The following is a 105,176-nucleotide window of genomic DNA, read 5'->3' on the forward strand; positions in this document are numbered from 1 at the left end:
TGAAGGGTGTAGAGCACGTCAAATTCCAGAATATGGGTCAAGGCCTGGTCAAATCCAATTTTTACAGAAAACAGGAACAAACTTATTTTGATCTGGTACCAAGATGACTTTTCATTCAAAATGGAGTCAGACTGTTTCATCATCCCCTCCTTGTCGTATGTGTCCCTTTCAAGTCATTTACATGTGTTGTATGGACTAATAATGCCCGCGGAGGGCTAGCATCTTAGCGTTTTCTATTTGTCAAGAGACAAAATTTGTATCGTGGCTAGAGTCTCTCTAATATATCTGATTGGTTGCCATAGAAAGAATAGATTCTTTTAAAAAGCTGTTCTTTTTGTTCTGCATAGAACAGGTCTAGTGCCTTATCATACTGCAGAACTGTTTTAGCTAATGAATCTACCTGTTGGTAGTTCTTAGTCTATTTGGTTTTAACAGGTACCTTTCCTCATATGGCAACAGGATATGCACACATGCGTGCCTGTGCGTGTACACACACACACACACACACACACACACACCACATATTTTGTCTCTTGCCAGGGAGTTTCCTTTGGATCTAATATTCTAGCCTTTGTTGAGAATAAGAGTTGATGTATTCTCTTAACTACTCCCTGTTGAAATCTGGGCTTTGTTATCAGGTCCCAGGAAAGCTGGAATATTAGCCAAGGCCAGGACAGGATTAGAGCAATGGGCATTCATCAGAAGACTCTGGCTATTGGACCCAGCTGAAGAGACGGAGCAGTCGCACTGGCTGGACTGGCCCACATCAGCTTTCAGCAAGTCCAGGGCTTTCCAGTTCTGTGGGGCTGCCTGGGGCGCATGGTGTATATCACCTTTGGAACGCTTTGTAGTTCACAGCTGCTTTCTGCATGGCGCGGGTCAGTTGAGTGGACATCTGCAGAGCCAGATATAGATTAGAGGCAGAGATTAAAGCAAAGGAACTTAGAGGAAAATCTTTCCTTTGGAGATTTCCCTTCAGGCATAGATAGTAGGCAGGCAAGCTCCTGATGTGACAGGAGTGTTTATCTAAGGTCCATTTCCCTGTGACAGGCAGATTTAAGTTTCAACTCTTTGAAATTTATGTGAGTATTTAAGTTTAACAAAAGGATGAAGGTTTCAGCTGCATTAGCGTTACCATTGTTTGTAATCAGTACTGTGCCCGGCCGGCCAGCAGGGCACAACAGGTTCGAGCCCATGGGAACTGGAATGAATGAGACAAGAGAGAGATGACAGCAAGACAGACCTTCTGATCAAGCTGCCATTTAATGAAAGTTCTGTGCAGGCTTAAATAGGGGAATGTGGCATTGGCCATGGGGTGGAAGTTGTTAGACCAGAGATGCTGAGAAGTGAGGCAGGGGCCTGTTAGGAGCAGGAAGCCTTTGCTAGGCAAGAGAGCAGGAGATCTCACCAGGGAGTACAGGTGTTAACAAAGTATTGTTAAGTTACCTCTATGGTGCCAGGCCATCTGTGGGAAGGAGCCTGAGTTTTGGGATGTGCCTTGAGACAAGAAATAGATTCAGTGACCTGGTCCCCAACAGTACTGAAATCCACACTGTAGAAAAAGCAGGTAACAGGTGTCTGTGAAACAGATGGAGTAGACTCACACTTTTGAATCACAGCAAAAGCTTTGCCTTTGGCTTAAAAAGCACAAACATTTTTTTCTATCTAGTGGGCTGGATGTAGATTGGACAGAGATGTTTCTAGCACGATGAGATATAACTTCAAGTCTATATTCGAAGACAACTACAGGAAATTTAAAATCTTGAGCTTGTGACTGATAGTAGTAGTCAGTGCTCTTCCAGCTTATCTGAATTCCAGATCAATGCTAAAACCGGACTTTTGACATCTTAAAACAGTCATAGTATAGATTAACTTGTATTTATATATCTTAGCTCATTTTTAGGTCTTTATAATCTATTTGTTTTTATATCCTCATATTACTTAGAATATTTTCTTAGACCCTCTGAACTTACATAAGTTTAAAACCTTTTTTATCCAATCATTTGCCAGGAGATATAGGCGGTTGATTTCTGAGAGCAGTCGTTTGCAAAGCAAGTCCCTTTAAGTAAAGGAATAGTAAAAAAGTTACATCTGAAACCCACAAACCTGCCTGTGAGAGACCTCATAGCTCTAGAAAGCAAGGCCTGCTTGTTCTATATGAAATGCATCAACCAGGCAGCTGTTGTTAAGCTGGTAAAACTTCAGTCAGCACCATCGGAGACCTGAGAAGGATAAACTATAGCAGGAAGTATAATGGCCTTCCTATCAATTAAAACAATGTCTGTGTTTCAGGGCCAGACAGATTTAAGATGCCATCCTTGCTCTACTATTCCCTGTGACCAACATTTTAAATCTCCCTGGCAGCCTCTTCTGTTTTTGTCCTTTACCCATGTCTCCCTGCGGCTTTGCTTTGGAGCCCCTTTTAACCATTTCTCCCTAGCCTCTCTTCAGGAGCCTGCTTCTAAGAGGGCCTTTTAAGATTTCCATTGTCTCTTCAGGTGAAGAAAATCACATGGCTACCTAGAAATCATTTCCTGTAACATTCTGGCAATGTCTGGCAGCAAAAGTCCTCTTTTTTATGTGTGTGTAAAAATAGCAAAGAGGAAGTAACCCTCGGGGCGGAGGGAGACACTCGCTAGACACAGTGACAGACTTCAGCTGCGTCTATGTGCTTCACCAGAAAGAAAGTGACTTAAGTTCTTGCGCTTATAGTTATGGCCCCAACTCTTCAGTCTTTTTATCCTTTACCTGGAGGAATCTTCATCTGTTCAAAACCATGGCCAGATCCCATCTCAGGACATTAGGCCTCAGCTGCTCCTTCTAAGCTGTATTTTAATCAGAAGACCCAAGTAGGGATGCTGTCCCTGTGAGTAACTGTCAGGTTGACATCAAAATCTGGCCAGAGAGACCAGCAACCCTAAGCCAGGAGGAGGCCTGGCTGATGGTTTTCCCCATGAGACAGTTTCTTTTTCTCTCCTCTCCTATTTTGTTTGCTTTTAGCAGCATTTTTGCATTTTTGTCTTGACTCTTTAGTGGTGTTTTGTTGTTGTTTTTTGTTTTTATTTTGGCTTAGTCCTCTAAGGTATAAACAAGAATAGTCATAATTATTAGAAGGATTTTGCATATATCAAATGACAACATCTCTGGTTTGATAAATGCAGACTCAATGAATTTGGGGACATTTAGGGATAAACATTTTGGTTTAATATGTGACATTTGGGATAAAGTTGACTTCCAGAAAATCTGTTATTTAGTCTCTTTTAAAGAGCAAATAGTTATTGACCAGAGAAAACAAGATCTCATTTTTTGCTACCTTGACTGAGGAATAAAAAGCATTAATAGTTTTATTTATGAATTCATTATAGTCTTTTAGTGTTGTTTCCCATTTTTTTCCAAATAAGAGTTAAATCTAAGTCATATATACAGTATGTTATAGTAAATTAAAATTGCCCACATATAGATTTTTAATTCTCAACTCTTTTTGTTACAAGTTCCAAGTTAACCTTTTGTTACAAGTTTTAAGTAACCTTTTGTTGTAGATTATAAATCTTTAACCATACCCGATAATTTTACAAATATTGAGGTACAGAAAGTTCACATAATAGTTTTGCAAATCTTATATTTTAGAAAAAGTCCTTATTTATTTTGGCTGTTTTGCTCTCTTTTTTTCCATCATAAAATGAGGTGGCTCAACTGTCATAGGACAAACAGGAAACTTTTAATTAATTAAGCATCATTTGGCCTAGAGAAGGGGGAGCCATGACCAACTCCAGAGCCAGCCTTTCAATAAAGCAGGACAGCATAAAACATATATCAGTATTACCCGTATCTAAAGACATCTGAATCCCTGCTACATTGTATTCAGTGACCAGGGGGAAGGAACCTTGGGTCTCAGGGTTTTTTCTGTGCCCTTGAGTGCTCCCCCACAGCCCAGTGCCAGCCTGCCTGCTGCGGCGTTCCTTGGAGCAAGTCATCCTAGCTAGCACCTAGTGTGGACCAAGGGCAAGCAAAGTAGGCACATGGTTGTGTAGGAACGCGGCTGAACATTTAAAGTTGTTAGGCAGAGTATCGTATCACCAGGCCATAGGGTACAGGACACAGGGTGTGGGATGCCAGATCCCAGAAAGCAGGGCAAGACCTGGGTAAACTCAGGTTTAAAGTTGTTAGGCAGAGTATCGTATCACCAGGCTATGGGTACATGATATAGGGTGTGGAATGTGTCAAATCCCAGAAAATAGGGCAAGACCTGGTTAAACTCAAGTTTTACAGAAAACAGGAGTAAATTCATTTTGACCTTGTAGCAAAAGGGCTTTGATCTTAAATGGAGCCGGGCTGGCCCACCAGAGTGTCTTAATTACGCATAGAGAAACCTGCAGAGAATACGCAGCTTACCCAAGCCTCGGCTTTGTAAAACCCCATATTTAAAAATGAAGAGTATGAAGGAGAAGAAAGATGGCCGAATCCATCTTCTCTCTCATGCGGTATAAGGCGGAAGTTTACACTGACCTTTCTTCCCTTTATATGTGATGCTATGTTTGAGGAGTTTTATCTTTCTGTATTCAATGTCCTTGTTTAAATGTTTTCTCTGTTGTATAAATATTGACGTACCAGAAACCTGATATCCACGCGGACTCAAAGTGATTTGCATGAAAAAAGACCATTTGAGGAAACTATATATATTCTTAATAATGATCATTAGGACTCTTCAGAATTCAAAACTGTAAAGTCAGGACTCAGGACATAGCTTAGTGACTGAGCTCCTGACTAGCAGGTGTGAGACACTGGGTTGGATCCCCAGAGCCACAGGGAACAGAGATGGGGAGAGAGGAAGGGAGGAGAGAAGAGAGAAGGGGAAAGCAAGGAAGGAAACAGAATGGGAAGCAGGCAGGGCAGAGGTGCGGAAGGGAGAGGACAGAGAGAAAGTGTGCATTATTTATGTACATCTCCATGGACCTGGTAAACATATATCATGTATGTGTAAATAGGTAACATATGTAAATATATATCGTGTGTGTAAATATACAACGCGTGCATGTAAATATTTAACATGTGTGCAATGTGTGTAAATATATCATGTGTATACGACATGTGTGTAAATATATAACATGTGTGTAAGTATATAACATGTGTGTGCGAATATACAACTGCGCATATAAATATTTAACATGTGTGTAAATATATCATGTGCATATAACATGTGTAAATATATAACGTGTGTGAATATACATCATGTGTATAAATATTTAACATGTGTGTGAATAAACATCATGTGTGTAAATATACATGTGCATATAAATATATAACATGTGTGTGAATATACATCATGTGTGTAAATATATAACAAGCGTGTGTGAATATGTATCATGTGTATGTAAATATATACCATGGTCCTGAGGACTGAATCCAGGACCTTTAACATAGCAGACAAGTGTCCTGCCATGGGGCCACATCCCAGCCCTACATCAGAAGACTCTGGCAGCCTGGTGGGCACCAATGTTTCTGGCTGAGATGCGTGCTTTTGTGATTACTGTTGCTGGCAATTAACTGTATGGTGTTCCTCAAATGCTCCCTTATACCCGCTTTGCAGGGTTACTCTTCCCTCCATTGCAGCTGAAATGATCTGTCCCTTTTTCGATGAAAAGAAATACTTTATTTTGCTATGAGGAGGGACACACATGTGGCTGCCACAGCACACACGTTGAGGTCAGAGGAAGGCCTGTGGGAGTTGGCTTCTCCTTCCCTAGGTGAGTCCTTGGGATCAGACTCGGGTTTTCAGGCTCAGCAGCAGGCGCCTTACCTACTGAAGCATCTCGCCTGGCCCCAGGTTATCACGGAGGAGGCTGCGGGCTGGACAGCCAAGGCACATGCGGTAGGTGGGAGGACTGCTTTGTCAAGTCAGTCCACTCCATCCATCCTTGTTTTTGTTGGGGTACCCCGAATTGAGGAGGGGTCCCCAAGCTGGGTTCGTCACCCCAAGAATCAAGAGTCCACACGCCAATTGATGCAACATGCAAGAGGCTTTAATTAGGCATCTGCAGATGGGTCTCTCGGTTAGCTTTTAGACCGATTGGCCCCGAGGTTCAGTTACAATCAGCTTTTAAAGACAAAAACCACAAGCCTTTGGGAGGGGTCCCTATCTTGTGACGGGGGGGGGGGGTACGTGACTACTGACCAGGGGAAGTAGATGTCTTCCTGACATACATGTTGTAAATTCCTCAAACCTTGGTATGAGTTAATCATCTCTCCCTAAGTAAATGGTGGTTCCCACAAATCTTGTTTGCCCATCTCTGACGCCCTGGTCAGTTCTTCACAGGTTGTCGGTAGCCTGGAATTGGCCTTTTGTGGGTTTACAGCCCTTCTGCAATTAAGGTTGCTAAACCATACATTCCATTCTGTGGTATGGCCAGTTCCTAGGATGGGGTCCTTTGTTCACTTCCCAAGTTCTCTAGTGGGGTGCCCTCCCTGTTTAAGCTTATATTTTATTTCTATAAATTCGGGGTCTTTCATTTTGCTTAGGCTCCGGACTAAACTCAGGTGGCCAGGCTTCCCCACTAAGTCGTCTCGCCCTCCTTCTTATGAGTTTGAAAGCCATGTCCTTTGATTTGGGCTAGTGATGTCTCCCCAGCTATGTGCGCTGTGGATCCTGCTTTGTCTACAGCTCATACCGCAGCTGTGTTAATGGAATCTCCTTTGGTGCCAAAGGATTTAGTGTTGATAAAGCCAAACATACGACTGATGGTTTGTGCCTTTGATGACTTGTAAGAAATCTTCTTCCACCCTGAATCCATACAAACCCTTCTACTATTTTGTTTTGACAGAGATTCTCTCGATGTAGCCCTGGCTGTCCCAGAGCTCTATGTAGACCAGGCTGGCCTCGAACTCACAGAGATCCGCCTGCTTCTGCCTTCTGAGTGCTGGGATTAAAGGCGTGCGCCACTCTGCCTGGCTTGTGTAAATGCTTACAGCTTCTGTCCAGAGGCGCCGTTGCTCAGCTCTTCACATTTGGCTTCTGCTCCATCTGGAATGTATTTTTTTGCAAGACATAAGGTAGGAATCTAATTTTAACCCCCCATATGGGTAGACGACAGATGTGTCAGCGTAGCCTTGACTGGGAGTGTTTGCTTGTCACACCCCATGCCTCCCACGCCTCCCCAAGAGCCGCATCTGTTTCTTCTCAGCTCATTTGCCTCAGCCGGTTTCCCATTCCAAATACATCGCTAAACACTAACAGCTTTGTGGTGAGTCTCGGCTTCTGGCAGGGTAAGGCCGCCCTTTCTCGCCATAGCCTGTTCCCCAAATCCGTCTTTAGCTATGTTTTTGTTATTGCTGTTGTTCTGAGACAAGGTCTGGCTATGTAACCCTGGCTGACGGGGTTGTTAGCCAGGCTGGTCTTGAACTCACAGAGATCCACCTTCTTCACCTCTGAGTGCTGGGATTGAAGGTGTGCACCACATGCCCAACCTCTGGAGTTTTTGTTGTCATTGCTGTGACAAAACAAAGTGTCTCCCCGGAGGTGACTTTAAACAACCCTGGGGAGTAAAGGGAGAGGTTGAAGATGCAGTCTTCACCTGTGGCTTTCCAAGCAAGAGGAAGGGAAGGCAGCCCCTCAGGGACGGCTCCTGAAGGCCTGTGGATGGGCGGAAAGCCTCCTGGGGGCTCAAAAGATCAAGAAGCAGCTCTGCTCTGAGATGGTATCACCCAGGAGAAGAGCCTCCGCCAGGCCTGGGGGGAGTATCTGGAGGCTGGTGGAAGTGGGGAGACCCACCCCGAAAGCAGGCAAACCATTCCCTGACCGCAAAAAAATGTAGAAAGCGGTATAAACGTCTGAACATTGCAAAACACGACTTAAAAAACTGAAGGAGAGCTGGGCGTTGGGGGCACACGCCTTTAATCCCAGCACTCGGGAGGCAGAGGCAGGCAGATCACTGTGAGTTCGAGACCAGCCTGGTCTACCGAGCGAGTTCCAGGACAGTCTCCAAAGCCACAGGGAAACCCTGTCTCGAAAAACCAAAAAAAAAAAAAAAAAAAAAAACTGAAGGAGAGGAGTCTACTGTGACTCAGAGTGCTTTAGAGGTTAAGGGTGCCTCTTGCTTTCCCAGAGGAATCAAGCTCAGTTTCCACCACCCAGGTAGGGGGCACAGAGGTAAGGTGGGGCTCACAGCTGCCTATAACTCCAGATTCAGGGGATCTGACACCCGTATGCATGTGGCACCTGTATGTGCACGTGCACACACACACACACACACGCATGCACGCACGCACGCACACATGCACACATGCACACACACATACATGCATACACAAGGGAGGGGGAGAAATAAAAGTCAAAGAATAAATAAATGAAGAGGAGGAATCAGGCTGAGCACCAATTACTGCGGCCTGCTCCTTGACTGTTAGCTGCAACAGAGAGAGCGCCTCCTGCTCCTGCTGCCAGAACTTCCCCCGCCTGTGTGGAATGTGGCCTGGACTGTGAGCCCAGCTAACCCTTCACTCATTTATAAGGGGAAATGAAACTGAAACCCGCTTCTCTCCTCAAACGCCCTTGGCACAGGGTGCTAGCTTTCTGCCTGAGGCAAGATGTGAGTCTGCCATCCCAAGGACACAGCTCTGGAATGGCCCCCAGGCCTTCAGTGGTAACAGGTGTAGAGCGGGAAGGAGGAACTCAAGGTGTCCTCTCTGGAGCCACTGGCAAATTAGGAATTGTCACCTCGAACCTCTCAGCAGAGTAAGCTGCATCCATCTTGTCATGAGGGACCACAGGTCAGGTGCTGTTAGCAAAGACTCAGTTGGACTCCCGTGAGGGGTAGTAATCACCCAGCCTTTCCCAGCCAGATCTGTGTTGCAGGAGGAGGATGTGAGCAGGCAGGGTGAGGCAGGGTCCCCAGGAGCAGGGCCACCCTCACAGTGTCCCACTCCTTCCTGCCTGGGCCCTGCCTCCCTCGGTCTGAGTGCCTGCCTCACACGGGTGAGCAGTCTGTCTGCCTGGAGCCTTGAGCTGAGGACAGACGGCATCATCAGTGCCAGGATCCTGGAAGGTGGATGTGGCATAGATGGTGCAGTTAGACACAGTCAGCAGAGAGAACGGAGGTCCCGGCAGAGGACCCGGATATGCTCTGACAGAGACATGTGGCTGGTCTGGTAAGAAAGCTCCCTGGTTCTGCTGTGGTTGGAAATGCCTCAGAAGACAGGCCAGGGATGGGCGCTGCCCACATCTTAGAATTCTTCCCGGCAAGGTCGCCAGAGTTCCCGGAGCAGGATGATTTTAGAAACAGGAGCCAGGCTGGTGTGGGGAGGAGCTGGGGGTTGGCCAGAACCCCCCAGCTGACTTAGAGTTCCTGGGGGAACTTACACAATCTGCCTGGATTTCAAGAGCCACTGAGGGAGGAAGTGGCGGTCACCAAAGGAAGGGAGGCTAGCGTCACTGAGAGACACTGGCCGAGGTCTCTATCCATGCAGACTGTCCTAGGGGCAGGGGTCCTAGGCCTCCAGAGGGGAGAGGCCAGGGGTCTGCAGGCCCTCTCCATTGTACTCTGGGTCATCTTCCTTGAGGAAAGTGTGGCCCCAATGGTCTGAACCATCTGTGCTGCAGGACGTTGCCCCTCTGCTGGGACATAACCTCAGCCCTCAGTTCCCAGGCTCCACCTCCAAGGCAGTGGCCTTGGAAGACTGGAGTCCACTTCTAGAGATGCTAGCATATTCCACAGACAGAAGGGGGTCAGGCGACGGCTTCAGGTAGTGCTGGGTGTTGCTAGAGATGGAGTCCTGAGGGCTCACGTGGTTGAGGTGGATGAGGGAAGCATAGCAGATGCTCTCCGTGTCCTCGCTGGGGAGGATCTGCTGATTGAAGTCCTGAGAATCAAAGAATCAGGTGAGTATTGAAAGAATAGCAGCTGGGGTGACCAGTGACCCGGACAGGGCAGAGGAACAGGGTTGGAGTTTAAGATGCAGAACACAGGCCGGAGAGGTGGCTCAGTGGTTGAGAGCACCGGCTGCTTTTCCAGAGGACCTGGGTTCAGTTCCCAGCGCCGACACGGCAGCTCACAACTGTCTCCCAGGGGATCTGATTCCCTTTTCTAACCACCTCAAGCACTGCATACACACGGTGCACATACATTTAGGCAAAACACTCACAAACATAAGAATAAATGAACCTTTCTTTACAAAGAAATGGGATGTGACAGTTGGCCTGCAGAGCCTCTGGGAAGGGGTGGCTGGGAAGGTGGCCTTTCCCTCCACTGAGCTGAGAAGGCCTGGTCTCCCTAGGCTCCTTTCCAAACTGGAAACAAGCTACACTCCAAATCCATGAAAGCAAAGACCCTGGGGGCAGGGACCAAGAGGCACTAATTTGCATATTTTCAACATTAGGGATGGAGCACAGAGTCTTGCATATGTGCAGCAAAGACGACCACTGAGTTACAGCCCCCAGTCCTGGTGTTTCTGAGACTGGGTCTCGTTATGTTGCCCAGGCTGGCTTGAAATTGGAGACCATCCTAATTTTCAGTCTCATAAATGCTGGGATTACCATCCTACACCACCATACCCTTCAAGAAACTTCAAGAAACAAGTTCTCCAGGTGAATCCTATGCACCTCCAAGCTGGAATAGGCTTGAGTTAGAAGGGGCTTGTTCACGGAATCGATTCTAGCATTATACAGAGGGACCAGTTAGGTGGCTTTGGAGCCTTCTAATTCTGTGCATCTTTCGTACCGCAAGTCTCGGGCTGCTGGTGACACACAGCTACCCAAGCCACCTAGTAGTGTGTGCCACTACTTAGACTAAACAGAAACTGAATGCAGACCAAAGTTCACAAGGACACACACAGGAAAGCATGTTTCACAAGGACGCACACACACAGGAAAGCATGTTTCACAAGGACGCACGTACACTGGAAAGCTAGGCTTCCCTAGGTCCCAGAGGAGAGTCGTTCCTACTTACAGTGGTTTCCTCCTTCTGACCTGGAAAGTCTTCATAGATGTGGTGACATTTGTTCTCAACTGTGAAGAAACCAGAAAGGTAGTGGGGGACTTCCCATGTATTCCCCAGTCACTTCCCAGGGCCCAACCAGGCTGAGACCCTGATGGAGGAGAGGCCAGGGCTTAGCCAAAGGACGGATACTGTCTGTGGAGCTTCCAAGCCCTCAGCACTGAGTGGTGTCCCAGGGTTCTAGGAAGCCCGATGACTGTGCTGCCTATGTCCGCTCTGCAAAAACCCAGTCAATGTCATGGTCAGCTTCAGGTCAGCCACTGTAAATTGCATACGGAAACATCAGGTTTAAGTGCAGTCTGTCCACTGGTGGGTTTGTGTGTAGTAAGAGGTTGGCTTCCTGGTTTCTTGCGTGAAAAGCCCCCAGTATGACGAATTTCCTACAAACACACCCTCCCACACTCACCCCTGCGTGCACACTCACACATACATACTCCTAAATGAAAGCTCAGTGAGACCACATGTGCAGAGTCTGGGCATTTTACTGTCCCTGTGTTGTTTTCTAAAAATGTCACAGCAACACACTAAACTGATTGCATAGCACTTGGAAAATAAGCATATAGAATTTTGAAATTCTCTCTTCCCTAAGGACATTTTAGAGCTCTGAAGATTGATATTCACAAGCTCCAGGAGCTCACTGACCCACACATTTTCACCTTGCTGTCCCCAGAAATATCTGGAGGGCACCGAGGACAAAACAAAGCAGGAAAGGACACAGAAGTCACTTGAAGGTTACAGAGTTCATATGGGATTAGTGCAAAAACTCAAGACTGAAGGATTAAAATGTCCTTTAAGAGCCTGAAGGAAGCTGTGTGTTGGTGGCACACACCTTTAATCTCAGCACTCAGGAAGCAGAGGTGGGCGGATCTCTGAATTCGAGGCCAGCCTGGTCTACACAGTGAGTTCTGCACAGAGAAACCTTAAAAAAAAAAAAAAAACGTAAAGGAAAACAAATTTTCTCTTTGTACCACATTTGCTTTGGTGTGTGTGTGTGTGTGTGTGAGGTTGTAAGTGTGTGGGGGGTGCACATTCATGGACTCGTGTGTGTGTGTGTGTGTGTGTGAGGTTGTAAGTGTGTGGGGGTGCACATTCATGGACTCGTGTGTGTGTGTGTGTGTGTGTGTGTGTGTGTGTATGTGCGCGTGCGCGCGCGCGCGCGCGTACATGTATAGAAGCCAGAGGAAAATTTTGAGTGTTGCTCCTCAGGAACTGCCCACATTGTTCTCTCGCTGGGACCTTGGGTGAAGCTGGCGAGCCTGTCTCCACCTCTCCAACGCTGGAATTATTACAAGTGGGTGCTCCGGTTTCTGTACAGGTGTTGGATGTCAGCTTCAGGGCCTCATGTTTACATAGCATGTGCTTTACCAACCGAGCTGTACCCTCAGTTCTTACTGTGGGGCTAAGGGCATAGCTCAGTGTAGAGCTGTGTTTAACATGCCCAGGGCCTCAGTTCTTACTGCAGGGCTAAGGGCGTAGCTCACCGAGCTGTACCCTCAGTTCTTACTGTGGGGCTAAGGGCATAGCTCAGTGTAGAGCTGTGTTTAACATGCCCAGGGCCTCAGTTCTTACTGCAGGGCTAAGGGCGTAGCTCAGTGTAGAGCTGTGTTTAACATGCCCAGGGCCTCAGTACTGTCCTGAGTACCACAAAGGGGAAAAATTATCGTGTATACTTTAAAATGTATATATATATATATATGGATATATAATACATTACATATTATATGATGTTGAATTTATATACTAAAACAATAATGTAGAACAATAAATCCATCTGACCTCTCATAATTACTAATTGGTCTGATTTTATTCCTGTTGTTGTGACAAAACCCTGACACAGTAGAGGGAGGGGTCATGTGTAACACAGGAGAGGAGGGGTCATGTGTAACACAGGAGGGGAGGGGTCATGTGTAACACAGGAGAGGGAGGGGAGGGGTCATGTGTAACACAGGAGAGGGAGGGGAGGGGTCATGTGTAACACAGGAGAGGGAGGGGAGGGGCCATGTGAAACACAGGAGAGGAGGGGAGGGGTCATGTGTAACACAGGAGGGGAGGGGTCATGTGTAACACAGGAGGGGGGGTCATGTGTAACACAGGAGGGGAGGGAGGGGTCATGTGTTACACAGGAGAGGGAGGGGTCATGTCCTAACAATTACAAGTTACAGTCCATCAGTTCAGGAAGTTGAGGCAAGAACTCAAGCACCTAGACTACCACACCCACAAAAGCAAAGAAAATAACAGGTACTGCTCACTCTCAGCTGAATTTTTGCTCCTACGCTAGTCACAACCCCCTGACGAGGGAATGGGTCTGACAATGTGGGCTAGGTTTACCACATCGACCAACAGTGTGATAACCCCTCCTTCTGTGTACATGCTCTCAGACTAACCTGCTATAGCGAATTCTTGGTTAAGATTCTCTTGCCAGCTAATTCTAGATGCGTGAAGTTGACAGTTAAAACACACTTATATCCCTCCTGTGGCAGGAGCAGGTACAAGCTACTCACTCAGAGAAAACATAGGCTATGATGTCCTATGCTTACCCATAGTCTTCATGTTGTACATTAAATCCTTTGACTGGTTCATTCTACATAGTTGATACTTTGTATTTTTTGACCCATATACATCTCTGCACTTCCTCATACTGAGAAAAACAAAATTTAAAAATGACAGCAATGTGTGCTTCAACATCATTAACCAGAAAGTTCTTTATATAGACCTCACCAGCCCCTAATTATAGTGTTGAAAAGAGTAGGGACTGGAGTCATGGTTCAGTAGTTAAGAGCACTGGCTCTTATTCAAGATTACCCGGGTTCCATCCCCAGCACCCACGTGGTGGGTGACAACTCTGTGATTCTAGTTCCAGGAGATCTGATGGGCACCACACACGCATGTGCCTAGAAATACGTGCCAGCAAAGCATCCATGCACATGAAATAAAATAAGAAGAAAATGAAGATGAAAAAACCACATGATCCCAAATCCTATCAAGTTGGTGGTGTGAGCTGGGGTGCCTGTAGGTAAGCCCACCTGAGTGGCACTGGTCCCCTGCCCCCACCTCACATTGGGTCACCAGGCCTGCCTCCTCGTGAAGGAGAAGGGAGCCGCTTGGACACATTTCAGGTCAGTTTCCTTGGCAGGAAAGCAAACATCATGGACTCACCTTTTTGAGCTTTTCCTCGTGCATTCCTGAGGTACAGGACCACAAGGACGACAAGTCCGAGAAGCAGCAGGATAGCCACTGCCACACCAGCAACGGTGACCTTCCACATCCAGTCATCTGGAGGACTTTAGAACAAAGATTCTCAGAGTGAGGAGAGCCAGAGCCCAGAACACTGCCTGCCAGAAAACCTTCCCTCCCCAGTCCTGCAATTCCCACAGGTCCACCTCCGCTGGGGTCCCCTGCTCAGCTGGGCGGGGGCAACTTCAATATGCAGTGGACAGACCTGCCTTGTAGGTCCTGCAGTCTCCATAATAGGATAATGCTGGTAATGTCACAAGCCATTGTCCCTTTTCCCTTTCTGTTTCCTGCCCTGGAAGCACCTCGCAGACACGGAGAGATTGCAGACCATGATCAGGACCTGCAGGCCTTGCCTTCCTCCAGACTCAACACAGCCCCTTACAACAGCCCAACCTCATCCTTACTGCACTCCAGTGCATCCTCATCCTCACTGCACTCCAGTGCATCCTCATCCTCACTGCACTCCAGTCCATCCTCATCCTCACTGCACTCCAGTGCATCCTCATCCTCATTGCACTCCAGTGCATCTTCATACTCACTGCACTCCAGTCCATCCTCATCCTCACTGCACTCCAGTCCATCCTCATCCTCACTGCACTCCAGTCCATCCTCATCCTCACTGCACTCCAGTCCATCCTCATCCTCACTGCACTCCAGTCCATCCTCATCCTCACTGCACTCCAGTGCATCCTCATCCTCACTGCACTCCAGTCCATCCTCATCCTCACTGCACTCCAGTGCATCCTCATCCTCACTGCACTCCAGTCCATCCTCATCCTCACTGCACTCCAGTGCATCCTCATCCTCACTGCACTCCAGTCCATCCTCATCCTCACTGCACTCCAGTCCATCCTCACTGCACTCCAGCAGATGGAGGCACTGAATGGAGGACAGCCACACCCTTCAAGGGTGTCTGGTGATGTTTTTAGTGGCCACGTGTGTGTTCAGAAAGACTTTTGTGCTACTGGCCATTGCATGGCCAAGGGCACTGTTAAAAATCTTAAAAGGCACAGATCAGCCTCCTGTAACAAAGATTTAGCCAGCGGCAAGTATCAAGAGCCTGAGTTGGTGGCACAGGCCCATCACTCAGGAGGGTGAGGCAGGAGGGAAAAAAGCTCAAGGTTACCTTGTGTAACAGAGTAAATTAAAGATCAGCTTAAGTTATTAAATGAAACCACAATCTCAAATTAGAAGGTCTAAGACCAAGAGTACAACACAGTCATAGAAAATGTGAGGTCTCAGGTTTGGTCTTCACCATACAAGATAGATAGATAGATAATAGATAGATAGATGATAGATAATAGATAGATGATAGATAATAGATAGATGATAGATAATAGATAGATGATAGATAATAGATAGATAGATAATAGATAGATAGATGATAGATAATAGATAGATAGCTAGGTAGGCAGATGATATATATATGTATATATATGTATGATAGACACATTGATAGATACAGATGATAGATGATGGATACAATACATACATAGATATAGATACATAGATGATAGAAAATTGATGATAGGCAAATGATAGATTGATAGATGATGGATAGACAGTTAGATAGGAATATAGATGATATATAGATGGATGATTGATATATGGATATAAATAGATGATAAATAAGAGATAGAAGGATAGATAGATGATAGGTAATAGACAAATATGGGAACATTACTGTGATCTCATTTTGCAGAAGGGAAAGCTGAGGCCTATATAAAATGATCAGAGTGATCATCTGACTCTATCCATCCTGTGAAAGCTGTGAGTCTATCAGAAGCTATAGTCAGGAGAGCGGGAGAAAACACACCGTACCTGTCAACGACAGGGCTGACAGCAGAGGCCAGGGCTGTTGTCATCCAGGGAGTTGTGCGTGGGGCTGCAGCTGTAAGAGACCTAATGAGCACAGCATCTGTCTTTTCATGCCCCCAGCACCCCAGTCTCCAGCCCTGGAAGAGGAGGAACCCACACATGGCCCTGGAGCCAGCAAGAGAGGATGCTGCCCTGCACAGAAAGGCGACGCCCGGCTGTGAATGGGGTTGGGCTCAAGTCCTGAGAAAAGCCACAGTGCACGTGACATAAATGAAGCCTCACATGTTCCGGGGCCTCCCCTGCTTCCTGTGTTCTTTCCTTTTAAATTTTTATTAGTTTTCATTATGTGTCTGTGCGTGCGAGTGCAGTGCCCGTGGAGACCAGTGGTGTCAGATCCTCTGGAGCTCGAGTCAGGCTGTTGTGAGCCACCTGAAGAGGGGGCTGGGATCCGAACTCAGGTCCTCTGTTAAGAGCAGCAGGCACTCTAATCAAGCCTGAGCAATCTGTCAAGCTTGCAGTGTTCTTTTTAAAATGTATATGCATGTTTGTGTGTATGCAGGTACACATGTGCATGGGTATATGTGTGTATGTGTACATGTTCATGTGTGTGTGCATGTGTATATGTGCATGTGTATGTGTACATGTTCATATATGCATGTGTGTGCATATGTATGTGTGTATATGTATGTGTGCATGTGTGTGCATGTGTATGTATGCATGTGTGCGTGTACATGTGTGTATGTATGTGTATGTGTGCATGTGTGCATGTGTGTGTGCATGTGAGGCTAAAAGTCAATTTTAGATATCTCTACTCAGATGTAATTCATTTTATGTAATTTTTGAGACTGGGTTTCTCACTGACCCGGACCTTGTCACTCCTGTCCCCACTCCCCAGTGCTGGGATTGCAAGCGTGTGCCTCTATGCCCAGCCTTTTCTTTAATGTGCGTTTGCAAATGGAGCTCGCACACTGTCTCAGGAAAGTTTTCCATATTTGTGATTTATAAAACTGTGTCAAAAGCAGCTTATGGGAGAGAGAGTCTGTTGTGGCACACAGTTCAGAGTATTGCTCATCGTAGCAAGGAAGTCAGCGCAACAGAAACCGGAACCAGCCAGGGAGTGGGGGGCAAGGCATGTGCTCAGGCCACTCTCCCTTTTATACTGAGTGCAGGACCCCGAGCTAGGGAATGGTGCCGCCCACCTTTAGAATGGCCTTCCCACCTCGAGCTAAGATTCTCCCTTACAGGTGTGGCCAGAGGCTTGTCTCCATGGTGATTCTAGGCTCTGCCACATTGACAACTAAAGCCATCACACAGGGCAATCATTTTACTGGCTGAGTCCTCTCCCCCGTATTTTAACACATAAAGGCCGCACTTAATGCCTCCCCTGCGTGGAGTGTGACTGGGCCAAAGCTTTCCTGAAAATAACTCCAGGCACCCATTGAACCCAAGGGCCGGCTGTGCTCTGCAGAAGTACTGGGGGGAGCAGTTAATCTGTGAGCATATGAACGTGACAGACTAACTCAGAAAAACTTCCACCATCGCAGGCTTCAGCATGAGAGACATGGAAGACCAAGTCAGCAGCAGCAGCCTCTGGGCCGCCTTCCCAGGGCTCAGGGCTTCTCAGTCTTCAAGAGCAGATCCGGAACAAGGGCCCACATCTCCCAACATCCCCACTAAGTCCCCCCGGGAGCCTCTTTCTGGCTGTCCCATCTCAGTCACCTCTCTCAGTGGCCACTCTATTTGGTCTGAGGTCTCTCTCATGTGATGGAGCCCATTACCCCTGGAGAGAAGGTTCCTGATGGGATTACAGGCAAAGGATGTTCAGGAATGGATGCCTGTGGCAGCTGGGGGAGCAATCAGGACCTTCAATAATCAGATTTCTGTCAGCAGCAGCAGAAGCAGCAGCAGAGTTAAGAGTAACTGGTAAGAACAGCCCAGAGACCAGCAAGCCCAGGATATAGGGTTGGCTCTGTCCTGAATCATCGGGCGGCCTTGGCAGAGTAGGGGGGGGGCTTTCTGCCCTGTGCTCCAGCTTCCAGCTACTACAGGAAGCAGTTCCTAGAGTCCTCTCCAACTCTGGAGCCTGTGACTTGGGAAGGCTGAGAGCCACATAGAAAGGGGGGATGCTCACCTTTTGACACCACCAGATGGAAGCTTTGGAGAACAGTGATCTTTCTGTGGTTTTCAGGGATCCCACAGTGATAGAGACCCGAGTCTCTCATCCTCAGTGCAGTCAGGGTGACAGTGAAGAAATTAGACTCAGGATGGTCCCGGATGGAGTATCGTGGTTGCTGAGCAGCTCTGCCTAGACTCGACACTAAGATGTTACAAGTTTTTTCTGATGTTCTCTGACACCAGATCTTCTCCTTTAAGCGTTGGTTGGAATCATACTTGCATTTCACAAAAATGGTCTGGTCCTCCTCCACTGTTTGAAGAACCTGGGTCCAGGAGTCTGAGAACAGACAAACCCTCCAGGTCAGAGAGCCCCCAGCCTCCACGGCAGGGCTAGCAGATGGGTGCCCTTCTCAGGGAGCGACCCTCTTTCTGTCTGTGCTCTGGATGTGGCTTAGAGCCAGCCGCTGGCCACAACACTCCATGTGCTCTGCCCTCCCGAGCACAGAGCATCATTTGTGCACACCTCCAAACCTTCCCTATCTTCTCCTTGGTTCCTTCCCTCTACCCTTGTCCCCTGTCCTCACCTGAGGCCAGGAGCACCAGCAGGATGGGGGATAGCAGGTGTGTGGCCTCCCAGGCCATGGGTCCTCTTCTTGAGCTGGGATGAGGAGCAGGGAAAGAGGTAGGGATGCTCTGAGGAGAGGAGACCAGGGCAGGGCAGGATCCAGGCAGCAACCACAGCCAGTGGGGGTGACCTTCTGGGGGAGCAGAGGCCTCCGTGGACAAGAGGGAGACGGAGCAAGGCCTGCGTGGCCCTGTGGATCTCCAGCCACAGGCTTTGTGTCTAGGCTCCTGAACGAAACTAGAGAAAGGCTCACGGAGATGCTGTAGTCCCCTGCCTCATAAGACCAGCGTGAGGAAAGCTGAGAAATCCCAGGAGGAAACCATGGTGAAGTAAGAGTGTGCTCATTTCTCCTCAGCACCACCTGAAAGCCCCCACTTCCTCTTTAGCCTCAAGTTTCTGTTCTCCATGCAAGTCTGGCTCCCTGAGGGGAGGGGACAGAGCCAGAGGCCCTCTGGAGACCTGGCTAGAACTCTAAGGCCACCTTGTCCACAGGGGTCAGAACCTTGCTGAGTAGCCCACCTGGGAACCAGAACGTTCCTTGTGGACTAGAGGGGGTGAGGAGAAGGGGATGGACATTCATCCTGAGGAGTGGGAGACCACAAATCTGGGTATGAAGGATGAGAGCTCAGGAGGAGGGAAGAGAAGGGGCAGCCCCAGACCCCGTGTTACCCCACATGCCCAGCTCCCCAACATGTCACACTCACTGCTGAGCATCATTTGAAAGGCTGTACTCATCAAACACACGCCAGAATTAGCTGTCTCAGGACAGAAGCTGACTCAGCAGGGAAGGACACTTGCCACCAGGACTGATGACCTGGGTTTGAGCTCCATGACCCACACGGTGGATGGAGAAAACCAACTCCCAAAATGGTCCCTGACTTCAAATGTGAAAAATCCAAAGTAAACAAATAAAACGGTTATAGCCAGAAGGAAGGAGAGGTGTGTGAGAGCTCTGTTGGAGATTTGTGAGTGTATGGATGGCAGAAGCTTTTTCTGAAGGGAAGCGTTTTTCTTGGGAAGTTCTCCTAAGCCGATCTGGGGAGCATAAAGTTTTCTTAACGCAACCGACTGGTCTCTGTGTCATCAATCCTCGCCACATTCTCGGATACAGGCTGCACAGGAGGCGCAGCAGAAAGGTGAGAAGGTGAAGGAGGAAGAGACTGTCCTGGAGTTTTGAGAAAAGAGCCTCAGAAGCCATGCAGGCCTCGGGAGGTGAGGAGAGGGGTATCTACAACCCCTCAGTTCCCAAGGGGGTAGGCATTACAGTGAACAGCTCTCATGCATTGCTTGCTTACAGAAACCCCGGCCTGATCACACGAGTGGGAAATCACTCTTGCACTCTCTTTCACTGAAGTCCTCCATGACTTGCCCCTGGCCTCTGCAGTCCATATAGCTCCTTCTGGGGCAGCCCTCCCCAGGTTCCAAGGTGCATCCGCCTGTGCTGTCTCTGCACCCACATCCCCAGGGCCTCCTGCAGGCATCACCCATCTCCTGCCTCCAGGCCCGGCACTGGCTTCGTATAGCAAACTCCTCCAGGAAGCCTCATCAAGCGTCCTGAGCTCCCAGGATCTCCAAGCTCTGCTCCCCGAAGAACTCCAGCACGTCCTGACCCTGAGTGAGGGTCATGTGCGTGAACTACACACGATGCCTTTGCTTCCCTCAGTAGCTATCAAACCGAGGCAGGAGCTGTCTGACTTCCTTTCCCTGCTGCCTCTCTCGACACTGTTGCACTCATGAATCGACATGCACATGGCTTTGCCATAGGAGCTGGTACGCAGGAGCCACAGCCTTCTCCATCCTCCTGTCCAGGAGAGGGACAGTGGTCACACTTAGATAAAGGGCTGCAATGGAGATCTGAACTCAGGCCTTGGTTTCAGTAGCACTGCCTTACCATGTGCTTTGAAATTCACAAGGGCGTCTCGCTGAAGAGGCCACTGTAGTGGTCTGAAGGAGATGACCCCCATTGTCTCAGGTATTTGAACACTCGGTACCCAGTTGGTAGTGCTGTTTGGGACAGCTTAGGAGGTGTGGCCTCGCTGGAGGAAGTGTGTCACAGGGGGTGGGTTTGAGCGTCTAAGGTGGTACCTTATTCTGAGTTTGTTCTCTCTGCTTCCTGCTTGGAGCATCCTGTTCTAGCCTGCTGCATCTGCCATGCTTTTCTGTCCATGGACTCAACCCTCTAGGACAGTAGCCCCAAATGAATCCTTTCTTTTCTGTTGCCCTGGTCATGGTGTGTCATGGACCTGCAGGCTTCAGTGCAGGATCATGAGAGGAAGGACCAGGAATGAGGAAAAAGAAGATAGGAAAGATGGAAACAGGAGGTCTTGCATAAGATGGTAACTTATGCCCTGCAAATTTATTAAGAAGCACAACATTTTGCGTAGGGTTTGCAGAGGGGAAATCGGAGAGTCAGCAGAAAGCTATCATGCACAGGGATGAAGACAGCAGGAAGCTGGCCAGGCAGTGCTGCACAAAACTAACACAGATATCTCACATGTATCACAGAGAGCACATAGCGGCCTTGGACTGGTGACCACAGCCCCTTGGTGGGGCATAGCTGGGTTCCCAAGTTCTGAAGTCACAGCTTCCCCAAGAACCCAGATCCAGGCTATTACTGGATTTTCCCAGCATGTTCTTGGGGTAAGACAAGGAAGTACATTCCTTCTCCATACCTCAGGGCCCCAGGGAAAGCCTAGGACCAGCCGGTCCCCAACAATGGTGTTTTATCACAGCAACTGGAAAGTACTAGTACAGCCACCATCATAGAGCTGCAGTGTGAGCATAGAAGGAAGGAGACTTGGAGGTCAAGAAAGCTGACAGCGTTAATTCTCAACTTGACACAGCCTAGAGTCTCCTGGGAAGCGTGCCTCAAATAAGGGACTGGCCTGGTCACATTGGCCTGTGGACACGTCTCTGGGGATCGTCATGGTTGTTAGCTGATATAGGAGGGTCCAGTCCACCGTGGGAGACACCATTCCCTTGGCAAGAGGTCCTGCGCTGTATAAGAAGGCTAACAGCACAGGCCGGTGAGCAGGCGAGCCAGCAGACTGCACTCCTACGTGGTCTCTGCTTCAGTCCTTACATGAGCTCCTGTCTCAACTTCCTTCAAAGGTGGACGGTGACCTAGAGGCATACGCCGAATAAGCCCTTTCCTCCCTAGGGTGCTTTTGGTCAATATGGCTGGGTTTTGTTGTTGTTGTTTTTAGATTTTTTCAATGGATGTATTTGTGTGTATCTCATGTGCCTGAAGTGCCTGAGGAGGCCAGAAAGGGGCATCAGATACCTGGAACTTGAGTTGAGGCAGCTATGAGCTGCCCGTGTGGGTGCTGGAAACGGAACCTGGGTCTTGCAGGAGCAATAAGCATGTTAACCGTGGGCCATCTGTGCAGCCCCTGCTCAGAGTGCTTCAGTCACAACAAAGTAGTCAAGTGACACTCACAGGTTGCACAGTGTTTATGACATTGCATTGCATGCCCCAGACACTCTGTAGAGGTAGGAATCATGGCCCCTCTCATACGAGAGGGAAAACTGAGGTCGGGGTCACACAGGGATCATTGGTTCTTAGGCTGAGTGCCTGTCCATGGGCTGTCCATGAGTCAGGGCTGTCAGGGCCAATGAAGGTGCAGGGCCAGGAATGGAGGAGGGACTCTGGGGTGCTGTGAGTCCATCTTCCCAGTTGCCCACTAGGGTGGTGGCTCTACACAGACCTCTCGCTAGCCAGGGATGTGTGTGCATGTCTGTCCTTCCTTCTAGAACTTGATTTGTCAGTTGCTCAGCCTGCGTTCCCTCCTCGGTCATGCTCTGTCAGAAGTCACTCCCTTCTGTTCCCAAGTTTACACCTTGGCTCTTCCATCTTTCCAAAGCCAACCTGGAGTACAACCAAGGCCCCAGCTGTGTCACCCTCCTGACTGTGATGTCTGCTGTCCCTGACTCAGGGCTGAGAATGTAGATATCGTATTTGTCTCAGGGACCTTTTAAGCCCCCATGGGCTAGTGTGTATCTGTACTGGGAGACAGTCCATCCCACAGCCCACAGCCCACAGCCCACAGCCCGTAGCCCACAGCCATCCCTGCTCAACTCTGGACCAATGATCTAGATAGTAGAGGCCGAGTCTGTGGTGTGCATAGGGAGGAGGCAGAGTCAGTAGACCATTGGATCCCGGGCTCTGTTGTTTTCATTCCTGCCTGGAGAAGTGGTCCTGATGCTTAACTATGAGCATGGCTCAAAGCAGGGTTTTGATGGCCATTGGAAGATCTCTCTCTCTCTCTCTGTCTCTGTCTGTCTGTCTGTCTGTCTGTCTGTCTGTCTCTCTCTCTCTCTCTCTGTGTGGTGTTTGTGTCCGTCCGTGTGTCCGTGTGTCTGCCCATCTTTCCAGGATAGAATCTGCTTTGTCAGTTCTCCAAACCTAGTCCTCCATCCACTGTTGTTTTAAGCAGGGCACCTCCGTGTGGTCTTTTCTCGTAAGTGGTCATGCTTGACTCTGCGGCCAACCACAGTGTCTGGAGGAGGGGCCCTCTCCATGGGGCTGCAGACACCTCAAGGTGCAGCCTCTGCACTCAGTCTCCTCCATGAGCTCATCACTGTGGCATGGGAGCAGGAACTGGATTGGGGAGTCCACATTCAGCCTTTGCGCCCGTCTTGGGAAAGGCTGACCCGGTAGCTGAAGGCTCTCATTTGCCTGAGAGGGGCTGCCAGGCAGGAAACAAGAGAAATGTGTGATCTCTAGGCTTCCAGGACAGAAGGGACCAGCAGCTGCAGTCAGGGCACATCAGAAGACACGTGGCCTTGGTCAGTTCTGGGACTTCCTGCTACCAGTTTCTTTGTGTCCCCAGATCTTAGTCACCGTCCCTTCTCATCCAGAACAGGACCCTAGAGACATTGGCTGCCTCAAGGGCTCATGAGCTCTGGCTCCGGTCTCCAAACCCATGGCGATGTTTGTAGAGAGCCGAGGGAAACTGAGGACACGAGGAAAGGAAGGTAACTACTGTCCTCCTGCCCCAGGGCCATTGCCTGCTCTTCAGTCCTCTTCCGGCCTCTGAGCCCCTGGGATCAGCTTCCCAGATCACTGAGTAATCTTAGACCAAGCAGGCTTCCACAGTGTCTCTGCTCCTTCAGGAAGGTGCATCCAGGGTTTAGCAGAGTTGCTGCCCAGGTTGTAGCCTACAACAAACAGGGAGAGGTGACGAAGGGTCATGCCCTGCTCTCAGTGCCCCAATGCCCCTGGGTGATCTTCGACCCTCTCCAGCCTCCCCATTATTCCTTCATCCCCTTAAGGGACATGTGGGACCACCCATGCCTGGCCACCCTCCTCCTCCCTGGATGTCACTGGTCATCTTGATTGGACACAGGCAGAGGGCTATTTTCCAGTCAAAGACTCAGTGTCACAATCCTCAGATTAGGGACTCATATCTTAACCCTGGGAGCCAGGGGGTAACTTGTGGTGATATATTATTTATGATTTATTAAAGCTTGCCCAAGGGCTCAGAAAACAAAGCTATCCACAAGCCATAGAGGTCAGGCAATGGTAATACACACCCTTAATTCCAGCAGCCATACTAGCAAGCCTTAGAGCCAGGCAGTGGTAACACACACCTTTAATCCCAGGACTCAGGAGATAGGCAGATGGATCTCTCTGAGTTCAAGGCTACCCTGGCCTATACAAGAGTGAAGAGAAACAGAGCTCACACCTTTGATCCCAACACTTGAGATCACACACCTCTAATCCCAGCTCTAGGGAGGTGGAGACAGGAGAATGTGGTTAGGTAGAGAGAGGAATATTAGGAACAGGAGACAGGAACTCAGAGTCATTTGCCTCTGAGGATTCATGGAGACAGGATTGCAATTTCAGCTGTGTAGAGGTAAGACCTACTGGCTTGGCTGCTTTGCTTCTCTGATCTTAAGCTTGAAACTTGAACCCCAATGTCTGACTCTGGGTTTTTGTTATCTGTGTTACAGTGAATCTACTTACTCCCCATGTGCCTCTTCTTCCAAAACCTATAGATCACCACCACCACAGGTGCCAGAAGGAATATCAGCACCACCGCCATCACAGGAAGGTACATCTCCTGGGACCTGAGGAGGCAGGGCAGGTGGAGAATAAGCACCAGGTCCCCGCAGACGCAGCAGGCAGCCTCCCAGCACTCCCTCTAGATAGACACTGTCCTTCTCTCTTGGGATCAGATGTGGGAGGAGAACGGTGTGTCAACAGGCAGGAGGGAGCATCTCACGACACCTCTCCTCCAGCATGTCCTCAAGTCCTTTCATCAGCGAAGACGAGGACACCGCAAAATGGCCCTTCGGGACTCAGGACACCAAGACTGTTGGCTCCATAGTGACTAAGGACTCCCCTTGTCCCCTTTGTCTCTCCTGTCACTAAAGCCAGCACCATCCTTTAGGCTGGATCCCTTTATGCTGCCCCCTACCGGTGGAGAACAAGAGACAGCATATCACTGTCCTAGCTCCTTGGCCTTGAGTGGTCGGGTGTCAGCCACAAGCTGCCCAGTGGGTTGGTGTTCTTGTGTGCACAGCAGAGGCTGCCTCGAGCATGGCTGGCCAGTCACTTCCATTCTCTGTCTCACTTTCACACTCTTCCCGGTGCTCTGGGTAACGTGCTGCTCGTCCTCTCAGTGTCTGGGCCACCCAGATAAAGCATGTGCATTTCCCATTTCCTAACCCCTGACCCTGGCCCTTCCTCCCCTCTCCCCCCCCCCCCCATACTCTTGACTTTCCTCTCCATCACCTCCCGTTAGGACCCTTCCCGTCTCTCATCACTCACTGCAGTGAGCCAGACTGAGTTCATGGGGGCCTAGGGAATGCTGAATCCAAGAGTGGCCTTTTGAGATCTGTTGGGCTCTGAGAGCTGGGGCCACACTTGATAAAATGCCACATAACCTGTTGGGGGTCAACTGGTGCCACATCCCCACGGTGGACAAGTCACTGCTCAGGTGTCTGGACACAGTGGAGGTGGTCCCCGGATCAGCAGAGAAAGATCTCGCATCGCTAGGAGACATGGTCATTGGCTGGGGCTCCGTGCTCCTCCCAGGCTCTGTGATCCCACTGGAATCGGTGAAACTGTTGCTTGTCACGGGGGTTGGTGCGGTGGTTCCTGAGGCCAAGGTGAGGAGTCCAGATGTGAACACAGTCACGTCAGGGGTGAAGGGGGCGTGAGGGCTTGACATGGGGACCTGGCCCGTTGTGACAAATCCACTCTCGAGGGTGTTGGTTAGATGCGTGTGAGGAATGTTTCTCTCAGTTGTGAGGGCTGAGGGACCAGAGAGGAAGAAATATTAGCAAAGGCTTGAGTGCAGAATTCACAGCCCCTCGGCTGCGCAGACGCCGGGGAGAACCTTCCTCTCCATGACTTTGGGCTCGGTTTCTGAGTGTTCTTTCAGAGAGTGACAGGAAGGAGGAAGCAGACATGTTAGGAAGGAGGACACTAGAACAATCTCTTCAGTCTCCCCTTCCGGGCCTGCTCCCAGAGCACAGCCTCGAAGTCTTCCTTCCTAGCTCCCTGGTCACTTTTCAGGCTGTCCTTACTCATGAGCATCAAAGAGATTTCCTTTTAAAATGACATTTACTTAGCGCGTAAGTGTGTGTGTGTGTGTGTGTGTGTGTGTGTGTGTGTGTGGAGGTCAGCGGACAACTTGCAGGAGTCAGCTCTGACATCCCATCATATGGGTCCTGGGGTTTGAACCCGGGTCACCAGGCTTGATGGCAAGTGCTGCTACCCACTGAGACACCTCACTGACCCTTTTTAAAGAGATATTTCTATAATACTATGTTTTATAAAGGTAGCTGCTTCATAATTGTCAAATGGGGACTAGAACTCAGAACAGAGAGGAGCCAAGGGTCCCACATTCAGGGGGAAACGGCAAAGAGCGGTGATCAGACACCTTCCTCGCTGTACACTAAGACACACAGGGGCAGATCCTGCCCCTCAGACCATCATTCCAACCCTTTGCCGGCAACAGCAGCAGCAGCGTGGGGTCTGGACAGCATGTGGGAGCTGCAAACAGAAGTTCAGTCTTGTGGGGAGCCACAGGTCTGTCTCCGCAGGAGCAAGACACAGAAAGACTCCCAACCCCTCTACTAGGCATAGAAAAGACACGTTCCTGAGGCCAGTGGTCCCTGTGCAGGGAGGCCTGAGCCACTGTTCCGGGCAATGAAGCCTGAACATCAGTGTAGGAGAGGAGAAAGATCCAGAAAGAAGCCAACTTATGGCTTAGACTCCCCTCAAGGACATTCCAACAGCTCTCCGAAAGGGTGGCTGAGACAGCAAGACATGGGCGTGAACATCAGACTTTTAAAGCATGGGAGGGGGGAAGGACTCAGCAAGTAGGGCCTCCCATGCCTGCCAGCTGACTCACACCACTAATCCCTCATTCCTACCAAGACGTCCGTGTGTGCTAGAGAGAGCACCAAGGTTGGGTGCAAGAGGAACCATCCCCACCTCCAAAGATGAAGGGGCTGGGCAGGAGGGCAGCTGCTTCCCCAACCCGTCGTCCTGGGTTACAAGACCCGGTTGCCGGGGCGGTGCACACACTGCTATCAGAGTTGTAACTGGCTTGAGGCTTAAGTATTTTTTTTTCATTTTCATTTATTTATTTTGGGGTGGACACACACATTCCTGATAGGAGTGTGGTCCCAGGGATCAAACTCAGATCATCGGGTTTGGCATCAAGTGTCTTTTCTCAGTGAGCCGGATGGTCATTGGCAGGAGGTTTTTCTTCTTGCCACTGACAACATGGGCAAAGTCGAAGATTACCCTTACGAAGCAGAAAATGAAAATATGGAAGGGGAAGCTCTATCAATAGTGCTTGCCACGCAAACACGAGGACCGGAGTTCAACTCCCGAACCCCAAGCATGGTGCACACGCTTACAGTCTATGCTGGGGAAGCGGAGATGGGGAATTCCTGGGGTCACTGGCCTGACAGTCTAACCTACTTAGCAACTTCCAGGTTAGTGGCAGCCACTGTCTCAAAGAAAATAAAAGAGCAGATGGCACCTGAGGTTTTCACTGGCCTCCATGTGCAGATGCACACACATGCTTGGACTGACATGCAGGAGCCCAAGCACACACGTGCGGGTGCACGCATACACACACACACACACACACACACACACACACACACGGATAAGAGGAATGATGATAGAAAAGGAAGTCCATCTCATGATGGCATCCCTCTAAATGAAGACCCCAGAGTCAGTTTCACCTGCTTCTGGGGTTGACATAGAACCAGAGTGATGGAGTGAGATTTGGCCCCGCAGCTGTCAAGGAAAGTTCTCCTGGTCAGAACCAGGGAGGATGGAGATGCGCTCAGTTCAGAGCAGCAGGGGAGGGCAGGTGGTGGGCACTGGGAGGCAGGTGGTAATAGGTGAACTCAACTCTGTGCTTTTTTTTAGATGTTCTGTATATTTTGGAGTGAGGGCAGATGTACCCAAGTCGCACTTGTCCAAGCCACTGCTGCTTCCGGCATCCACCTTGGTTTCACTGGCTCCTCTCACACCCTCCCACCATTCATACACAGTGAAGGCTGCCTTACAAAGAAGGGGCTGAAGACAGCTCAGTCGGTCAAGCGCCTGCCTTGAAAGCACGCAGACCTGGGCACACTGGGGTGTGCTTTTAATCTGGGCATTGGGGAGCCAGCGTACCCCACAGGCCAGTGAGAGACCCTGTCTGAAAAACAATGTGGACAGCTGGTAAGGAATGACACCTGAGCTTGACCTCTGGTCTTCACATGTACACAGTACACCCTTACATAATCTACACATACATACACAAAGTGGAGGAGCAAAGAAAGGTACATCATGTTACTCTTCCTGTTACTTTTAGAATCAGACCCATTTCTGTATCGTGGAATCGAGGACCACCTGACTCTACAAGCCAAAATGAGAGCAATGCATTAGACTGGTGCAGTGGTGCACACCTTTAATCCCAGCACTCGCGAGGCAGAGGCAGGCGGATCTCTGTGAGCGCAAGTGACCTGGTCTACATAGCGAGTTCTAGGCCAGCCAGGGCTACATAGTGAGACCCTGTCCCAAAATAAATGCAGCCAGTTACTATAAAACTTACAGCTCCCTTCCCCTGAGCACTCTCTCCCACCCTAACCCTGTTGCACGTTGTGTTGCCTCTCACCTCAGGGCCTTTGCTCATAGGCTGTCCCTGCAGATGCCCTCCAAGCATAAGCAAGCCCTCCTCACGGGGGGGGGGGGGCTGACACTGAGCGACTAGTTCATTATTGCTTTCTAAGCACAAAGGTCCTGCTGTGCCATGATTTGTCTGGATGGTGTGCTGCTGTCTGGATGGTGTGCTGCTGTCTGGCATCCCCACGGGGCAGGCTATGGCTGGGTTTGTTCATCATCATATTCTCAAAGCCTGTAACAATGTAACACCCCGAGCTCGGCAAGTATATGACATTCAGATAACTGAACGAAACATAGCACGGCCCTGAGTTCCCGTCTCTCCTCTGCGCAGGGCAAGACCAGAAGCGCACAGAGTTTGATAAGCTCCTTTTCTTTGTCTGTAAAAAGGTGACAGGAAGACTTCCGCAGTGAAGAACCTTCCCTGTGCTGTCCCGCCCACCCCAGCTCTGGGCAGGTCTGCTCACCTGGGTACACTTCCAGCTGGAAACCCACCAAGGGGTAGAGATGCCCAGCTGTGTTCCGCATACACCAGTATCTTCCCGAGTCCTGGACTCTGAGGTCCTCCATGGTGATGTGGACCACCTTGGCCTTGGCATCATCCTGCATGGAGTAGCTGGGCCCCTTCACCCAGTCCCGCATGAAGCTGAGCTCACACTTCCTCCTCCTGACCTTGCACCAAGCCTTGCCCTCTGCGCGGTTTCTGCGGTTCTTGTAGGAGCACTGCAGGGACAGAGACTCCCCTTCACGCCGCCACACTTTCTTGTACACGTTCTCATTGGAGGGACCTGGGGAGACAGGGCTTACTGAGCAAGGTCTGGAGAGGAAGAAGAAGACATCTTGAAACTGGTCGGGGGAGGCAGCAGCCCTGACTTTTGCGGAGCTCAGCGTGAGGTAGAACAGAGCCCTGCCCTCGTGTCTGATGGGAGACGCACAGAACCACTATCAGCTGGCTTCCAGTCTGATGGAGGAGTCCCAGTCCAGTGAGGAAACAACCTTAGCAGGAGAGCTTTAGCAGATATAGTCCCCTTTCGTCTGGACATTTTCTGGTCTTCAGGGAAGCGCAGTATTTCAGGACAGACCCACACACTGCTGAGATAGATGTGCAGACACAAACAGGTCACCAAGCTCTGGAACCTGAGAGCACAAACTACCGTGGTGATAAAAAAGTCATGTATCTGGGAAAATGATGAGACTTATTTCCCCCAGTAATATTGTTTCCTTCTCCCCCCTTCTCCTCTTCCCTCTCTGCTCTCTCCTCTTTGTTTTGCATGGAGTATTGGGGATCACACCCAGTGCCTCCAGCATGTTGGACAGGCACACTCTACCACCGAGCCACAACCCTGGCCCTCTATTGAATACCTTTAAAATAGCACTCTCCATGGTGCTTAATTTTTAAGTATTGTAGTTACATAAAAGTCATAGATAAAGCACGCCGCCCACACTTACGCCCCCGCCCATGAGCCAGTGAGTGGTTTCTACATTATTCACTGTTCATCCAATGTTTCCATATTGCAACTTGACTTTGTCCTCTCTAAATGCATTGGGCAAGTCATAGCTATCCCAGGATGCACGGGGCCTGCGGACTGCTGGCTAGACATGCCTGGTAGAGCATCTGGTCTCTATACCTTGGAGTGAGGTGAGGCTTATGCCTGTAACAGCATAAGGGAGACTGAGGAAGTACAACCTAGAGTTTAAGGCTATCTTGGAACACCGAGTGAGTTCATGCTAGCTTGGAAACAAAACAAAAACCCTGTCTGTAAAGAGAAAAAGAAGCCTGGGGAGACTGTTTATAAAGACAGCTAAGCATCAGAGCCTGGGTTCAAATCCCAAGACTCATGCAAAAATGCCAAGTCCCATCACTGTGCACCCGTAACCCCAGTGATGGGTTGGGGGCAAGTCTGTACATGTGCATATAGCACACCCGCATACAAAGGAGGGAGAGAGAAGGAATATGAACGAACGTATTTATGTGGTCTGTGTCCGTCATAATCTAGTCTGTTGAAGAAAGCGTAGAGCGGGGGGGGGGGGGGGCGGATGATTCGGGGGACAGAGAGAGCTCCAGTCAAGACCGGGAAGCCACTCGTCACTGTAGCTGAAGCTCCGAGACTCTTCTCCCCTTGCAAAGTGACAGAACAGAGCAGGCCTCTCAACTTTACCTCCCCGCAGAGCAGCGGAGGTGGGACCACCTGGAGGAGGCCTCTAGGGGGTCCTTGGTTTCTTTGTGCCTTAACTTTCTGTCAAACAGTGAGGGGTGGGTTTGGCAGCCCTCACCATACCCAGAAAGGAACAGGAAGTGGTAAGTGGTTGCCTTGGCAGCCAGGAAGGCAGAGAGTAGTAGCCTTGAGTAGGGAAAGGCCTTTGAGGATTGGTTCCCTTCAGGTCAGAGCAGAGGGACCGGATATGACATCAGCATTCCGAGAAAAATGTAATTCATAGAGTGCAAGCATGCTACAAAGACTCACACCACCACCAGTAAGAGCTCTCTTGACAAACAAAAGCCAAACATAGGTAATTTCTGTGAGGAAATTCTCCACACCAAGGGAACTTAGCAGATAAAGACCAATATAGCGGATACAGTTACAGCAGTTACACCCTCCTGTGAGGTCTGGTGAGGCTCTGCCTGGGGCCAGATATTAGCATGCTAGGAACTTTCTCCCCAGCCTGTGGTAAAGACCCACCAAGTCAGCCCAGCCTCCTTCCCACACAACACGAAGACCATGGAACATGCAAAGGCAGACAGGAAGAAGGGGTCTTTCTCTTCCCCCGGCCCCACCTCTTACCTGAGACACAGGCCTGTAGCCACAGCAGCAGCAGCAGGAACACGAGAGTCCATGACTCCATGCAGATGAGCAGTCACAGACACCCGGGGAATCTGGGACCCACACTGACCCCAGGCATGCCGCTGGGGTCTGCCAGGGACGGATGTCAGGTTCCAAAAATTACAGTTGCCTGTTTGGGGAAGTGAGGCCGGCCGTCGGGCACACGGTGCCCCAGCAGTGCCTATCACAAGAGTCTGGGAGCAAGCGAGGGCGGGCGCTGGCCGTTTCCGCCCTCTTCCTCAGAACTGCAGGCAGGTGTGGCTGTTCCGCCCAGTCCTGGGGCCCCTGGGCATGGCGAAGGCTGACAACCAAAACCTCTGTGATTCTGCTCAGAAAACCAGATCCATCTGTGGCATCTCCTCATCCAAGGAGTCTGGTCCACCCAGGGACCTGGAGGGGAGGCTTCTGGGACATTCCGTACAGACTTTATGGGATCTTGTGGGTCCAGAGGTTCAAGTGCTCTCTGGCAGGCCTTGATACTCCTTCACAAGGAAGGCCTTATGCCTGGTGAAATGCACTCCCTCAGTCACCTTGACTCCGGCTGGGGGCGGGATAGAGGGGCTGCTTACATCAGTAGATCCTGCTCACTGTTGCAAATAACCTCTCACGTGCCTGTGGTCTCACTTTTGTCATGGGGGGAAAATATGCAAATTTAGAAACTCCCACTCCCACACACTAGGCCTCTCCCTTTTCCTGGCCACACATTACTCTGGCTCTGTCCCTCCCCGCGTTCCTCCTGGGGTCTCTAACTCACCTGCCAGCTCTCTGGAACCTTCCACTCCTCCCTGGCTTCCATACTTCTTGAAATACAGTAAGCCTTCCCCTCCCCCATCTCCTCTCAGATTACCAGGCCCGCAGAGCCCCTCCTCCCCCTTGTTCTGCAGAGCCCCTCCTCCCCCTTGTTCTGCAGAGCCCCTCCTTCCCCTTGTTCTGCCGGGTTAGAAACCACCAGTGCTGTCCCCTCACTTCCGGTCCTCAGCCATATCTCTCTCCCACAGCCACTGCTCTAGATGAAATGACCCAGCATTTGGCCCAAGACTCCACCCTTCCCTCAGTCCCCAAAGAATCACAAGGTTCTGCTGATGTCCAACAACTGTGCAACCCCATGATTATATGGGTTCCCCTACTTGTTTAGGCCACTGAACAAAAAATCCTCCAATTTTGTACAACCATAGTCTTAACAAAGATATCGGGACACTATACTTAATATTTGGTGCCTGAGCAGGGTCTTAAACTCCCAAATGCCAGAGCAAAGGAGTTTTAGCTTTGCTCACTTCAAACACATCTTTTGACTCATTGACTCATTCGCTCATTAGTTCTCACAACCTCCTTGCTATGCATGGCCCTGGACACTGGAGACAAAAGAATGACACACACTTGTCCTGTAAGGGTTCTCATGTGGCATTCAAAGGGGACACTGAGACACGTTATGTTTGGGGGGAGAATGGTATCCAGTGCCGTGGACACAAGTCCTGGGAAGACCCAAACCCTCCACAAGGCTGGCTGCCCGACTCACTTGTGGCTCTGCTCCCCAATGGGCCCAGCTCTCACCATCTTGGCACCCCCAAGAGGACTGTACCATAAACTGCACTCCCAAGCCGGCGAAGTACACAGAGGAGCCTGCGGACCTGAATTCCAATTCAGTCACACAGTGCAAGGAAAGCACTGGCCCCAGCAGTGTCTACTGACTGTCTCACACACACACACACACACACACACACATTCACACATGCTCACACACTCACACTCACACTCACACACACATTCACACATGCTCACACTCACACTCACTCACACATTCACACTCACTCACACATTCACACATGCTCACACACACACTCACACATACATACATTCACACATGCTCACTCACACACACTCACATTCACACTTACACACACACACTCACACATACACATACTTTGGTGAGGTCATCTGAGAGAAGATTAGCTTTGTAAAACTTAATTCACCTGCCTCAATGAGATGATGGGACAGAATTAGTAGACTTCCTAGAGGAGGCCTTACCTTTTCTGAGGGAGGGGGGATGGGGGAGCGGGAGGAGTGGAGGGAGGAGGAACTGGGATTGGAATGTAAAAATTAAATTAATAAAAAATGTTAAAAAAACCTTAATTCAATGAACAAAGAGAAAGAATAAACATTTATTAAGACTATGTAAGTACAACATCTATTACTGTCTGGTTAAATAAGTTATGTTTTTATTACAATGATGTCATTATTTTTTATTTTCATTGTTTTGAGACAAGATTTCATTTATCCTGGGGCTTAAACTCTCTGTGTTATCAAGGATGATCTTGTGTTTTAAATAATAAAGGTTTTGCCAGGTGTGGTGGTACACACATTAATCTCAGCAGGGCATTCAGATCTCTGTGCATCTGAGGCCTGCCTGGTCTATCTACATAGTGAGACACGGATGCCAGCCTGGGCTGCATAGTTGAACTCTGTCTCAATAAATAAATAGATAGATAGATAGATAGATAGATAGATAGATAGATAGATAGATAGATAATATTCCTCCTAGGTTCCTTTTTTTAATTTTTAAAAAATATTTTTACTTGATATCTACGAGTGTTTTGCCTGCCTGTATGTATGCGCACCACACATGTGCCTAGTGCCCGTGGATGGCAGGACAGGGTGCTGGATCCCTTGGACCTGGAGTTATAGACGGTTGTGAGCTGCCATGTGGATGCTGGGAACTGAACTTTAGCCCTTCCCGATAGTCATTTCTTGCCCTCCTTAGTATGTGACCTGTCTTTGTGACATTAGGTAGAACTTTTCGAATGTACAAGCAGATCCTACTCTCCAGCAGTCAGCAGTCTAGGGACAAGGGCAGACAGCGTCTGTGGTCTAGAGCTCAGGTTTCCACACTTTGCAGTGGCCTGCCTTTCTGCGGCGCCTTGATGTGTGGCTTCATTACATACTATAAAACTTCATGGAAGGCCCGGCTAGAGGGCTCAGCTGCTCTTGCAGAGGACCAGAGTCTGGTCCACCCACATGGCACTTACAACCATCCTTAACTCCGGTTCCAGGGGACCTGGCTCCCTCCTTCTGGCTTCTGAGGGCGCATATATGGTTCACATACCCACACAAAGGCAAAGCACTCACATATGAAAAATAAAAATAAATATTTTTTAAAATCTCCGTGGAAACGTTACCGTGTCAAAACATGGAATTTGGGGTAACCTAGTCTGTGCTCCTAGACAAAGGTCACTCTCACTTGGCTCCCAAGTAAATGCTGTCTTAAGCCCTGTGAGGTGAGAGCTGTATTTCCACTCCTACAGTGCCCTAGACAGACAAGCCGACAGCGGTGTGGTCAGGGATCTGAGGAGAGCTTAGAGAAAGTGGGGGAATTCCGTGTCACATGGTTGGTGGCTCTGGCTTACAGCTGCACTCAACTGAGTCAGCTCCAAGGGTGGGGAGGGCAAAAGTTTATAAAACAAGTTACTTTAGCTCTGAAAATCGAATGATTTCGTTTCAGAAACTGTTATGTTTCAGCCTTTCTACTCACTGAAGACATGCTGCCGCCCTCGCTCACTATTTTCCAGTGTGCTTTGCTGGCAGCAGACCCTGTCTTAAAACCAAGGTGGAGCCAGGTGGTGGTGGCGCACGCCTTTAATCCCAGCACTCGGGAGGCAGAGGCAGATGGATCTCTGTGAGTTCAAGACCAGCCTGGTGTACAAGAGCTAGTTCCAGGACAGGCTCCAAAGCCACAGAGATACCCTGTCTCAGAAAAACCATAAACAAACAAACAAACAAACAAACATACAAATAAATAAATAAATAAAACCAAGGTGGAGAGCCATTGAGAAGCTTGCCCAATGACTTCTGGCCTCACATACAAGTCCACACACATTGAGCCTACACCCATGCGAACACGTACAACAGACACACGTGCACACACACACGCACACGCTCACACATCCTGGGGGAAGAACTCTGGAACCTGGAACAGAGAAAACCACAAAGACCTAAGATGACCTTGCCGATGAGGAAATAAAGGGTCGCTGGAGAGATGGCTCAGTGAGTAAGAGCACTGGCTGCTTCCTGAGAACCTGGGTTCAAGTCCCAGCATCTGCATGGTGGCTCACAATTGTCTGCACCATCTCCTGCCCTCTTCTAGCTTCTACAGACACCCAGCATGAAGGTGGTCATGCAGACATGCAGGCAAAACACTCTACACACACAACAAAAGAATACTTTCTTTTAAAGCAGATATGAAGTGCTTGCGTGCCTGTTCTGACGCCCCACTGCAATCTGCCCGGAAACAGCCCGTCTCCCCCTGACAGGGAAAGGTAAGCCAGATGATGTCAGCAACCTCAGAAGACACTAGACATGTCTAGCATGATAATCACAGACACTAAAAGATTTTGCAACTGGGGAATCTGGCAGCCTTCAAGGACCCTGAACCCAGTGTAAGACTCGCTTACTTCTTGCATTGCTATAGGGGAGGAATCCAACCCTTTAACCAGGCCAACATTGTATGGCATCATTGTGAGACCAAGCCCACCTTTAAAAAAAAAAACAGGGTCTCATTATGTTGCTCTGACTGGCCTGGAACTTGCTATGTAGACCAGGTTGGTGTGGAACTTGCAGAGATTCTGACTCCATCTCCTGAGTGTTGGAATTAAAGGCATGCGTCACCACCCTGGCATCAAACTCGTTCTTGGTCACCCTTGCTGTAACATATACCACACCATCCCCACCCTGCACCACTGGAGGGCCTGTGTCCATGACCATCCCCACCCTGCACCTCTGCAGAACCCCCATCCATGACCATCCCAACCCTGCACCTCTGGAGAGCCTCCATCCATGACCATCCCCACCCTGCACCTCTGCAGAACCCCCATCCATGACCATCCCCACCCTGCACCTCTGTAGAACCCCCATCCAGGACCATCCCCACCCTGCACCTCTGGAGAGCCTGTGTCCATGACCATCCCTACCCTGTACCTCTGGAGAAACCCCATCCATGACCATCCCCACCCTGGAGAGCCTGCAACCATGACCATCTCCACCCTGCACCTCTGGAGAGCCTGTGTCTATGACCATCCCCACCCTGCACCTCTGGAAGGCCTCCATCCATGATCATCCCCACCCTGCACCTCTGGAGAGCCTCCATCCATGATCATCCCCACCCTGCACCTCTGGAGAGCCTCCATCCATGACCATCCCCACCCTGCACCTCTGGAGAGCCTCCATCCATGACCATCCCCACCCTGCACCTCTGGAAGGCCTCCATCCATGATCATCCCCACCCTGCACCTCTGGAAGGCCTCCATCCATGACCATCCCCACCCTGCACCTCTGGAGAGCCTGTGTCCATGACCATCCCCACCCTGCACCTCTGCAGAACCCCCATCCAGGACCATCCCCACCCTGAGCCTCTGGAGAGCCTGCACCCATGACCATCCCCACCCTGCACCTCTGGAAGGCCTCCATCCATGACCATCCCCACCCTGCACCTCTGGAGAGCCTCCATCCATGACCATCCCCACCCTGCATCTCTGGAAGGCCTCCATCCATGATCATCCCCACCCCACACCACTGGTGAGCCTGTGTCCATGACCATCCCCACCCCACACCGCTGATGAGCCTGCATCTATGAGGAATCCCTAGAATTAGAGAAGTACCTGTCCCGTCTTCTGTATCTGCTGTACCTTGCTTGTGTGGGCCCCGGCATAGCTCTGCCCTGCCACAGGACCCACACACAGACATGAGTGCTCTGTGTTCACCTCAGAGCTTCCACGCCTGCCCTACTGATGTCACTGGTGTGGATCCCAGCTGATGAGGCTGTCTACCACCATGCCCACCAAACCAAAACCCGAAGGCACTGCTCCAAGGGGCTGTCTCTTGGAACCGATGACAGTTTGGACAAGTGTCTTCTAGAGGTTCACAGGTTAAAGGCTTGGCCACCTGCCTGTGTGTCCTGAGAAGTGACAGAACTTTCAGGAGGTGGGGCCTCCTGTTACCTTGACACAAGTCAGAGTCATTTGGGAAGACAGAATCTCAACTGTGAATATGCCTTCACCAGGCCTGCTGGACAAACCTGTGGTGTGTTTTCTTGATAGATGATGGCTATGGGAGGACCCATCTCTCTGTGAGCAGTGCCATCCCTGGGTAGGGGTCCTGGACGCTGTAAGAAAGCAGCCTGAGCAAGCCTTGGGGAGCAAACCAGTCAGCAGCACCACCCCAAGGCATCTGCTTCGGCTCCTGCCTCCAGGTTCCTGACCTGAGTTCCTGCCCTGCCTTCCCTCAGTGATGGAGTGTGACCTGAGAGTTGTAAGATGAAATATGTCCTGTTGGTGTTTGGTCATGGTGTATTATCATATCAATAGAAATCCTTACTAAGACAGCTACTGAGAGGGAGTTAGGTTATTGCTGCCTGGTGCTCTGTGTGTGTGTGTGTGTGTGTGTGTGTCTGTCTGTCTGTCTGTCTCCTTGTCTGTCTGTCCATCTTCCATACCTTCTCCTCAACCCCTTTTTATCTTTTTCCTTTTCCTTGTGGTGTCTTGAAACACAGAACATTTACGTTTGTTTTGGAATTTTAGGCAGGTCTCTCATGCAGCCTTAGCTGACCTCAGACCCACTGTATAACTTGATCTTGGCAATCTTTGATAGCTCATCCTCCTGTCTCCGCTTCCCATGGGCTGGGAATTCCAGGTTTGTGCCATCATGCCTATCTTTGGGCTTTTAATTCTCTGGCCTTTTCCCCCTCTATGGCTCCTGTTTTCAATTGCTTGCATCTCTACCTCAACACACATATATTTGTTTTGCTTTTAAATATCTTCTTACTTAACATTTATATCTTTAATTCCGCTTATGCTTTTGCTTATCCTAATTGTAAAAAGGAGATGAAAAAAATTCCCAATAATTCAAGATACTGTCTTGACTTTTGCTAGTCTCTGATTTGGGTGGCTTTATGGTGTGCTAAATATGTCTATGCCTTTGGGCTTCCCTGGCAAGAGTCTCACCTCTGTTTGCCCTTGGGCGATCTTAAGCAGTGCATCCTAGAGAGGAGGAGGAAAGATAAGATGAGCAAGGCTGCCAAATGCTACAAAAAGAATAACTTGTAAAAACAACTTACAGAGAAATAAATAGAACAATTATTCTGCTATGGGAGATGAAAAGTCATGAAGTTAGAAGTTAAAATGAAGATAATAAGTTTATCCAGCCAGGTATGATGGTGGATAATTTAATCCCAGCACTGGGGAAGTAGAGGCAGACATATAGATCTCTGTGGGTTTGAGGCCAGCCTGGTCTACACAGACAGTTCTATGACAGCCAGGGCTATGTAGAGAGCCTGTCTCGAAAACACCAAAAAAAGAATTGTCCTAAGAGACAACAAACAACAGAGAGTGCTTGCCATTTGACGGGTGTTTGTTTGGGGTTGATTTTGTGTGTATGGATACTTCACCCACATACGTGTCTATGCAGAACATACTGCGGTGCCAAGGGAGGCAAACAGGGCATTGGTCTACTAGAACTACTGTCCTTTTCGGGTTTTTTCCTCTCTAACTTTTAACATACACGTTTTAATTGTTACTTATTTATATTTTATTGAAAATAGAGTCTTGTCTCGTAAACACATTCTGACCACAGTTTCCCTCCCTCCACACCTCCCCTCTTCTCTTATCCTCTCCCCCTCCATCTCCCATCAAAAAACCAGATGCGATACTGCAAAGCAAGAGCCCCCAGACCAGAGCTGAGCAAGGTACCAACAGGAGGAAAACGTGCCGTCTTCATGGTGGCCTTCTCGTGGTCGCAAGGCTAACGTTCAACTTGCTGTCGGCAGTGAATGTCCATGATGAATTCCTGGTGTCCAGGCTACACTGGATGACACCTGCTCTGAACATCACCCTGGCTGCTTCTTGTTTTATGGATATGATATTGTTTTGGTTCCCTAAAGGACAACCGCACACACCCACACAGACTTTCTCTGTGAAGAAGAAATGGTCTCACTTGATAAACCAACACAACACTGACCCCTAGTGGTCAGCTCCTGTGTGTAGCTGGATAAGCAAACTGTTTAGGGAGTTTTTTGTCTCGTTAAAAACCAGTTTTTTCTTTAACTTTTTGACCGCCTCTGTTTGTAGTCTGCATATCACAGCCTTTCTTGGTTCTCCATTTTATCATTTAAATCATGTTTTTCTTTCATTTTTAAGGAATCCGGAGCAAGAGGAGAGGAAGCCCAGGGAAATGGTGTTGCCGTGTTCCACTTTGATGCAGTCCAAGAGACTTAAGTTAGTGAGTAGCCCACTCCAGAAGCAGCCGGTGAGACATGTGTGCCAATGGAGGCAGGAGAGAGCGGGAAAGTCCCGGAGGAGAAGGTGTAGAGGTAGGGTCCTGGGAGATAGTTGAGCTGGGTGTTAGGTGCTGCCAGAGGGTCTGACCCCAATGCAGATTAACTTCCCATGGGTGGTCAGCCTGGGGGAGATCTGGGCTGTGGGAACATGGATCTAGGGTGCTGGGTACCGGAGTGACAGTCGCCACTGGTGGTTTGAGGCTGGGACCAGGCACTTGTGTCTCCCATGAACTTGCTTGGAGGCTTCGGTAGGGTTGTAGTATGCGTTGGTTGGGCAGCTCTGGTCACTGCATGGGGCTGGGAGAATAGGCATTCTTCTCACACCCCGAGAGATGGCCAAATGTGCCCAAGGACTCCGAGATGTCAGGAAGGCTGGCATATTCTGTAACCTCCACCATCACTGTCTCCGCCGTACACGCCTGTCTCTGAGGAAGAAAGGGGAAGGGGGAATTCACAAGCGAGGCCTTGTTATGTCGCCTTCTCCTGCCTCAGGACTGCTATCTGGAATCTTCTTTCCTTCCTCTTCCTCCCCAGCCCTTCCTTCAGGCATCTTCTGCTTTTTTCTGACCCAGAAGAGAGATTTCCAACCAGGGCCCCGGGCACTGTCCTCCTGGGAGGACACTTTCTGAGGAATAGTCAGGGAGTCCAAGAAATGTCACTTCCATCCCTCTCCCTAGGAATATACCCTGGGACATTTGTGACCCCAGCTCTACTGCCCCTGTAACATGCATTACACTGGTATGTATGTGCTGTATGTGCGTGCGTGCGTGCGTGAGTGAGTGCGTGCGTGCGTGCGTGCGTGTGTGTGTGTGTGTGTGTGTGTGTGTGTGTGTGTGTGTGTGTGTGTGGTGTTTGAGCTCACTGAGGAGCTGCCTCTGAATGTGAGGCTGTCTTGTGCCCCATTCAGAATGAACCAGGTTTGTCTCAAAGTGTCCTCTAAGGACTCTAGTCTGGGAACAGGTGGTCTGGCCCTTCTAACCTTGTGGCAGGGAGGGAAGGGAACAGCAAAAGCAGGCCAGGAGTGAAAACATCGTGCTCCTGGGAGCAACGAAATGTGACATCTCCAGAAGTCACTATTGGGAAGCTGGTCGGTGGAGAGAAAGCTCTACTGGGAACCAGCTGGCTGCCTCAACTTCCCCAACTGGTTTTTGTAGGGTGTTGATGGCATCTGTCTTCTGTTTGTCTTCAGAAGCCTCACCTGAGGGTTCAGACACTGCCCTGCTTGGGACTCTATTGGAAACTCCAACTGGTGCCTGCATGGGGCTTCCTTAGTTTTGCCGGATGCTTTGAGTGCCCGGTTTCATGAGGGTTTGCTCTCTCTACTACTGATTGGTATTTACTCTTACTTTGGCTTGCTATGTAATTAATAAACACATTCACTCGAAACTGAAAACATGGTTCTCCTAGATCACTCACTGGATCCTACAGAACACCCTCACCCCAAGCCAGGTCACTCACTTGGCAGCGCCTCCGGCAAAGGACCACACAGAAAACTGACAGCATCAGGCCCTTGAGCAGGAGGAGTCCGTACTGCACGAAGACCAAAAGCCTCGGGGATTCCCAGCCAGGAAAGGAAGGAGAACTTTGGTTTCTGGAGGCAGAAGCAGAAAGAGGAGCCTGGGCTGAGATATCACCTGCTTCTAAATGGCCCCCAGCTGGGAGTTTATTGCCCAGGGCCCTGCCCTGAGCCCTGGAGGGACAATGGACACGAGTGGGGATGAGAGCCCTGGGGTCTCTGAGCCTGGGAGGAAACCCACAAGTAAGAAACCCAGGAGGAAGGGTAAAAACTCTGGCTGGGGTTCTGAACAACTGGGGGAAGGACGCTCCTCACCGGGTCAGCCAGAAAGCCATCAAGCCGGCCCAGAAACCGGGGCTGCTGCTGTCACAGAGAAAGACAGGTCTGCTGGGAGGAGGCGTTCAGAGCTCTGCAGGCCAGTGAGGAGTCACAGAGAGCCACTTATGAAGGGGACCTGAGTTGTCACCTTGTCCACGCCTTAGTGGCTCTGGTCCACAACTGTTCAGTCTCTGGAGCTCATCTTTTGGGTTGTGAAATTTTGGCTGCTCATTAAGAGACTCTGAAACCCAGGAGGCTCCGCCCTCTCACAGGTGGGAGGAGTCTGTGCCACCACCAACTGTACTCAGGGTTCAGGAGCCCACAACAGTCCCAACCGGAAGCACTTCCCAGCACGCGGCTGCCTTGCTCATTGTTAAGATGTGAGGCTGCGATCCTTGGCAGTGAACACGGATATTTGCCTTTCAGATTTTCTCTTCGACTAATTGCCTTTCTTGTCTGACATTTTCCACTGGGATGGGCATCTTTTTCTTTGAGAACCATAAACCACACTGCTGTGTTTGTCTTCAGCTTTTTAAAATTAATTTTTCTCAGTCTGCTGCCTGTGAACATTTCTCACCATGCTGTTTGTTGAGCAGAACTCCCCCTCCTTTAAAAAGGCAGTTGAATTCCCACCCCCATGATATGTGTTTTTAAAGTTTTCTGAAAAAAAATCAAAAAATAAAACAAACCAAAAAAATATCCTCCTCACCCAGATATTCATATTCATCTGCTTTTTATTTATTTGTTTATCTATTTGTTTATTTATTTAGTTTTTAGTCAGAGTCTTTCTATTAAGTAGCCCTAACTGTCCTGAAACTCGATATGTAGACCTCTACTTCAAACTCACAGAGATCCACCTGACTCTGCCTGGTGAGTGCTGGCATTAAAGGAGTGTGCCACCATGCCCAGCCTCATCGCTTTTTAAAAATTAACTTAAGTTATACAGTTTGAATCTATCTGGAAATCAGGTTGTGTATCATAATGGAAGTTGGGAGTTCATTTCTAAATTATGGAGCTAGTCTTCCAAATAATGGGACCTTGTCCCAACTCTTTGAGGGCGTTACTATGTTACAATCTGTCCCTGCATTTACACAGACCTGCTTGCACGCCTCCAGCCTTGTCCCCTGTTCCACTCATTAGGTCCCCTTCCTTGTTTTAAATATAGTGTTTTATGTAGCTCAGGCTGACCTCAAGCTCTCTCTGTAGACCCGGATGACCTTCAACTCCTGATCCCCTGGCCTCCAATATGGGGCTTACAGGCATGAGTGACCACAGCAGGTTCCTCACACCTCCTGGGCCTGAAATGCACTATTCTCAGGGGCAACACTTTTTAAATTTATTCTTATTTTACATTTGGCACATTTGCCTGCCACAGAGGCCAGAACAGGGTGTCAGATCCCAGGAGTTGGAGTTACAGGCAGTTGTGAACCTGTTGTGGAGGTTGGGAGTTGAACCCAGGCATGATCTCTGTTGATCTTGTATCTGACAACCTTGCCTAGCTCAACAGTTGCTTGATTCTGGGGGTTTTCTTGTTTTGAGTTCTGTTGTTGACTGCTGGATTTGGGAAGGTAGGTTGGGCTTTTTCTATCTCTGTCTGTTGCTGTTGTTTTAGAGCTGTTTATATAGCTCTGACCTTGGAGGGTCTATTTCTTAGCCTGGAGCTCAATGGTTGGTGAGACTAGCTGGTCATTGAGCCCCTGAGGTCTGCCTGTCTCTGCTCCCCAACACTGATTACAGACACATGATGCCATACCCAGCTTTTATGTGGGTGCCGGGGAACCAAACTCTGGTTCTTATCCTCACATCGCAGACACTTCTTTAATCATTGAGCCATTCCCTAGCCCTGTATGAGTCTGTGATCTGAGATCTTTCCTTTTCCTACAAACCTGTGAAGCTCATATGTCTATTCTTTCTTCAAACATTTCTTTCCACGCTTCCTCACAGGGTTTCCGGTTCGTTCTGACTCCCCTGTCTCTTCTACAGCTCCCTCCAATGCTTGGGGCCTACCGCCCAGCCCCCATCCTTCTGTCCAGACTCCCTGTCTGCACCAGGGAGATCCTCTGCGGAACATCCTAGAGTGGCCCTGGGCGCTCTGGTTCCTTGACTACATGAGCTCTCTGGGCGTCCTTTCCCAGAACCCTCCCTCTGAAGACGCCTGACTCACCTGTGCTCAGAGCCATTGATGAAAGGGCCAGTGGTTTCCTCTGGAGAAGTGGTCAGAACTAAGAAGGACACAAGGTGGTGGTCACTCAGATGACCAGGACAGAGACCGAGACTGGGTCCCCAGACCCACGAGAGCAAGTAGAGAAGCCTTTCAGATGGGGCCCACCTCACAGCCCCTAGAATCTTTAGCTTATACTTAAATTTTTTACACATGTGAGGGCATCATCCCTAAAGACTGGCCTCCTCTAACCTTCCCCTTCCCCCCCTCAATTGCCTGGCTACCCCTCTTTCCTCCTGGCAAGCCTACCTGTGTTTGTTGGGAGCTGGGTGGTCGTCTGTGGAGGAAGAGTGGATGAGGCTGGAGGGAAAACAAGAAGACAGATATGCATGAAAGGAGAATGGGGTCTCGGCCCTAACCCTGGAAAGATGTGGGAGGCTCGGACGTAACTGGGCCTAAAAATCTTTAACTTCAAGCATTTACATATTTATAGGCGGTTGAGACAGCCTGAAGACCTGAGTTTGAACCTTAGAACCCACAGTGGAAGGAGAGAGCCACCCCAAAAGTTGTCCCCTGACCTCCCCGTGTGCCTCATGGCCCATGCATTCATACACATGACAACAACAATAATAATAACATTAAAAGGGGCTTTTACACATTATTCTATGCCATTTGCTGTTCCAATACTTGTATATTTATGAGTTATTTGTGGTAAAGACATTAAAATCCTTTTCATAAACTCTAAGGATGAGTAGGGGCTGGAGGGACAGCTCATTGGTTAAGAACCCTGGCTGCTCTTGCAGAGGACCGGGGTTTGATTCCTCGCTCCTACTCACAACCATCTGTAACTCCAGCTCCAGGACATACGACACCCTCTTCTGACTACACAAGCACCAGGCATGCACATGTTGCACAGATACACATGTGCGCAAAACATGTGTGTACTAAAGTAACTATTCTGAAGTTTTAATAATAAAAAGTAAATAGTATGTTACTGTAGTCTAAGGCCTCTCTACTGTGCAACACAACATTGGAATTTTTCCTCTTCATATTGCTTAACACTCCTTAGCCCAGTACCTATCATTCATTCCTCACTTTTCTCTCAGCCTCTGGTACTCACCCATCAATTTCCAGTGTCTATTAAATCAGCATTTTGTTGTTGTTTGGTGATTTTTGAGACAGGGTTTCCCAAAGTAGCTCTGACTTGCCTAGAACTCCCTGTGTAGACCAGGCTGGCCTCAAACTCACAGAGATCCACCTTCCTCTGCCTCCTGCGTTCTGGGATTAAAGGAGTGTGCCACCATGCCCGACTAGGGTTTTATGTTATTGTTGTTGTTTGTTTTAGTCAGAGTTCCATGTAGCCAAGGCTGACCTTGAGCTTACTGCATAGCTCAAGATGATGAACTTGTGATCCGCCTGCCTCCGCCTCCCAAGAGCTGGGCTCATAGGCTGGTAGGACACAACTGTACTGATCTACACTCGCACTGGCCACGGGGTTCCCTTTCTCCCATCTTCCCTGCACCTCTTACCTTTTGTCTTTTCGGGAGGAGTGATTCTTACTAGAGTGAGATGATCTCACTGCGTTTTCATTCCCATGTCCCTAGCAGTTAGTGATGCTGAGAATTTCCCTGGCCGTTTGTATGTTGTGGTTTGGTTTGTTGTTTAACCCTGCTCAGATTGGACCAGGGATCTTTATGCATAAATCAAATGTGGTGTGGGTGGTGCTGGACCAGATAGCACACTTCATCTCTCTCCCCAAAGCCCTGAGAGCAGCTTCCTCATTGCCAAGTCCCCAGGGGATCCACCCAAGGGGACGGCCCCACCGAGTCTCAGGCTCCCGTGTTCCCTAGCCATCCATCTTTGCTCCTCGAAAACCTACCCATCTTTGTTTGGAGCCAGATGCTGGTCTGCGGAGGAAGAGTGGACGAGGCTGTAAGAGAAGAAGAGAGGATACTGTGTGGGGTCCTGAAGGGCAAATCCAGTCTGACCCCCAGATAGTGACCGCGGGTATAGTCGAGCTCAGAGCAGGTCCTTAGGGGTCCCGGGGGCCAGCAGTGGTCTGTACCTCCAGCCTGCACCGGTGCCTGGGTGAGATGGCTCAGCCATTGACAACACAATTACTCCTGTAGAGGAGCTGAGTTTGGGTCCCAGCACCCACACCTGGTGGTTCACAGCCACTTGTGACTCTAGCCTCAAGGGGACCCTACCCTCTGGCCTCCATGGCCACTGGCACACATGTGGCGCGTCCCCATAAGCGCCTATAACTTGAAGACATTCCAACTTTCTTTTTTGAGACAGGGTCTCACTATGTACCTCCGGCTGGCCAGGAACTCGCTCTGCAGACCAGGCTGGCCTGCAACTCACAAAGACCCACCTGCCTCTGCCTCTCAAATGTTGAGGTTAAAGTTGCACTGTGCCAGGCTAAAATAAGTTAAGAGTCGGGAGAGACTCCAAGTCCCTGCTCCACAAAACTTAGACATTCTCTCTCAGTTCCTAAGTCAGGAATGACAGAGATAGGAAGCTGTCTGAGGGGCAGAGCACCACACTTTCCTCAGTCAGAGCAGGTGTCAGGATTGGGGGTGACAGGGACAAGGGATAAACTATAGATACTTCATTTGGTCCCTAGGAGAGGGACGTAAAGGCCTCACCTGGAGACACCACCAGGTTGATGCTCCGGAGAATGTTGATTACATTGCGGGTAGCATTAAACTGCCCGCACCAGTAGACTGCCGAGTCCTTCTCCGTGAGCCGAGCGATGGTGACACTGAAGAAGCCAGCCTCGGGATCGTCCCAGATGGTGTGTTGTGATTCACTGACGGCTCTCCGAGGCTCGGAGGTTGTGACCACTCGGTTGCATCTACTTGGCGATGTCTGCCGACACCACGATTTCGGCACATACGGCCCTGCCTCAGGTTTGTAGTGGCACTTCACGGAGAAGCTCTGTCCCGCCACTCCGTGAAGGTCCTCAGACACAACCTTCGACCCCCAGACACCTGGAACAACAAACCCTCCTGTCAGAGCCCTGGCTGCACACGTTTGTTTACGGGGCTGGGAGACCTGAGAGGCGATGACGTCTAGTGCCCGGACTCAGAGCGTGGCCCTGAAGCCACCCCTGGTCACACACAGGGTCAGCCTGATTCCTGCCCGACCCTGTCCTCTCGTCCCACTGCTCAGCCCCTGGTGTCCCGAACCGTCTCACCTGAGGCCAGGAGGGGCAGCAGCATAGGGGTCAGCAGCAGTTGTGAGCATCTCCAGGCCATAGCCCCCTAGTTCTGTCAGTGGAGGAGAGGAGGAGAAGGCTCTGGACGGAGTAGGAGTCTCCCTGCTTCTCAGCATCTGTGAGCTGCAAGACCTGGGGGAAGACCCGAGCTTTGATTGGGGAAGTGGTTGGCCTGGGTAGGCGGGCTCTGGAGACCTGTGAGAGGGTGAGAGGAACGGTAGCCAGGCCTGGATGGGGAGCCCCAGCATCTCTAGCCCTCACACCTCAGCTCTGCCTCACACCTTGTCTTCCGTCTGCTCATCCTCTCTCTACCCCAGACACTCCACACCACCTACCATCCACACTCCCTCATTATTGCTGTAAAAAACTAAAGGCAAAACTATGGGAAGTAAGAGGCCTGTTCAAGAGGCCTGTTCCTCTTCTCTTTTCCCTGAGAAAGGTCAAAGGCCCCTAGAGGCGTGTCAAGAGTCCTGGTATACTCACCCCCAAGAGAAGTCAGGGGCCTCACTCCCAGGCAACAATGTGTTTTTATCCTGAAAGGTTTTTGGGCCCCCCAGAGTCCAATGCCGAGCTGTAAGGACGGTCCCTGGAAAAGGTGTTGCGGGGGCCTACAAGGCGGCAAAAGAGTGTGCTGAGGAAGGGTTATCAGAAGGAAGTCAGGAGGGATTGAACACTTAGGGGTGAGAAAGGAAGTGGGGGAATTCATGGCCATGTCAACTGGTGTTCGTTGAAGGGACACATGAGTAAAAAAAAATGCAAAATCATCACGAGCAAAAATCTCACACACAAAAATCTCACTTGCAAAAAGCGTGTAGAAGAAATGGGGACGCACGCTGGAGCAATTAGCAATAAAATAAACTGATTTTAGACTTCAGAGTCACAAGTCCAGGTTAGTGTAGGAAGACGGTGGAGTACATAAATAAACAGGGGGGGAGAGAGCAGCGCCCCTTGTGCTAGGATTCCAGCTGGAGGACTGAAGACCTGCACCCCCCCATGGTCATGTGATGAAATCTAATTCCAAAGGAGGTAGTGCCTTTGAAGAGTTGGCAGGGTTACACGGGCTCCGTGATCATGAATGAGGTTGGCGTCCTTGTAAAATAGAGCAAGAGAGAGCCTGCCCCTCAGCCCTGCCGTGGCTTGCAGAAGCTCAGTCCCCAGGTAGTGCCGAGCCTTTAAGGGGCCGGCATGGGAGTCCTTAGGATAAGTGAAGCATGCCTTGGACGGTGCTTATGGGGTCCCAATGCCCCCTCCCTGCCTTCTTCCTTTCTTTCCTCCTTCCCTCCCTCCCGCCCTGCCCTCTCTCTGGCTCTTGTTGAGTGACATGATTATAACAGAATCCTGACATTTGGTGCCATCTAGTAAGTGCCTTTACTAGCATTCGTGCGTTTGAGTCTTCAGATGTGTTTGTTAAATAAACCTCTTTCCTTTATACAGTAACCACCTCAAGTATTTTACTACAGTCACAGAAAATCAACACAGGTGCCATCTTGTAAGCCTCAAGAAATTTATTATAAAATAACCAGTCTACGTATTTTGTTACAGTAGTTTCAAAGTGCTGGGATATGTCTAAAATATTTACATACATACTCTTCACTAAAGGAGAAGGAACATAATACCTGCTGTGTGTGTGTTAAACCTCTCACTAAGTCACAGTCCTTGTGACCTAACAGTCTCAAGCAGTTCCCTCCCACATATGGACGTCGGGATCCTAATGCCCTGGATGTCTCTCAGTCTTCATTTGGCCATGACAGGCAGAGGCAAGAGAATCAGTGTGAGTTCCAGGACATTCTGGTATTTAGGGCTCCAACCACCAAACACATGTGTAAAACTTGGACCTGGAGTAAAATGAATGGGGAGAAAAACAGCCCGTGTGTCTGGAGTTTGGAACCAGAGCTGTGCTGACAGTTTGTTGACTATGAAATGCTCTGGTTTCATTTCTGTTTCCGTACTAGAATACCCTGACAAAAAGCAAACCAGGGGAGGAAGGGTTTATTTTGCTGACATTCCTAAGTTGCATTATATCTCTGGGGAAGTCAAGGCAGGTCTTCAAGCCTCGGCTCACATCACATTCACAATCACAAGCATCATTGATTGCCTGTCTTCTGCTCTTTCTCTGTTTTTATCCCATTCAGAAACATCTCCCTAGGGAATGGTGCCACCCACAATGGACTAGGTTTTCCTACATCAAGAAAGGGCTAAGGCAATCCTCACAGGTCAACTTGATCCAGGCACTTTCCCAAGTGAGGCTGTCCTCTCTGAGTCCAGGCCATAGCAGCAACCAGTCGGGAAAGGCGTATGCACACCACATCTAGGAAACCTCAGCTCTCATTGGCAAACCCTCAGTACCAGCTGGGACCCCCGGGCCATCAGAACACCCATCCTCTTGCTTGTCTTTCTGGCTCTGCTCCACTCCCTAGGAATCCCCTTTGCAGCAGCTGAAGGATGGAGATGGCAAAGCAAGAAATGGAAAAAGCCAGGTGCCCTCTTGTCCTCTGGAGGAACTGAGATCGAGAAGTTTGGAGGAGGGACTTCAATTATTTATTTGGCTTGGTTTGCAGTGCAGGAAACCAAACCCAGAGCTTTGCACCTGCAATGAAGGGCCCTACCTACCACTAAGCTTCATCCCCAGCCTAAAGCTTTAGGTATAAATTCAACCTTCCTTCCCTACCCTAATTACTGAGCTGAAGTCAGTGTTGGAATCACATTTTATTTCTTTTAAAAGTTGACACTTATGAGACTTAAGCAGTTAATAGAGTGCTTGCTGCTCTTACAGAGGACTGGAGTTTGATTTCCAATACTCATGTGAGGTGACTGACAACCACCTGTAACTCCAGTTGCAGGGGAATCTGACTCCTTCTTCTGGCCTCCTCAGACATCCACACATGCGCGTGCGCGCACGCACACACACACACACACACACACACACACATACAAATAAAAACAAGTCTTTTTTTCTAATCACCACAGAAAATATTTAGGAAAATGAAATTTTTCTTCATGATATAACGCTAGAATTCATCATTACACATTGGTCAGTATCCATAGAGTGTGGGACACCAAAAGTAGACCCTAGAGAAGCCACCCTCAGCTGAGAGTGATGTTTGTGTGAGCTCTTCCAGTGTAGCAAACACACTGTTCTGAGGGACAGGGTGCTGTGATGGGAAGAACTTGGGGAGAAGCTGGGAGCTTCTTTTCATTTCTGTGGTAAAATGTGCAGACGAAAGCAATCTAAGGGAGAAAGTATTGATTCGGGCTCGGAGTTTGAGAATCAGCCCTTGGAGGCGGGGGTAGGGGGGGTGGGGGATAGGGGGGGTGGGGGGACATCAAGGCTGCTTGACGAAGCTGTCACATCACAGCCACAGTCAGGAAGCTGACTGGGCTGGAAAGATGGCTCAGAAGTTAAGAGCACTGGCTTCTCTTCCAGAGGACCTGAGTTAGGCTCCTGGCACCCACGTGGATGCTCAGGATGTCCTGTAACTCCAGGCCCAGGGAATGCAAGGCCCTCTTCTGGCCTCCATGGGCACTGCATTCATACGGGGCACATACAAGCATACAAGCAAAATATCCAATACTCCATGAAATTCTTTAATCTAATTTTTAAATGTGTATTCCTACATGTATTAGTCACTGTTCTATTGCTATAAAAAGCAGCCCCTATAAAGGAAAACATTTAATTGGGCTGTTGAGATTTTCTCCATCTAGTATCAGTCCCGATGGACTGGTTGGTTTCTCTCCAACTAATCAGGTCCCCAAAGCAGCTATGAAATAATCGCTCTGAGACTTAATATCTATTTATAATAGTTTGGACATTGGCTTAAGCTTCTTACTGGATAGTTCTCTCTTAATTATTAACCCATAACTATTCATCTGTGTATCTTCACATGACCTTATCTTACCGGAGAATGCCTGGGCGGGTTTCCTGCCTTCCTGACAGCTACATGGCATCTGTCCTTTGTCTTTCTTTCCCCTGCCTCTTTGTTCCGAATTTCCACCCTAACTAAATCCTGCCCATTCATCAACTGAAACAGCTTTATTCATCAACCAATAAAAGCGACATTAGTCACAGCATCCAGAAGGACCTCCCATATCATGGGGCTTGCTTACAATTTCAGGGGCTTAGTCTATTATCATTGCAGTGGGGAAGATGGCAGCAGGGGGCGTGGAGGCAGGAAGTGTTATGACTGCAACATGAGGTACGGCCTTCGGCAGATCCCATAGCAGGTGAAGAACAAACGGGGTGAGAGACAGACAGGCCTGCAGATAAAACTTATGTGTAAAGTTTATTGGGGGAAGGAAGAGAGAGAAAAAGCAGAGAAAGGGAGGGAAAGAGAGAGAGAGAGAGACAGACAGACGGACAGACAGACAGACAGACAGACAGACAGACAGACAGAAAGCTGCTTCCTCGGAGAAACAGCAAGAGAGAGTGGACATGGGCGGAGTTTGCCTCTTAAAGGGACCTTTGCGCCTGCGCACTGAGCCAGGGTACTGCCTGCCGGGCACAGAGGTGGCACACTCTGCCAGGTCCCAAAGGAGCCGGCCAGGTTTGTGGGCTTTTGGAACCTCAAAGCCCACTCCCAGTGACATATTTCCTCCAACAAGGCCACTCCTAATCCTCCTCAAATGGTGTCATTTCCTGATGACTAAGCATTCAAATCTACAAGCCAACGGGGACCATTCATATTCAAACTACCACAGCCCACTGTAGGTTTGTAGTCATAGCATAGTGTGGAAATGCTTCCAGTCCAACTTCAGAAGTCCCCATGATTATCACAGTCTCAGTACTGCTTAAAAGTCCGAAGTTCAATGTCTTTTCTGAGGCTCGTGGCAATCTCTTAACTGTAAGTCAAAATAAAAAAGCTGATCACATATTTGCAACATACAACAGGATATACATTACCGTTCAAAAAGGGAGGAAAGGGAACATAATAAGGAAATACTGAACCAAATTACCAGCTAGGTAAACTCCAAACTCTGCATCTCCATGTCTGACGTCACAGAACTCCATCCAGCTCTGTTGACTGCAGCACACTTCTCAATCTTGGGCTGGTTCCACTCCCTGCTACCAGCTCTCCTCGGCAGGTATCCAACAACTCAGGCATCTCTAACATTTTGGGATCTCCAATACAATCCAGTCTTCATCTTCACAGCTTCGCTTCCCTAGTCCTCCATGCGGGGACAGCCCTGACACACGCTGGGCTCAGCAGTTTTCCTTAGCCATGGAGGGAGATTCCACAACCCTTTTCTTGTATCCATGACTCTAAAGCCAGAACCACGTGGCTGAAACTGCCACATTCTTCCACTTGATGTGGCTGGAACATGGTCCCCATCATTCAGCTGCATCTGCATCGCCTACCTGTTGGTGATGCTTTTCGTCATTGTTTATGCTTTTCTTTAATTCCTTTCACAAGTTGGAAGCTTACCTGGGTAGATCCTACCCTGAGGTCACTCTTTAAACATTTGTTTTCTTGTTTTTGATATAGGGGTTCTCTGTGTATCCCTGGCTGTCCTGGAGCTGGCTCTGTAGACCAGGGTGGGCTCAAACTCAGAGATCCTCCTGACTCTAGCTCCTGAGAGCTAAGACCAAAGCATGTACACCTGGGTTTCTTTAAACGTTTCATCTCCTTGAGCACTAAACTTAGCTCAGTTACATTTCCTGGTGCTCCTTTTTTCTTTGCATTCCTCTTTGTTTGACTTGTCGCCTTTCATTATAGATCTGCATAAGAGTGACCACTAATAAACACAGCAGAGTCAATACTAGGTATCTTGAAATCTCTTCTGCCATTGTCCAAAGCTCTTCAGTTTAACCTCAGGCAGAGTTTTAGAACAAGGGTAAAAAGCAGCCACATTCCTTGCCAAAACCTCACAAGAGAGGTCTCCAAGCCACTCACTAATATTCTTCCCCTCTGAAACTTCTTGAGCTGGGTCTCCATAGTTCCAACTGCCCTTGGCACTGCCTTCCAGGCTCCTACCAGGATGTCCCACTAAGTCCTGCTGAGAGCATCCAACTGCTTTTCTAGTCTAAAGTCTTTCATACTTCCAGCAAACAAACATCACGGTCAGGCATGTTCATCAGTACCTGCTCCCTGGTGACACTGCCTGGAGGCTTGTCTTCTAGGGGATTTTATATTCTGTCAATTTGACAAATGACACTATCATAGGAAGGATATGGGAACTCTATGTGCTTTCTACTCAATTTTGCTGTAAACTTGAAACTGCATTAAAAAATGAATTCTTAGAAAATTATCAGGAGAGGGACAGATTATGATGTATATGTTTTACCAGTCCACAGCAGGGTAGGCAGGACGGGAAAGGAGACGAGGTTTTGAGGAGAATTGTCTGTGAACCCCACTTGGCTGCTCTATAAGGCACTTTCATGGTCCCCACTGATGACTCGTGAAGCTCTTTCTACCCGTCCCTCCTCAGAGCTACCCTCAAGGGTGACAGGGGCCAAGCAGAACTCACAGGGGAGTGTAGGAAGGCTCAGAGTGTCCCCAACACAGTGCATGTGGTATGCTGCTAACATAAGAGGAAAGTATGCCCACAGCAGGAAGGCTACTGTTTCTCAGGTTCCCTGTACTTCAGACTCATTGGACAGCTGAGACTTCCGTGCAAAGAAGGAACAGACGGACTTTAGAAATTACCAGTTCAATGCAGGACATGGTAGCGCACATCTTTAATACCAGCCCTCAGTAGATAGAAGCAGATGGATCTCCATGAGTTCCAAGGTGGCCAGGACTACATAATAGACCTGTCTCAAAATGAAGAAAACCAAAAAAAGGAACTGACTGGCCCAGAGATCCCAGGCTTGAATCAAGCCTTCCCACTCTGAAGGAGAGCCTGGTGGCTTACCTGCTACCCCCACCCTTGGGTCTTCCTAGCCAAGGGAAGCCCGCTAAGAACATGGCTTAGGGCATGAATTTTATAAGACTTTGGATTTTAAAAGAAACCGGCTATTTTAAAGAGACTGAATTTTTAAGTGTTTGAATTTTTTACAACTATGGGACTTTTAAATTTTGAAATGTTTATATTGTAATGTTGATATTTGTTGTGGTGTTCCCGCCTGGTTCCACAACTGTCTCAGAGCCCCCAAATAAAACACTAGACACTATATTAATTATAAGTTGTTGGCCAGTGACTAGGATTTCTTATAGACTAGCTCTGTCTTAAGTGTTAACCCATAACTACTAATACATGTATTTCTACATGGTCTTATCTTACTGTGAATGCCAGACTCATGCATCCTCTCCTCCTGGGATCACATGGTGACTTCTACCTTACTACACTTCCCATAATTCTCCTTGTCTCCTAGTCCAGTCTATCTTGTTTCCCTATTGGCCAATGGTGTTTTATGCATCAACCAATAAGAGAAACATATGTACAAATACTTCCCTTACCAGATATTAATGTGCGATCTTGGGAAGAGCAAGAAAGGAAAAGTTATGGCTTAACAGTGATGTTTGTGTGTCAAGTTGGCAAAGAGTCTATTGTGTTGGCTAGTTTTACATCAACTTGACACAAGCTAGAGTTACTTGGGGAACTTCAGTTGAGAAAATGCTTCCATCACATCCAGTTGTAGGGCATTTCCTTAAACAGTGATTCATGGGGGAGGGCCCAGCCCATTGTGGGTGGTGCCATCCTGGGACTGGTGGTTCTGGGTTCTATAAGAAGGTAGGCTGAGTAGTCCATGAGGAGCAAGTCAGTAAACAACATTCCTCCAAGGCCTCTTCATCAGCTCCCGCCTCCAGGTTCCTGTTCTGTTTGAGTTTCTGTCCTGGCTTCCTTCAGGATGAACTACAATGTGGAAGTGTAAGCCAAATAAACCCTTTCCCCAACAACTTGCTTTTTGGTAGTGGTGTTTCAATGTAGCAATGGCAAGCCTAACTAGATAACGACCAACAGCAATTTGGGGAGGAAAGGATTTATTTCATCTTATACTTCCAGTTAACCGTCCAGCACTGAAGGAAGTCATGCAGGAAGTCAAAGCAGGAACCTGGAGGCAGGAGCTGATGCAGAGGGGGTGTTGCTTACTGGCTTGCTCACCAAGGCTTGCTCAACCTGCTTTCTTATAGAACCCAGGACCAGGGGTGGCACCTCCCACAATGGACTGAACTCTTCCACATCAATCATTAAGCAAAAAAAAAAAAAAAAAAAAAGCCTCCACAGGCTTGCATATCGGCCAATCTGATAGAGGCATTTTTTTCAGTTGAGGGTCTCTTTTCCAGATACCCCGAGCTTGCATCAAGTTGTGAGTCGGTTAACCTGGGCAGCAGTGCTCATGCACTAGGGAGGGAGCCCTTTTTCTCCTGCTCTCTGCAGATGTCTGTCTCCTCTAGAATTCCCACCTAGCTCTCACTTGCTACAATACACTTGAACCACATAACACCTATCACTGCCAGACAGCTTCACGTAATCTAGGTTCCTCTATGTATTTATTCCCCTACCTGGAAGGGTAAAAGGAATTTCCCACAATCCATGGAGGAAAATGACCTCGCCTATGAGTTGAGACTCTCTCCCAAGTTCATTACCGGAAGACTACACTGACTAGGAGACGAGTATTCATGGGATCCTAAAAGGTGAAAGATGAGTGCGCCACTCCATCCTCCAGACCAAGGTGGACAGGGATCAACAGATGCTTGAGCTAGCTTGGCATCATCCCTAAAAGAACCTTCCTGCCTGGTAGCAAGAGATGAAAAGTTAAAGGCCTAACCTGGGCTACAAAGTGACTTCATGTTGTGGGATAATCTTTTTTGTACTCTGAGAGCATGTGTCTCTGCCAAGGCACCTTTCTTGTTACGTGTATTCTTTCCTGCCAACTGCCTGGGTTCTGACGCTGTCTCTACCCCCCAAATAACACATGAGACACTATATTAATTATGAAGCTGTTGGCCATTTGCTATGGTTTCTCATTGGCTAGCTCTGACTTAATTATTAACCCATAACTGCTAAGCTGAGTATTTTCATGTGGTCTTCTCTTACTGGAGATAAGGGTCCGGACCTCTTACTTCTCTCGCATCCTACATGGTGACTGACTATGCCTCTGTTTCCCAGAATCCTCCTCGACTCGTAGTCCCACCTATCGTGCTTTCCTATTTGCCAACAGTGCTTTATTCATCAACCAATAAGATGAACATATGTACAGAAGGACTTCCCCCATCGCCTTCTGATTGGTTTACTAGAGAGCTGAGCGGCCAATACCTAGGCAGGAGAGGATAGACAGGATTTCTGGGAAGACAGAGGAAGTTGGGGGAAGGATCAGAGAGGCATGATTGGCCAGAGGAAGTGGGACTTACAGTACTGAGAAGAGGTATGAGCCACATGAACGTTGATTAATATAAATGGGTTAATTTAAGTTATAAGAGCTAGCTGGGAACAAGCCTAACACAAGGCCAAGCTTCCAGACTGATAAGAAGTCTCCATGTCATTATTTGGGAGCTGAAAGTCCAAGGAAGTACAATTACAACTTCAAGCCAGCTGGGCAACTGAGCAAGACGCTGTCTCTAAATTAAAGGTTTAAAACAATGGCTATGAACACAATTCAGTGACAGAGTGCTTATCTTCTTGTTTTTCATTTGAGGAAAGAGTTCATTTGGCTGTCACTTCCAGGCCACTATCTCTCACTGAAGGGAGTCAGGGCAGGAACTGAAGCAGAGGCCTGTTTACAAGCCTGCTCACTCTGCCTCCTGCTCAGCCAGCTTTCTTATACAGCCCAGGCCACCTGCCTAGGGGTGGCACCTCCCTCAGTGGACCGGACCCTCACACATCAATTAACTACCAAAACAATTCTCTACAGACAAAGCCACAGGCTGCTCCAATCTGAGCAATCAGTCCCTCAGTTGAGACTCCCTCAGCCCAGGTGATTTCTGGTTGTGTCAAAATGACAGCATAAACCAAGCAGGACATCTAACATGCCCTGCAGTCCATCCTCAGTAGTGGAAAGGAAGAAGAAAGGGAGAGCAGGAAGGAAGGGAGGAGGGAGAGGGGGGGAGGAGGGAGGGACAAAGACTTGTAACCTAGCTAAAACTAAAACCAAAACAAAGGACTGCGATGTCCCCTCCAGACCACTGCAGTCACCCCCGTGGGTGCCCTAAGTGGAGGGTTATTTCCTATTTCTCCTGCCATCCCTCCAGGCAGAGAAAACCCATGCCAGACGCCATTTCTCAGCCATCTAAGCTTACGGTTTCTCCCATCCCCGGAGAGAAGAAGGTAAAGACAGACGGTGCCACCATCTTGCTTCCTGCTCCTCCTGGTTTGGACATGATAATTGTGTTTCAGTTCATCCTGTATTGAACCTGATGCAGGTCCTGTGCTAGATGGTGGACTGAGGCATTCTCAATGACTTTTCCTGTAGTATAGCCTTTTAAGTAAGACTTCGGTGAAAAGGACTAGGTGGAAATGGAGCGATGGATTCAGAGAAAGTGGGTCCAAACTCTCTCCCAGTGCCTGGAGGAGGTAGACTTGGCCCAGAGTGAAATACAATTGGAACCTTTAGCATTCTGTGATCAATACATACAGAGGAACCCAAAACAGGGCAGCTTTCAAATGCCATAATGGGAAGCCATACCGACGGGTGCTCAAAGAGACCCAAAGAAGGTAAGGGAAGTGCCCAGTATAGGGTAAAGGGGACCAGCCAAAGAAACACACCCAGAGCAGAGCCAGAGAAACACCCAGAGCAGAGCCAGAGAAACACCCAGAGCAGAGCCAGAGAAACACCCAGAGCAGAGCCAGAGAAACACCCAGAGCAGAACCAGAGAAACACCCAGAGCAGAACCAGAGAAACACACTTTGGCCCTGCAATGAGAACCAAAGAAATGCACCCTGAACCTGAAACCAGGGCCAAAGGAACACACTTTGTTCCTGGAATCAGAGCCAGTGAAAGAAATACACCCTGGCCCTAAAACTAGAGCCAAAAGGCTAAAAAGGACCAGTGAAAGAAACACACTTTGGCCCTGAAACCAGAGGCAAATCTGACCCTAATCCTGTGCAGAAAACTAACCAATCCCTGAGCAGGAGATCAAGTCATCCAAAGCTCAGGGATTGAAATCTGACAAATCCCCACCCAGGAAATCTCCCTGGAAAAACTCTGCCCCCTAAGAATTCCTATATAAACCCTGTGTCTGTTCAGCTTGTGTCTGTCCAGCTACCCAGCTGTCCTCTGCAACCCTGGCAGGGGGCAGCCACTCTCCTGAATTCTTCCCTCCCAATAAATCTCTTGAATGAGGTTTGGGTGAGACCTTCTTTTGCCAGAGCAGAGACCACCCTGGGTGGAGCAGAGTGGAGCAGGGCTGTAACACTTTTCTCTGGGGAAACTTTCCCTGGGGAAGCCAAGTTGTTAAACTCTGCTCTCAGGGGGAATGGGGCTGAACTGTTGTAGAGAGCTGCGAAGTGCCACACCCTTAAGATGGCACTAGCTTCCCCCTTCTGCTAGCCCGACAGCAGGTGCTCTCTGTGATAAACAACACCTGTATTTGGTTAAGGCTGGATATCAGGCTTGTTTCTGCGTACGTGGACCTATCTGCATGTTCCACGTGGCACACTGGGGTTGGCCACCCAAGGGCTTTTAAGCTGTGGGTTGGCGCTCCCCGGGAGAAGAAGATTGTTCAAGGTTCCTGAATAAACTGCTTAAAGAAGAGTCTGGGCGTTGTGTCTTCCTTGCTGGTCGAGGCAGGCGCAGTGACAAACTGTAACAACTTCAGTAGAGAAACCCTCTCCTGCAGGAGCAGAGTTGATACACTAGGGTAGCCTTTCCCTGAAGCTGCTATGCATACTGTGACCTGTGGTATGCCTTGGCTCCAGAGTGCCAGAATACCTTTCTATCCAAGCTGTAGCATCCAATATTCTGTGACTTCCGAGTGCCACAATCCATCCCAATCCATCCCATCTGATCCATCAAAATGCTTACACCCAGGGTCACTGAGGAGGGGCAGAAAGCAAATAAAGATCTAGGGGCCTCTGCTATTCCCTGAAGCAGCACTTTGCTCTGTCAAGGGTTGCTGAATTAGTTCTTGCATGGCTTTCAAGGGCGGGTCTAGGTCAATGACCTGAGCTGAGGGCACAGGAGCCAGTGTCTCCATTCTGGGTGTCATGTGATTCTCCTATCACATGGTCAATAGGTTTTGTCACGTGGTCTTTTCACTTTTCTTTTGTGTGTATATGTTGGTGTGAGTGGGCAGAGCAGCCTAAGTCAACCTCAGTGTTCCTCAGGCCCTCTGCTTATTCTGAGACAGGTTCTCACTAAGTAGCCCTGACTGGTCCAGAACGTGCTATACAGATGGGCTGCTCTCAAACAAGAGATTAGCCTTTCTCTGCCTCTCCAGTATGAACATTAAAGCTACCACCACCACCACAGCCTATGCTGTGTTGTTTTCTTTGTTTGGGGGTTTTGTTTATTTGGCTTTTTGCCTCACTTTTTGAGACAAAGTCTTTCTATGGGACTGGAGGCTCACTATTTATGCTTTGTTTTTCCTTCAGTACTATGAATTGAATTTAGGACCTCACACATGCTAGACACACAACACTGAGCTACATTCCAGCCAGCAACTCTACCTGCAAATCCTGGGCAATTCAATGCAAGTCTGAGCCTGTTCCCATGAGATGGTCACATGTTCAGGTAATCCAAGCAGCTGGACCCTGTGGTGATGTGTCCCTCCCATGCTCATCTTGTCACATGCGTCTCCTGTGCTCACCCTGTGGTGGCATGTCCCTCCTGTGCTCACCCTGTGGTGGCGTGTGCCTCCTGTGCTCACCCTGTGGTGGCGTGTGCCTCCTGCGCTCACAACTCGAACAAACAAGGGAGGTTTATTTATGACACTGAAGCTGAGGCACCAGGTCCCACTTTCCAAAAGCCTCCTCATTTGGGTCCCCGGGTTTTTAAACAGAGGAAGAAGGGCCTTGCCAATGAGGAACATCTGAAGGGCACTGAACAGTTGTTCTGCTCTTCGGTATCCGTTCCGTCTCCACTGCTCTCTAAAACACCCTGAGAAAGGCTGGAGAGAGCCTCAGTATTAATAGCACGGGCTGCTCGAGCACAGGGACCAACATGGCAGCCCACAACTGTCTGTCTCCAGTTCCGGAAAAGCTGATGTTCTCTGGCGCCCCCTGGGGCACTGCACGCACACGGCACATGGACATGCACGCAGACAAAACAGTCACACACTTGCATGCATGCATGCGTACATACATATAACATACGTTTAAAAAATTCAATGAACTGGCCACTTGTAGCCAGGTGAGGCTTTCAGTGGCAGGACTAGATTACATTCAATAGAGTTGTTGGACAAGGGGATCCCATGGAAATCCCCAAACAACCAGACAGTTGCTAAGACAAAAGGTTGCTTTCCCCAAATTGACACAGTGGCCCCATTGCCGAGGACAACACTCACAGAACTCACTGAAGTGGAGAAGACCAGCTGGTGCCTGCATGGAGCCCTCACCCCACATTCTAGTCCATTTGGTGCAGGAAGGTACTTTGCAGGTTATGGACACCCACCCAGCTGCTACAAAACCCTCCACCTTCAATCTGTCCTGCCTGCAAACCACGCTAGGGCAATGGTGGGTCAGAGCTTGTGGAAGTAGCCGACCAATGTTTGACCTGAAGCCCACTCCACAAAAAGGAACTCATACCTGACACTGCTTGGGTAACCAAGAACCAGAGGCTGGATAGCCCAGAGACACAGGGTAAAACCAAATAGTATGATTCCTAATGATATTCTGCTATACTCATAGATCAGTGCCTTATCCAGTCATCATCAGAGAGGTTTCCTTCAACAGCTGATGGGAACAGATGCTGAGACACACAGCCAGACATTATGCAGAGAGAAAGGCTAAATTGGAGGTATCATATAGTCCCTCCCCTCTGAGCTCAGGGGATCCCGAGGAAGGAGAGGTGGAAAGATTGTATGTCAGAGGGGTTGGGGGATACCAGGAGGACAAGGTCCCCCAAATCAACTAGGCAAGGCGTGTACGGGCTCACAGAGGCTGAGCAGCATGCACAGGGCCTGAATGGGTCTGCTCCAGGTCCTCTGTGTGTGTATCGTAGCTAGAAACTTAGTATTGTTATGAGACACCTGACTGTGAGAACCAGGGAGTCTCTGACACCTGTGTCTGCTCTTGAGACTCTCTTCCTCCTGCTGGGTTATTGTGTCCAACTTCAATATGACAGCTTTTTCCTTCATCAAATTATATTTTATTTTATTAATAAATAATAAATAAAAGGCTTTAAAAGGAAATAAAATTATAACATCTTTGGCCAATAAAAAAATTAAAATCCTGAGAAACAGGTAGCATCGTATTGGCCACGCTAGGCTATTTCACCTCCACCCGGGACCTTTGAGAGGAGTGGGCCTCTGGCCTCCCAGCAGCTGGCCTGTCTGCAGGGGCACAGTGAGAGACCAGCCTCCTGAGCCCTCCTTGGCACAGAGAGGCAGAGGGCTTGGCTCCTGCCAAGATGGCCAGTTACCCGTTTCTCTAGCAGATTCCATGCCATAGAAATAGATGGCTTTTGAGTTCACCACATCCAACCCCCGTGTCTTACAGACATGAAAAACTGAGGCCTGGAGAAGAGCTGTGGTTTCCTCAAGGTCACACTGTGAGAGAAGGAAAGATCTAGAAGTTTCCCCATTACTCTGAGCTGCCTCCTAAAAGTGACTTCTCCTAGCAGGTAAGGCCCCAGGCTACTAGTGAGCTTGAGGATGGCCTGGCAGGGTCCTCTGCGGCTCACCTGAACACTGTGCCAGCCGAATCTGATGATTCAGGACAGCAGCGTTGTCAGGAGAAAGGTAAATCACAACCCCATATCCTGCCTCTGCAGCCCCGCCACTGTGACCTTGACAACAACTTTGGTGGGGTAATCCTCCAGCAAGTACCTCCCAGCCTGGGCCAAACTGAAAAGTCTTCATGTCTTGTGTTTGTGAGCAGCTGGGTCTCTGGAGAAGCCAGGCTTCTGGACCACTGCCACATCTCAGGCTGAATGGGTACAGCGTGATGTTGTAAGGACAAGTCACAGTGAGGTTCTTGCCCTCCAAAAGGCACACCTGTTCCTCCTCCCCTCCAGCTTGGAGCCCCGGGACAGGAGATACATGCTTCACGGATGCCTCTCAGCCCCAGCAAGCATGGAAGGGGAACTTGGGAGCGCTGTGACTCTCTTCCCATACTGTGGATCACTTGGCGTTTCTGTGTAAGCAATGTACATTTGCATATGGCACAAACAAGGCCTATCATTGACTGAATCTAGGTGGTGCATTTGCAGTAAATATTTTGTCTGCATTTTGTAGATTGGAAAATTTTCATGCTGAAAAGTTACAAAATATCTTTACCAGGATTTCATCATCATTTCTATTTCTAGAAATGTGTGTCCACGTGCAGGCAGCCATCCTCTTTCCTTCCCTCCCTCCCTCCCTCCCTCCCTCTCTTCCTCCCTCTCTTTCCAAGGTCTCCCTTTGCAGCCCAGGCTGACCTGAACTCAACATACAGCCTAGGCTGCTTCAGACTAACCCCAGCCCTCCCAGCTCAGCCTCCTGACTGCCGTTACAGGAATATGCCACCACACCCAGCTCTCTATTGCTTTCTGTTCTTTATGTGGTTGCTGTAAGCGTTTCTGGCAGATCGGGATGGAACAGCAGTGGGTCAAGTATCCTGGAGCTCGGGAGTCACAGAATACTGAGTGTTACACAGCTCAGGTGGAAAGGTATCCTGGAGCTCGGGAGCCAAGAACCATTACAGGTTGCAGTAAGCTTAGCTGCTTACAGCCTTGCCTCAGAGAAAGTCAGGGTCTTCCAGCTAGGGATGTTCGCCTAGTGTAGCAGTTTTGCTCTGCAGGAGGTTTCTCGGGCGAAGTTGCTACAGTTCAGCTCTGCTCCCAGAGAGCAGATAGCAGGGAGCAGAGTGTAACAACTCCGCTCTGCTCTGCCAAGGGAAGGTTTCCCACGCAAGTGTTACAGCCCTGCTCGCTCTGCTCTGCTCTGGGTCGCCTCTGCTCTGCTCCGTCGCTGCTGCAAAAGGTTTTCACCCAAAGCTCATCCGAAGGGGAAGGAAGTAGCTGAACATACACAGGGTTTATAGAGAGACTTTTTTGGGGGGGGCGGAGTTTTTCCAACGTAGGGATTGGTCCGATTTCAGTGCTGAGCTCAGATTGGCTAAACCAAGGATTGGTTAGTTTTCTGCACAGGATTAAGGTCAGATTTGGCTCTGGTTTCAGAGCCAAAGTGTGTTTCTTTCTCTGGTTCTTTTTAGCCTTTCGGCTCCAATTTTAGGGCCAGGGTGCATTTCTTTCACTAACTCAGATTCCAGGGACAAAGTGTGTTTGTTCCTTTGGCACCGGTTTTAGGGCCAGGGTACATTTCTTTGGTTCTGGTTGCAGGGCCAAAGTGTGTTTCTTTGGCTCTGCTCAGGGTGTGTTTCTTTAACTGCCCCCCTTTCCCTACAGTTGCTCAGACATGTTAGTTGCTGCCTGGCACATGGCCCCTTCTTTCCATTCCTGGTGTCCTCAGGTAGAACCTCCCTTCACCCTCTGTCCATCTGTCCAGAGGGACATCCACCTGAACAAGAGCCAGTGGCACTAACCATTTTCCCTTCTTGGTATTTCATGCCATGGGCTGCCCACGCCAGTTTACACTATTACGGCCACCATCCCCTGTAACTTTTACTAAGTATTTATTATGTGTGAAATACTGAGCCATGAGTTTTCCATCAACCTGCTAGTGAATTCTGAGGATAACTTTCTTATACGCATGCCATTTATGCCGCCCTGTGATTGATGCCCCTTTAAAGTAGATTTGCTTCCCAGGGTTGCCTCTATGTGGGTATCAGTGCAGCCCGGGAGGGCCTGGTTACCACCACGTAACTTCAGTATGGCCCAGAAGAACCTCCATCTTGTTCACGGCCTGTTCCCTGCTGGGTCAGGGTGGAACATGACGGTCTGGCGCCATTCTCTCCTCAGGACTAACGCATCCCCTTGTCTCCTCGCAGTTCATCTTGAGGAACAAAAGTCAGCATCTTTTAGCAGCTACCTCCCCTCAGCAGGCTCCATTCCTGTCGGCCCCCTCCTCCTCCCTCCTCACCTATCTCTCCTGACCGAGATGCACAGTAACAGCCCCAGCCATAGCAGCAGCTGTGACGCGCCCAGGTCCCATCTGGTCTACCTGACGCTCCTTTCTGGGGTGCTATCTGCCAGTGGCCAAGCCTCTTACAGCTGGACCATGCTGCTCACTTAGACTGACTCACTTCTGTTTCCTGAGGTTCCACTGTTTGTCCCATTGAGAAACGTTGAGGGAAATGAGACAAGAGGAAACTGCCCAGGGAGGGTGAAGAAAGGGGAGCCCTTCTGACAGCCTCCTTCCTGCTGTGACGTCACGGTCTTGTTGGGAAACACTCTGTGACTGCCATTCTCCACCAAACCTCAGGTCTCCCTCACTGCCTCTGGGCACCAAGACAATGTCACATCTGTCACATCCACTGACCCCTCGCCCAGTTCTTCCCAAGCCAATGATGTTGAAACATACAGCCTTGCCACCTTCCAAGGCCAGGGGTCAATCTGACGTCATTACTCAGACACCACCTTGTTTTTCCGAGACAGGATCTCTCATTGGCATGAACCTCAACCAAATAGGCTGGCTGCCTGTCCGTCACCCCAGGGTTATGTGTTCGCCACCACATCTGGTGTTTTGTACGTGGCTTCTAGGGATCAAAATCAGGTCACTGGGCTTCACAAACCAAGGCTTCTCCTCAGACCTGAGTAATCTTAATCTCAGTATGGCCATATGGCTGAATTACTCAGAAGCAGGGCATACACAGTGGCATCTGGGTTCTACTCTCGGAGACTCTGAGTCCACAGGCCTGCAGAGACGCCAAGGAATCTGCATTTTTTTTTGAGACAGGGTTTCTCTGTGGCTTTGGAGGCTGTCCTGGAACTCGCTTGGTAGTCCAGGCTGGTCTCGAACTTACAGAGATCCACCTGCCTCTGCCTCCCGAGTGCTGGGATTAAAGGCGTGCGCCACCAACGCCCGGCTAGGAATCTGCATTTTAACAAGCAGCCTAATTGATTCTGTCCCGGGACTCCAGCTAGACTAGCTACCTTGAGGACACAGACACTTCATGACTTGAGTACAGACACTGAGTCTGAACTACTCCTTAGTTTTATGTATTTTTCTTGTTGAGGCAGGATTTCATTATGGAGCCCGGACTATCCTCGAAGCCTCCATCTTCTTACCTCACCCTCCCAGCTGCTGGGATTACTGATGAGCACCATTGCTCTGATTTCATTCTGCTGCTGAGAAGCAATCAGCCGAGGGGAAAAGGGTTCACCTGGCTTACAGTTCCAGGTCACACTCCAAGCCAAGAGCAGAGAGAGGTTAGACAATTGGATTCGCATGGTCTGCCTACTTCTGACCAGCTAGGCTTCCTTATTCTTGCAGAATGCAGAGCCCAGTCTATGAAGTCTATGACATGGTACTAACCATATACAGGGTGAGTGTTCCCAGCTCAACCATCAGTCAAGACAAGGTGGCACAGACATGCCCGCAGGGGCTCTCTTCACAGGTGACTTCTAGGCTATGACAAGTTGACAACTTAAGAACTGTAACAGACACCACACAACTTTTGTAAGTGTGTGTGTGTGTGTGTGTGTCTGTCTGTGTCTGTGTGTGTGTCTGTGTGTGTTTATGTGTCTGTGTGTGTGTGTCTGTCTGTGTCTGTGTGTGTGTCTGTGTGTGTTTATGTGTCTCTGTGTGTGTGTGTGTGTGTGTGTGTCTGTCTGTGTGTGTTTATGTGTCTCTCTGTGTGTGTGTGTGTGTGTGTGTGTCTGTGTCTGTGTCTGTGTGTGTGCAGAGCTTTCTTCCCTGGTCTTTGTTTGGTTTGGTTTTGTTTCCTTGTTTTGAGATGCCATCTCTCACTGACAGGGAGAGGGTCTCTAGCTGGTCAACAAGCCCCAGGGAACTGCCTGTTACTGCTTCCCCAGTGCTAAGATTATAGGTATGGTCCACCCTAAGCACATTTTCATGGTTTCTGTAGATAGCACTCAGCTCCTCAAGGTTCCGTGGCAAACAATGCACCACCTTGGCCTTGCCTGGACCATAGTCTCCTGCTCGGCTTTTAGGCAGAAAGCAAACACACTGAGATGGCCACCTTCTGGATCAGTCCTCCAAAGACTCATGCCAGAGCACCATGGTAAAGTGAGTTCCACCGAGGCCTCTCCCAACAGATGAGCCTGTGGGGTTGGAAACGCCCTGTGCCTTGTCAGTGTGGGATACTACAGAGAGTCATGTGTACAGGGAAACGTCCCTCTGTGATGGAAGCGTGTGTAGGGATTGGGATCTCTTTACAGAGTAGGGGAAGTCTCCCTGCCAGGAAGGTGCTTTCCTGAGGCGAGGAACAGCGGCTTCTCAGCCTCCTGACTGAGGTAAGTGAGCTGGATGCTGTGTGGTGAGATGTGCTTGCTCTTGGGACTTTGGGATGAAGTTGTCCCCAGCCATTGCTGAAGTAGAATGAGCTAATGTACCATAATGTACCATCCTTTCCCCTCCCACAGGGCCCCTTTGTTCTTAGAGCCCAAAGAGATGGGAAACAAGAAAATGACTGTGAGTCCCAGAAGCAGCATCAGGGCCACAGGGCGCCTGGGAGGAGACCGAGAGGTGTAAGGAGGAGAGAAGTTACAGGCACATCGGGGACAGCCTCCCCAGGCTGGGATGGGCTCCTGCCACCCTCCATGGCCACCCCATCTCAGCCAAGGAAGAGGCATTCAGCTGGCGGCAAAGCCCTGGCTCTCCATCTCTCTGCCTTTGGAGCCCTTCAGCAAGGGAACTCCAGACTTCATGCCTGCCTGGAGGTGGTGGCCTACTATCCTGTGGCCTCCTCTGGTCACACACACCGTGGTCTTCACGGGTTGCACCAAGGAGTCAGTGATAAAAGGCACACAAGGTGTTGATGCATGTGCCGGTCAATCCTGCAGATGCCAGCTCCTCCTCCAAGAGTTTCCCAGACGACAGCATCCAGCTTAACTTGAATACTCTCTTCCAAGGTGGGATCTTGCCTTCTTGGTTGGGGGTGCTCAGAGGACCATAGATGAAGACAAATCTGAGTGCCTGGTTCCCGGAGAGGAAGGCCCCAGGGGCAGGGAGAGCAGGCGGCTTCATGAGCAAGGGCCCAGCCCAGGAGCCTAGAATTGTACTGTCCAAGGGAAGGACAAGGGGCAGGAATAGCAGTGGTGATCCCTAACCCTCCCGACTCCCACGGAAGGTGACACGAGGCGTGTCCCATGGGAATCAAGATTCACTAGACCCAGTACATGTTAGAGGAGGTTTATTTGGAGAGATTACACTTACACAAGAGGCAGGCAGGTGGATTCTCGCAGGCTGTATCCCGGGACCAGCAGCAAGAGAGCACACACCTCTCTGAAACAGCCTAAATCCTCCCCTCCCTTATGCACCAGTGACCACGCCCATTTGGGCGTGGTCAGAGCCTCAGGTGCACAGTACTACAGAGGAGCACTGGGCTCTGTCTTTATTTCAGGACAACGTCTATTCAGGTGCAATGGCCACAGGGTGCTGGCCAGTTTCCCGTCTTCTGAGGGTGCACAACACACGCCCAAGATGATGGATGGACTGAGGAGAGTGGGCAGGCCCAGCAGGGGGACACTGTGAGTCCTAGATGTCACCCATGATCACAGGTTCAGTTCATGTCACAGTCCCTCCTTAGTCCCCCACCCCAAGTTCTTCCTCTGAGACAGACATGGCTGAAAGTCAGAGGTCACTGTCGTGTGGCACCATGGTTTGTCATCCAAATGACCTCTGAGTGACAGCAAACAAGATTGTGAAGATCAGGGTCTTACTGAAGAGTCCACAGACCACGGGAACAACGATGCTGGATATGGACACCCTGTGGACACAGGAGATTGAAGGATGACTCAATGACCACTCACAGGGCAGTCTAGGGAATTCTTTGCAGCTTAGGCCCTCCCTGCAGCTTTCCCATGGCCTGTGAGAAAGTCCAATGCAGTTTATATGGTCGCTTCCTAGAGTATCCAGTTAGAAATGTGTCTGGTGGAAAGTCACGAGCTCAGGTCCAGGGGATGAACAAAGGAGGAGTGTTCACTCAGGCGTCTTAGCCTTCTCTGTGGAGTCAGGGAGCTCCATATCTAGGGGACCTGGCCCCTGTTGCCAGCTCTCTGACCTGCTTCTGGGGACACTTGTCCTACCTTAGCCTCATTGTCCCCATCCAGAAACCAAGAAGAAGCTAACCTTACTGAAAATCCCATCGCAGAGTTGTGATGATTTTAGCAAAGTGATTCTCCAAGTTCCAGGTAGACAGCAGTAGACATAAGAAAGAGACCCCCACAGGAGAGAGAGAGAGAGAGAGAGAGAGAGAGAGAGAGAGAGAGAGAGAGAGAGAGAGAGAGAGAGAGAGAGAGAGCGAGCTTTGCCTGACTTGGGCAGATAGAGAAGCAGGTGAGGACAGAGTGCTCTACATGATAGGACACAGGGACAGAAGGAGTGGGTGACATCGAATCACACAGAGGCCACATAGAGTGTTCATGATATGTAAGTGTGGGAGTCTGTGCAAATGCCACAGCCATCAGTCTGTGTGAGGCAGAGAGGAAATTTTATTCAACAAAACTCAGTAGATGGTATTGGTTCAAACTTCTAAAGTCTGACTCCAGGGTGTTTATTTATGTATATTTAAGTACAGCACAATTTAGAGGGAAGTTTCCTGATTCTTATTAACTCAGTCCTGTAAGTACAGCAAAGGTAAAATAAGGTGATAACACTGAAACTCTTCAAAATACAAATCACCTCCTGCAAAAAGATGGCTTCTATTGACTGAGGAGCAATGTTCAAGATCAGGGTTAGGGGGAGGAGTCTAGGGGAGTCAGAGGCAACTTGCTCCTGAAGATATCACAGAGGTCACCAGGCTATAAACCAGTAGAAAACAGGTCATGCATTCTTTCTTTGAAGAGACAACCTTGCATGTTTAACAATTTTGGTTTCCCTTGTGTTTATATGTGAGCACAAGGTCCAAGTGCCTTTTCCCTATAAGAACTAGGCTAACACAGCCAGACATCCCAGCTCATGCCCATAACCCCAGCAGTGGGTAGGCTAGGGCAGGAAGATCACAAATCTGCAGCCAGCATGGGCCATGGAATGGAACCTGTCTAAATACAGAAATAGAATGCAATGGCTTGGTCAGTCAATGGTCTACTCAGTAAAGGAAGGACCTTGCTAAAGCAAAGATGGTTTAGTGAATAACCCTATGGTACAGTAATACTACATGGCAGGGTAAAGTACCATTGGTCTGAGTCTGGAGTGCAATATATATGTGTATATGAATGGGGGCAGGGGCTATAGAAAACCACTAGGAAATAGAATTGAGTGTAATTAAGGAATAAATCAAAACAACAACCTTGAAAGCAGTACGTGGACTCATGCAAATGGTGATGGACGGGGCAGCCTGCCCATGTGTGCTGACACCCCCCCACACACACAACCTCCTGTCCTGTCCCCTATCAGGGGCACAATATCCCCAGGCCACGTGGTAAGTTCAGCAGCCGGTAGTGGTGGAGAGGCAGGCCAGCTCCTGTCTCGCACCATGTGGTGCCAGCCTCACCCCCACCCCCTCCCGTGGAGCCCTGCTTCTGGCCTTTGCCAATGCCATTGCTTCCCAAGTCTAACCTGTCAATATTTTGCTGTGTTTCCTTGGAACCCTGGGCTGTTCTCATGCACTAGGCTCTGGGGCACATTCCCTTACAGTAGCTCTTCATCTGTCTCTTTGCTGGGCTCTGCAGACTTGGGGGGCCCTGAGGTGGTGCGAATCCAAGTACCCATGCATTGACTAGGACCTCCCCTACCCAATGACTGGATGCAGCATCATATATGTCAGGGGCCCTTGTTATATTCTAGAAACATGCTCTACCCAGCCATGAATTCTAAGAGCTCAGAACTTTTATTGTCTTTTAGATAATGGCTGATTACCACCAGATGCCTGACCTTGGTGGAGAATGGCTCCTATTTTTGTATAAGACCTGGGCCTAACCCCACCCTAAAGGCTAGTGAGACATGCTGGTATGGAGTATTCTAGGGCTTGAGTATGTCCTGCTTAGGAGTGTCTCTAGGATTAAGGGAAATATTTCCTGTCATCCCTGCCACCCACATTTGGATGGTTACTTAAGATGATGGAACAATAAACCATGGCCTTCAGTATTGACTGGGAGCCCTCCTGCTGTGATCAGATGTCTCTGTCTCGTCCTTAGCATCGTTGGGTAACTAGGCTTTCCCTCATCCACACTCCTCAACTCAGGGTTGGATCTGGGGCTGTTCAGCTGGTTCCAATTGCAGCCCCAAAGGTATCAGTCCGGAATAGATGGCTCCTGCAGAGTAAGGCTAATACAGACCAGACCATGATACATATATATCCCAAGCCTTCTGCCTCTAATACAAGCAGTTTCAGATGTTACCCACACTCCCTTCAGGACCCAGTCTATGCCACACCTGGGAGACTGGCCCTGTTTATGACCCGTCATTGACTTCCCTTCCCAACCTCACTTCCCTGATAGCTCTGCCACTGATTACTTCCTAAAACACTTTCACAAGGTTTACTTTCCCATGACCCATGCCTGAGGAAGTAAGCTTGCCACAGGCTCCCCTGAATCTTGCCACAGGAAGATAGGGCTCCTCTGCATGCCTGTCCATCAACAGGGCAGAGTCTCTGCTCTTCTGTCATCCAAACAAACAACTCATTGAATCCAAATATTTTTTCTTGCAGACAGCTGGGATGGTTGATGCTGTCCTGCCTGAACTCTGACTAACTAAATAATCACAAATATTATAAAATAATGATAACTGGTGAATAACCCCATGCTATAGTGTTGCAGGATAAAGTTATCAGGTGAAAGGTACAGAAGTAGCCATAATGTGAGTCACAGTGTGCCTCCTGTGTCTTGGAAAATAAAGGCACTGGAGAAAAACTAACTTCTAGAAAGACAACTCGGTGGGTAAGAGTACATACTGCTCTTCCAGAGGGGCTGAGTTACATTCCCAGAACCCACACTGGGCAGCTCACAACTTCCTGTAACTGTAGCTCAGAGGGGTCCAACACTTCTTCCAGTCTGTGCAAGCACCTGAACTCATTTGTATGAATCACACATGTGTGTACACATGCAGGTGCATGCACACATGTAATTTTAAAAATGAATATTTTTTAAAGGAAGGAAAGATGAATGCAGACTCTCACTAGGTTTCAAATATTTATTACCCCATGAAGGCCGAGAGAGTAGATACTCCACACCAGGCACCCCATGAAGGCTGAGAGAGTAGATACTCCACACCAGGCACCCCATGAAGGCTGAGAGAGTAGATACTCCACACCAGGCACTTGAGATGGTGCCAGTGAAACAGTGCACAGAAAGAGGAAAGTGCTGTGTCTGCCTTAGGCCTGGACAACAGTGACAAGGATGACACTATTAGAAGGTGGTGAGAGGTTAAAAGGCTGGGATTAGTTGGAGGCTTTGGGTTACTGGGCATCCGTTAATCCACTCATCTATTTTTTCTTCCACCTGCCAGCCACTCATCCACCTTCATTCATCCTTCCATTTATTAATCATGTATCCATCCACTAATCAATGCATCCATCCACTAATCAACGCATCCATCCACTAATCAATGCATCCATCCACTAATCAATGCATCCATCCACTAATCAATGCATCCATCCACTAATCAATGCATCCATCCACTAATCAATGCATCCATCCACTAATCAATGCATCCATCCACTAATCAATGCATCCATCCACTAATCAATGCATCCATCTACTAATCAATGCATCCATCCACTAATCAATGCATCCATCCACTAATCAATGCATCCATCCACTAATCAATGCATCCATCCACTAATCAACACATGCAAGGATTCACTCGTGCATGCATTCATTCACTCATCCACTCATTATCCACCATGTATCCAAAGAAATAATGCAACCATAGCCTGCTCCCCTCCTCGAAACCTCTAGAACCAGGAGCCAAAATAAATCACCCACCTCCTTTTAAGTATTATCTCAGGCATTGCTACGATGACGGAGAAGTGACAAACAAACATGGGTTAGAAATCTCATGAAAAATCTTTTTTTTGAGACAGGGTTTCTCTGTATTGCTTTGGAGCCTGTCCTGGAACTCATTCTGTAGACCAGTTTGGTCTGGATCACAGACATCCACCTGCCTCTGCCTCCCGAGTGCTGGGATTAAAGGCATGCGCCACCAACGCCCGGCTCCTGAAAATCTTATTTTAAAATATTGATACCAAGGGCTGGGGATAGTTTGAACACTAGTACTGTGAAAATGAAAGTACTGAGTTTGTCACATCTCCATAAACTGCCATTCTGTCACTGTGTGGTGGAGACTCACACCAACATTAAAATCAAACAAAACAAGCAAGTCAGTCAGTCAAACAGAACAAAACAAAGAGCAACACTAGAGAGAGTCATAGAGAGCCTTCTCTGGTTTTCTAGCATCCCAACAGTATCCCTGGAACTAAAGCCACAGGGGTCGCTGGCTCACCCAATGTTAAAACACAGCTGGTCTATCCAACATGGGAACCCATCTGCTTCTGGTTTGGCAGGTCTAATAGCATTCATGACCCTTCCATTTCCCTCCTCTTACTACTCTGATGTGCAAGGAGACACAGGAGGTGAGCTAGGGAGGGTGGGAGCCTCCTCCTCAGTCAGTTACCACCTCCTCTCTCCCTGGGAATTTCCACAGACTGAGATGATTCAAATCCGCCCCTACTCCAGTCCACCCGTCTTCATGCCCACATCCTCTCCGCATGTGAACTAGGAGATAAAGGGTGTCCAAACCAGGAGCCCAGGAAACATACCTGGTAACATCTGTTGCATTTTTGAAGGTGACTCCAGGGTCAGGAGAAGAGATAACAGCTGTGGACTTAGGTAAGGGTTGCGTTGGTTTGGCCACAGTCATGTCTCTGCGCATGGGTTTTGTGGTAAAGGGGCCGGGAACTTCGGTGGGGCTTGTAGTAGGAATGGTGTCAGAGGTGAGCAGGCTTGAAGAACCTACAAGAAGACACATGGGATAGATAGATAAGAGGATGGACATATAACGGATGGATGGACAGACACACAGATGGACAGATGGATGGATGAGTAGGTGAAGAGAAATGGAGCTGGAGAGGGAAATGAATATGGCTATTCAAGGAGCAAGGTTCTCTTTCACTAAAATCCAAACGAGTGTCAAGTCAGCCTGAATCAGACTCAGAAAGAAATGAACAGAAGGAGAAGAGGAGGATGGCTGGAAAGAGGCATGAAGAAGACTCCCGGGCTGTCCGAGTTATGGAGACGCTCTTGTCTGCTGCTGTCCTCCTCTCCATCTGCCCCGTCCTCCCCTCACACTGTCCTCCCCGCCTCTGTAAGTCTCGTCACGCTACAAGGTGTCCTTTACTGGTGCCTTGCGTCTGAGTTCAGCTTGGGCTTGGCACAGGCTCTCCTGGGTGTAGGAAGGGAGGCCTGCCTCTCTTTTCTCTGCCGTCCTTGGTCATCCACGATTACTCCCTGGGGATGTAGAGCCCAGCAAGGCACCAGCTCCACCTCAGTGAATTCAGAAATCCAGAGAGCGCACTTGTAAGCACACTGGTCCCTCAGACACTTGTTCCTCACCAGCAAGTGTCACTTCAGGTCTACTGAGCCCAGGGTGACTTCGGGTGGTTCATGCCCACAGCAAGATCTGAGATGCACACTTTAGAAGCCCATGGGGGCCGCCAAGGGCATCTTGGGATGAGGAGTAGATTACTAGAGGCTTCCTAAGAAGGGAACATAGCATCCATGGATTTCAGTACCTGCAGCCAAGCTGCAACCCAACAAGGCTACAGTGTTCACAGTCCCGTCAGTTCAGGGACATGCACACATCACCCAGTTATATGGGCCACAAATCTATGGGACCTATGGACACACTACTGAAGTCAGCTGTACCCAGGCCTCAGATTGCCAGCTCTATAGGTAGACTGCATACACAACTTCTTATGAACATCCTTCAACTGCCCTCCAGGAATATAGGTAGCCTCTCAAAGAAGTATGACGCTGGTGCTTATGATACCACCATGACCACAGCCACCACCACTAAGACCACATACGCAGTTTAGTTGGCACTCAGTCTGCTTGCCCAGCCTACGGGCAGCAGACAGCAGCCACCATGCCTATCCACGTCTGCCAAGACTAGCCAACTTCAATCTAGTACAGGGATTAGAACAAGCCCTGTCTTGGACATATACAGAGCGACTGACTGCACTTGTCCCCAGGAAACACCCCATGCAGCCCTGTTCTGTTGGGAGACAGACTCATCCAAGACTTTGTCAGAAGCCTTGATGACAAAACAAAGAAACACTGATGGGGGATGTCCTTCAGTGTTTCTCTTATTGGTTGATGAATAAAAACCCTGTTTGGTCAATAGAGGCAGGAAGATAGGTGGCACTAGGAGACGAGGAGAATTCTGGGAAAGGTAGGCAGAGGGAGACTGGAAAGGGATGCCACGTAGAGACCAGGAGGATAGGACGTGCCAGGCGTTCTCTGGTAAGCTAAGGTCATGTAGAAATACATAGTTTAGTAGTTGTGGGTTAATAATTAAGAAGAGCTAGCCAATAAGAAGCCCTAACTATTGGCCAACAGTTTTATAATTAATATAAGTCTCTGTGTGTTCATTTGGGGCTGAAGCAGCGGGACTTGGCGGACAAGAAAATCCAGATACAGAACACCAGGCCTGTGTCCTTGCGCAAGAGCGAACATGGCAAGGTCCGATCTGAGGCTAGGGTCTGGGCCTCGATGGAGTTAAAGTTTCAGTTCCTGGGAACGAGACTTTTCCCCACTGGAGAGATGTGAGTTATCAGTCCCATGGCTGCTGAGCACATCGTCTCTCTCACACTTGAGATTTTCTGTGTCCCCTTTGTGCAATATGACGTGCTTAGATCCCTGATGACTTTGCCCATGGTATGACAGCTTTCTGCTGACTCTGTGCCACTCCACACACACAAAGTACATATAAGATGCTGTACTGTTTGTCTGTCTGTCTGTCAGTCTGTTTGTTTGTTTGAGACAGGATCTTACTTTGTAGCTCTGGCCATCCTGGAACTCACTACATAAACCAAGCTGGCCTTGAACTCACAGAAATCTACCTGTTCCTGGGATTAAAGGTGCATGCCACCATGCCCGACTGATGCTGTACTTCTTAACAAGCTTGCTTGGCATAAGACATAACTTGTGCAAACCTGATGACCCCAATTTCCAGTCTTTTTTATTACTTCTGAGCCCCTGATTCTCCCTCTTGGGTCAGCCATTCCTCTTCACAGATGACTAGTTACAATCTCAGCAGCTCCTCTCAGCAGAACTAAGGGCAAGCAGCTATGGGCAGCAGAGAATTTATGGTCAACAAAGCAGTTATGGACAGCAGTCTCCCTGCAGCTACCCCCCTCCAGACTGGAACCTACAGCCAAGTCAACATAACCTATAAAGCGGCATTCCAAGGAGCGCACCCTACACCCTAGTAGTGTGGTGTTTATGGGTGGGAGTCTGGAGGATTTCCTGGACCAGGAGGGAGTTGGAGCACAAGTGGCCAGGAAAGAATGGGGATTTAATCCTGGAGTCATGAGCAGAGGCTAACAAGCACTGGAGGTCAAGGCAGCTTCAAAAGGCCCGGTGAACCCATGGGTGAAAGGGCAGATCTTGCTGTATTATAGATCCCCCTATAAGTCTTGAAAACTTGGTCAGCACTGTAAATCATGCTCAAGGATTCAATGGTGGTGTAACTCTGGATCTAGCCAATTTCTTTAAGCATTGCAAGGTTGCTAGGATGAGCAGGAGAACTTGGCAATCCACAATCCACATCTACCTGGAAAAGGAAGCAGGAAACCCTGGAAATGACACCATGGTATCCCAGGAGGATCTGCCAACTGCTGGGGTTGCTATGGAGTGGCTTGATGGGAGATTTATAAGCAAGTCAACTGAAGTTTCTCTTGCCTGAAAGGAGCCTCCAGTGAACAGCATGTAGAGTAGTATGCCACCTTAAGAGGGCAGAAGGATGCCACCACCAATCTGCAGAGGCCCCGATGACCCAGGAGATCGGGGAGAATCCATAGGTTACATAGGAGGTCATGGAAGAAACAGGAAACTTCCCCCAAGAGGGCTCTGAGATTCCAGAGAGATCCACCTCTGAAGGAAGACCTGCCAGCACCAAGTCAGAGAACAGTAATGTCCAACCTGAACTGTAGAAGCCAGAAAGTTCCTGGAGAACAGAGTGCACCCTGTGTAAGCCTGAACACTTCCTTTCCAACCCTTCCCACGTCTGGATGTCGATCCTGGCAGAAATGTCACTGGCAGCAGGTGGGGAGGAAAGCTGTGGGGTTTCTTCAGAGGTTGCCATAGCGGGGATCAAAATGATTTGTGGGAGAAAGCGAGGTGTCACAAAGGGTCTCCTGGACCTTTGATGAAACAGATTTACTGTTTAAGCCAGAAAATGCCCTAAAGGCAGAGTTCCATGTTTATATGTTGGCCATGACACTGTTCCAAAGGAACAAGCTAAATGGTTAATTAAAAAAGAAAGGCTTCTAAGTAAAGATCTCAGAAATGGAACTAAATCAAATTCCAAGTCTACTGCTCATCTTCTCCCAAGGAGAATCCACACACAGGAGTCCCTAATTACTGTTGGGCCAAGTGCCTGCCAACAGCCTTGGATGGCAGGCAAGGAAATTCTGGCAGGAAGCTGGGCTGCCAAGAATTCTGGGCCACCGCCCCATCCTTGCCTGGTCTACCTCTCTCTCACTCTCCCCAGACACTTCCTGGTCACTCACCCTTGGTCACCACCAGGCGGACAGGATGGAAGAGCAGAACGGGGTCGTTAGGAGGACGGTAAATGACACAGCGGTACAATCCAGAGTCTGTCACTCGAAGGTCATCCATTTGGACATGTAACATGGCCTCATCAGGGTCATCTTTCAGTGTGTACTTCCCCGTGCGGACTTCACTGGCTGTAGACGACCTCTCTGTGACCACCAGTGTCAAAGGCTCCTTTCCATCCGGCAGCTTCTGCCAAGCCTTCCTGCTGCTGCCGTACTTCATGATGTTGAAGGGACAGCCCACCGTCAAGGTCTGCCCCTCAACTAGGTCATACCTTTCTTCAGCTGGCTCAATGGCAGCCTGGACTTCTGTAAATAGGAAAAAGGAAACAGGCTCTGTAGGGAATGGTCTTCATCCAAACTCTCTACTGGGAAGGAGTTTCGGTTTTCGTATGTTTGCTTTACTATAAGAGCCCATGATATGTGGCCTGTGGAAATCAAACTTTGTAAACACCCCTTTTGTGATAGCATGTTAATGCATCACATATGTGTGCATGTGTGCATGCCTACGGTGCCAAGAGGCTAAGCTCAGGAATCACACATGCTTCAGCATAGTGCCCGTTTAGTTGTTTCCGTTTTTTCAGGGTCTCTCACTTTTCACGCAGAGCTGAAATGGTCAGCTGGGCTGTCTAGTTGCTGAGTCCCAGGGACCCCACTTGCTCTGCCCGCCTGGTGCTGGGATCACTACTATGTGCTATGCCACATCCGGCTTTTTTACACGGCCTCTGGGGACCAAACTCAGGTCCTCACGCTTGTGTGGCAAGCACCACATGGACTGCATTATTTCTCTAACCCTAAATGGTGCTTTAGAGACATGACATTGCCTGACTGGAGACCTGGAGACGTGAACGGGACATGGTGGGGGAGGAAGGTACTTTCCAGGGCAAAGAGTGGATATAAAGACGGTCTCCAAGCAAGGACGGTGTCCAGGACAAAGAGGTCAGCTCAGGAGACTCCAAGGAAGCATCCAGGAAAATAAATAAAAATAAAGCCTCATGGGCACGGTGGTAGGGACTCTGCCTGGCTGGCATCATTTCCATCCCACAGGGCTCTGCTGCTGGGGCTGTCAGTATTCCTGAGGACAGCCGTGAGGAGGTCTACCGGATACAAACAAGACATGGACTGGCTTAGAAATGGGCTCACTAGGGTAAGCCAATCAAAACCTCATCTGCCACTGTGCAGCCCTTACACAGAGGTTGATGGTCAGCAGGGGGGCGAAACTCCCATCGCTGTATTTTACCACATAGGAATCAGCTGCCTGAGAACAAGTCACAGTTCTGAAAGTCACTGAGAGACTAGAGTTTGGCCACTTAGGCCTGGATATCATTCTCCAACAAAGGCATGGACAGAACATCAGGTCAGTGAGGAGGACAACTTTCACTCCCAAAGCCTCTACTGCTGTTAGTACTACAACTAACCCACACACACACACCACACACACACACACACACCCCACACCCCCACACACACACCACACACACATACTCACCACACACACACCACACACACCACACACACCACACACACACATACACACCACACACACACCACACACATCCACACACACATACCACACACATACCACATACACACACACCACACACACCACACACCATACATACACACACCATACACACACACCACACACATCCACACACACATACCATCCACACACATCCACACACACACCACACACACACACCACATCCACACACACCACACACACTCACACACACATACCATCCACACACATCCACACACACATCCACACACACCACACACACCACACACCACACACACACACACACACCACACCACACACACACACACCACACCACACACACACACACACACACACACACAGATAGGCTAAGACTTACACTTTAGTAGAGCCCTTGCCTGCACACACAGGATGTGTCAGACTCCAGGCCTGCTCTGCCCTCATCCAGCCTTGGTAGGACTCACCTCAAGGACTCGGGGGGATTTTGTGAACAAGCCAGGCTAACGACCAGTTAGACCTCTGAGGGAACCTTGCAAGCAGGCTCCGCTGAGCTCTGCCCCCCACACTCAGCATGGCGGTGCACACCTGTGCACTAGAACTCTGCAGGTGCAAGTAGGAGGGTCAGGAAAAAGTCAAGACCATCCTCAGTTACACAGGGAGTCTGGGGTCAGCATGGGCCACACGAGGCCCAGCGCAGAGAAAAAGAAGAGGGTGAGAGAATGTCCCCCCACACACGCAGACAGGCCCGCAGAGGCTCAGGGCTGTGTTGAACCAATTCTGATTACTCCGTCACAGGAAGGCTGATCCACCCTGTGTGACACACTCAGGGACTCCACCCTTGGGCTGTTTTCATGGAAGTCCTGACTCACTGAAATGTCACAACACTGGGTTGGGGGCTGGTCCAGCCCCACTCAGCATGTGTGAGAAGCTGGCATCTCCAGCTCCAGCATTTGGAGCTGGGATTACAACCTCCGTGAGGACAGACAGACACAGGCTTCTGTTCATACCTGTGGCCTCTGGAGTAACAGATTTGTGAGTCCAAGGTAACCCCGGGAAACGGCTGTTAAATTAATTACTTCCTTGAGGTCTAATGAACTGTCCACATCAAAAGCACCACGGGGGAACAGAAGAAAAACATCTCAAATTGTTTGGGTGGCTGGGCTTAGTGGCTCACACGTTTAACTCAGCATTAGGGAGGCAGAGGCAGGGAATCACTAGGTGAGTTCAAGGTCAGCCTGCTCTGCATAGACAGTTCCAGGACATCCAGGGCTACGAGAGACTGTCTGAAAAAATACATATATGTTCTTCAGATCATGCCAGGTTTGCATTGGTTGGATCTGCTGGCCTGGTAGTGACCATCTTTCATCTGAATACACAAGAAGCTGGGGCAGGAGTTCAAAGCCAACTTGGTTATAAGTGAGACTGTGTGCAATTGTCATTGTTTCCACTGAAGGATCTGTATGTCTCTGACATAAAAAAAACAGAGGTTGGGGCTGCAGCTCAGTGGTAGAGCAGCTGCCTGGCATGTGTGAGGTCCTGGGTTCCAGCCCCAGGACTGCAAAAGTAAACGGCAGTTAAGAGCACTTGCTGCTCTTGCAGAGGACCAGGGTTTGCAACCATCTAGAATTCCAGTTCCAGGGAAATCTGATGCCCTCTTCTGGCCTCCTTGGGTACCAGACATGTATGTAACACACACACACATGTGCATACATGCAAATATACACAAAATAAACTTTATAAAAAGCATAGACCACCTGCCTCCCTAGCTCACCCTTCTTGTATGTCTGTTCATCAGCCTCAGGGGTCTGATTCTCTGAGCTCAGATGAAGCCTGCCTGGCCTGAAATGAGCCGTGTTTGGCCCCACATTAGAGTCATTTGCTTTAGAGCAGTGGTTCTCAACCTTCCTGATACTGTGACCCTTTGGTACAGTTCCTCATGTTGTGGTGACCTCCAACCACAAAATTATTTTCATCGCTACTTCATAACTATAATTTTAATACAGTTATAAATCATATTATAAATACGTGGGTTTTGGTTTTTTTGAGACAGGGTTTCTCTGTAGCTTTGGAGCCTGTCCTGGAACTCGCTCTGTAGAACAGGCTGGCCTTGAACTCACAGAGATCCGCCTGCCTCTGCCACCCCAGTAAGGATTAAAGATGTGCACGACCACCGCCTGGCAGTATCTATGAAAGAACCATTCGAACCCAAAACTGTTGCTTTAGCTCTTCAGTGGGACAAGCTTTGTGGGTTAGGGAGGTGTCTCAGCTGGTAAAGCACTTGCTGTACACAGGTACGAGGGCCTGAGCTTGGTCTCCAGCAGCATGTAAAAAGTCCAGTGCAGGGACCCACTTGTCCCCGCACCAGGCAGACAGAGACAAATGGGACCTTGGGGCACACTGGCCTAGCAGATTAAAAAACTCAGCTCAACCAGAGACTCAAGAGCAAGGTAGACCCAGGTGTGGCAGTACAGGACACACTTTAGGGTGTGAGCCTAGCCTTTAACGGCAGAGCCATCTGTGAGCCTAGCCTTTAACGGCAGAGCCATCTCTCCAGCCCCAGTGCACACTTTTAACATCAGTAATAAGAAGACAGAAGCAGGGGCAGATTGAGGGCCAGCTTGGTCTACATAGCAAGTTCCAGGCCAGCCAGGTTACATAGAGAAATAATCTTGGGAAAATTAAATGTGAAAAGCAATGGAGGAAGGCACCCACTGTCAACCTGTAACCTACACACACACACTCACACACACTCACACACACAAACACACTCACACACACTCACACACACTCACACATGCACACACTCACTTGCACACACTCACACATGCACGCACACACGCACACACACATGCACGCACTCACTCGAGCGCGCGCGCACACACACACACACACACACACACACACACACACACAGGGCTTCCAACATCCTCAGCCAGAACTCTCACCTGCCAGTCACCTGGTCTACATAACAAGTTCCACGTTACACAATGAAAGCCAGTCTCCAAAAAAACAAAAAACAAAAACAAAAAAGTGGAAAGCAATGGAGGATGACATCCAATGTCAACCTGTAACCTAAACACACAGACACACAGACACACACACGCACGCACGCACGCTCACACACACGGCTGTTAAAGTCCTAGGCCAGCACCCACACCTGCCCCCACCTCCCACATGCCTTACCTGAGACAAGGAACATCCAAAGTAGCCCCAGGAGCCCAGCCTTCCTCATCCTCCAGGCTCAGTTCCAACTGCCTCTGTGGGCTGCTGGGATGGCTATAAGACACCCCTGTACCCAGACTCTCTGGGAAGTTTCACAACAGGACGTGAGGCCATTCCTGGGAGGTACAGTACTGTCACTGGTCACCCTGCCTGCTGACGTCAGCAGGGGAGTTCAGGGGACCAAACCTCAGTTAAACCTCTGTGAACCTGTTTCCTCTTCTCCGAGAATTATCCTCTCTCTTTCTGTACTGGTTTTTGGTTGGTTGGGTGGGTGGTTGGCTTCATTGTTTCAGGTTTTTGCTTTGTTTTTTTGAGACAGGGTGTCACTGTGTGGCTCTGGCTGTCCTGGGACTCAGGACAGACCAGGCTGGACTAGAACTCACAGAGATCTGCCTGCCTCTGCCCTCCTAGTGTTGGGATTAAAGGTACCACCTATCCCATAATAACTACCTTTCCAATCACACAAAAATATTTTCGTTTGTTTTTATTCAGAGAAGGTTTTGCAGCACAGCCCAGGTATCCGTCTACCTTGTCATCCTCCATGCTGAGGTGACAGGCACATCCTCAACCTCAGAGACCGTAGTGAGAGTGACTGCAGTCAACTCTTGTGCTGCCTCAACACCCATCTCAAATACAAGATCAACTTTCATTCCAGAAACAGGAATTCATCACTTCTGACATGGTTTCTGGTACTTCACGACACGCTAGTTCCTGAATATGCTGAATCCAACTTCCTCTTGTGACCATGTTTGTGGGGACAACTAGGCACAACCTCCTTGGCTGAGCCCACACCCTAAGTGGATACCTTTGAGTTAATGCATGGTGTGCCAGACAACTGTGATTCTTCTCTGGGGACACCTACAGCAACGCATGACGGGGTACTGCCCTTCCGACTGGCAGCCTGGGCAGTCAGGTCTGTAAAGTGCCCACCATAGCCATCCACTCACCGTGGCCACACACCAGCGCCTATGGCACTTGCTAGAGTCGGCATCCCTTTGCTACCAAGTCCCTTGCTCTGTCATCCTGGTCTAAGCCTTGGCTTGGTGGAAGTGATGCCTGCGTGCCTTCTCCACCACGGTGGGCTGTGTCCCCTGGAACTGAGAACCGCACCGAACACTTCCTCCCTTAAGTTGCTGTTGCCCGGTATTTTGTCACAGCAGTGAGAAAAGTAACGGATGCAGTGCGAGCTGCAGAGTTAGCATGGCGGCTGTGGTTCTGTCAGCCTGGTGAAGCTCTACACTGGGGTCTGGGGCTCGGGAACCATGATGATGAGTCCCGGCAGAGGCTGGGTGCCATGTCCCACATGCCGGCGTCACTGGGGCCTCTATCCTTTGTCCTTACGAAGGAGGAGATCTCCTTTTCCCCACCGGTTTACAATGTCCTCAGACGCGTTCAGAAGAACAACTCCGATGCTCACCGGGACCTGAATGCCTGCAAAGTGAACTTCCATGTGACAAGGGAGCACATAGGCACCACGCATGCGCCCTGAGCAGCAGCAGCTGCCGCTGCAGAGATACAAGCGCCTCTGCGTGGCTGAGGTCCCCCAGGAATAGGGCCACCTCCCAGGAGGCGCTCCTCGGGGGCTCAGCTCTGAACTGCGACACCCAATGGGGCCTTGGGGACTGTGCCCATCCTCCACTCCCCAAGCTTGTATTTATCTGCTACAGGATGATGGGAGGGGGCAGCTGGTCCCTTAACTCTCTCTGCTCTCCCCACCCCCGATAGCTGTTCGCACGTACCAGATACATACTATTCCAGTTAGTCCCGGGTTCATCATACGTTTCCTAGGATTCACTAGGTAATTAGGCTTGCGCTCAGCTGGCATGAATTTGATACAGTGAAAGAGGATCGTGAGACTGAAAAACTAAATCATTGTCTTAGACTGTGTGGGCCTAGGAATTCGTTTCTTTTCTGCACTGATTTTCACACCTGTAAAACATGTGGGAGGGTGCCCGCCCTCCCGGGGTATAGGGTTCAACTCGCCACACCAGACGTTACCCCTAAGTGGTAGGAGACTTTGCGACTAACAGGATCCCTCTGTCAGTTGCCAGCCAAGGGGAACCTTCGTGGGCTCCCGCGTGGGAGCGGCAGTCACTCGGGCCGCATTCTTCTGCAGCTCGTTTCTTCCAACCTCAGACCTGGTTCTGCAGCCAGGCTAACAGACCCCCAACTACCAGGCTCTACCCAGGATACTCGGGGTGCTAGAGTATGGACCCCTTTCCTCACTGACCCCATCTCTGGTTACACATTAATTCCTGAAAGTGCAAGAGCTTCTCCCCCGCCCCCACCTTCACCCCCCCAAGGGTCCAGAAATCCCAATTGTAAGTATGGACTACGAACAACTCAATCACCATGGGCTCTGGAACTTTTGCTTCTTTCTCTGAAAATACTAACAAGGGACCCTGTAAAAGCTTTCTCTTAGGAGAAGCCACCAACCAGCTCCCAGAATCATAACACAGAGGCTTATTAGACACGAGTGCTCAGCCTAATCTTAGGCGTGTCCCACTTGCTCTTATAACTTAAGTTAACCCATTTCTCTTCATCTACTTTTGCCTCGGGGCTTTTTAACCTTCCCTTCTCTCCGCTTGTCCTACTCCATGTCTGACTGGGGGGGGGGGCTGGCTGGCCCCAGGCGGCTCCCTCTCTTTCTCTCTCATTCTTGAGCTGAGGTCCCTCCTCCTCCTTATTCTCTCTGCCTGCCCACCCTGCCTATGCCTCTCCTGCCCAGCTAATGGCCACTCAGAATTTCATTAGACCAATCGGGTATCTTGGGCAGGCAAAGCAATGCATCTTTACATCATTAAACAAACACAACGCAGCCGGGTGTTGGTGGCACACGCCTGTAATCCCAGCACTCAGGAGGCAGAGGCAGGTGGATCTCTGTGAGTTCGAGGCCAGCCTGGTCTACAGAGCAAGTTCCAGGACAGCCTCCAGAACAATACAGAGAAACCCTGTCTCCAAAAACAAAAAACAAAACAAAACAAAAAAAACCACAGCTTGAGCAGATGCAGCGCATCCTTATATATTACTCTAAAGTAATATTCCACAACAGGACCTCCAGGCTTTTCATTGATCCTTTACAGAGATGATAGCATCCTCCGAGATCTACAAGACGTGTCCGGCAAACGTCATACCCTCCAAGGGAGGGGTGTGGAGTACAGCCACCTCCATTTCAGGTAAGTCACTTCCTGCCCCTCCCCGCATTGCGAGCAACAGAAACGGATGAGAGGGGAGCGTGGGAGGCGGTATGGAAGCCAGCAAGGGCCATCCCAGGGCACAGAGGTAGGCAGGGATGAGGGGGGCGGCCAGGAAAACGGGGTCTGACTGCAGTTTCCTCGAAGTTGCAGAAAGAAGTAACCTGGCTGTGAGCCAAGCCAGACTGCCTTGCTGTGATTCCAGGGGGAAGTCAGAAGGCTGCCCTCCTCTCTTCTGCCAAGCTCACGCCTCTAAAGGTCTGTTCCCTGGACTTTGGGCTCGCATCACAGACCTGTGGGAACCTGGTGATAGCCTCTGCCTATAATCCCAGCACAGTGGTGACCAATGCAGAGGACACGGCCTAAATTCCAGGCCTGCCTGGGCTACCCATTCTCCTTACTCAAGGACTGTGAACTTGGTCCACCCTGAGACTCAGGAACCCAACACCCTGCTTGTGTTCCAGCTGTGCGACTTTGCGTACATGACTTGGCCACTTGTGCCTCGGTTTCCCCATCCATAGACTGGACCTCATCAGGTTACCAGGTCTACTGTGAGGCCTAAGTTACTATGACAACCGGGGAAGCATGAGCACCTCAGAGAGGGTGCTGGACACCAGCCCTCCCTGGCTTCACGTTTTAAGCCCAGAGCAAGAAGCCCCGTCCCCCCAGTATATGGAAGAGTTCTTCAAAGCATCTAGAAACTGAGGCAGCAGGAACACCAGGGTGGCGACCCTCCTGAGCCAGAAGTTAGACACCCTGACCCAAGGACAGAACATGGAAGCTCCAACCCCCATAGGAGACAGAGGCTCACATGGTTGCGTGGCCTGAGGGGTCTCTTAGCCCCATCTTGGCGACTCTCTCTTTCCCTTTCCCACTGTTCCCAGAGAACATGGGCTGTTTTCAGCAGGTTGATGCCCACTTTCTGTGAGTCCAGCCTTCATGTCCACAGACACTTCAAGGGCCCTTCAGGGAGAAGTGGACATGCCAAGGACAGCTGGGGATGAGTCTGTGGCAAGGCTAGTGCTTCTACTGACTCATCAGACCCCCGTGCCTACAGCATCATGAGCAAGATGGCTAAAAAGCTCACATCCATGGGAGATGGCAAACTGCTTGTTCCCCACTTTCCCGGCTCCCCTCTCATCCCCACCAAGGTCTCGGGCATGCACAACCAGCCACTGTATTCTGACATGACAAGGCCTGCAAAGCCTTCCTGAGGTCCCTTGCAGGTACCTGGACCATCACCCACCCCTTCCTGCCCTCTCCAGCTAGCAAACAACTTCAAGGTCATGCCTCCTCATCTCTGGTCCTAGCCCTAGGGTATCCAAAAGGACCAAAGAAAAAAACACCCTGCCTCTGACTTGACCCCAGGACCAGAGCTTGAAAATCAACCAGTCCCTGAACTTGCCCCAGAATCAGGCAGCAAAAACCACCAATTCCAGGCCACCCTGGAAAAACTCCACCTCCCTCCAAAGAAAACCTTATATAAGCTCTGTGTCCTGCTCAGTTTGCTGCTGCTTCTCACCAGAGAGGCAGCTACCCTCCTGGAGTTTTCCTTCCCAATAAACCTCTTGAGTGAGGTCTGCCGTGCAGTGTGACATATTCCCCAGAGTAGAGCCCACCTGTAACAACTTTCACTAGAGCCAGGGAAGAACAGAACTGTGACACTTTCTCTGGGGACACTTTCCCCTAGCAGAGCAGAGCTGTAACACATCTCCAAGGCAGAGTAGAGCAGAGCTGTAACAACTTCGCTGGGGAAACCCTCCCCCGCTGGAGCAGAGTTGTTACACTTGCATTGGGGAAACCTTTCCCTGCAGCAGGGCTGTGAGCTGCTGTGCTTACTTTGTGCTTTGTGGTATTCCTTGGCTCTCCACTGCCAGGATACCTTTCCATCCGAACTGCAACACTTACATGTGGTGCCATGACTCAGATAGACTCTCCTGGTGCCTGTGCTGCCAGCCATGGTCTGGGCCACACTGGGACCCTATCCCTCATCTCCAGTCCAACTGAAACAGACTCACCTTCCAACTCACCAATTGCCCAGCACCTCATCCATCTTATTGGCTTACAATAATGCCAGTGAAAATTAATCAGGATTAATCAGGCCTCAGAGAGGGACAGGAAACGTTATGGACTTCCTAAAGTTATATGGAAATGTGGGGAACTACAAACACAGGCCAAATTAGCTGTTTGAGGAACCCGTGCTGTTCAAAGACAGACAGCAAAGTGTTTCAGGGGCAGCTGATCTGGACACGATGTAAATGGCCCTCATAGCAAGTGAGTACTCAGAGGCAGAGGGCTTAAATCCAAAACCAATAGCATTTGTGTGAGCTTCAGGTTATGACCTATCTATTCTTTCTTTACAAGCTGTTACTCAAGGAAGTGCTCCTTGCCCTAAGGATACCACCATTTCCCCTCTTCAATGTCCTCTTGAGTTACACACAGAAATTTGGGTGACTATACTGCTTTTATTGGAGCAGTTTATCCATGAAAGGAATCATAGTTTATACAGGAGTCATTGATGAAGATTATACAGGGAAAATTGCAGTCATGATCACAGTATACACTGATTGGCAACTTAAAGCAAGAGAAAATATGCAGTTATTATTATTGACATATGTAATGCTGATGGGAGATGTCATTCTGTAAATCTGTCTTTTATTGGTTGTTGAATAAAGCACTGTTGGCCAAGAGGGAAGCAAGATAGGTGGGACTAGGAGTCAAGGAGGATTCTGGGAAGTAGAGGCAGAGAGAGACACAATGTAGCTGCCATAGGAGTAAGAGGTCCTAACCCTTTCTCCAGTAAGAGAAATACTTAGATTAACAATTATGGGTTAAATACTTAAGTCAGAGCTAGCCAGTAAGAAACAAGCAAATGGCCAACAGCTTTATAATTAATATAGTATCCAGTGTGCTATTTGGGGGTTCAGACAGTGCGGCAGGGCCCAGGAGACTAGCAAGGAAGACTACACTTTACATAATACCTACACAGAAAAATGTGCTTCATGAGGGAGGAATTTTTTATTTAAATTAGAAACAAGCTTGCTTCACATGTCAATCCCAGCTCCCTCTCCCTCCTCTCCTCCCCCACTCCCACCAGTCTCCCAACCCCCCCACCTCATCCCCCCTCCACTCTCCAGGGAGGGTGAGGCCCTCCATATGGGATCTTCAAAGTCTGTCATATCATCCCGGACAGGACCTAGGCGCTCCCCCATGTGTCCAGGCAGAGAGAGCATCCCTCCATGTGGAATGGGCTCCCAAAGTCCATTTGTATGTCAGGGCTAAATACTAATCTACTACTCAAGGCCTCAGAGATTTCTGAGGCCTCCTTACTGGCACCCACATTCAGGGGGTCTGGATCAGTGAGGGAGGAATTTTTGTGCAGATAAAACTAACTTTAAGCACCTTATTGGAGGAGAATGATAAGTCTTTATTATATCTAAAACTAGGAGAGAATTTACAGGACTGATTGATTCTAGAGACGATATCACTATTACAGAAGAATGGCCCCAGAATGGCCTGTTATGGAGGCAAATTCAACCCTGATAGGATTGGGAACTATGAACTCTAACAAGATTAGACAAAGTGCTACAAAATTACAGTGCACAGGTCCAAAAGGCACTGTGACAGTCCTGCAGCTGTATGTTACCCATGTTCTGATTAATCTTTGGGGAGGAGACTTTCACCAGCAAACGGTTTTTCTCCCTGGGATTCCCCAGTTTCTGTAATTTAAAAGAAATCTGGCAAATGACGATTGTTGATTGATTGATGACATGTTACTGCCACCATGTGGCCAAGGGAAGCTTTACAGCCTGCTTTATCTACACCCACGTTATTCCTAAAGATTGGTCTTTAATAGTTTTGTATTTAGGAGGTAGGCTGCCTGCAAATCTTGTCTTTTCCCTCTGTTCCCCCAGACCAAATCCCCCAGTCTTATCCCAGCTCCCGCAGAACACCCATGGAGGCCTTCCCTGCCTCCTGCTCCCATCCCCTATGGATCACACAGATCTTTCCCTTCTAACCTCCCTCTCCCTATTCCTTACTGTATCCAAGGGGCCCCTCCTCCCAGGGCAAAAGTAGGCTGAAGGCAGATCCACATCTCTCCTTGTGCTCCTCCAGACCCAGTCCCCAAGTCTCATCCCCAGATCTGTAGCAGATCACCTGATGTGGTCTGTCTCCCTTTCCTCTCTGAGCCCATCCCCAGTGGATCACAAAGACCTGCTCCTCCAACCTGTCTTCCCCCAACTCATCCCATCATCCCAGCCTGCAGCACCAGCAGGCATTCCCTGGGAACACACCAGCTGAACAGGACAAGGAAACAGGTAAGCCAACTGAAGACCCTCAGCACTTCCGTCTCGCCTCCAAAGCCAACCCCCTAGTCTCATCCCAAGCTCTGCAGTAGAGCCCCTGTGGCAGCCTTCCCTACCCTCTGTTCACATCTGTGGATCCCACAGACCATCCCTTCCTAACTTCCCTCTGCCAACTCATTGCTGTATCCCAGCCCCCAAGCCCAGCAGCCTCCCCCATAACCCAAAGGGCACTCATGCAAGGGAAGCAGGTAGGCTGTCTGTAGATCTTTCTCTCTCCTTCTGTTTCTTTAGATACAACTACCCCCAGTGTCATCCCTAGCTCTATAGCTAACACTCTGTGGTGACCTCTCTTCCCTGTCTTCCCTCTGCTTCCAAAGAGACTAAACAATCAGATCTTGGCTGAACATAGTGCTCTCTTCCCTCCTGTGACCCCCTTCAGACCCTAGCCTAGCCCCATCCCTAAAGTGTCCTGTGACCCCTTCAGGTCCTAGCCTACCCCCATCCCTAAGTGTCAGCTCCCAATACCCAGAAACACATTTCACCTGGAACCTCAGTGACCACAACTATGAGGTCCAGAGAATATTTCCTACCAGGCAACACACAGTCATCCCACTCTCCTAAAATCCAGAGAGGAAACATAAGCCAAGGAACAAAACACCCACCCAAGAAATACAAATCAAGAAATCAGCACTAGACCTGTATTCATCTGCATCTCAGATGCCGAGACACCAGCATAAAAATATAACCAATAACAGCCAGGAAAACATCTCCACCAGAGCCCTGCAACCCTACCACAGCAGACCCTGAACATTCCAGCATAGCCAAAGGACAAGAATAATACTCTAAAACCCTCCTGTATGAAGAGGATAGAGGTCCTTGAAGAGAATATGAATAAATCCCTTAAAGAAATCCAGGAGAAAACAAACAAACATCGGAAGAAAATGAATAAAACTGTTCAAGACCTGAAAATGGAAATAGAATAAATAAATAAAATCCAAACTGAGGGAATTCTGGAAATAAAAAATAGGAATTTGCACAGGAACTACAAGAGGCAAACTTCACCAACAGAATACAAGAGATGGAAAAGAGAATCTAGGGCATTGAAGTTATGATAGAAGAAATTTATACGTCAGTCAAAGAAAATGTTAAGTCTGAAAAAATCCTGTCACAGAACAACCAGGAAATCTGTGGGGATGTGAAAAGACCAAACCTAAGAATAACAGGAAAGGGGGAAGGAGAAGAATCCCAGCTCAAAGGGCTAGAAAATATTTTTCAAGAAAATTTTCCTAACCTAAAGAAGGTATCAGAAGCCTACGGAACACCAAATAGATGGGACCAGAAAAGAAAGTTCCCTTGGCCCATAATACCAAAACAATAAGCATACAGAACAAAAAGAGATATTAAAAGCTGCAAGGGAAAATGACATATGAAGGCAGACATATTAGAATTACACCCGACTTCTCAATGGAGACTCTAAAAGTCTGGACAGATTAGCTACAGACACTAAGAGACTACAGATTCCAGCTCAGACTACTATACCCAACAAAACGTTCAATCACCATAGACAGAGAAAATAAGATATTCCATATTAAAGACAAATTTAAACAATATCTTAACTGCAATTCTAGCTCTACAGAAAGTGCTAAAAGAAAAACTCCAACCTAAGGAAGTTAACTATCACCATGAAAACACATGCCAGCAAAATCAAAAGAAACATACACACACACACACACACACACACACAGAGAGAGAGAGAGAGAGAGAGAGAGAGAGAGAGAGAGAGAGAGAGAGAGAGAGAGAGAGAGAGAGAGAGAGAGAGAGAGAGAGAGCAGCAACAACAAAATAACAGGAGTCAAGAGTCAAAAATTATTGGTCATTGATATTTCTCAATATCAGTTGTCTCAATTTCCCAATTTAAAAAAACCACAGGCTAGCAGAATGGATGTGAGTTCATCCTTCTCCTTCATCCAAGAAACACACCTCAACTTCAAGGATAGACATCTTACCATACGATAAAGGTTTTGAAAAATATATTTCAAGCAAATGAATACATTTTAATATCTAAGTTTGCTTCTTAAGTTCATTTGCTGGTAATACACCTCAACTTCAAGGGCAGACATCTTACCATAGGATGAAGGTTTGGAAAAATGTATTACAAGGAAATGAACCTAAGAAGCAAACTCATTTAGACATTTTAATATCTGACAAAATAGATTCCAAAGCAAACTAATCAGAAGAGATGGGGAAGGACACTATAACTAATCAAAGGAAAAATCCACCAAGAGGACATTTCATTCTTAAAATCCATGCTCAAAACACAAGGGCACCAAAGTTTGTAAAAGAAACACTACTACAGCTTAGATCACATATTGACCCTCACACACTGATAGTGGGGGACTTCAATACCCCACTCTCACCAATGGACAGATAATCCAGACAAAAACTAAACAGAGAAATGTTGGATCTAACAGATGTTATAAACCAAATGGACCTAACAGATATTTACAGAACATTCCACCCAAACACAAAAGAATATACCTTTTTCTCTGCCTCTCATGGAACTTTCTCCAAAATTAACTGCATACTTGAACACAAAGCAAAGTCTCAACAAATACAAGAAAATTATAATAACCCCCTGCATCCTATCTGCCCACTGCAGATTAAAGCTGGATATCAACAAGAGAAGCAACAGAAAGTTTACAAACTCATGAAATCTGAAAAACTCTCTGCTGAATGAAAAATGGGTCATGACAAAAATTAAGAAAGAAATCAAAAACATTCTAGAATTCAATGAAAATGAATACACAACATATCCAAACTTAAGGGACACAATGAAAGTGGCAATTATAAGTGCCTACATTAAAAAAACTGGAGAGATCTCATACCAGCAACTTAACAGCACACCTGAAAGATGAAGAACAAAAAGAAATAATCACACCCAAGAGGAGTAGACAGCAAAATAATAATCAGACTCAGGGCTGAAGTCGATAAAACAGAAACAAAGAGAACAATACAAAGAATCAATGAGTTGATTCGTTGAGAAAATCAATGAGATAGACAAGCCCTTTCAAAACTAACTAAAAGGTGGAGACAGAAGATCTATCTACATTAACAAAATCAGAAGCAAAACACGGTACATAACAACAGACACCAAGAAAGTCCAGAGTCTCATAAAGACATACTTTTAAAATGTGTACTCCAACAAAATGGAAAATCTGAAAGAAATGGATAATTTTCTCAATATATACCACTAACCAAAGTTAAATCAGGATTAGACAATCAATTTAAGTAGACCTATGACCCTTTGTAAAAGAGAGGCAGTTGTTAAAAGTGTCTCAAGCAAAAAACAAAACAAAACAAAAAACCCAGGGCAGATAGATGGCTTTAGTGAAAAATTATACCAACCTTTTAAAGAAGAATTAGCACCAAAGCTCCTCAAATTATTCTACAAAATAGAAACAGAAAGAATTTTGCCCAATTCATTTTATGAGGCTACAAATAGCCTGATAACCAAACCACATAAAGACACAACAAAGAAAGAGAATTACAGACCAATCTCCCTTATGAACATAGATACAAAAAAGAATAAAATACTTGCAAACTGAATCCAAGAACACATCAAAAAGATCACATCAAAACTTTATCTACCACGATCAAGCAGGTTCATCCCAGAGATGCAGTAATGGTTCAATATATGAAAATCAGTAAATGTAATCCACCGTATAAACAAACTGAGAGAAAAAAAAAACATGATCATCTCATTGCAGAAAAAGCCTTTAACAAAATCCAACACCTCTTTGTGATAAAAGTCCTGGAGAGACTAGAAATATAAGGGACATACCTAAACCTAATAAAAGCAGTTTACAGCAATCCTATAGCCAATATCAAATTAAATGGAGAGAAACTTAAAGCAATTCCACTAAAATCAGGAACAAGACAAGCCCATGCACTCTATCCATATCTATTCAATACAGTACTTGAAATTCTAACTATATCAATAAGACAACTGAAGGAGATTAGGGGATACGAATTGGAAAGGAAGGAGTCAAAGTATCATTATTTGCACATGATATATAAGTGACCCTAAAAATCCCACTGGGAAACTTCTACAGCTGATAAACACTTTCAACAAAGTCGCTGGATACAAGGTTAACTCCAAAAATGTCAGTAGCCCTCTTATATACAAGCAACAAACAGATTGAGAAAGAAATCAGGGAAACACCACCTTTCATAACAGCCTCAAATACTATAAAATATCTTGGGAGTAAGTGAAAGACTTGTATAATAAAAAAACTTCAAGTTTTTGAAAAAAGAAATTAAAGCTTCTTTCTGTCTGAAGATGGAACAATCTCCCATTCTCATGGATCAGTAGAATTAACATGGTAAAAATGACCATCTCACCAAAAGCAATCTACAGATTCAACACAATCACCATCAAAATTACAACACAATTCTTCACAGACCCTGAAAGAACAATACTCAACTTCATATGGAAAAAAAACATAGCTAAAACAATCCTTAGTAAGAATTGCTGGAGGTCTCACCATTCCCAATTTCAAGCTGTGCTACAGAGTTACAGTAACAAAAATGCATGGTACTGGCATAAAAACAGGCACATTGATCAATGGAATCAAATTGAAGACCCAGACACAAATCCACACACCTATGGACACCTGAGTTCAGTGCTTGTCTTCAACAAATGGTGCTGGTATAACTGGCTGTCAACATGTAGAAGAATGCAAACAGACCCGTATCTATCCCCATGCACAAAACTCAAGCCCAAAGTGGATCAAAGACCTCAACATAAAACCTGAAACACTGAACCTGACAGAGGAGAAAATAGGAAATAGCCTTGAACTCAATGTCACAGGAGGTGACGTCCTGAACAGAACACCAATAGAGCAGGCACTAAGATCAACAATTAACAAATGGAACCTCAGTAAACAGAAGTTTCTGTAAGGCAAAGGACACCCACAATAGGACAAAGGGACAGCCTACAGAATGGGAAAACATTATTTTTATCAGTTACACACCCAATATCCAAAATATATAAAGAACTCAAGAAAGTAGATATCAAAAAGTCTAGTTAGAAATGGGGCACAGATCTAAACATAGAATTCTCAATAGAGGAAACTCCAAATGGCTGAGAAATATTTAAAGAAATGTTCAATATCCGTATCCTTCACTATCCTTAGCCATAAGGGAAATGCAAATCAAAACTACTTTGAGATTTCATCTTTCACCTGTCAGAATGGCTAAGATCAATAACATAAGTGACAGCTCATGCTGGCAAGAACGTGGCATAAGAGGAACACTTCTCCATTGCTGGAGGGAGTGCAAACTCACACAGTCCCTATAGATATCAGTGTGGTGGTTCCTCGGGAAGGTGGGAACAAATCTACCTCAAGATCCAGCCATACCACTCTTGAGCATACACCCAAAAGATGCTCCTTCCTACCAGAGACACTTGCTCAACCATCCTACCAGAGACACTTGCTCAACCACGTTTATTACTGTTCTATTCATCATAGCCAGAAACTGGAAACAAGACAGATGCCTCTCACCAAAAGAATGGATAAAGAAAGGCCACTCCGTGGTGGCACATGCCTTTAATCCCAGCATTCAGGAGGCAGAAGCAGGTGGATCTCTGTGAATTTGAGGCCAGCCTGGTCTACAGAGTGACCAGGACTACAGCCAGGACTGTTTCGCAGAGAAACCCTGTCTCAAAGAAACAAAAAAAATGGATAAAGAAAACCTGGTGTATTTGCACAATGGAGTATTATTGAGCTATTAAAAAATATGATATCATGGAATTTGCAGGTAAGGTGGAAGTAGAAAAACTCATCCTGTGTGAAGTACCCCAAACCCAGGAAGACAAACATGGCATGCATTTACTTTATATATGGATATTAGTTGATAATAACATATACATGGATATCAGTTGATAATAGCCAAGCTGCAATGCATAGAGCCACAGGGTTCTATGTGAGGGTAGATACAGAATAAGGGACTACAGGGAACAGATAGCTCTCCTCAAGAAAGGGAAATGGAATAGACACAGGGGCGGGGAGCTGTAATGAGAGGGTCAAGTGGGGAGGGGAAGGAGAGGGGTGGTGGGAGGGGGAACGGGGAGAGACGGCTAAAATTAAGGGGCATTTGAGGGGTACTGTAGAAAACTAATGCAGTAGACACTTCCTAAAATGCATGCATATGTGAAGACAATCTAAATGAAATTGCCAAATAATGGGGAGACAGTCCTCACTGGCCATCCCCTGTCACCCAGTGAAGCTTCCAGTACCAGGACTGGGTTACATCTAGTTGTGCTGTCAACCAAAGAGGCCCCATAGGATATGCAAACAGCATAGGCTGTTGCCAAGACTATAGGTTGCTCTCCACAAACTGAGCAAAGCCCCATTGTTGAGGACAATACCTATACAACTCATTGAACACAGAGCTGTTGAGCTGGTGCCCTGTGTTTCAGGATGTTTGTTACAGGAAGGCACTCTCCATACCATCAAAAGGAAATGTAAACATGAAACCAGCCACAAACCCTTTACCTACCATGGTGTACTACCTGCAAGATAGGGCAACGGTGGCCCAAAGACTGTAGGAGTAACCAACCAATAGCTGATTTGATATAAGGCCCACTCCAGGGGGTGGAAGCCATACCAGACACAGCTAGAAAACTAGATAGGCCAGGGATCTAGGGTAAAACCAAATAATCCTGGGAGAGAGTTTTCTCCAATGGAGTGACACTGGGTACCTCAGGCAGGCCTCCTGTCCATGAGTACCTGACCAGCATGTAATGGACTCCACAGTTTTTTGTGTGTGCTTTTATTTAGTTACAGTTTGGTGGTGGTTTTTTTGCTTGTTGGTTTTTTTTTGTTTTGTTTTTTTGTTTTGAAAGACCCCTACCCAGGACCCCTTAGGAAAAGAAAAGCAAGGCCAGGCCGTTGCCTAATGAAAGAAACCCAGACCAGGTGCCTCGTCCAGCTGGCAGGATGTCAAACAGGATCTGTGGTCACCAGAGCAGTCATGGGACCCGGATAATAATTGCTGAAGCGTGCCAGGGTCTTTTATGTGGCAATACCAGTACACCTAGTCCTTGGCAACTACCCTTGCCCCCAGTTGTGTCTATGATCACCATAGTAGTCATGGGACCCGGATAATAATTGCTGAAGCATGCGGGGTCTTTCATAAAGTAATACCAGGAAACTTAGTCCGTGGGAACTACCCCTGCCCCCAAGATGAGCCAATGAAATGCCTGTTACTTATGTAACCATTAAAACTCTATAAATATTGTGCTCCCTGAAAGCCCGGTATGCTCTGCACCCGAGTTGCAGTAGCATCCGCAGGCTCCTGTGTACTCAATAAATCACCTCTTGCATTTGCAGCCAGTGGTCTGGCCCCGGTTCTTGGGCAGAGGGTTCGGTTCAGTGCCCGGCGCTTTGATGCCGAGGTCTTTCAGTTTGTTTTTATGTGGTATCTATTTTGTTTTCTTGGTTTTGAGGGATTTTGCTGTTGTATTTGTTTTTTGTTTTTTAAGAAAGAACTTAAAGTTGGGTGTATATGGAGGGGGACAAGATCTGAAAGGACTTAGAAGAGGGGAAAATATGATCAAAATATATTCAAACTTAAAAATTGTTTTAATAAGAAATAAAAACAACTGCTGCTGAATCTGACTTTGAAAAATTACTGTTTGCCCTTACTCTTATTTAAATTAAATACAGGTGCCACCTCTCCTTAAGATAGTGTTGAACAGACAACTTTGATGAAACTCAAGATGAGGGACTGATTTTCCCTCACCATCTCCGGACCCAAAATATGCAGAGTGAGCTGCACTGCTTGGAGCTGTGGCACTCTTAAATTCCTTACAGCAGAGCTTGGCAGCCTGCCTCAAAGTTCCCTAAAGGTATGGAAGAATGGTGGGGAACTTGTAGGCCCAGAGCAAGACATGTCTAAGAAGACAGAGATAAGACTGAAAGCAAAACTGTCTATGCTGGGTAAATAAACAGAAAAGCCCGAAGAGGGACGGGCCCAGTGCCCAGCAGGGGCATTTCAGGAAGGGGCCCCAGAAAACCACAGTCCCTTCCGCTTCTCTCTTGGTAGTAGAGTGACTTGTATTTATACTTGACTGAAGGTTTCCCTTCTCTCTCCGTTGATGCTTTCCTCTGGACAGACTAGCAGTATCCAGGGTCCTCTTGTTGCTTTTTGACCTTAAATGACTGTTGCCAGAAAAAACAAACAAACAAAAGGGACTGACCTCTGTGTTCACTGCCCACCCAGGCAGCCATTTCCCTTTCCAAGGAGTCCTCATGTTTGTTTGTTTGTTTGTTTGTCTTCTGAGACAGGGGTTCTCTGTTTAACAGCTCCAGCTGTCCTGGAACTTGCTCTGTAACCCTGGCTGGCCTTGAACTCACTATGCACACCAGGCTGGCCTTGAGCTCAAAGATATCTGCCTGCCTCTGCCTGCCCAGTGCTGGGATTAAAGGTGTGCGCCACTGCACTGGTCAAATGCATTGCTCTCATTTTGGCTTTCAGCTTGTAGAGTCAAGAGGTCCTCAATTCCATGATACAGAAATGGATCTGATTCTAAAACAGGAAGAGAAACATGATACGTATTGTATTGTATCGATCTCCCACGTATGTAAATGTACGTGTGTTCACTGTGTATATATGGAGGCCAGAGGTCAAGCTCAGGTGTCATTCCTTACGAGCTGTCCATATTGTTTTTGAGACAGGGTCTCTCACTGGCCTGTACTGCACCAAGTGGGGTACGCTGGCTCCCCAATGCCCAGATTAAAAGCACACCCCAGCGTGCCCAGGTCTGCGTGCTTTCAAGGCAGGCGCTTGACCGACTGAGCTGTCTTCAGCCCCTTCTTTGTAAGGCAGCCTTCACTGTGTATGAATGGTGGGAGGGTGTGAGAGGAGCCAGTGAGACCAAGGTGGATGCCGGAAACAGCAGGGGCTTGGACAAGTGCGACTTGGGAGGGGGTAATAGATGAACTCAAACCTACGCGTTTTTAGACTTTCTGTGTATTTTGAAGTGAGGACAGATTTGCTCAAGGGGGAGAATGGAAGAGAAGATTGACTTATCAATAACTAGGGAATGGTAGCATTTATGGAGTGGGGGAAGCCCCAAGAGGGCTCTTTAGAGGAGAAATCCTGTTTTGGCAGGTGAAGGCATGTTCTGGGATCCAGTAAGGGAGATGATTTGGGTAGCGGAAGTGTCAGTGACAGGGCTGAACTGGGTGTGCATTTGAAAGTGTCTCTATAAAGATAGTCAAGGACATTTAAAAGTCACTGCTTAGGGCTAGAGATAAGCATTGAGGGTAAGGGGGTTCTCTTCAGCATGTTTTAATACAACCATTCACCACAATCAAGGGGATAGAAAAATCTCTCTTGTGTACAGACAAGAGGAGAGTCTGAACAGAGACGGGGTTCCCCGTTTATGAGGTGAAGAAAGGGTGGGGACCCAGGAAGTATCTGGGGAAAGCCACCAGTTGTTATAAATTCACTCACCACCTGTCATTCCCTGTTCCCCGGTGTGACTTCATCTCCATCCTCCCTGGTCAGAACCAGGGAGAGCTTTCCCTTCCAGCTCTGTGTGTGGGTTCATGTGGGCACACGCACACACGCATCCACGTCTGTGCTTTGAGATGAAAACCTCAGGTGTCCCTCCCAGGTGCCACCCACTCTTGCAATTTCTTTGAGACAGGGGCTGTAACTAACCTGATACTTGCCAAGTATCTGGAACCTCTGAGTTCCAACAGAGGCTTACAGCCATCTGGTAGACTGACTAAACAGATCTGAGGGCGAACGAATTAGTTCATATCAGTGCCATTCTCATAGTGTCTCTTTATTCTTCAAAAGTTCTGGACAAAAGTTCTCTTTACAACCTTTCCTCAATAATCAAGTTGAGGGCTGAAATCAATAAAGTAGAAACTAGGAAAACAATACAAAGAATCAATGCAACGAAGAGCTGGTTCTTTGAGAAAATCAACAAGATAGACAAACCTTTGTCCAAACTTACCAAACAGCAGAGTGTGAACATGCAAATTAACAAAATCAGAAATGAAAAGGAGGACATAACAACGGACTCTGAGGAAATTCAGATAATCATCAGGTCATACTTTGAAAACCTGTACTCCACAAAATTCGAAAATTTAAAGGAAATGGACGACTTCCTGGATAGCTATCACTTGCCAAAATTAAATCAAGAACAGATAAGCAATTTAAATAGACCTATAACCCCTATGGAAATAGAAGCAGTTACCAAAAGTCTCCCAACCAAAAAAAGCCCAGGTCCAGATGGCCTCAGTGCAGAATTCTACCAGAAATTCAAAGAACAACTTTTACCAATTCTTCTCAAAGTATTCCACGCAATAGACGCAGAAGGGTCTTTGCCAAACTCTTTCTACGAGGCTTCAATAACCTTGATCCCCAAGCCACACAAAGACACAACTAAGAAAGAGAACTTCAGACCAATATCCCTCATGAACATTGATGCAAAAATACTCAATAAAATACTGGCAAATCGGATCCAAGAACACATCAAAACAATCATTCACCACGATCAAGTAGGTTTCATCCCAGAGATGCAGGGATGGTTCAACATAGGAAAATCCATCAATGTAATCCACCATATAAACAAGCTGAATAACAAAAATCACATGAACATCTCACTAGATGCTGAAAAAGCCTTTGACAAAATCCAACACCCCTTCATGATAAAGGTCTTGGAGAGATCTGGGATAACAGGAACATACCTAAACATAATAAAAGCTATATACAGCAAACCAACAGCCAACATAAAACTAAATGGACAGAAACTCAATGCAATTCCTCTAAAATCAGGAACAACCCAAGGCTATCCACTCTCTCCATACCTTTTCAACATTGTACTTGAAGTTCTAGCCAGAGCCATACAACAACAAAAGGGGATACAAATTGGGAAGGAAGAGGTCAAACTGTCACTATTTGCAGATGATATGATAGTTTACATAAATGACCCAAAGAACTCTACCAGGGAATTCTTACAGCTGATTAACACCTTCAGCAAAGTGGCAGGCTACAAGATCAACTCGAGAAAATCAGTAGCCCTACTATATACAGGTGATAAAGGGGATGAGAAAGAAATCAGAGAAACATCACCCTTTACAATTGCCACAAACAACATAAAATACCTTGGGGTAACGCTAACCAAACAAGGGAAAGACCTGTATCGCAAGAACTTTGAATCTTTAAAGAAAGAAATTAAAGAAGCCCTCAGAAAAATGGAAAGATCTCCCATGCTCTTGGATAGGTAGGATCAATGTAGTAAAAATGGCAATCCTGCCAAAAGCAATCTACAGATTCAATGCAATCCCCATTAAAATACCAGCACAATTCTTCACAGACCTTGAAAGAACAATAATCAATTTTGTATGGAAAAACAAAAGACCCAGGATAGCCAAAACAACCCTGTTCAACAAGGCAACGTCTGGAGGCATCACCATCCCTGACTTCAAGCCCTATTATAAAGCTATAGCCCTGAAAACAGCTTGGTATTGGCACAAAAATAGACAGGTAGACCAATGGAATTGAATTGAAAACCCTGATATTAACCCACACACGTATGAACATCTGATCTTTGACAAAGAAGTTAAATATATACAATGGAAAAAAGAAATCATCTTCAACAAATGGTGCTGGCATAACTGGAGGCTGGCATGTAGAAGAATGCAGATCAATCCATGTCTATTGCCATGCACAAAACTTAAGTCCAAATGGATCAAAGACCTCAACATAAATCCAGCCACACTGAACCTCTTAGAAGAGAAAGTGGGTGGTACCCTTGAACGAATTTGTACAGGAGACAGCTTCCTGAACACAACACCACTAGCACAGACAGTGAGATCAACAATTAATAAATGGGACCTACTGAAACTGAGAAGCTTCTGTAAGGCAAAGGACACAATCAGCAAGACAAAAAGGCAGCCCACAGAATGGGAAAAAATATTCACTAACCCCACATCTGACAGAGGGTTGATCTCCAAAATTTACAAAGAACTCAAGAAGCAAGTCTCCAAAACATCAAAGGATCCAATTAAAAAGTGGGCTGCAGAACTAAATAGAGAATTTTCAATAGAGGAGTCTAAAATGGCTGAGAGGCACTTGAGAAAGTGCTCAACATCCTTAGCCATCTGGGAAATGCAAATCAAAACACCTCTGAGATACCATCTCACTCCTGTCAGAATGGCTAAAGTCAAAACCACCAACGACAATTTATGCTGGAGAGGTTGTGGTAAAAGGGTAACACTCCTCCATTGCTGGTGGGAGTGCCAACTTGTTCAGCCACTTTGGAAATCAGTATGGAGATTCCTCAGAAAATGGGAATAAACCTACCACAAGACCCAGCAACTCCACTCTTAGGCATATATCCAAAAGAGGCCCATTCATACAACAAGGATGTCTGTTCCACTATGTTCATAGCAGCATTATTTGTAATAGCTAGAGCCTGGAAGCAACCTAGATGTCCCTCACCCGAAGAGTGGATAGAGAAAATGTGGTACATTTACACAATGGAGTACTATTCAGCAGAAAAAACAATGGAATCCTGAGATTTGCAGGCAAATGGATGACACTAGGAGAAACCATCCTGAGTGAGGTATCCCAGTCACAAAAAGAGAAACACGGCATGTACTCTCTCATATATGGATTTTAGACATAGATCTGGGGAGTGCTAGCCTACAATCCCATGACCAGAGAGTCTGGGAAACAGAACCTTCATTCAGTGGCTGATGGAAGCAGAGGCAGACTCCCACGGCTAAGCACTGAGCTGAACCCAAGAAAGCCAGCAACAGAGAGGGAGGACTGATGACCAAAGGGATTGAGACTGGGCTGGTTTAACCCCCCAGAAACAGCTGACCTGACAAGGGTTAACTTTTGAATCCCAGGCTGATGCCTGGTAATCCAGCATGGGACTGATCAAGACCCCATGAGTGTGGGTGTCAGTGAGGAGGCCTAGGCAATCTATTGGGCCTTGGGCAGTAGATCAGTATTTATCCCGAGTATACAAATGGACTTTGGACTCCCATCCAACAATGTGAGATGCACTCTCACCCTGGACTCTTGGGGGAGGGTCTAGGCCCTGCCCTGGATGAAATGACAGACTATGGACAACCCCAAGGAGGGCCTCACCCTCCCTGGGGAAATGAGGGGATATTGGGGGGGTTTGGGGGAGGGCACGGGAGGAGGAGAGGGAAACGGAGAGGGTCCTGGAACTGACTTGTGAATCAACCTTGTTTCTAATTTAAATTTAAATTTAAAAATAAATTTTAAAAAATGTTACAAAAAAACTTTTCCTCAAATTGTCTTCTCAAAAGTTATCCCTGATCCCACAAGGTTTCAGTTTATATACCCACAGACACAATTAAATTCTCTGGCAATAAAAGGATACCAGGCACGCCGGGACCACAGATAAGATTTTAATAAAAGCAGGCACTTCAAGTCTCAGAGGAGATGTGGCCTGTAAAATGTCCGGGCAAAACTTAAGAGGTGCGGAAGGGTTAAAGGAAGTGAGGGGCCATGATTGCTGAGAAGGGAGAAGAGGTGTTAGTACATAAAACTACATTTGTTGGTTAGGTAATCGAGAAGTTTATAGCTGATACCTGTAGAAAAAGACTAAGGAAAGAGATGCAGTAACTCTGTGTTTTCTCCTCAATGGCTGTTGTTTTCACTTTCCCAGTACTTAAGCATCAGGACCACTTCACCAGGCAGGAATGAAAACAACAGAGCCCGGGGTCCAATGGCCTACTGACTCTGCCTCCTCCCTATACACACCACAGACTCGGCCTCTACTATCTAGATCATTGGTCCAGGGATGGCTGTGGGCTACGGGCTGTGGGCTGTGAGCTGTGGGCTGTGGGATGGACTGTCTCCCAGTACAGATACACACTAGCCCATGGGGCTCAAAAGGTCTCTGAGACAAATACAATATCTACACCCTCAGTCCCGAGTCAGGGACAGCAGACATCACAGTCAGGAGGGTGACACAGCTGGGGCCTTGGTTGTACTCCTGGTTGGCTTTGGAAAGATGGAAGAGCCAAAGTGTAAACTTGGGAACAGAAGGGAGTGACTTCTGACAGAGCATGACCGAGGAGGGAACGCAGGCTGAGCAACTGACAAATCAAGTTCTAGAAGGAAGGACAGACATGCACACACATCCCTGGCTAGCGAGAGGTCTGTGTAGAGCCACCACCCTAGTGGGCAACTGGGAAGATGGACTCACAGCACCCCAGAGTCCCTCCTCCATTCCTGGCCCTGCACCTTCATTGGCCCTGACAGCCCTGACTCATGGACAGCCCATGGACAGGCACTCAGCCTAAGAACCAATGATCCCTGTGTGACCCCGACCTCAGTTTTCCCTCTCGTATGAGAGGGGCAATGATTCCTACCTCTACAGAGTGTCTGGGGCATGCAATGCAATGTCATAAACACTGTGCAACCTGTGAGTGTCACTTGACTACTTTGTTGTGACTGAAGCACTCTGAGCAGGGGCTGCACAGATGGCCCACGGTTAACATGCTTATTGCTCCTGCAAGACCCAGGTTCCGTTTCCAGCACCCACATGGGCAGCTCATAGCTGCCTCAACTCAAGTTCCAGGTATCTGATGCCCCTTTCTGGCCTCCTCAGGCACTTCAGGCACATGAGATACACACAAATACATCCATTGAAAAAATCTAAAAACAACAACAACAAAACCCAGCCATATTGACCAAAAGCACCCTAGGGAGGAAAGGGCTTATTCGGCGTATGCCTCTAGGTCACCGTCCACCTTTGAAGGAAGTCGAGACAGGAGCTCATGTAAGGACTGAAGCAGAGACCACGTAGGAGTGCAGTCTGCTGGCTCGCCTGCTCACCGGCCTGTGCTGTTAGCCTTCTTATACAGCGCAGGACCTCTTGCCAAGGGAATGGTGTCTCCCACGGTGGACTGGACCCTCCTATATCAGCTAACAACCATGACGATCCCCAGAGACGTGTCCACAGGCCAATGTGACCAGGCCAGTCCCTTATTTGAGGCACGCTTCCCAGGAAGCTCTAGGCTGTGTCAAGTTGAGAATTAACGCTGTCAGCTTTCTTGACCTCCGAGTCTCCTCCCTTCTATGCTCACACTGCAGCTCTGTGATGGTGGCTGTACTAGTACTTTCCAGTTGCTGTGATAAAACACCATTGTTGGGGACCGGCTGGTCCTAGGCTTTCCCTGGGGCCCTGAGGTATGGAGAAGGAATGTACTTCCTTGTCTTACCCCAAGAACATGCTGGGCAAATCCAGTAATAGCCTGGGGCTGGATTCTTAGGGAAACTGTGACTTCACACCCTGGGAATCCAACTCTTCACCACCAAGGGGCTGTGGTCATCAGTCCCAAGGTCGCTATGTGTTCTCTCTGTGATACATGTGAGATATCTGTGTTAGTTTTGTGCAGCAATGCCTGGACACCCATGTTCAAAGCTCATCGTCTTGGCCAGAACGAGCAGGTGAAGGAACCCTGTGGTCACAGCTGTGTGCTCTCCAGAACTGTGTACAGTGTGGTACAGATGCCTGCCTTGGTCTGCTTACAGTGATGGGAGCTGTCAGGTCTGCCCTCAGGTCTGTCCTCTGACTGCTTGCTCCATCCTGGGAGGGGTGAGGAGACAGAAGTCACCTCAGCTGGTGAAAGTCACCTTCCCAAGGCCCAAAGTCCCTCCTAGACACCCTGCCTTGCCACAGACTGACTGACACTCGTATCTAAAGGCTTAGTTCCCCTCTGCCAACTTGGTCAAAGGCT

At 48.4% G+C, this 105,176-nt stretch overlaps 4 protein-coding genes and 1 pseudogene across 5 annotated transcripts; all 5 read right to left on the reverse strand.

The window, feature by feature from the left end:
- Nucleotides 1–8,600: 8,600 nt before the first annotated feature.
- On the reverse strand, nt 8,601–19,093 carry LOC121133329 (trem-like transcript 4 protein). The gene is made up of 6 exons (XM_040729559.1): nt 18,734–19,093; nt 18,166–18,486; nt 16,038–16,107; nt 14,139–14,263; nt 10,935–10,993; nt 8,601–9,849 (listed from the first exon to the last, which is right to left on the reverse strand). Exons 1-6 carry the CDS (start codon nt 18,789–18,791, stop codon nt 9,625–9,627), a joined length of 858 nt encoding a protein of 285 aa, XP_040585493.1. The 5' UTR covers nt 18,792–19,093; the 3' UTR covers nt 8,601–9,624.
- A 3,119-nt stretch (nt 19,094–22,212) lies between these two features.
- Treml2 (triggering receptor expressed on myeloid cells like 2) lies at nt 22,213–32,405 on the reverse strand. Of its 2 annotated transcripts, none has more exons than XM_021228601.2 (5): nt 31,699–32,405; nt 29,383–29,703; nt 25,666–25,879; nt 24,743–24,846; nt 22,213–23,934 (listed from the first exon to the last, which is right to left on the reverse strand). In XM_021228601.2, the coding sequence occupies exons 1-5, from the start codon at nt 31,757–31,759 to the stop codon at nt 23,837–23,839; spliced, it is 798 nt and encodes a 265-aa protein (XP_021084260.1). In that variant the 5' UTR covers nt 31,760–32,405; the 3' UTR covers nt 22,213–23,836. The 2 variants fall into 2 exon arrangements, with proteins under 2 accessions (XP_021084260.1, XP_005072456.1); XM_005072399.4 differs by having other exon boundaries at nt 25,666–26,035; nt 31,699–32,400.
- Nucleotides 32,406–39,331: 6,926 nt separating this feature from the next.
- Treml4 (triggering receptor expressed on myeloid cells like 4) lies at nt 39,332–47,665 on the reverse strand. Its single transcript, XM_021228602.2, has 7 exons — nt 47,252–47,665; nt 46,701–47,045; nt 45,932–45,982; nt 44,362–44,412; nt 44,056–44,113; nt 41,516–41,648; nt 39,332–40,482 (listed from the first exon to the last, which is right to left on the reverse strand). Exons 1-7 carry the CDS (start codon nt 47,310–47,312, stop codon nt 40,342–40,344), a joined length of 840 nt encoding a protein of 279 aa, XP_021084261.1. The 5' UTR covers nt 47,313–47,665; the 3' UTR covers nt 39,332–40,341.
- Nucleotides 47,666–61,849: 14,184 nt separating this feature from the next.
- Nucleotides 61,850–65,513, reverse strand: LOC101830963 (annotated as a pseudogene).
- Nucleotides 65,514–67,544: 2,031 nt separating this feature from the next.
- Trem1 (triggering receptor expressed on myeloid cells 1) lies at nt 67,545–81,950 on the reverse strand. The gene is made up of 4 exons (XM_040729543.1): nt 81,828–81,950; nt 77,099–77,452; nt 73,127–73,319; nt 67,545–68,137 (listed from the first exon to the last, which is right to left on the reverse strand). Exons 1-4 carry the CDS (start codon nt 81,874–81,876, stop codon nt 68,035–68,037), a joined length of 699 nt encoding a protein of 232 aa, XP_040585477.1. The 5' UTR covers nt 81,877–81,950; the 3' UTR covers nt 67,545–68,034.
- Between the last annotated feature and the right edge of the window lie 23,226 nt (nt 81,951–105,176).

This window comes from Mesocricetus auratus, unplaced genomic scaffold, assembly GCF_017639785.1.
Source record: "Mesocricetus auratus isolate SY011 unplaced genomic scaffold, BCM_Maur_2.0 Super-Scaffold_100021, whole genome shotgun sequence".
NCBI lineage: Eukaryota > Metazoa > Chordata > Mammalia > Rodentia > Cricetidae > Mesocricetus > Mesocricetus auratus.

Bases quoted from the DNA above. Each gene is read 5' to 3' on its own strand.
- LOC121133329 (XM_040729559.1), bottom strand. From the start codon at position 18,791: ATGGCCTGGGAGGCCACACACCTGCTATCCCCCATCCTGCTGGTGCTC. The intron at 14,264-16,037 runs GTACGGTGTGTT...TTTGTTCTAAAG, and splicing joins GTCAGCCCTGTCGTTGACAG to TCCTCCAGATGACTGGATGT. The intron at 10,994-14,138 runs GTGAGTCCATGA...GTTTCTTCACAG, and splicing joins ACGAGGAAAAGCTCAAAAAG to TTGAGAACAAATGTCACCAC.
- Treml2 (XM_005072399.4), bottom strand. From the start codon at position 31,759: ATGGAGTCATGGACTCTCGTGTTCCTGCTGCTGCTGCTGTGGCTACAG. The intron at 29,704-31,698 runs GTAAGAGGTGGG...CTGTCTCCCCAG, and splicing joins GCTACAGGCCTGTGTCTCAG to GTCCCTCCAATGAGAACGTG. The intron at 24,847-25,665 runs GTTATGTGGCAT...CTGCCTCCTCAG, and splicing joins CACCAGTTGACCCCCAACAG to GTCCCAGGAGATGTACCTTC.
- Treml4 (XM_021228602.2), bottom strand. From the start codon at position 47,312: ATGGCCTGGAGATGCTCACAACTGCTGCTGACCCCTATGCTGCTGCCC. The intron at 44,413-45,931 runs GTAGGTTTTCGA...TTTTCCCTCCAG, and splicing joins CTGGCTCCAAACAAAGATGG to CCTCATCCACTCTTCCTCCA. The intron at 41,649-44,055 runs GTGAGTCAGGCG...TTCTGCCTCCAG, and splicing joins ATCAATGGCTCTGAGCACAG to AAACCAAAGTTCTCCTTCCT.
- Trem1 (XM_040729543.1), bottom strand. From the start codon at position 81,876: ATGAGGAAGGCTGGGCTCCTGGGGCTACTTTGGATGTTCCTTGTCTCA. The intron at 73,320-77,098 runs GTGAGTGACCAG...GTCTTCTTGTAG, and splicing joins CCGCCTGGTGGTGACCAAGG to GTTCTTCAAGCCTGCTCACC. The intron at 68,138-73,126 runs GTATGTTTCCTG...CTGTGTCCACAG, and splicing joins AATGCAACAGATGTTACCAG to GGTGTCCATATCCAGCATCG.